At 39.8% G+C, this 144,179-nt stretch overlaps 2 protein-coding genes across 3 annotated transcripts in view; one reads left to right on the top strand and one right to left on the bottom strand.

Moving 5' to 3' along the window:
• The window catches only part of usp13 (ubiquitin specific peptidase 13), a 40,657-nt gene extending 21,813 nt beyond the window's left edge, over positions 1-18,844 (top strand). For both annotated transcript variants that reach the window (XM_028586744.1, XM_028586743.1), the window contains exons 13-21: positions 209-383; positions 524-612; positions 1,397-1,519; positions 6,587-6,610; positions 6,987-7,130; positions 11,953-12,122; positions 14,145-14,337; positions 15,861-15,945; positions 16,303-18,844. In XM_028586744.1, coding sequence (XP_028442545.1) covers positions 209-383; positions 524-612; positions 1,397-1,519; positions 6,587-6,610; positions 6,987-7,130; positions 11,953-12,122; positions 14,145-14,337; positions 15,861-15,945; positions 16,303-16,399 — 1,100 coding nt within the window. In that variant the 3' untranslated portion in view covers positions 16,400-18,844. The remainder of the gene's footprint in view (positions 1-208; positions 384-523; positions 613-1,396; positions 1,520-6,586; positions 6,611-6,986; positions 7,131-11,952; positions 12,123-14,144; positions 14,338-15,860; positions 15,946-16,302) is intronic.
• Positions 18,845-26,296: 7,452 nt separating this feature from the next.
• Positions 26,297-132,822, bottom strand: pex5la (peroxisomal biogenesis factor 5-like a). The gene is made up of 15 exons (XM_028587723.1): positions 132,800-132,822; positions 131,654-131,780; positions 81,701-81,805; positions 71,317-71,428; positions 65,082-65,291; positions 61,598-61,715; positions 59,931-60,021; positions 54,419-54,514; positions 40,736-40,852; positions 38,965-39,108; positions 37,115-37,185; positions 35,202-35,420; positions 33,215-33,377; positions 29,257-29,414; positions 26,297-26,498 (listed from the first exon to the last, which is right to left on the bottom strand). Exons 1-15 carry the CDS (start codon positions 132,820-132,822, stop codon positions 26,297-26,299), a joined length of 1,956 nt encoding a protein of 651 aa, XP_028443524.1.
• Between the last annotated feature and the right edge of the window lie 11,357 nt (positions 132,823-144,179).

Below are 144,179 nucleotides of genomic sequence, written 5' to 3'. Positions count from 1 at the left end.
TGTATAATTACTATAAACAAATGTGAACCTGGTAAAGATGATAAGGCTGTCAGTCTTGTCAGCAGGCCAGTGATATTAAAATGCAAATTGTATCACCCTTGATTTTACTTAAATTAGAATTTTTTAAATAATAAATATTATTGTTTTGCTGATGTTAACACTTATTTGCACAGCTCAAAGTGTTTGTCTTTTGTTGTCATTCTACCAGAGGAGCTGCTGGCATACGAGGCTAAGCGGAGGGATGCTGAGGAGAACATGCAGGCTCCTCCTGAGCCGGTTAGAGCACGGATCCCCTTCACCGCCTGCCTGCAGGCCTTCACCGAGCCCGAGAACGTCCCTGACTTCTGGAGCTCAGCGCTGCAGGCAAAGTCAGCCGGAATCAAGTAAGCATAGGGCCACCTGTTCTTGGACAAGGAATGACTACTTTACACCTCAGGGCTTTTTTACCACCTCACGTCTTTAAATTATTTTGTATTGTGAAATTCTGTGTTCTCTTTTCAAAATTGTTATTTTTTCTCTGCAGAACTTCCCGTTTTGCCTCCTTCCCAGAGTATCTGGTTTTGCAGATCAAAAAATTCACATTTGGGGTTGACTGGGTGCCGAAGAAACTAGGTAACTATCTGTCACCCTTCACCCTGGGATTTAAACTTACACTGCTCTACACCATAGACTGTTTAGGTCTACACCAATGTTGTGACTCGATTATAAGTATTTGTAGTGCTGTAAATGTCCAGCAGAGGGCACAATCAAACAGCAATTCGCAAAGCACATACAGTAGTAGGTGAAACTCTTTTATACAGTCTATGGTGAAACTACATTTTTGTAAACTCATGAATGGCTTCATCTGCAATTTTGGAAATATAGACATAAACTACCCCATCTTTCACTCTGTCCATATCTGTAAAGGGCTGCTCGAGTTTTACATTTATCTGAACACCAGAATTCACTGAATTATTGCAGCATTTTAAATTGCAGAAACTGTGAACCCTCATTTCCATGCCAACCAAATCAAGGGTTTAACTCTGTGCAGTTTTTACTAATTAGATATGAACACATAATAGATAAATTGTGTCAACTGCTATTTATAAATCATGATCTTCTCCTCATGATTTGGGAGTTTTACGTGGCCCACTCTCACTCTTGTGTTTTATGGTGGAGTGCCACTTACACAAACAGCCAGCAGAGACTCCTTACATATTATGTGATCAAGGTTGTTTTACATTTGTTTTCACTCCTCCGCGGAACTGAGAGGTGTTCAAATATAAGTTAATGGCACCACCTAAACTTGATGAAAAATAACATTCAAGGATTTGATGAAAAATGTCAACATTTAAAAGAAAAAAACAAACCCATTGATAAATGAACAATTTATGAATGTGTGTCTTGAAATGGACAGACTTGGCCATAGATGTTCCAGACTTTCTAGATCTGAGCCGGCTGCGGGCCACTGGGCTGCAGGCGAGTGAAGAGGAGCTGCCTGACCTTATGCCTCCCATCGTGCTACCTGAAGACACCAGAGGTACGGAACAAGTCCATTTTATGCATGTGTCTGTGTGTGTGTGTCTGTGTGTGTGCATACATACAGATACAGCTGTATGCATTGACAGATATGGCAATACAGTTGGAACAAGGCACAGCACTGTGATTACAACTAGGATAATGTAAAGGACATGTTATGCCCCTTTAATCTGACATTTTGTTCTATATTCATTTCTGCTGAATATTTGCAAATAAACATTGATGCCAGCATTTGGTGGTGCTTCAGATATATTCGGCTGTTTTCACATCCGACAGTGCTCTATTTTTCTAACCCAGAATTCACTGAGAAGGATCCCCTGGTCACAAGCTGCCATTACTCACCTACAGTGTCCTACAGGCATATATTTGCATTTATGCAACTACTTGGGAAAACAAAAACGCAAAACAGCGCTTTTAACTACTGGGGGGCATTTTTGGCCTTTTATGTTCAATTTCACAGTCATTTTATTAATTTTAAAGAGCATTGTTTTCTCCAAGCTTTTTTCTTTTTTACCCAGCTATCCCAAACATATTGTGTCCATTCTAATTGTATACATGAGTGTACAGAATATTAAAAACACATATATATCAGATTGTTCCCAATAAAGTGGAATACATTGTTGCTTTGAGAACTAACTCAGATTTAGTTGTTCCAAAAGCTACTACCAAACATCCTTTTCAGGAGGTGTCTGGTATTTTTGTGACAGAGACAAATGATCCGTGAAATTGTCTCTAATATGATGTTCTGCTCAAAGCCGCCCAAGTTTTCTCTTTAGGGCATATTGAATGGTATCCTATGGGAAAGGCATGCTCAATCAATTACTGCAAAGATGTTGTGTTCACAGTGTGGCTAAGCCTAATAGGTTATAATGATTTTTTAAGATCCCCTTATAATGCACTTCCCTGGGCTGTGGGAATAACCTACCAGAAAGCCAGCGAGTGTGCTTTAGAGCACAAACACTTTAGTTTGTACTCTTTGTGAAACTTTGTTGCATCAGACTATTTACTTAGTGATGTTACATACAGTGTACTTAAGCCTTTATGTCTGCCTCTCTTCCTGGAAGGCCAAAACTCCAACATCCCTTCTTTTTGCTTGTTTTTCTCCTCTGTGATTGTAATTCTCATTCCTCCATGCCTCCTTCCTCCATTGTTTGTTCAGCTATATCAAGTTCACCTACATCAAGTTATGAGTGTTCTCCTTAATATTTTAGCAGGCGTGAAGCACAAAGTGTTTTGTGCCATCTCAAGCTCCAAACACAAAATGGGTGTCCAGTCTGCAAAGACACTAACCTCTGCAAACAGCCTTTTGCTGTGCTTCACACATTGACACTCAGGATGTTTTTTTTTTCATGAGAGTGTAGTATCTAAAGGCTTATAACTTTGACTTAAGTGTCTGTTATAAAGGTTTCAGATGGACATTGCTCCATTTTGCTGAGTCATCATGACAGAGGGCTAACATACCAGAGGGGCTCCCCTAAAGGGGGGTGACTCTGTTGGGCCTATTCCATGTGGAGGTTACCGATTGCTTGCTCCTTGCTCCTACTATATACTCACTTCTCATGTTACACAAAGCATAGGATATATGCTATGTCTCAACAGCAGAACTTCAAAGCGGCAATTTTTGATATTGGTTTTGTCTGGTCTCCAGACTCTGCAGGGTCTGTAAATTGATGCTGAAATCACACCACAAGAGCTTTACAGAATCGTTTAGCCGGCTGCTCTTTAGGACGGAAAACTCTTCTCGCACATTAAAGCGTCCTTTCTTTGAGCTGAAACTACCTTGCTTAGGCAGCAGTGCGTATCTATGTCTGACAGCAGCAAGCTATGCAGCTATCTTAGACAGCCACAGTGAAATCGATACATGAAAATATGTGTTTTTTGGATGTAGTAAGTTTGAGAGTTATTGGAATCTCCATTTTGTTTCCTGTTGACTTCCTCTTTCTGTAGACAGAGAGGTTAAAACAAGTTTGTGTGTAAACCATGCCATTGAAACTGTGAAATGAAGAGGTCGGAGGAAGGGATGTGCTGTTTTCAATGCATTCTCTGATTTGTTTATATGATGGGTTTTGTCTGTTGCAAATGAACCACTGGTCCATTAGTCCCCAGCTGGGATCAGCAGTGATTAATCATTGGTCAACCTTCTGTCTCCAGAAAGCTTCAGTGCTTCTCATTGATTACACAGAAGCACCGCACAAATGTGTTTTCCTGCATGCTGCTTGAACCACATTATTTCTCATTGGTCTGTGTATCATCCATTCACTCAATTATTCCAGGCCATTAAGAAAATGGAAGAGCAAAAAAATAAGTATCATGGCGGTTTGTGATTCCATTTTTCCGTTATCCTATACCACAAAACAAACAATTAAAAACTGCTCAAACGTTATAGATATTGATTTCTGGTTTTGATTTCATTGTTAATCTGATTGTCTCCTTCAAGATTAAACCGGAAAACCCAGTAATTTTTCTATTTAATATACTCACTGGATATTTAAAATGAACCATGGTCTGTTTTATAATTGTATATACGTATATTTAGTGAAAATATCAAAGTGAAGGAGCAAGCACATGAGAAATTGGGTGAGCACGACAATGAAACTAAAACTGCAACTGACTTTGTAAAACTCTCAGGTAAAGTATTGGTGACAAAAAGATGAAAACAAAAAGAGAAAAAGAAGAATTGGGAAAGAGACGGCGTGTATTGTATTGTTTTGATACAAGCAGGAATTGCTCAAGTTGTGATTGTATTGCTTGTGAACAGCTGGGGCCGACCAATCTCCTCAGTGCAGGTGGTGGCCGGGCCCCTCCAAAAGTCTCTCCTGACATCTTAGCTTGAGCCCATCTTGAATAGGCCCTGTCTGTAAAGGGACATCCCTAATAAGATTGAAAAACAGCAGCCCCTGTGCCCACAAGTGACAATTAGGAGACAATGGTAAATGTTAAAACATAATGTAACAACAGCATACATATAAAACAGTCAGCATACTGATTCAGCTGTGCCCATTTTACAGAAATATCTCAAGTTTAACAATATAGGCAAATCTGTAAATGGGTTCCCCAGGGCTCCATTCAGGGGCCACTTTTATTCACTATTTATATAAACTGTCTGGGGGAAAATGTCCAACATGCATTTTTCCATTTTGATGCAGATGACACTGTTATTTATTGTTGTGCAGCTACCATTAAGAAGGCGTATGAATGCTTGCAAACTGCTTTCAACAGAGTGCAATCACAGCTTTATCACTTAAAGCTTGTGCTTAATGCTGAGAAGACCAAAGTAATGGTCTTTTCAAACTCAAGAAAAAAAAGAGTTAGGCCTAGACCTGAATATTGTTACTGATCAGGGTAAAACAATTGAGGTAGTTTCATCTTATAAATATTTAGGATTTGTAATTGATGATCACCTTTCTTTTAAGCTTCATATACAGAACCTAGTAAAAAAGTTGAAATTGAAGCTAGGTTTTTTTCTTTAGGAACAAATCTTGTTTTACTTTTTCTGCCAAAAAAAGGCTAGTTGATGCCACGTTTCTCTCTATTATTGATTATGGTGATCTGTTGTACATGAATGCCCCATCAAAGTGTCTTCAGATGTTGGATGCTGTGTATCATGGAGCTTTAAGGTTCATTTCAAATTACAGACCCCTCACTCATCACTGTATACTTTACTCCACAGTAAATTTGCCCTCTCTGTCAAATCGCCGGCTTACTCACCTTTATATGTTCATATACAAAGGCATTTTAGGCAGGCTACCATGTTACATATCTGAATTTCTTTCTTTTACACAGAGTACTTATGGTTTATGGTCCCAGAACACTATTTAATTGAATGTACCTCAAGCCCGGACAGAGTTGTTTAAAAAGGCTTTCATTTTTGCTGCTCCTTCTACTTGGAATGACCTACAGAAAACACTCAAACTACAGTGTCTAATTTCCTTAAACGATTTTAAAGGTTATGTTTAAACCATAAAACATGAGTCCATCCACACGTGCAAATGTTTTAACTAATGGTACTTTTATTTAATTAAAATGCACTTGAGATGTCTTTGCCTCTTTTGTGATTGTAATTTCTTTTTTTTTTTATATGTAACAAACTTGTTCTGCTATCTTGGCCAGGTCTCTCTTGAAAAAGAGATTTTATATCTCAATGAGACTAACCTGGTTAAATAAAAAAAAATTAATAATTGTTAGCCATTATAGGCTGCTCCTAGCCTAGAAATCTAGATGCACCCTAGTTGGGTCTAGGCACTCTCTGTTGACTTGCAAGCTGGAAAAACCAAACTCTGGTCAGGCCAATCACATGTGTATAGAGTCGGTGGGCGAGCTTATGGCTGCTGCTGCTGCTGGGAACAGCGGTCTCCTGGAAGACTTGGAGTTAAGCTTTTCTTTGAGAAAAGAACAAAGAATGGCACTGAAATCATTCTTAAAAAAGGAAGATGAGTTTTGCTGACCGGATACTGCAAAAGTTTAATCTATCAACTAGCTTCACTACCTTCTTCGTTGCTCTGATTGGTTGTAGCGCTATCCTATTACGTGCAGAGGGAATTTAAAAGACAACAGTTTATCCCGCCCCCTCGGATTGAGCTCCGTCAATGGTGAGTTCCCAGACCCAAAATCTTGATGTGGGTCTGGCTTGTCAGGCTAGACTGCTCCTGCTCATACCAGACAAAATAGGGCTGTAGCAGCAAACTCCCGAGTGTATTGAGTCAGACTTGGGCATTAATTGGGCCCCAGCAGCTAATTATTTGCCCTGGGACCCTTTGCAGGATAATCCAACCATGTTGTTACCAACCAAGATTTTAAAAGATTCTCTGTAGGTTGTTGTTGTTTTTTTTTGTTTCCTGTATATTAGTTATCATTCATATACATGAAAGTACACAAAACCACATACAAACAAAGGAAAAATGTGTGTGTGTGTGTGTGTGTGTGTGTGTGTGTGTGTGTGTGTGTGTGTGTGTGTGTGTGTGTGTGTGTGTGTGTGTGTGTGTGTGTGTGTGTGTGTGTGTGTGTGTGTGTGTGTGTGTGTGTGTGTGTGTGTGTGTGTGATCTCATTGTGTTTCTTCTCTTCTTTCAGATAACTCCATGGGCTCCATGGACTGTGAGTATTTAGTTTCTCTTTTACAGATCTCAGTACTATGTCTTAATTTAATGTTTATATAAGTTAAAGCCATGCAAAATGTATTTTGGGCACCAAGCAATAGTGATGAATGCAACTTCTGACCATGCATACTTGAGCAGGTGCTGCAGCTGCTCTCTACTTCCAAACTTTCAGACTCATTTCTCTCCTTGATAAATCATCCCTCAATAAAGATACGTCCCCAGGGCTGATTCTCCTCCGGTCTCTTTGTTTAATGAGGCCCAAAGAGAGTGCCCCCGCAGATCTGTTTGGTTGTTTAAGCTGGAAAGTTACCTGCAGTGTTGAATCAGCAACTGCTATGTTTTTAGTTATTGATGTTGGTTTGTCGTGTCCTCAGCTCCAGAAATAGACGAGGCAGCAGTAATGCAGCTGGCGGAGATGGGCTTTCCGCTGGAGGCCTGTAGGAAGGCCGTCTACTACACAGGCAACATGGGCCCAGAGATGGCCTTCAACTGGATCATAGCACACATGGAGGAGCCTGGTAAGGGAACATCACTGCATTCAAATGGAACATCAATATGGAGAGATCAAGACACACATGTTTATACTTTTTACTGTTGGGATGAAAGTACAACAGAAAGAAACAGCAAAAAGTGCGCAATTTCTTCATAATTTAAAGATAAATTACAATGTGACGTGTTTACAGATAATAATACAGATGGTAACTTCAGTGTCTGTTTCAATGGACAGAGTTTAGAGCCAACTGTGAGCAATATTCTGACTGTAATGGTGTTTGGTGTTTTTTGCCCCCAAAGTCGCCTTCCAGGCATAGTGACAATGGTTAAGGTTAGGGTTAGCTGCCTGGAAGGCGACGTTGGAGGCAAAAAAAACACAGTTGAGCGACTGTAACCCAATTGGTGACAAATAAACTGAGCAGCAGCTGCACTAAAAGAGACACAGTTTTTCGAAAATTTAAATAAGCTGAATCTGCAGACTTCAAGAGGTGAGCATAAGATATGGGCAATGAACGAGGAAGAGAAATGGAGATGCTGCTTCACGATGCAACACAATGGTCGGCCAAGAATTTGATTAATTTTGAAAGCCAGGGTCAGCTCACGTGTGAAACTTGAGTTGTGCTTTTTTTCTATGCCTATGCAAAGCTGAAAGAAAAACATTTCTGCAGCAAGACACAACGCCACGGCAAGTTTATTTATATCGGACAAAGGTAATTCAAAGTGAGATATATCTCACATCCCCAGTTTTTGCATCATCATGCAGACTTTGCATCCCTCTGTGTACTGCAGGTGTTTATCTCTCTCTCTCTCTCTCTCTCTCTCACTCTCACTCTCTGTGTGTGTGTGAGAGATCATCATCAGAAACTTTGTTCGGAGCTGACTTTGTCCCTTGTAGAAGCTCTCAGCAGTAGAGACGCTCCCCTGAGGCATTGACTCGTGTCACTTTCATTTCCCTGGTTGGCTGTAAAGGGCTTCTACAGTGGAGAGGAGAGAAATTGGAGCAGCCCACTGCCTGTTAGTTTTTAAATGGGCCTAATGCATCCGCAGTATAGGCTGCATTAAGGCTCAGTAACCTCAGTAAAACGTTCCGTCCCTGCCTGCTGCACAAATGTAACTTCTTCTTCCTCCGCCACATTTGTTTGGTTTCAATACTTTCTAATTAACATCACTTAAACTTGTATATTAAAAGCTATATGTCTAACTTAATTATTTAGTGGGAATGCTGTTCTACAGCATTCCAACTATTATTATTCGGTTCTTTATTAGTGGGAATGCTGTTCAACAGCATTCCAACTATTGTTATTCGGTTCTTTATATACTTCTTCTTATTATTATTCCGTACGTTTTTTGGCTCTCCGTAACTTCTGCATACTTTCAGCTATTTAAACCATTCAACTTTTCAAAGGTTCAGCTCTTTCAGCTAATGATGGGACTTCTTCAACTTTTTTTCTACTATTTATACTTTTTAAAATGTTAAGCTTTTTAACACTTTTTTTATAACATTGAAGTGAATGAGAACATGCTTCAACTCCTCCTACATTCTTCCACCTACAGACGTGATTCAAACTTTAAAATGTTCACAAAATATTCAGCTATCCAGTTCTATATTTTCAGTTTGATATCTTTTACAGTTTTTGTTAAAAAGCTGTTTAAGTTTAGGGATCTTTTCAGGAAATTTTATCGATTAAATAGAGTGTTTATTGCGTGAGCTAGAGTGGATGATGTCATAGCTAGAGGGTGAAGCTTCGAAAAAATTATCTTTGTCCCTTCTCAATAAATTGTTCTCACGCCCACAATATCTACTTGTCATACACAATTTATATATCAAAACGTAGGTATTTTTGTCTGGTTTCAGCCAATCTGCTCAGTTTTGTGATACGCCTTTTACTTTTGGCTGGTTGAGCTTCCAAATGACAAGAGGTCCATATCTTTCTCCATTGGCTCCAATGTTAAAACTCCTGGATATTTCAACAGTGAACGAACCACTTTTTGAAATCGCTGATATGACCACATTTTTACGTTTATCCATATAAATTTTATACCGATACGTTCACAAAGGCCTTGTGGTGCTCAGGATGACGTCATTTGACTGATAGCAATTATCGTTTTGCCACTGTGAGGCTTTGTTTGAGAGCTCGCTCTCAGTGACTCTGAATAGCTGAAGCACAGCACAGCTGACAGATTCAGCAGGTGTTGCTCATCAACTCGATTACAGACATCAAAGCATGTTTATAAACATATCCACTGGCCATTCGTTACCATGACAACACTTTTACAGACACACCCAGATACTACAGGCAGTAATATGAACAGTAGTCTATACAGATACTACAGGCAGTAATATGAACAGTAGTCTAGATCTGTTGCCCTACACTTCTGTCTGTCTCCTAATCTGTCTGTCTCTCCCTCCCTCCTTTTCTCTCTCCGTCCCTCCTCTGTTTTTTTGTTTTTGTCTCCCTCCTCCCTCATTCTCCGTCTCTCGCTGTCTCCTACCCTACTTCTGTCTTCCTCCCTCTGTATCCCTCCCTCCCTCCTTCTTTTTCTTTTCTGTCTCCCTCACTCCCTCTCTGTCTCTCTCCCTCCCTCCATCTCTCTCTTTCCTTCTCTCTCTGTCTCTTTTTCTTTACCTCTGCCTCTCTCTCTATCTCTTTCTCTTTCTCTCTCCCTGTCTCTCTCTCTCTTTTTCTCTCTCTCTCCTCTCTTCATCCCTCCTTCTCCCTCCCTCTCTTCCCCCCTCTCTTCCTTTCTCTCTCCATCTCTTTCTTTCCCTCTCTCTCTCCCTCTCTCTCTTTCTCTCTCTTTCCATCTCTCTCTCTCCCTCTCTCTCTCTATCCCCCTCTCTCTCTCTCTCTTTCCTTCTCTTTCTCTCTCTTTGTCTCTCCCTCTCAGACCTCACAATGTTCTACATATTTTGTCATTTTTCAACTTTTGAAGCCAACAGTTCAGTTTAGTGTCAACTTTTAGCTTTTTAATGAAATTCATACTTCTTAAAAGGATTTCCACTTTTTCTACTACTCTCACTACTTCAACTACTACAAACATTCACTGGCCTTTCGTTACCATGACAACAGATACATACCCAGATACTACAGGCAGGAATATGAACTTTAGTCTGTCTTCTCTCTTCTATTCTCTTGTTCTGGTCTGTCTGTCTGTCTTCTCTCGCTCCCCCTCTCTATCTTTCTTTTTCCATCTGCCTCTCTCTCCCTCTATCCGTCTCTCTCTCTTTCTCTCTCTATCCCTCTCTCTCTCTCTCTCTCTTTTTCTTTCACTCTCTCCATCCCTCCTTCTCCCTCCCTGTCTCTACCTCCCCCTCTCTTCCTTTCTCTCTCTCTATCACTCTTTCCCTTCTCTTTCTCTCTCTTTGTCTCTCCCTCTCTCTCATCCCCCTCTCTCTTTCCCGCTCTCTCTCCCTGTCCCTCTCTTTCTCTCTCTCTCCATCCCTCCTTCTCCGTCCCTGTCTCTCCCTCCCCCTCTCTCTCTTTCTCTCTGTCTCTCAGTTTGTTCTATGCAATGGATATAGATTTTTCAAACAATTTGTTCCATATTTCTGCATTTTCATCAATGTTTCTCGCAGCATTTGTCTTCCACACTTATTCATAATTCCAGTTAGAAAATAAATTATTTCATACATTAGTGGTGTTATTCAACTTTTCAATGAAATTCATACTTATTAAACCAATTTCCACTTTTTCAACTATTCTCACCACTTCAACTTCTTCTTACGGATTTAAGCTATTCATCCAGTTAGCTTTAGCAATTCAGCTATTCAGCATTCCCACGCATTTTCTGCAGGAAATGCATTTTCTAGTTTAAGATGCATTTCTTTTTGACTGAGTTGAACCTTAGAGTGCTGCTTTACAAAGGTTAACTAATGGCATTTCCAAAGCACTGTGCAGGCAAGGCGACTCAATTATTACTTTTTTTGTCATAATTATATTTCAGTAAATTTGGTAAAACCTGAAATTGAGCCTTATTGAAGAGGGCCATAGTTCATATAAACTTCATGACTATTTAATACAGGCTGTGATGTGACGTTAACACAGAGTCAAAGTTTAAGTTAAATAACCAATTTAGCAAAAACTTTACTTAACATGCAAACATGAGCTGTTCAGTTTTGTATATGGTAATCGAAAGGACACAAGACAAGGAGTCGGAGATAGAGAAAGGAGTGGGAGATAAGTGGTACGCTATTTCATTTATGGCAAGGATGATAATGAAAGCTCTGTTTACGACCAACAGTCGAGTAATTCCAGCTGGAGTGTCCTTGTTCCTGGGTTGAGGGTCACTTCTCTTTCATTTGAATCTGTTGATGTACAAAGCATTGCAGTTCACTTGGAAATGAGAAAGAATGTATTCTTAAATGTATTTCATGCAGAGGCTATAAACGTTTACAATAAGTTTTTCAGTGTTCAAATGTAGAGAATGTTTCCTGCATTGATTTTAAATTCATGTAATGTTCTTTCTGTATGCATTCTTTTGAACAGCAGTTATATCAGAGATATTTCACCTTTCCAGTGTTTTTGGGACTTAATGAAAACTCACTAGATCCGTCATAGTCAGACATATTGTAATGATAACACTGTTATTAGTGTTGTATGTGTTCTACTTGTTTGAAAAAATAACAACAGTACAACTTTCTTTATGAAACTGCACTTCTGTACTTATTGTTGAAATTGTAACTTTGACCATCCAACACAAATAATGTTCATTGATTGGGTTAAAAATATATGGAGAGCTACAGCATCTCACTATTATTTCTCTCTCTCTCTCTCTCTCTCTCTCTCTCTCTCTCTCTCTCTCTCTCTCTCTCTCTCTCTCTCTCTCTCTCTCTCTCTCTCTTCTCAGACTTTGCAGAACCTCTCACTCTGCCCTCCATGATGGATCCGGGTCCCTCCACCAGCGACAGCCCCATGGGCGCCACCCTGCTGGGCAACTCGCCCCCCGAGGAGAGCATCGCCATCCTCACTTCAATGGGCTTCCCCCGCGCTCACAGCATCCAGGCACTTAAATCCACGGTCAGTCTTCTGCCCACTCTGTTTATGTCCTAATATTAAATAACTTTTCCTATTAGCTGGCACTGAGACTTATTTTCCAAGCATTTCTTATTTCGTCTAATAATTTGTTTCTGCCAGCTAATTTAAATGAGTCCTAATCCTCAACATTTAAGAGTAAATTGTTGTTCATCAACCTCAGTTTGAGTTTCTGCATTTGCTGCTGCTAATACGTCTTCTCCTGTGACTAAAGTCCTCTGCTGCTGTATTGTGTAACAGTGGTTTGTGTTGAACTGCCAGAAAAGGAAGGTTAGCTAGTGTTTGCAGTGATGGCCGCCATGACTGAGCTAACAAAGGAAACGGCACCACTTCCTGAGAGTCAGACCTCTGTAGGTGGTGCTTATTACTTAGGGCTCCTGCATGCTGCCTGCGTGGCGTGAGCGTGTCAGCTGTGTGCCGTGTCCGTTTTTATTTTCGGCTCTCGTGTTAACAGGTTATCGCTTGCACACTGCCTGCGTGACACGCATGGGAATGTGTACAGACAAGGCTAGCAGCAGCAGTGCCGCGTCAGACACGTTTCAGGTGTGCAAAAAGACATAGAAAACACCACGCAACTGACACGCAACAGAAACGCCACTCGGGCAGTGTGCAGGAGGCCTAAGTCTGTGACTCACAGAGACAAAGAGTTATATGGCAGAAAACAAAACAGTCAAGAGAAGATCTGCGGACAAAGAACCACCCACACAGTTTGATTAGTGCAGAAACAGCACCACAGCAACAACCTGCCTGACACCACAGAAAAAGGAAGAGCGTCCTGGTCAATAGAAACAGAAAAAGAAAAAGTGTCACCAGTTCATGACAAAGCAGGAGGTTGGAATGAAGTGAGGTGTCGTTTGGAAAGAGGGCAAAGAAAGGGCGAGATTATGAAAACCAAGCTCTGTCACTCATAAATGGGCTTGGCTGGCCCACTTGTTTGCTTTCCAAACTGCAAATTTAATGTAGGTCTTACATGTCAAGAGTGATTTAAATATGTCTGTTCTGTCTCGGTTTACAAATAGTGCCAGCAGCATATGGAAAGAACAGGTTCTGCTTCAAAGACACATCAAGCCATTTTATCATTACATCTCACAAATTAATTTTAAACACACAGTAAAGAAGTTCAGATTCTTTACTGTGTGTGAATCAAAAGGGGATGCATCTGCAGCAAATTTATTATCTCCCCTGTTTTGAAATGGCCCCCGTTTTTCATGTTTCATATTTCAAACTGCCCTCTCAGCAAAAAATAGCACAGAAGACTGTTATTAAGGCACGGAAATAGACACCAGGCTTCCTTGTTTATAGTTCATCATCCACAATACCACCAAACTCCCTGCTATCTATGATGTTGTGGAAGTGAAAAACATAAAAACATATTCCTCTTGAGGGGGATGGAGGTGTGACGCAGAAAGGGGTCTCACGGTCCAGTTTATTATTAGTCCAAAATTAGGAGGACATTTTTTTCAACCTCAGTGACTTGACTGGGAGAGAAAGAAAAAGCAGGCAGATTCATTTGCCAATCAAGACTTCTTCAGCAATCACACCTCTATTTTAGATTAAAACCAAACATCCTTAAGGTGTAATTATGCACAGATGGATACCTAACCACCTCCCCAATAAATGGTCTTTTATTTTTGAGGAGCTACCTAAAGACACAACAGTATATGTGGTAAATGTATTATCCTCAGCCCATGTTTTGACCTCGTAGCCTATCTGTATGTAGGCCATATGTCTTCTATGTGCCTATAATTCCTGTTAAATCTCACACTTTTTAGAAGAAAGTGCTGCTTCAATCATATTATGCATCAGTGTTTGTGCAGCACAGGATGTTCCCAGGAAATGGTGATATCCTCCTACAGCACACTCTTAACGGGCTAAAACCTATTTACCAACACTGATATATCTAAAAACGACAACTATTCAAATCTTCCTTCAATACTCATATATTAGAGGCATTTTGTGTTTGGGATTACATTGAATTTACGTAGTAAACTTGAAACATTCTTTCAGAACAACAACCTCGAACGAGCACTCGACTGGATCTTCACCCACCCAGAGGAGGAGGAGGAGAGTGACGCCCTTTCAGACATGGCCGACACGGAGCCCAACGGCAACGCTTTTTCCAACACCAACTCACACAGCGACTCCACACTGTCCCCAGACAGAGACGCGTCGGGCCCGCGGGTCAAAGACGGACCGGGACGTGAGTGTCTCTGCGTGACTGATCGTAGCTGCCGTTTCTGTCTTGACTTTATTTGTTATTGATCCTTATCGAAGGTGCATCAAGTAATGAGAGGTTGACTTTTTGCAACATCTGTTGAATCAGTAAAAGTGCAATGAAAGGTGGAGTCAAATTTAGAGTAAGATTGGTAATTGGGGCAGATATCCAGCAGAAGCGTTTAGCGTATTTAGTATATTCATATTTGCAAGAAAAAGACCTGCATTACAATTAAATTAAAATGGGGTCAGAGTCCAAAATAAGTGTCAGAGGGCATTTTCTACCTCTTGATTTTTAATTTTGCCTGGGCCTTATGTACTTTCAAAGGCCAGTTTACCCTCAGCTCCAATTAATGTCTGACGCTGACAGTGTACTGTGGTGCTGCTGCTCCCTGAGCTGCTCTGCCAGACCAATTTCAGGCACAAAAACATGATGCGGCAGCTTTTTAGCTCTTAAAGGGGAACCATTTTAAAAATTCATACCTGTTATTCCTATGGTCCAAGAAAGTCCAAAAATATTGCTAAACATGAACAACTCTCTCCCAAATCCAAAAACGAGAGTGCTAAAACTCCAATTTGTGACGTCATCAAATATAAAGTCAGAACTGCTCGATAGATAATGATTTCAGAAAGATGTTATAGATGACACTCATGTCACTGAATGTTCTGAGTATTTTCTGTTTTAGAACTGAGATCGCTACAATAGAATGACGCTCATTTGGTATGAAAAAGAAATCAAACATTCTGTGAATCTCCCATTCTATATCCTGTCTATGGAGCAGCCATCCAGACTTTATACCTGATGACATCACAAGTTTAAGACTTAAGTCTCTGGTTTCTGGATTTGAAAGAGAGGAGCTCATGTTCACAAATATTGATTTAACTTTCCTCCGCTGTGGAAATAACCTATTGGAAATCTCAATTTAAGTGGTGTTCCCCTTTAACACTCCTCACAAAGGAAATATGTAGTGTAACAAAGCATCTACATACGTATACCAATGATGTTTAAACCACTACCACACAAAAGTATGGGTGAAAATCCAAAAATTCCATTTGCAATGCAGACATTCTGGCTTTTCATGATTTCTTTTTAATTAATGTTTACGTATATTATTCACAGAAGCATATTCTGAACTGTCTTCGCCACAAGAGGACCTTGTTTACTGGTCATCAAAATCCATAAAAATATTGATATTGAATTATTTTTTTAAATATAGCTGTATATTTGATCGTTTTGATTATTTTTTTATGCTGTGCTTGATCTGTAACATGAAGGCATTGCCTTTAGCAACTGCCCCTCTATCTTTACTGTGTAGAAGCCTTAAAATAGTATTTTATAGCCAAGGCTTGTATGAATGCCCTGTGTTTACATGTTCTTCTACTGAAGATGTCAGTTTGAGCAGGTTGTGTAACAGATGGTTTAAGTATAAGACATTAGTATTTGTGAAACACTGCTGTGTTATCTAATCACATATTCTATATGTGACTTGATTGTTCCCCTTTTTTCAGGTTATGAGCTCTTTGCTTTCATCAGTCACATGGGAGCATCCACCATGTCAGGACATTATGTTTGTCACATCAAAAAGGAGGGAAGGTGAGTTGCACACAGTTTCTCAACTTTATATTCATTCAGTTCATTGTGGTACAAAACCGACAGCCTATTGTTGCTCACTATGAGTCACTGTCACAGAAATGTCTGTTTTTAATGGTCTAATCCTAATGGGTTTTCATCTCAGGAAATCAATTTTGTAAAGAAATTAAACTTTTATCATTGTTATTATTAAGCTTTTGCTGCCAGAAGTCTGAAAATCGCAGCGACAGTCAATTTTTCTTAGACTGAATGGGAAAAATAAATTGACCCATTTCCTCTGTCCTAATAGCAGTCTGTTTTTGAAAGAAGTGACACTTGACAAAACATTTCACACGCCACACATGTTCTGTTTTCCTGTAGGTGGGTGATCTACAACGACCACAAAGTGTGTTTGTCAGAAAGGCCTCCAAAAGACTTGGGCTACATCTACTTTTACCATCGACTGTCTAGCAGTTAAACTGAAGTACCCCTCCCCCCCCCCCTTCCACAATGCAACCTTTTTAAAGAACCGCAGTCTTTCACTCTGAAGACTGGCAGACAACTTTAATAACAGCCACAGTGAAAACGATGGAAATAACCTCTCAGACCAGCTGCTCGCCTTAATATGATGTCATTCAGGAGCAACCAGGAAACATGGTCAGAAAAGGAAAGCAATGTGCATTTGTGTACATTTGTGTTATGTTATGCTTTAAATGTATATTTCGGTGGTTATGTCTAAGAAAAGACATTTTCTTGACCGTGTAGGTGCAGAGGGATGTGTGCAATTTCCACTACACAAAATGTCAATATCAAATCTTATTATTCCTCCTTTATGCCTTCAGCTACTGTGCCAGTATTTTCAAAGTGGTACATTTTATAAATGTATATTGAAATGGCTTCACTGCCGGCCCTGAAATGCTCTGAAACTGCAACAACAAACAAGAAATCAGTGCTGCTCGTGACTTTGTATTTTACTTTGAAATACAAAAGAATGTTTTTTCATCCCCAGGAAATTGAAAGGACATTAAGAATTAAAATGTTTTGGGTGATCACCGAGAGAATTAACAACATACTGTATGTTCAGACTGTAGGGGAGCACCAAGAAGGCCATGAACAGGCGTTAACTAGACTGTAGTTAAAAATACAGTATTACAGGTTGAATAATGGCTCAGGCCTGCTCCAGTTCTACCCGGAGACAACATGCAAGTTTGACCCTTTTTTTAATGAGAAACTTTCTGAGGTAAACCAGCTGAGTTACAGTATCAAGATAGACGTATTTTCCTTCCCTGAAAGCACCTTTTGATTAAATCAAGTTTAAATTTTGCAGCTGATGCAGTTGAAGTGGACTTTTTATTTACCAGCTATAAGCAGTTGAATTTGTCAACTTCAGTACTGCTGACCATGTAAGTCCTTGAAGTAGCCATTAGTCTATGAAGGAGATGACCGCATTGCATATAATTGACGTCTAATATAAGCAACGCTGTGCTCATTCTAATATTTATTAAATTATAAGTGCACTGAACTTCTTTGATCTCCTTTTGTCCATATTACAAGATATTTTCATAGTTGGCAAAACATCAACTCTCAGCTGCAGCCGGTGCAGTTTAGCTCCTTTCTCTCTCTGATAGATTTAGACTGTGACCCAAAAACTTAAAATGAATGTTTTCCTTCACCTGTTGACACTTTTTAACAGGTCAGTTAATTCATTTATGCATCTGAACTGTTTTCACGAGTAAAGCAATATATGCAACTACAACCAAATCTACTCTTGAACCTACTGTATGATGAAAAGCTGTACAGTGACCTGCATCTCTTGTACTAACAGACGTGGTGCAGTGCTGAATGTAACTCCATGGTGCTCACTGCAACCAAAACCTCCTGTTCAGTTTGAATACTCCGAAACCACAGTGAACGTAGAACTGGCCCTTAGCTGTTTAGTCACTATAAATAACCTCATGCTGGATTATCCACCGACTCTGTACTCTTCTCGTTTATCTACTCAGTATGTTTGAAATGTACCAGACAGATTCAGCATGGATATTATTGTGCGTTGTTTGTTAAATATTCGTGAATTTGCAACCTCTGACTGAATCTGGTTTTATCTGTTGCATCCCAAAAAAGGGCAATGTAATATCACAGTGTTGGTATTTTGTCAGTGGCACAAACATTTAATTCCAGTTTGGTGATCCTGGCATGTGGTGAAACTGTCTTTCACTCAGTGGTGCACTTTTGGGTGCATATTTCAAACGGGAGTTCCGCTGAAAATAGACTTTCCGAATGTTACGGTATTCTGCAGAAGTCTACACCTTCTTTATATTTGCATTTTTTTTTGCTGATTTTTGTAGTCATTCCCTTTCATATTCAAGGCGAGGACAATCCTTTGACAATAAACTGACATTTCTTTAGAGGGTTGAAAGAAACAAAAGGAGACCTATTTGACTGCATATCTGATTAACATCAATAACTGTAATAGGATTGTCCCTAAAAATGTCTTTCAACAATCTCATGTAATGCTTTTTAAGACAGTCATAGGAGTGTTTTTCCTTATATCTTTACAGACAAAATTTTTATTACAGATTAAATCCATATTTCAGCGGTGCTCCCCTTTAACAACACTGTGCATAGCCTTCCCTGAGCAGAACTTCAGTTTTATTATATCTCGACCTCTCATCTTCATTAGACACTACTTGCTCAACTGCAGCTTCATTGTCTATGAAGCTGGGAATTCTAAAAGGTCTCTCTATGCAAGTCTTGTGTTTCTGCCGTTCTTCCTTTTTTTGTTCTTTTTTTTGTGTGTGTGTCAGAAACCACATGTATCCTATCGAACCCTCGTCTGTAATCTGTGTTTCTGCTCTTGAACATCAGTGGATGGGGGATAAACTTGTCGTCTTGCTGTTATTGTTGTCATAAATGTCTTCAGATATTCTGTGCAATTCATTTTATTTCTCTGCGCCTTTTGGGGTTTTGCACCATCTTCCTGTTTACGTTATCGTCTTTGTATTTTGTCTTTTTGTTTCAGCTCTTCCTCCAGCTCGGTCTCTTCCATTCTTTTTCTCTACGTTGTTAAAATGTTAAAACGTTTCAATTTGTCACAAAAATGCTTTTTCACTGTCAGCATGTGCACTAGACCAGTGGTTCCCAACCTGGGGTCCGGGCACCCCCAGGGGGGGCGGCAAAGATCACAGGGGGGGCGCGAGTCTTTATCTGGTTTGAGGTTGAGGTAAAAAAAAATGTTTTGCACATGTTAAACAAATTATAATACACTAGAATATATAATGTATACAAAAGTCTGTATGAAAACTATATATTTTGTTGTATCCTCAATTTTCCTGCCCCACGGCATCACTATTTTATGAATGAAACATGCCGGAGAAACAGTGCTGATAACTCCTCTGTATCAAAAAAGAAAGAGAGGCTCTATCTCGAGAGTTACCTCAACTTCGGTTTTGGGTGGGGGGGGGCTCAGCTTTTCTTAGACATGAGTAGGGGGGGCGCCAAGGAAAAAAGGTTGGGAACCACTGCACTAGACGTTGACATTTAGTCATTTGGATTGTACAATTGTACTTTTGTGAGTTGTATTCTCTTTTTCATTTCACTAAATGTCAACAAAGGCTCTTCACTTCTTTTTACTCTGTTGCCTTTTTTGAAAACAAGCTTGTGCCAATTCTGTAGTTTTCATTACATAGATTTCCTGAAGGGATTATTTTAAGTTGACTTTTGTAATGTATGCATTTATCCAAATGTGGCTTAGGTATATGTGAATAGAGTCATGACAGTATATGCAGTGGCACTGTTTACTTACAATGTTTGGGTAATTTAATAAACTACACCTTTGTTGAGACTTGGCCTCTTTAAGAATGAATAAAAAGCTGCAGTTCAAGTGTTTCCTTTTGGAAAATAAAGACACAAGAGCATAGAATATATAACAAGAATTTATTTTAAAAGATTACTTTCATATTGTACGTTTTGAAAGGCGCTAATGCTTTCCTTGTGATTATACAGGGAGAGTAATATGCATTATAGTAGATGTTTCAATAAGTAATTCATATTGTATATAAAGTATATAATTTCTACGTTCATTCATCAAAATATTTTATTCATATGTATGATGCATCGATAAATAAACCAGAACCAACAGCTTTTGTACACCTGTTGAATTAAAGGAGCGAAGAAGAATAAATGCACTGATAACCTTTAGGAAGCCCAACCAATGATGCTGTTAATAACATTTTTGAAATGCTTTATAGAGTGTGAGAACTTGATAATAATGCAGAAGACGAAACCTAGGTGAAAACCAAGGCGTAGCCTTGACCAACTGCCACTTTGCTTGATTGAAAGCCATGATGTCTCTCTCATTGGTGGGCCAAAGTCTCTGGGCGGGCAAAGCAGAGAAAGGGGAGGTAACCTTATGACCTCATAAGGAGAAGATTCCCGATCGGCCCATCTTTGAGCTTTCATTTTCTCAAAGGCAGAGCAGGACACCCAGGGCTCGGTTTACACCTATCACCATTTCTAGCCAGTGGGGGACTATAGGCAGGCCGGGGGAACTCATATTAATGTTAAAAAACCTCATAAAGTGAAATTTTCATGCCATGGGACCTTTTAAAGTCTTGAAAAGCATTGAATTCAGTTTCCTCAAAGTCTTGCATTTAATTTACAAAAGTCTTGAATATTTTCTCTTGCCTGCTGTAGGGAGTAATAGTAGTTATTTTTCATATTTTTCCAGTCTGTTTTCATTTCATACCACCATTTTTCCCAGTGACCGTTTTAGTTCATATTGCCACCTTTCATCACAAAGTGTTCCTTTGTCAATCAAGAGCAACTGGTCAGAGCCAGTCATGTGATTGGCTGTGACATCGAGTAGACAGCCAATCACATAACTGGCTACAATGAGATATAAATGACGTGCAGTTTTTGATTTCACAAATTATTTCATGGTTTTGTGTATATATGTCTGTATTTATTTATAATTAATATATTATTTATTTCATAATGACCTATTTATTTATTCAGTTTTAACACCCTGGGTCTCCATATATAAATCATGATGAGCAAAGATATGCAAACTTAGTACTGAACATATTAATATAATTCATTTAACTGTTTTTTGTTGTTTGCTAATGCAGCACATAACTATTGATAGTGTACAGTAAGCTTTATGAATGGGTGTAACAAGTGAAGTTAAGCATGATCAAGTTTCAACACTAAAAAGCAGTTGGTAACAACAGATAGATAGCTCTATTGGCTGGGGTTATTAAAAGTGTTATCAGTACATTTATAATTTGTAGAAGCCATAATTACAAAATGTCTACAGAATTTCTAAATGTCTAACCCTATGATTAGCCAGTTGTAGCAATGCACCAGTAAGCTCAAGTTCAGCATGTTCAGAAGAGATTAAGTGTGTAACTCCTCACACACTGTTTCTCTGCTCGAGTTGCGCACTCACTCGTTCTATGCAAGAAGAAGCATTTGTGTCGAATATATGCTGACTATGTACATCACTTTTTATCAAGGTTGCAGATTTTCAAAGTGCATTGTAGAAATATTGCAAGAAAACCTCAGGATATATTTCATTTTTCTATGTTAGATGTGGGAGCAAAAGAAAGCACTTCCATGTATTTCATGCATACAAATAAAAACAGCATTCCAAAAAATATATGGAGAGGATCTAGCATGCGATCAACCTCAATCTGTTCCTCAGGAGCATGCGTTAAGCTAGGTCAGTTCACCTGAGAGGGTACAGTAGGTAGGTTCTACAAAAAGAAAACTGGCACCAGGCATCATCCAGTCTCAATGCACTGCAGTATGATGTACACAGTAGAAGTTAAAATTTTAAGCCAGCAATTTAAAGTTTCTTTAAAAAAATAAGTTTCTCATTTTTAACACAACTACAGTATCTTGAAATGCAAAAAACCAAAGGCCTACAACCTCATAAGAAAACTAGAGTTGATTTGGAAATCACAACTTACCAGACATCATGTTTTAAGTTCCCACAGTTCACTATTGACACAAAAGACAGCTGAGAGGACTGGGGACAAAATAGGTGTTTATATTTTAAAATAAAGAGATAATGGCCCAGAATAACTCCCATGTCTCTCAGCTATCTCTCAGGGAACTATTACAAGTAGATTGGGTTTATGGTTTATGGAAACAAAAGTGGGTGGAAGCTTGTCTGGGACTTTCTGAGATTTTGATCTGATAATGAGCTAAATGTAGCTGTGCAGCTGTAACGTAGATGCAAGCAAGAATCTACAGCCTGCTCGGGGCTCTGTGAGGCTGTGCAGTGGTGCTAACAATGACAATGCTAACATGCTGATCTTAAAGGTGCCCTGCCACATGTATTTCATTACTTTGTGCTGATGTCGGAAGTTTTACCATGGACTCTGTAACATTTTTTGTGGAAAAAATGCCTTGGTTACCTTGTTTCAAGCCATTCTAACGTGGTACAGAAAGCCTACAGGAAGCTCAATTTCTGCCAGTTCTCATTAATATTCAACAAGCTAAGCTGTTTGAATCTGATTGGCTAACAGCTAGCCAATGAGAGCCTGGCTGTCAGCATCCTTTACCCAGCGCAACTGGGCGAGCTCATGAATAGTAATGAGCTCAGGCAATATGATGTCAGACTGACCAGCTTTTGTAATTGGCCTGATTTCTCAGCTTATTTCTGTTCAGTGGCTAGAGCTGACAGAGGAGGTAGCAGTTCATTTTCACATTCAACACATAACACAAACACATATGGACCTAACATATTTCAAAAAATACAAGGAAAAACGGTTTTGTGTGGCAGGGCACCTTTAAGCAGGTATAATGTTTATCATTGTCATGTAGTTTTTTTGTGTGAGCGTGCTAACAGTCGCTATTCAACAGTAAACGCAAAGGACAGCTGAGGCTGATGAGAATGTCAGTAATTTTGCAGGTATTTGGTTGAGGGACGAGGTACAGAGACTGTTCAGTGAATAACCTGTCACTGAACACCACAAAACCAAGGAAGTGATACTGGACTTCAGGAAGAAAAGCAACACAGATAACATAAAAGACTCTATACCCATCCTGGCCATCACCTCTTTGAACTATTGCCCTCTGGGAGGCGTTATAGGTCGTCCAAAACACGCACCTCCAGATTCAGGGACAGTTTTTTCCCACAAGCAATTTGCACATTAAATAGGAAAAAACAATAAGCACTTTTCATCCTCATGCACTTTATGTAACACTGTGCAAAAGAAGTAAATTATTTAACTATTTTACTAAATTATTTCACTAGTTTACTATTTACTCTAGTTTTAATCCTTTTACCATCTTCACATTCTCTGCTCTATGTTCTTAGTTTAATGTGTGTTTTTATGTTAGAGTAGCACTTTTAATTTCATTGTATGTACTTACAATGACAATAAAGTCAATTCTGATTCTGACAAACCAAAGTATTATTTGGACACATTCAAATGTTGATCTGATGGTGATGCTAGATAAAAAAGTCAGGGGATCACAAAAGTTATTACAATTCATCCTGAGGGGGGTAAGATTCTCTGTACCAAAGCCCCATGGCGATCCATCCAATAGTTTTCGACATTTTACTAATGGTGGCGTGAGGGCAAAGGTCAGAGGATCACCAAAGTCAGTAGGAGTCATCCTCTGGTGAACATACATTTCTGTACTAAATTTCATGGCAATCCTTTAAAACAGCTGCTAAGCTATTTCAGTCTGCACCAAAGTGGTGGACCGACAGAGCGACATTTCTATCTATAAAGCTGTGCTGCTAGCACTAATTTAAGCCCTATTTGCACAGGACTAGTATTACCAGTGACCTCATGTGATTTAGAAATAACCCACCCCACGACTGTGTTTCATGCGGCGCACTGACACGGGATAAGTGAAGTCTGTATTTTACTCAAGTCCACTGACATTATCCCTGACAATTCTTTTATCATAATAACATCTCTGAATAAATGTGTGCATCCACTTCTGCTTTGTCCTCATTGCCTTTGCCATTGTACAGTCCACTGTCAGCCCCCCTCTGATGCAGATTGTTAGTGGCATGCACATATGTGCTGTGTCTCACTGGGCTCTTCTGCCTCCTTGATCTATTAAACATCATGGTTGGCCACAGAGACTCTCTGCCAAAAAAATTTTCAAAGTGTCTGACTGCAATAGCTACTCATCTGTTTCAGCCTGAAATATCATCTTACTTGTTATGTTGAATGTACGAGTGGATAACATATTAATGTGATTGGTTGGATAATAGTAATAGTTTGCTAGTTGTCCACTTAAAAAAGAGAGTTTTGTTCTCAAAGTGCAACTAAGGGTGAGTTTCAAAGAGAACATATGTGGCCGCTTGTGGAATGATAGCAAAGCTTGATGTACGTCTGTAAATACGGTGAGTGTGAGGTCATGTTGCTACACAACAGAGTTATAAAACATGAAGGCTACACTTTAGGTAGATGGTTCTGTTCTTTTCACAATCACACTTGTTTTGTTCTCCCCCAGCTTCCTAATGAAACACTTCTTCTCATACAGACCATGACATCAAAGCTGTACAGTTTGGAAGATGAATGGCTCTCTTGCCAGTCTCTGGTTTCCCCTGATAGCGTTCTTTCAAAGCACAGAATCACCACCTCCTTTTGGTCCACCAAGGCAGACAGGGACAAACTGACAATTGAGAATGGCAACATAAAACATGACCTTTTGCATAAGATCTGAGAATAAAAACCTACTTTCTACAGCCCACCCAGGCCGTGGACACGCCTGTTAGACACCAAGGTGCTGAGCTATACAGAATAGCAGATTGTCTATCATTTACGGCGAGGAACGTGATGTTCACAGAGTGACTTTCAAACTAGCAACAGAGACGCCAGAGAAGCAAAAAAAAAATCAAAAAGCATGTATAAAGCTTTGCTTCTGTGGTGATGCAGAGGAATTATCTGGAATAACTAGCTCAATACAATCATGTTTTGTGGATGCACGATAACATAATGTTCTCATGTGAACTGAAGTTTGCAGATGGCAAAACAAATATCTTTTCAAATATGTGGAGCATTCTGCCCAAGCTTACATAAATATTTATATCATGCATGATGGCTGAGGCAGACTGATTTAATTAAATGTATGAGTGTCACTGCCTGTGGAGGCACAGCAAAGACACAAATGACTGCATTAGGAAATGCCCCAATCTTTCTTAGGTCTTGGCTTGCAGCTACACATCCAATACCTGTAATATTATTACGCTGTATTGAAATGAATACAGTCGGGAAAATAAGGTTCTGATGTGTACATCAAATGTGAGGGCTATTAAAGCCACCCTAGAAGATAAAAGAGATATTTTTAGACCTGTAACAACTTTTGTTCATGTGAGAAAGTTTAAAAGTTTTCACAATAACGAAGGTTTTACAGATCAATGTTGCCCAGCTTTTGTGTGTATTTCTCCACCCAGTCAGCATAAAGGGAACTAGAAGCTAGGAGCCAAAACCAAAATAATAATCAACAAAACAAAAAATAATGGCTCAGAAAGCTTTCAAGTTTAGAAGATGGCAGGTATTTAAAGAAATTAAAAACAGTCTGAAAATGGCTTAGTGTTTTTTGGTTGCCATAAAAATAGTATAAATAAATATTGTTTTTCGCATGCATTTGAGTAAGGCTTTACAACCTGGCTTGCACATTCCACTTGTGTTAAGAAAGTGAATCTGTTTGTCTGAAGTGCAAAGGGAAAACTTGTGTGTGTTGTGTGTTAATTTTAAACAAGAATCCATTTATGAAAATGCTTATTCATGCAGTATCATTATTCTCCATTGAAAGAAGATGAAAACAAGCCAGGAACAGAATTTGGAGCTCCAGGTCATATGGTGCAGTCTTTATCATGTGTTCACTAAATCCAGGCTTTACGAGGGTGAGACAGTCTTTGAAAGTAATTGGATAACAAAACCATTTTTCTTTTTTTTCTCAAAACCTCAACTTTTCTCTACAAACAGCATGTGAGGGTTCCTGTGTGAGATTCTCAAGCTGCCTGTCTCTCCTGGCTCCAACTCTGTTCCACTGGATGAGTCAGTTTTAATTGATGTGTTCTCTAAGGCATTGCCCGTACAATCTTTGCCCGTCCTTGTGCTCTTTAGGGAAATCACAAATTGCAGTGCAAATCCATCACAAAGCAGTCACTTCAAGCACTTGGAAGAACCTGTCCTCAGAACTGCTCCAAGGTACTTGAGCGAAAAATATGACAACTTTGACGACTGCAGTTAATTTTGACGTGCATAAAAACTACACTCTTGTCTCTAACATCAGATCCAATCCACTCTGACGTGTGCACTTTGGTCTTTTGGCTGTTGGGTAGAAATCAAAGAGTACTGTAAGTGAAGGGGGAAATGCTATTGTCACTACCTCCCATTCCTCAAATGTCTAGGTTAAAGGCCCGCATGAGGAGATCCAGGTCACCAATATTTGCAGCCTGGAAGAGTTCGGGCTGGTCCATCATGGATAAAGCTATCCTCAGAGCAGCCCAGATGTTTCCAGACATGACCTGGTGGGACTGCTGCCGACTCCGGCTTTTCCTCTGGAGGCTTAACGCAGTCAGAAAGTTACTGGCCGCCTCTCTGGAGAAGAAACAATAACAGGAATCAGTTTGGTATGCTGTGTGGCACCAAACAGGTGATTTCACTTGTTAGTAATGATTAAACATCTTCTTACGGCCCGGTCACACCAGCATTTATAGTCAGCGCATGCTCATGGGGGAGAAGTAAATCTGTGCAAGATTTTTAAAAGTGCTGGCCTTTGAGGGAGCGGAACCAGAGGAACTATTGTAGCTTTTCAGCTGCTTGGCACAATCTACTTTTATCCCATCTCTGAAGTTAGGAGACTGAAGTTAGAAAAAAATATATCTTTCTATAAACTACGTGAACTTACTGTCCCGTGAAGTGAATTAATGGTGCCCTGTTAGCTAAATGGTTACAGCCCATGCCACGAAACTGCAACGTTAGACCTTTGTTTGACATTAAGAGCTCAAGATAGCGCCGTGGATGGCTGTCTTGGTGTGTGGTAGTTACACACATATTTACTTTTAATAGTATCTCAATAATTTTATTGTACTTTGTATTCTTTATTTATGTTCTTGACTGTTGCAATACTTGCCTACTGCCTTTATATTTATTTCCATTGTAATATGTTTATTATTATTGTATGGATTGTATGGAACACCAAGGCAAATACCTTGTAAGTGAAAACATACTAAGCTTATTTTGATTCTGACCAGCTAGCTCAGAAAGCTATTGGGACTGACCATACAACTATGGGACTGACTAGGACTTGCATGTTTCCGGCTGGCTAGCGTGTTAGCTTAGCAGAGGCAGTAGTCACCACTAGTCCTGTAAATAGTCCCTCCGTCCATCCCCAAGCTTCTAGCACTGCCTATTACATGGGGATGTAGGTACATGAACTTCACTGTGCCTCTTTCTGGTGTGACCGGGCAAGACAATATGAGCGTGTACAAACTGTGTTTAATTGACATCTCCCTGATTAACTTGTTAGTTTTTTGCAGCTGGGTCAAATTACATTTAGTTACAATTACAATTAGTTTTTTTATTCAGCGTGACTATAGGGAACTGCTAGTTTAGAGAATATTATAGATCCATGACGAAACTGACAGAAGGGCGGGAAAAAGTCACAATTACAATATCATTAGTTTATCAAAAGGCATGCATTTTGGACATTTTCCTAACAAGTGGGTTGCATCCCCTCTCATATGCCTACTGCCTGTAGAAGAGGTCTAATTAGCCAGAATATTGAAAACACCTGTGGGGGTGTACAGAACCTTGATGTATGCTGGTGATCTCATGCATGTGTGTAATTTGCCCAGAATGATAGCCTATACACTGTTACTGGAAAGACATGTTGCTGTTACATTTGTTCAATGGTGTTAACTTTGCATCACAAACCAAATTAGGTTCACTTTTATTCTATTGGGATGAAGGTAGACATGTCAGAGAAATATTGAACCTGGGCAGTTAAACTCTACAGGCTAGGTGAGTCCTAATCATGCTTTTATGCAATGTGATGTGACATGTCATAGGCCTATGTGGATATATTGCAAATGCAGCAACACCTGTTAAGCTATTTAGCGTTACTTCAGTGTAACCTTACAACACACTCTTCCAAAAGGCTGTCAGTACTCCACTTGACCTTGGCGGAAAGTTTGTGAAGGAACAATGATGTTTGTGTCGCAACAGAGACAGATTGCCAATTGTTAGCTTCAACCCTCACTTCAACCCAGACACTGAGAGTTATTTTCTTGTCCTTGATGTCTCCAGGGTAGAAACAACTCTTCCATGAGGATTAATTATTCTCCCCTTAGATGAGGGTCACTGCTTCTCTTCACCAAGCTAAGTATTTGCTGTTTGTTGTGCTAACATGCTAACTTATATCTTCTGTGCACTTGGCTTACTAGTTTTATTGCTCGGACCTGGCTATGTCTTGGCCTCTATTGGTTACTAGCATACTTTCTGATCATATAACTTTACTGCTGCCCTGTAGGCTAGCTTTGTACTGCATGTGTAGTATTTGTTTTTGGAAGCTTGTTTTCTTTTGGATGTTGTCTGGCAGGTGCATTATGAGTCTCACTGATTTAGGTAGCTGAATATGAATACTCATGTTTGGGTATTATGTTATGGGCTAAATTGTTTTTTGCTGCATATTTCCTTTTAGGTTTTTGCCATTTAATATGCTTCTGTAAAATTGACTTTTGTCACACACAAAATGAACATTTTCTTTTTCACACTTTTATAATCAGCCATCTAGTGATACAGAAATGTATCACAAAAAAGCAATTGCTGCTACACTTAACATTAAGTTAATATCTTATATGTAGGCTGCTATGTAGCCTACTGTTATTCATCTGCTCATCACAAACTACTCCAAATCACAAATGTTGGGATTTTGAATTAGAGCTGCAACCATTTTAATAATTGGTTAATTGTTTGTCATTTTCCAAAGAAAAATACCAAACATTCTCTGGTTGCAGCCTCTTTAATGTGAGGATTTAATGGTAATTATTATATTTTTAAGGTTTAAAAGAACTCTGGATAATGACCATGCTGTGGGTAATTATAACAGGGATTTTTCACTATTTTCTGACATTGTATAGACCCAATGATTACCTACTTGCTTAATTGAGAAAATAATAGGCAGATTAATTGATAATCGCAGCCCTAATAGGTGGGTTGCTGAGTTTAAAGTATATTTATCCTTACTTTGCTAGATTGTATATTCTCTTCCATGGCTGGAAGTACCATTTGGACTTTTCTCCATGGGTGCTAATGAGAGTTCTGTCCCACTCTCCTATAGCCCCAGGTCACTCACCTGTGTGCCCCCAGGTTAATACAGCTGATGCCCAGGTTGTAGCGGGACCTGATAAAACCTGGTTGCAGCTCGAGGGCTCGCGTGTAAGCCTCCACAGCTTCCTTACTCCGGTCCCCGTTCGCCAGTGTGGCCCCCAGGCGGTTCCATAACAAGTAGTCCTGGATGGGGGGTGAGTAGTGGTGTTGGTTGAGGGATAAGCAATGTCAGAGGGTGACGATGAAAGATTTGTTTTTAGTGATGTTCACTGGGATGTGTGTTACATATGTGGCTTGAATATATAATATATGTATGTATTTAAAGTAGCTACGAGGAACTTTTAAATGTTTCTGAAACATGTATTCTTAATCTGATGATCATAAATGACCTGTAACAGCAAAAGACTAACAGTGAAAAGAAAGCTAATTCTGTATAGTTTTTATTGATGCCTTTGCCTCGCAAAGTCACAAAATGATTTACAGCAGGCAGACCGGCTCTACACTCACAAAGTCTGATAGGTCACTGAGCCTGTGTTATTGTATCCAGCCAAGTAAAAGGTTGTAGGAGATTTCTTTATGTAGGCCTAATTGTATTTTAATTTTATTTTAGAAGTTAACTGTTGTAGTTATTGCTGATACTGGGGCAGGGCAATCAGAAAAAAAGGAAATTAAACAAAGAACAACTAAAAGCTAAAAGGGGAGAGTGACAGACGACGGAATCCCGAGTCAACTTGGTCTGGCTTTTAACAGATGGAGATTATTACGGGATTGTAAAGGATTCAGAACCGACCCTGAAGAACCGACCCTGAATTGCCCCTCTTCCTCCTAGACAGGTATGTAATTACCTAAGTTAAGTTACCGTACGCAACAATTGAAATGCAACAATGCATTGGTACCGTATTCTCTTATTGTAAATGAATGATTTCTATCTGAGTAAAACATTCATCGCAACTATATGACCTCCCGGTAACGCTAACTCAGTAATACAGTGGGTAAAAACGTTACATGCTTTCCTCCAGTGGACGTTACGTACATTTTGCTGCACTGGGCACATTATTTTTGCCTTTGTTATTGTTGTTACTATCCCTAGATAATGGTAGATTTGTGTTTTCTAGTATTTATTCACGTATAAAGGTTTAACATGGATATTAGGGCTGAAACGATTCCTCGAGTAACTCGAATAATTTGATTACTATAAAAGGGATAGTCAACAAGTTGGCAAGTCAACAAGTTGGCTCTTTAGATCAAATTGTGGTCACCAGTACGTATTTTCTTGCCTTTGTTTTTGGTAGTTGTGTTTGTGTAGGTTCATCAGCCATACAACTCTGTGATTTAGCTACTTTTGTCAGGTCCGCTTCGTGGAATGACTGATTAAGTTTAGGGCTGAAACGATTCCTCGAGTAACTGGAATAATTTGATTGCTAAAAATCCTTGACGCAAAATGTTTTGCCTCAAAGCTTTCTTTAATTAATGTTACCAATGTTCGTTCACTGTGTTTCTGCATGGAGGATTATTATTGTCGCTGTCACTGTCGCTACTGTACAGCTGATCAACAATCTACTAGCATACGTGTAACAGCTGTGTGACATTGTAATCAAATAAGTAAATGAAAATAGGTTGAGTATAACTAATATTTACATATTGGCCTATATACAGATCAGTCTCAGGTTACTAGTACTAGTTACTACAGGAAACTAGTTCTGACAATTTAAGGTAATGTTTATGTATGTTTAATGTATTCCTTAGTTTGAGGTTGTTATTGCATTTCAGAAAATATTTTCTTTAAAAACAATGTAATATGTGACTTAAATGCTGTATAATATAATAATTGCTTTTTCCGAAAATTAAACCAAACTATTGTATATTATTGCTCTTCAATAAAACAAAAGTATTCCTTATCTGATTACTCGATTAATTGATGGAATAATCGGTAGAATACTAAATTACTAAAATAATCGATAGCTGCAGCCCTAGTGGATATAGCTAATGTTTTGCAACTATGCAAAAGGAAAAGATCTTTACGACAGCAGTTGTGGTAAAAACACTACCACTTTTGTCCTAAAGGGCCACTAGACAAACTGAAAGTTCCTTGTAGCCACTTTAATTAGTAAACACACTGGCGAACTCCTTTTGAGCCTGAGAAACTCATCTGCAACATTATCTTAAAGTCTAAAATGCTTTCCAGCTCTGAAAGACCTGATCAAGCAGCAGACATTGTGTCCAACAGAATAAGTAAAATAGAGCTGAATAATCTGTGCTGCTATACAACACAGCCTTGTATATGCAGAGACAGCATGACAAAGCAGTGTTAGAGACATCATTCTGTATTTTATGTTTAATTTTTTATGCACAAAGGACGTGTTTGGAGCATTGCAGCTATGACATAACCTAACAAGGGTATTTTAAGGAGGGCTGTGTTACATCACACAGGGTGTCCTTGCCGTTGTTTCCCACCTGCAGGTACACAGGCACATACGGAGGTCATGGTCTGCTACAGTATAGGGGTCCTTCATCTTTGGCTAAGCCGAGCAGCAATATATTATTATCTCTCTTTGTGTTCAGAGCTATTTTTTTTTCCAGCAGGGGAGCAGATATTACCAAGTCAAATGGGGAGGTTGGATTTACCAGTGAGTAATATACTTGCTGGGACATGATTTGTGTGTGTGTGTGTGTGTGTGTGTGTGTGTGTGTGTGTGTGTGTGTGTGTGTGTGTGTGTGTGTGTGTGTGTGTGTGTGTGTGTGTGTGTGTGTGTGTGTGTGTGTGTGTGTGTGTGTGTGTGTGTGTGTGTGTGTGTGTGTGTGTGTGTGTGTGTGTGTGTGTGTGTGTGTGTTACCCTAGACGGGGACTTATTACAAAATGTCCCAAATGTTAAAAAGTCATGTCCTTCAATAACACTCTAGGGTTGAAATTTTGAATTCCCAAGTATTTCAATTAGGGTTTATAAAAACATACAGTATCTTTGATATATGCAAGTCTAATACATTAATTTGTGAATACATTCACAATGTACCATGGAAAATATAATTTGTTTTTGCAAGTTTTGTTATTTAATGTAATAAGCATTCCAAGTATTTTGTGCATTTAGTGCAAATGGCTCATATACAGTAATTCTTTGGCATAATCATTCCCAAAATCTCACAATACTGTTGTCGTTTTGGAGAAAAGTGTGTTGCAGTACAACTGAATATAATTGTCATAGTTTCTGTTTTTAATTATCATTATTGCAACAACTAAAAATCACCAACATTGGGCATTTTTCTGAAGATATTACGAAACTTTGCGTGACTCCCTGTAATGTAGCAATGTATCAACAGCCACCAGCTAGGGAACGCAAACGAACCAGCATCCTTGGAGTCCAATTGGGCAAAAATAAGCAGTAACAATTTTGTAAAATGAATTGGCTTTGAATATATGAATGAGCCTCTGATTATCCATTAAGTGTTGCCTGAAAGATGCAGAGTTTACATCACTGGCATAATAGCGTGCCAGGTGGAGTCAACCAGCTGTCAGACATGTTGTCTCTGCAAGGAAACTAGTGCATCCCATGTGTTGACCAACTACAGCTTACAGTCAGCTAGTCAGATCTTTGTCAGTGAGTCTTCTTCAGCACATGCAAAATCTCAGAAAATATTTGGCATGGCTGGATACGACTAGGTGTAATTGGAAAATTACTGTATGTTGTGGGGTGAACTGACCCTTTTTAAGAATGTGATGATTTTTGTTGTTTTACCATGTATTTCTCAATATGTCACCATACTATATGCATGTTCCTTTAGTGATGACAAAAGGAATAAATTGGAATTAAATATTTTTTTATTTTAAGATTTGCAATTTTTTGCCTTTTTACGTTTACAAACTTTTTTCTGACATGGTTACTTCCACTGAAGCTCAAATCGACCATTGAGACTATTTCTGCTTGCGGCGCATCTCTGTGATTGTACAGCTTCACTCTGTCTAATGTGCATGTATGTGTCCATCTTACCTCGGGCCGCACTGACAGGGCCGTATTGAAGGCCTCTACAGCTTTGTTGAACTCTCCGCTGAGGTTGTAGAGCACCCCAAGGCCCGTCTGCAAATCCGGGTCGACGCTGTCAGAGTTGTGCTGAACTGCTTCCAGAAAGAGCTCCTTGACCTCGGGCAGGGAGCTGTGGACGCACACGCGCACACACACGTACGCACAGCTAAGGATTAATGTGACTTAAGGCGGCTGAGCTCTCTTTAGATAGCAGAACTATGATGTGCAATGTACTTGTATTCAGTGTAAGAAAACTAAAGAGGGAGAGATTGACGGGGGTAAATGAGAGAGAAAGTAAGGGAAGAAGAAAAGGGGAAATTAAAGAGGAAAAATGCAGAGAAACTAAAAGGACTAGTTCCGTTTTATTTGTTTATGGGTTTAGTTTATGTAAATCAAGTCCTCTGTGTTGGCAGCAAAAGTAGTTCAGTGTAGTGTTTGGAGGCCTTGTATTTTAATTTTAACTATTTTTGAAGTAGTTATTGAAATGAATAGCTAATGAAATATTTTTGTATTTTGTTTTTCTTTTATTTTGATTGTAAGTTAGTTTATTTGCAATAGTCCTCCATACTGTACAACACTATAGGTCATGTATTTCTACCCTCCAATACAACCCATAAGAGCGTTTCATAAATCAGTGCCTCTAGTGGTGGCAGAAAATAAGACCCACTGCAGCGTTTTCCGTCCTCATATCTAAACCAGAGAATTTAAACGTAGCGGAAATGAGGGGAGAGAAATATGGGGAACACTGGTCCTGGTTGGTAGCAGCCAGGGCCGACCATGGCCACCCCGCGACGGTCTCCTCCCCTCAGCTGTGTCTTTGGCAGCTCAAGTTGAGTGTCTATGCTTGTGACTGTTTTTCTCTATTCTACCTAAATCTCCAACGTGATATCATGACTTTGCGTAAACATACACGCCACTTCCAAATGGCGTTGATAAACACTAAAAAGCGAGTATGCGTCTTGATAACACACCAATAATGGCATACGAATTGGCGTGTCATACATACGCCACTTCATGAGATCAGTCTGAAATCTCTGTAGTTTTGAGTTTAGTTTCAGTCCTGTGTTCCTGTTTTTTATTTTTAGATATCTGCCTTATTTATATCTTTCTTTCCTGCTGTTGCTGCTTCACATTAAAAGCTTTCTATTGGCAAAGCAGCAGAACGCTTTATTTTGAAGATGTTATAGGAAGTGCAATGTGTTTGTCACTTTATGTCATATGTCAGTTTCCACTAGGCCAGTCATAACAAAGGGAGGGAGGGTAAAGGAAAGTTAGAGAAGAGAGATAAAAGAAGGGGGAGAACCGCAAAGAGGAGTGTAAAGAGTGAGGGATGGAGTAAGAAGCAGAAATGAAAAGGATGATATTTCATGTATTTGAGCGGAGACCACAGTTATTGTACCTGTATCTCCTCACAGGGACTACGGGATTAATGATTTGATAAAGTGCTGCTTTACTTTGGGAAATTACTTATATCTAACAGCCTCATTTTTTTCTGGCTTAAGATAACACAGCCGTCTGCCTTCTACAGCACAAAGAGTGGTTTGGCAAGATGGATACATGTAGCTCCATATAGCCTATACTGCCTTGCCAGTGAAATAACACCAATACCAGCTGTGGTTCAGAGACCTTTAAACAAGTTTTTGCTCTCCCTGACAGAGTAATGGCAGTTTAAGTAAAACAAATGAGAATCTGAGATGGCCAGTAAACATCTTGTTTTTGAGTGTGCAACATGCAGCACATGATATGTGCATATGTTTGTCAGCTATTCAGTGACTCTGAACTGTTAGTTCAGTAATGTCAGTTGTTTGGACGATGGAAATTGCAAAAAAAAAAATTTTTTTTTTTTTTTTTTTTTTTGCAAAAATTTGTGCCAGATAAAGAGGCTAAAAATACAGCTGACTGCTCTATTCTTTGTTTTCATCAGAGCTAAAGTATTGTTGTCTAAATACTCCACCTTTCGTGTCTGCCCACGTTGGGAGCAGTAGACATCCTGCGTTGGGAATTTGGGGATCCCATCAGGTGGGTCTTGCCCTTCAGCAGGTGCTTGTACTTTGGATTGTGTCGCAGCCAGCAGAGCAGGGCCTCGCAGGCATCATTTCGCATACCGGTGTTGGTCAGGCTCACAGCCAGAGCCATGAGGGCTGGAAGGTTGTTTGGGTGGAGCTCCAAACACCTGGATGGACACAGGACGCCGGCATGGGAGAGAAGAGATGGTGTAAGGTGTGCACTTCAAAGGAAAATCTAGATTTGACGGGCATTAATTCGGACAGGCCAAAGCAAGGGAACATCAGGCAGAGGCTAATGATTTCTGGGTCAGGATGGATGAGCTGCACCTCTCCTGATCTGCCTTTCCTACAGGGGACAAGGTTTGCATGCTCCCCTCAGCAGCAGCAGGGTTAGGTGATTTGCAATAAGTTTGCATTTAGGAAAAAGAGAAGCTAGGGATGGAAAGTGTGTTTGTAGCGAGTGCTAAAGTTATATCACCAGTTATATCATTTGGACAACTGCCACAAAGATCTACGCAGGCTTTAGTAATTGAAAATGGGAGAGGAGCAGCATTGTGTTGGACGACCAACTTGGATTAGTTAAGAAACTGGAGGAGAGGCCAAGACAAGATTTAGCTTTCATTAAGATCATTTTGAAGACAGATTTGCTACAGTTGATGTTCCAAATTCCTAAAAACCCTCATAATCTCAGTCGAACCAAATTATTTCAGTGCAATGGGTTGTTAAAGATTACATAAATGTTGGTTAATCAAATCAAATCCACTGTACACTTTGTTTCATGTGCAAAATGTTTAGTGTCCCATGTGTACAAAAGTGACCAGACAACCATGTCATGCAGGTCTGTCCAAGATTTGATTGAGAAGTGATTGAGAAGCTCCATGTTTTTGAGTGTCAAAAGTGAAGCAAGAAAACTAAGCAAAAATTATTTGCATAAAAATCAACAGTCAAACAAAGTTTATTTTCAATATGATGTCTGTGTGGCTATATTGAATTGAAGTGGTTATAAAAAAGAGCTGAATAGGGCAGGATAACATGCTGCTTGCCAACTGAAGAGGACTAATGCCAGTTAAACATCTAATCTCACTTTCTACCCAAACAGCCCCCTTACAGATGGAACTATTACATAATAAACAAACTAAAATGTACACCATGCAAAATATCTGAGATCTGAATGGTGTTTCAGAATATGCATGAGTCTGTTGGATTAAGTGAGATTCTGGCAGGAACTGAAATATAAATAATTCACCATCCTTTGTAATCCCATTTACATAGAACAGCAATTAAATGTTTGTTTATTTATTTATTTCTTATTAGTATTTTATTTTACAGAATGGACCATCTACTGTATGTCACACTTAAACAAGTAAGGATGTTTTTTTCCCTGAATGGCTGTCTCCACTGTTTTCAGTTGACTTGTCAGTGTTCGCGCTCAGATAAGTGCAATGTCTGGCTTCAGCAGTGTTATGAATGAAAGTGGGCCACCACCCATTGAGAACACATACCCTGGCTCTGTGCAATCACCATCCATGCGAGGTGTCTCTATTTTAGGAATAAAAATCTCAGAATGCTTCCTTCCAATTACTGGTTGGTAAAGTAAAACAATTAAGTAAAATGGTGATGCCGTTCTTCTCGGGACTATAAATACAGTATAACAAATCTTTCCATCAGAATTTTGAATAAACTTCTCCCATGAAGTTCATTGAAACCTCTCAAACAATAGGCTTTATCTTTTAACAATTCCACAGAGTCCCACTTGTGCAAACATATAGTGTTTCCGAGCAATAACAGCGGACAGCTCCGCCAAGTTTGAGAGAGATTTTTGATTTTAAAATGGTAATTTGATGCAGTTGTTTCTCCTTACCTCTGGAGGGAAACTATCGCTGCCTGCTCGTTCTCATTTTCAGCCTGTGTGGTCCCCAACACTTGCCAAGCCTGCAGCAAAACAAAATACAGGTAACAGTAAACAGCAGGATGGGAACCTGGTATGCTCAAGGGGCTGAAACACAGTTACAGTGGCTCAGCATTGTCCGTCAGGCTCAATAAGTGGGATCCAGCACAGAGCGAATGATGCCAGTGTTTAAGACACATCAACACAGGAGCTACGGTGCATTTAAACATTCAGAAGTTCTTTAATGTAAAACTTTTATGTGGTCAAACAAAGGTGCGTGCAATTATGATTTAAAAAAAAAAATAAAGTGTTTAGCTTGGAGGTTTGTCCTTAGATATTCTCAGATACTCCATTAAATCATCAGTGATAGAATGCCATTTATTATTCAATGAAGCTATAAGAGATGACTTGCTGAACTACTGCTTTATGTCTTTTAAAAAAAGGAAAGTTATAATTTAGGTGAGGACCATAGACTGTATGGTGAGGACTTATTTATTTAGAGCTAAACGATTAGTAGCGCATCAGAAAATTAATCAGGGACTGTTGTGAGTGAGGTGGAGGACATTTGTCAATGACCTATCCTCCCTAGAGGAGCAAATGGCTTACTTCAAGTAGGTCAAGTTGTGATAATGGATTTAACATTTGAGTCATTTTTCGGTCAGACAAAACACATGAAGACTTCAAATCACAGTTTCCCAGAGCCCAAGGTGTCTTCTTCAGAATTCTTTGTCTTGTCCTACAAATAAAATCCATTACATTACCAAAAAATCCAAATATTCAATTTACAATGATATTTAAAATGAAGAGGAGCAGCAAATCCTTTCACTGGAGAAGTTGGAACAAGCAAATGTTTGGCATTTTTGTTTTAAACATAACTGAAATGATTAATTGGTCCTCAAAATATATGCACATTAATTTTGTATCCATCGACTAATAGATGGACTAAACATTTTTTGAGTTGGGAGTTTTTGATCAGTAAATGTTGAATGTGACTGTGTGGCAGGCACTGTGGTTGATCTTTGAGCCAGCGTTGGTCCTTAGCAGGGACATACAAATGGAAAGTACCCTTGATCAGCACAAGAGGGCAGACAATGATATAACTAATCTTAAATCCAAAATGTGAGATTATGAGATTACCTCTCTGTATTTGTGTCTGTAAGGACACACTTAATAACCTGCTCTAAGGCTAATCTTTGTCTATGCTTTTTTGTTCCACTCTTTGAATTAATCAATGATTCAGAGGTCTTCACAGTGGGGCAATAAACCACTAAGCGCCCTAGGAGGAATTTTGGAATCGTATTAGCTCCATACACCGCGGGATAATCCTCTCCTCAGAATAACTGGCACATTTCTGTATATTCCAGGGGATTCCGAAAGTACTTTGTATGAAAGCTTTGCTCTTTCAGCCTTCAAAGAGGTCACTTCTTTAGAAATGGGGAGAATACAAAAAGGAGAAAGAGAACCCTGCAGAATGAGCTATTATTCAGCTCACTGGGCAAATGGAAATTCTCATCAAGAGTATGAACAAGTATTTTTGCTACAGTAAACAACTCTTTCAGCAAGAAAAAAAAAAATCCTTTGCCCTCTACAGGCAATCAGCATCCTGACTGTGGGTGCTGCCTACGAAATCTGCTTCACACAACCCGTGTGGTCAGGGGGGCATTCTTCCTCTCTAACTTCTCTCAAAATGAGGGAGTTATTTGGGTTGGATTTAGCCATGAAGTAATTTGCGATGAAAACTGGTGCAGGACTTTAGTTTTATTGGCCATCGGTGCTGTAAGTGTGTGTGTGTGTGTGTGTGTGTGTGTGGTCAATGAATTCACCTCTGAATCTTGAGGGTCTTGCAAGACGGCTCCTTCCAGCAAAAGTACAGCGTTTTGCAAGTCTCCCTCTCGAGACTTCTTTAGTCCCTCTTCAAATGCGTTAGGCAAATCTTTATAAGGATTATCTGTGTGGAAGTAGTAACCCTGTCAGCAAAAAAAAAAGAAGGGACAGTGGCAATGTCAGTTTCTCTCTCTTTCATATTCAAATGAAAACCAGGGCAACTGTTCTGTGCAGTTGTATATTTAAGCAAAGCTCCAGCGGCAGGAATTGATCTTTTCTGCTTCACATCAAACCTGGGCTGAGCTCCCAGGGGTTTGTCAGTTATCTTTAAATGTTAAACTTTGCATTTTCAAACTGTGATTACCCTGGTGTGATGTTGACTGTTTCTGAGCGCTATGACTTTGAACCTTTTTCTTTAAGAACTAGTTCTGCACTGGGATCAATCAGAAAGCCCAGAGGTCTGATCTTGTATGATTCCCTTTGAGGACAAAGGTCAGCTGATGGGTAAACTATACTGCTCAGCCATATGCTCTGTCCTCTGAAACCCATAAACATGACTTTATATTGCATATGGTGATACTAAACACATAGGGTAGAATATAGGCAGTATACATGGATACCAAATGTATTAATTTGGGGGAACATAAATCTAATTATTCAATAAATTTAAAGTAAAAAGTAACCAATTTGTTAGTGTTATTGTTGAATTTAAATTCAATGGTAATTGCTCTGCATATTTTGGGCTCTAAATGACAACAAGCGCTCATGTATAGCTATTAGCTATAATGCTTACAAACAAAGAATACCACGGCAGCTTCTGTTTCCAGCTTGCATTTTAATTCTAGGTTTTAAATGTTTACTTCCTGTTAATAGAGAGAAGTGTCCACACCCAACAACTAGGTTTAAAGGAATAGTTTGACATTTTGGGAGATGTGTTGTTTTGCTTTTTTTTGCAGACAGAGGTGAGAAGATCGATACCACTGTCATCTCACCTCATGCATTAATATTGCGTTCCATTTACCTCGGAACTCGGAAGCCGGGCCTGGGAATGACGTCACACCCGAGTTGAATGCCATTGTTGAAATGCCATTTGCAAGTCGGAGTTTGCATTGTGGGATAGGCTCTAGCCAGGTTAGCCATTGTTAGCAATACCAGTTGATAACAACGTATTACGCTGTTTTGTGTGCATACAGACAGCGTAAAAACATGTCCACAGATGGAAGATGAACAGGACTGTGTGGACGACTGATTAAGTGTGATTAAGTTACTAACGGTGTTAGTAACTTTAAAATACCCCTACCTTGTTAAATGTAATGGTTTTCCAACTTGTCACTGGTCACCTGGTCAACTCGGGTAGGACTTCATTGCCAGTTCTGACCTCTGAATTCCGAGGTAAATGGACAACATAAGCCAATCGCTTACTGACTCAAGCTTTATACCTAATGTACAGCCATGAGAGTGGTATCGATCTTCTCATCTAACTCCCTGCAATATGTGTCTTTCCCTAAATGTTGAACTATTCCTTTAACTTGGGGGGTAGGTAAACAGGGGAATTTTGTGCTCTTTTTTTATTGAAACCCCATTTTGTGAGTTATGCCTGATTCAGGTATATTTGATATAAAAGTATAGTAAACATACTTCATATCTCTTTTTTCAAATGCTGAGTAACTCATTTTACAGTATAACTTTAAATAGGCATGCATTGTTTAGTCAGTACTGTATATATCAACATCAGTGTCAAGACAAATGTTTGCACATGCTGATAGTGACCTTCTCATGTGGAGAGACAGAGGAGGGAATCTGCGCCTGCTCGTTTTCTGTCAGCCAGTTCCGCCGAGCGAGCTCTTCCCACTCTGCCTGCATCTTATCCCAGAACTCGGTATCTGACTACAGACGTCAGAGAGAGAGAGAGTGGGAGGAAGGATAGGTGTGGGAGAATGAGGGAATGAGTGATTAGTGCACACAATAAAACAACAGCTAATGTAATTTCCTGTCATCCTGCTGTTGGAAATGTCACGTCTGTCTGGCTCACTATGCACAGTGATGTTAATAGGTAAGCGTCCTGCGTCTCTGACGCATTAAAATCTCAAAGGACGCTGTAAACTCACTATCCATGCTTCCTGGGGACGCACCCTGTTTTTTTTTTTTTTTCCCTGATAATGCTACATTGTGAACAACAAAATCTGTGTTGAAATCATAAAAATAAACAAAACTTAAAAGAACGTACACACAGTTATTAAACCTCATATATATGATTTGTACATATGTCATACATGACTTGTTGGGAGATAAGTTTCTTTTTCTGTCCTTTTTTATATGTGAGTTTTCTTCCAGCTGGCTGATTCAAATGATTCTTGGCTGTCTTCCTTTCAGAGGCAGAGCAAAGTGGGAAGAATAATGCCAAACAGAGCAGAACAGCCTTCTGTGACTTATTGAGTCCTTTTTAGCCAGAAACTCATTAGTACATGACAGCACTGCGTACAGTAAATGTGTGTGTAGTGACACTGTAGAGGGGTAAAGGGTCAGAAAGATCTACTGTATGAATCTGTGTCTGTCGTAGTGTTAAAGGTCTTCTCATCTCCACATCTTAGAGGATTGTGTCCTGAAACTTATGTCTTGTTGACTTATCAAATTGCAATTTAAATTTTACTATGAATGCGAAATTTATTACAATGCATTTTACAATGTATGTTAAATTTCACTCTTAGTTTTACAGCCGCTCCGTTTCTTTTGCAGTGGTGCACTGCAATTAAAAATACATTTACATGTAAAAGTGTTACTAGATAAGGTAAAGTACATTAGTGTTTTTAGCTAAATGTATCCAAATAAACGTACTCGATATGCAGAATAACCCGTTTTAGTCGCTTATTATTCTATGTTATATAATTGGATTATTACCTCTGCCAAGGAGGGTATGTTTTCGCTTTGTTTGTCTTGTTTGTCAGCAGGATTGGGGAAAACTACTGTCCTGATTTTCATGAAACTTTGTTAATGGGTGTAGCATGGGCCAAGGAAGAACCCATTACATTTTGGGGAACATACACAGTATTTTTCACTTTCCTTAAAAATTGTGAGATAGGGCTTGGTCTTAGGGGAGGTCTGCGCTCTCCCGAGGGCCCTTCCAGTTACTACTGCATTAATGGAAATGTCATTATTATATTTAAACTTGTTGGTTTGCTGCTTTGGAAGAAGAAAGTTGAATGTTTTCACTGTGTAATCTGAAAGAAATGGAAAAAGATGTCTACTGCCCTTTATACTCTAGACTTAGATTTTGTATTGAATGATATAGAGGATACAAGTAAGTCACTGGATATGTAACTGTATTGAAAAAGAGACCTTCACATTGACAGATTACTTAGTCAATGCATTTTGAGGAAGATAATCTTGTATCAGTAAGGGGTGGGTGATTACTATAGTTGTTGCTTTTACTATTAGATTGATTTGTGAGCAGACCAGCTGGAAGCTATTCTCTGTTGTACTATATTGATGTATTGTGAAGGTGTTTTATAATCCCATGAGGGATGGGCCATGAGATGCCAGGACACTTACATTCATCCATGTGCAAACAGAACTTTAATGATGTAGCTTGTCAAGGGGGAGCTATTTTTAAACTACTTTTATATGTTGTTAATTTAACCTGTAACATTACATTATCATTTATAAACTGCTCATATGTCTTGGAATTTGCAAAGCAACTAGAAAAGCTGTTGAGTAAATGTAGTGAACTACAAAACAGTATTTTCCTTTTGAGATGTAGTGAAGTGGAAGTATAAAGTAACATAAAATGGAAACATCCAAGTAAGGTACAATTTAAAAATACCTCAACTTGTACTTACTGTAAGTACAGTACTTGTACATGTACATAGTTACTTTCACCACTGTACCTTTTGTAATGAATGTCATGGGACCAACTGTTCTAGCCCTGCGGCACAATCCCTATACAGTCCAGCACTGCTGCTGGCCTCTTGCAATATTCAGCTTTATGCTCATGTGAATGGTTCCCATGCTACAGCCATGATGCTCGTTTACATAATATAGTCTACATTTTTGGTTTCATTATTTTCCATTGTGTTGTGGGCCTGTATTTGTACTGTGCCTTAGTCCATCTTCTCGTTATTTGCATCTCATAGACAGTCAGTTGTTTGCGTTGGGAAATCTCATCTGGTGTGTAACCTGTCCGTCCCATAATTGCACCATGTGTGATGACAAATTGCTTGCAGTATTGAAATGGAGTAAATATACGGATGTGTTTTTAATTTACAAGAAATCTAGTCATATTTCTTAATGCTGGTGCTTTTTACACTGGTATTGCCAGTTTAATTATGTGGAACAAGACAACGATACAGCGAGGCAATCTATATCCTGTGTATCACTGGAGTGAACCCATAGCGATTCTAATTTCAGCAGCTCTGATGAAGTGTTATGTGAAATAGATTGAATCCAGAGTTCTTTCTGCCGCCAAATATGTCACCACTGTTTGGAAATGAAGTGTGGGTTGGAGCGTGGGGTGGGGGATTCATTAGTTACTTCATTAATAAATTATTGCTATGTGCAACATAAATAATCACGGCAAAGGTTACACATATCCTCGACTGTTAGTGTCACTTTTTTTATGTTTGCCTCTAAAATCCAATTAGTGTTTCTTAGTCAGATGGACGGAGGTAATAAATACAGTGAAAATAAATGTACGCTGCCAGAAAGGTAATTTGTAGAACTAAGAATTACGATAAACTATGCTAGGTTAACTGAAAACACAGAAACAAATGCTTTTAAAAAAAGAAAGAAAAAATGGTGCAAAACAATTGCTTCAGAATATATTTCACAAAAATAGTGAATTGTACCCTGACTGGGAAAACATAATTAAAATGGATTATAAAAAACCACAGATGTATGTTTTGCTCTAGGAATAGAATATAAATAATTATTGATTATAATTAACAGCTCTCAGAAGATTTGTTTGGTGTCAGTTCATCCTCAATAAAGCAATAGTTATTCATTGCCAAGCAAACAAAATATACCCTGCAGCATTATCTAAAGATAAAGGATATTTATCCTGTGTTCTCTTAAATTTGGATATTCCACAAATACAGATCATAACCACGTCTCAAATTATACAAATCTTTCATTCTCTGTCTGTAGACCATTTAGCACATGAATAAATGTATAAAGAGAAATGTAGGCCTATAGACTTTGAAGCTTTTGGCAACCATCAAACACGCTATTTCAGGCAAGTAAAGTGACTCATTTTTCATGATCCGCTTACTCAGTGTTTTTACTGCTGAAATGAACATTTTCAAGACCCCATAAATTAAAGCAGCTCCCTTTTGTTGAATTGGTAAACCGAAGTGATGTTTGAATTTCCGTTAATTTGTTGCTTTAGCAAGATTTTTAAATTCCTGGAGCAACTGCTTTTTTTTTGTTGTTGCCAAAATCAGATACAGTAGTTCAGCAAAAGAGTATTTGATATAAGTCTTGATATGTCTGTGAGTGCTTCTCAAGTGGACTCTAACCATATCTGTTTATGTCAGTTTGAGTTGTTAGGTTCAACCTTTGGAGGAAACTAAGGTTTACTAATCCACCTTGCCCAGGGGGTTTACATTACTTAGTCTCATTATTTACCAGTGACATGGAGCATCCTCCAAAACAAGCTCTCCTCATATCCAGAGCAAGGCTGGCCTTTTAATGTTAATGAGCCACCCACAGCTCTGCTGCATAGGCCAAGTCTGTGGTCAGCAAGACAAAAATAGGAAGCTTGACTCCCGATAATGTCACTCGTTTTGGCAGACCACGTGATTACACACTATATGGATGTCTGCGATAACAACACAGAGCTACTGTGTCCAGGGCATTAATGCAGTCAATGCAGTCAACTGTGAATTTATGACATGTTAATAGTGTTGTGATATGTGTTGTTGCTTGGTAATTGTGAGCTAAATGAAGGATGCTTTCACACCTGGAGTTTAGTTTGTTTGGTCTGGACCATGGTTAAAAAAACTTCCCTACTGTTACAAAAATTGAACGAAAAAATTACTGATTTTGAGCATTATTACGCAATACTGCAACTCAACCTCATTTTATGAATATTGATGAACAATGTAGTAAAAGGAAAAGAGGAGTCTTTCATTGTCCTACTGTCCTTAAATCCTGTAGTTGGTCCGCTTTGTTTTCTCGCCACAAACCCCATTTACAGTCTGCTTGCTGGTCTTTTATGTGTGAAAAGAAACCGAAGCAATGGCAAAATGCAACAAGTTTACCAACCTATCAGTCAGTCGGGCCAGAGCAAACAAACTGTGGGTTTGAAAACACCCTAATGCTCTTCTTTTAGGGCGTTCTCGCTGCAGTCGTTTTGTCTGCACCAGAGATTGAATGACATCTTTTTCACCAGCCCAAACAGAATGAACCGAACATGCAAACGCACCAGGTATAAAAGCACCCTAAAACAAAAGCCTTTCATGTACTCTGTCAACAGCACACTTGACACAACAACGTAAGAGGAATAGGTATAGCTTTCGTCTTCACAGTTTCACTTTATGTATTTTCTGCGCTGTTACCTTCTTTGCTATATTCATCCTTGTATGCACCTCTGACCCCATTAATTTCCTCTGTGGGACAATAAAGTTACATTTTAATTTGCACTTGCCAGTGGTTTGGAGTTTGCTTGAGGCCACACTGATGGAAGTTGTTGAAGGAGGTAAAAGCATTACTCACTCATTTTCCCATCCGCATTTTCCCAGCAGGTCTGTGGATTAAAACCTGACCTTTTAAACAAAAGCTCTAACTGCTAGGCAGATGCCTCTGCAATCTCCCACTAAACAAGAACTGCCTTAGACCAATATCCTGCAAGAAAAAAAAGTGAACCTGTCCCACTGCTGTTTTAATCAAACAAGAGGCCACACAGTCACCTTCATCTCATCTTTATCGCCACTGTGGGAGCCTGTCAGGCCTCACAGCCAAAACACTGTTCCCTGAAGTCACAATTAACCCTGCAGCTGCTCCACTGGTTCTCGATTTAATAAAAGTATTACATTGTCATCAGCTCAGAGTAATTGACGGTATCCTCATGTGACATGGACAGTCACTTACCTACTGAGAAAATATCTTCATCAGCCTCTTTGTAAATGAATTCAAAGCTGAGGTCCCTCTCAAGGCCCACTGCCATTTTATTCTCCCTTTTCAAGGATTTTTTACACACAAACACAGTTTCTCATGAGTGCCAACTTTGTAAAATTGATGATATTTGGGAGCTTAATTAGTGGGAATGTTGTTCTACAGCATTCCAACTGTTATTCGGTTCTTTTTATAAACTTATTATTCCGTAAGTTTTTTGGCTCAGCGTAACTTCTGCATACTTTCAGCTATTAAAACCATTCAACTTTTCAAATGTTCAGCTCTTTCAGCTAATGATGGGACTTCAACTTTTTTTCTACTATTTATACTTTTTAAAATATATAGCTTTTTAACACCATTGAAGTGAATGAGAGCATCCTTCAAATCCTTCAAATCTTCTTTCGCTCCCAAAAATTTCAGCTCCTTCATACTATCACCTACAGACGCCAAACAAACTTTAAAATGTTCACAAAATATTCAGCTATCAGGCTTGTGCTTTTCAGTTTGATATATTTTACAGTTTTTGTGAAAAAGCTGTTTAAGTTTAGTGATCATTTCAAGAAATGTTATCGATTTAAACAGTGTGTATTGCGAACCATCTCCATGAACCATCACCTTATCGTGGTGGAGAGGTTTGTGTGTCTCTGTGAACCTGAGGGCTGTGTTGTCTGGAGCTTTGTGCTCCTGGTAGGGTCTCCCAAGGCAAAGTGGTCTCAGGTGAGGGGCCAGACAAAGAATGGTTCAAAAACCCCAATGAAAAAGCTAAGCAGAGATGGAGTGACCCTGCCCGGAGGAAGCCCGGGGCCCCCGTCTGGAGCCAGGCCCAGACGGTGGGCTCGTCGGCGAGCGCCTGGTGGCCGGGTTTGCCACGGAGCCCGGCCGGGCACAGCCCGAACAAGCTACGTGGCAACTCCCTCTCCATCCCATGGGCCCACCACCTGTGGGAGGAACCGTTGGGGTCGGGTGCGATGCCACATGGGTGGCAGTGAAGGTCAGGGGCCTCGACGGACCAGACCCGGGCGGCAGACGCTGGCTCTGGGGGCGGGAACGTCACCTCTCTGTGGGGAAGGAGCCGGAACTGGTGCGGGAGGTGGAGCGCTACCGGTTAGATCTGGTGGGGCTTACCTCTCGCGCACAGTCGTGGTTCTGGAACCATACTCCTGGATAAGGGTTGGACTCTTTTCTTCTCCGGAGTTGCCCAGGGTGTGAGGCGCCCGGGCGGGTGTGGGGGGATACTCACAAGCCCCGGCTGAGCGCCCGCTGTGTTGGAGTTTACCCCGTGGACGAGAGGGTCGCCTCCCTACGCCTGCGGGTTGTGGGGGGAAAACTCTGACTGTTGTTTGGGCATATGCACCAAACAGGAGTTCGGAGTATTCAGCCTTCTTGGAGACCTTGACTGGAGTCCTGCATGGGGCTCCAGTGGGGACTCCATTGTTCTGCTGGGGGACTTCAACGCACACGTGGGCAATGATGGAGACACCTGGAGAGGCGTGATTGGGAGGAACGGCCTCCCTGATCTAAACCAGAGTGGTTGTTTGTTGTTGGACTTCTGTGCTAGTCATGGATTGTCTATAACGAACACCATGTTCGAACATAGGGATGCTCATAAGTGTACTTGGTACCAGAGCACCCTAGGCCGAAGGTCAATGATCGATTTCATAATCGTTTCATCTGATCTGAGGCCGTATGTTTTGGACACTCGGGTGAAGAGAGGGGCAGAGCTGTCAACCGATCACCATCTGGTGGTGAGTTGGGTCAGAGGGTGGGGGAAGACTCTGGACAGACCTGGTAAGCCCAAACGTGTAGATTGGGAACGTCTGGAAGAGGCCCCTGTCCAACAGACTTTCAACTCACACCTCCGGCGGAGCTTTTCGTGCATCCCTGTGGAGGCTGGGGGCATTGAACCCGAGTGGACAATGTTCAAAGTTTCCATTGCTGAAGCTGCGGCGAGGAGCTGTGGTCTTAGGGTCTTAGGTGCCTCAAGGGGCGGTAACCCACGAACACCGTGGTGGACACCGGTGGTCAGGGAAGCCGTCCGACTGAAGAAGGAGTCTTTCCGGGATATGTTATCCCGGAGGACAGGGTACCGAAGGGCCCGAAGGGCTGCAGCCTCTGCCGTGAAAGAGGCAAAGCAGCGGGTGTGGGAGAAGTTTGGAGAAGACATGGAGAAGGACTTTCGGTCGGCACCAAAGTGCTTCTGGAAAACTGTTCGCCACCTCAGGAGGGGGAAGCGGGGAACCATCCAAGCTGTGTACAGTAAGGATGGGACACTGTTGACCTCAACTGAAGAGGTAATAGGGCGGTGGAAGGAGCACTTTGAGGAACTCCTGAATCCGACTAATACGCCCTCTATGGTAGAGGCAGAGCTGGAGGATAATGGGGGATTGTCGTCGATTTCCCAGGCGGAAGTCACTGATGTAGTCAAACAACTACACAGTGGCAAAGCCCCGGGATTGATGAGATACGTCCAGAAATGCTCAAGGCTCTGGGTGTGGAGGGGCTGTCCTGGTTGACACGCCTTTTCAACATTGCGTGGAAGTCTGGGACGGTGCCAAAGGAGTGGCAGACTGGGGTGGTGGTTCCCCTTTTTAAAAGGGGGACCAGAGGGTGTGTGCCAATTATAGGGGTATCACACTTCTCAGCCTCCCTGGTAAAGTCTACTCCAAGGTGCTGGAAAGGAGGGTTCGGCCAATAGTCGAACCTTGGGTTGAGGAGGAACAATGCGGATTCCGTCCTGGTCGTGGAACAACGGACCAGCTCTTCACTCTCGCAAGGATCCTGGAGGGAGCCTGGGAGTATGCCCAACCGGTCTACATGTGTTTTGTGGATTTGGAGAAGGCGTATGACCGGGTCCCCCGGGAGATACTGTGGGAGGTGCTGCGGGAGTATGGGGTGAGGGGGTCTCTTCTCAGGGCCATCCAATCTCTGTACAACCAAAGTGAGAGCTGTGTCCGGGTTCTCGGTAGTAAGTCGGACTCGTTTCAGGTGAGGGTTGGCCTCCGCCAGGGCTGCGCTTTGTCACCAATCCTGTTTGTAGTATTTATGGACAGGATATCGAGGCGTAGTCGGGGTGGGGAGGGGTTGCAGTTTGGTGGGCTGGGGATCTCATCGCTGCTCTTTGCAGATGATGTGGTCCTGATGGCATCATCGGCCTGCGACCTTCAGCACTCACTGGATCGGTTCGCAACCGAGTGTGAAGCGGTTGGGATGAGGATCAGCACCTCTAAATCTGAGGCCATGGTTCTCAGCAGGAAACCGATGGAATGCCTTCTCCAGGTAGGGAATGAGTCCTTACCCCAAGTGAAGGAATTCAAGTACCTTGGGGTTGTGTTCGCGAGTGAGGGGACAATGGAGCGGGAGATTGGTCGGAGAATCGGCACAGCGGGTGCGGTATTGCATTCAATCTATCGCACCATTGTGACGAAAAGAGAGCTTAGCCAGAAGGCAAAGCTCTCGATCTACCGGTCAGTTTTCGTTCCTACCCTCACCTATGGTCATGAAGGCTGGGTCATGACCGAAAGAACGAGATCCAGGGTACAAGCGGCTGAAATGGGTTTCCTCAGGAGGGTGGCTGGCGTCTCCCTTAGAGATAGGGTGAGAAGCTCAGTCATCCGTGAGGAGCTCGGAGTAGAGCCGCTGCTCCTTTGCGTCGAAAGGAGCCAGTTGAGGTGGTTCGGGCATCTGGTAAGGATGCCCCCTGGGCGCCTCCCTAGGGAGGTGTTCCAGGCACGTCCAGCTGGGAGGAGGCCTCGGGGAAGACCCAGGACTAGGTGGAGGGATTATATTTCCAACCTGGCCTGGGAACGCCTTGGGATCCCCCAGTCGGAGCTGGTTAATGTTGCTCGGGAAAGGGAAGTTTGGGGTCCCCTGCTGGAGCTGCTCCCCCCGCGACCCGACACCGGATAAGCGGACGAAGATGGATGGATGGATGGATGGTATTGCGCTTGCTAGAGTGGATGATGTCATAGCTAGAGGGTGAAGCTTCGAAAAACAATTTTTTAGTTCCTTGTCTATAAACTGCTCTCACACCCACAATATCTACTTGTCATACACACTTTATACATCAAAACGTAGGTATTTTTGTCTAGTTTCAGACAACGTGCTCAGTTATGCGATACGTCTCATATTTTTGGCTCAGCGAGCTTCCAAATGACGAGAGTTAAAAATATTTCTCCATCCGCTCTCATGTTAAAAATCCTTTATATTTCCCAGTGAAAGGCACAGCGAACCACTTTTTTAAATCGCTGATATGCCCACATTTCTAAGTTTATCAACATAAATTTTATACCGATACGTTCACAAAGGCCTTGTGGTGCTCAGGATGACGTCATTTGACTGATAGCAGTTATCATTTTGGCAGGTTTGAGCCTTTATTTGAGAGCTTGCTCTCATTGTCTCTCAATAGCTTCAGTTTGGCCCAGCTGAGAGTTTCAGCAGGTGTTGCTCGTTAACTGATGACACATCAAAGGATGTTTACAAACATTCACTGGCCAGTCGTTACCATGACAACAGACACCCACCCAGATACTACAGGCAGCAATATGAACTTTAGTCTATCTTCTCTCTTCTATTCTCTTGTTCTGGTCTGTCTGTCTTCTCTCTCCCCCTCTCTATCTCTTTGTTTCTCTATCTCTCTCCCTGTCTCTCTCTTTTTTCCCTCTCCATCCCTCCTTCTCCCTCCCTCTCTCCCTCCCCCTCTCTCTCTCTTTTTCTTTCACTCTCTCATCCCTCCTTCTCCCTCCCTCTCTCTCTTCCTTTCTCTCTCTCTATCACTCTCTTTCCCTCTCTCTCTCTGTCTCTTTCTTTCCCTTTGCCTCTCTCTCTCCCTCTCTATCCTCTCTCTCTCTCTCTTTCTCTCTCTATCCCTCTCTCTCCCCTTCTCTTTCTCTCTCTTTGTCTCTCCTCTCTCACCCTCCCTCTCTTTCCCCCCTCTCTTTCTCCCCCCCTCTCTCTCCCCTTCTTTCTCTCTCTCTCGCTGTCTCCTTCTCTCTCCCTCCCTCCCCCTCTCTCCCTCTCCCTCTCTCTCTCTCCCTCTCTCTCTTTCTCTCCTTCCCTCTCTCTCTTTCTCCTTTCCTCTCTTCCTCTCTGTCTCTCTTTATCCCTCTCTTTCTCTCTTGTTTGTTCTATGCAATGGATGTCTTTTTAGTCAATTTATTGAAACTTCCACTTTGGACAGTATTACAGTTTAGCTTCCCGCTTTTCTACAAATGTATTTCAAGAAATAATTGTATTATTATATATTATATTATATTGTATTAGTGGTGTTATTCAACTTTTCAATGAAATTCATACTTATTGAACCAATTTCCACTTTTTCAACTATTCTTCAGCTTCAGCTAAAGACCTCACAATGTTTTACATATTTTGTCATTTTTCAACTTTTAAAGCCAACAATTCAGTTTAGCGTCAACTTTGAACTTTTTAACGATTTCCACTTTTTCAACTATTCTCACTATTTCAACTTCTTCTTACGGATTTAAGCTATTCATCCAGTTAGCTTTAGCAATTCAGCTATTCAGCATTCCCACGCATTATCTGCAAGAAATGCATTTTCTAGTTCCTTGTCTACTCCCTCTGTGGGTCCTAATTTTCTTTCTTGCGGCTGCTTCGTCAAATTGAATGAATTGGCAGGAAGGCGGTGTGCTGATTTAATGTTAGCTCTGCCGTCTGAGCTGTCTTCACCTCCATGTCTTCATAAGTATGAAACCGCATGCACATGCACAGCTTCTTGAATGGAAATTATGTGATTGTGGGCTTTGACATTGGCAGTTGAAGCCAAAATGGCTGACCCCTTGCATCACAGCTCCTCTAGAGTGGAGGCCAGCACTCAGGCTGCTCAATCGAAACTGTGAGATACTGTTACAATCGATGGTCCATGCTCAGACGCTTGTCCAGGAGCATCTCAGAATCTCATCACTTACCTGCCCTCTGGCTGACGCTTGTGCTTAAACTGTGCAAATATTTTGGAGGATGCAGATGTGACATAATCGCTAACTTTAACTTTGGGAAGGGATCCCCAAGCTGCTGCTTCTCCTACTTTCTCAATGTCTTCCTGTCCCTGCTCTATTATTTATTGACCATTACAACTAGCTCAGTGTGCAACAGTCTACTGTAGCCCTCAGTAAAACTGAAGTAACTCAATAGTGCAGGGTTCACTCCCATTTTCTTGGAAAGGAGATGTCCATTGAGGGGTTTTATCGCAAGTATAAAACAAAACTTTCTTGTACAGTCACTTGATGTAACCTTTCAAAAATATATGTAGCTGAAAGAAAACCTATTGCAAAATAGGAAGAAAAAAACTCAAAGTGTGGATGAAAATTAATTTCCGTCCATCTCATTAGTAAATAAAATAGCAACTTAATGTACAATGACATCCAAGAAGGAAAGTTGATGAAAGTACTTCAAACAAAAGCGTATTCTTTCTCAGAGATGTAGGAGGTTTTCAAGTAATTTTCCATGTTGTCATGGCAAACTATCACATCCTTGATAGCACAAGAGCGTCAGACATACTTCACAACTCAACACATGGAGGGTGTCGGTACACAGTCCTGTGACGAATTAAGCAATATATAATTACTGTAACTTCGCTATCCCCTCTGGTATCTGACATGTCTGGCTGTAAAATGACTGACCTATTTACCTTCCTATTGTTAGCCAGCTCAGTGTTGTGAATATGTCTCTGGGTCAAACACCTTGTAAATTTAGCATGAAGTTCACAGAATACTTAATTATTTTCCATCCCTTTCTCAAAAAGTTGGGGACGAACTGCAGGGTTGGAGTTTCTACTGAGAAAAATATGTTCTTTACTAAATAGGAATATGAAAAAGATATATGACCAGTTTCTTACATTTTATGATCAACACAATTTTGATTTGATCTGTCCTGGGTGGTCAAAGGTCTGAGTAGCCCCATTTGGGACAGTCTTATTCGCTGCAGCGGAGTCATTGGAAACTGTTTGGAAAAGGGCCAGCACTTTAAAAAACAAAAATACCTGGAAGGTAATTGGATGAACCATCTGTCTATCACGTTCACCATTGTTGTTTTGAACAAACAGTCGCGGCCATGGTTGTGGCCGTCACACACACCTAAGCAGCCTGTAGCTGTCAGTAGCTCATTACCTGATGCTGATTGGTCTGCTGCTGTTCAGACACAAACACATTACTTGAAGCCTGACAAGATGAATTTCCGCATTATATGTGATCCTGTGATTCTCACGTGATTGTGTGATATCGTGAGAACTGGTGGTGGGGACATTAAGTGGATGTGCAGTTGCCAAGCCAACCTGTATGTCCTCCTTTTTAAAAACCATTTCCATTGTAACATTAAAACATCCTATTGAAAACCCCTCTCATAAAGGATAAATGTCAACTTTGTGTAGCGTATCCAAGTTTGTTTTCAAGCGTGGTAGATGAGGGAAATAGCTCCCACTACAGAAGCAGCTCTCAGCAACTGTAGTTGTACTGTAGTTTTTTGTTTCCAACCCTGTCTGCTAATTACTGGCCCAGTAATATGCCCAGTTCAGCTCTGAAATGTTTTCAGAAACAATTTTTCGACTTTAAAAATAAGGGCTCAGGGGTTAGGGTGACAAATTGGCCAATAGGTCTGAAGTCACGGTAATCTAGAACACTTTTTGAGCTGCTCGGGATTCAGGATCTTGCTGCTTGGATCCCAGTCATCTGTTTTAAGCAATATCTTTAACCACTAGTCCACTCTGAAGGGCCATTCACATTGTACGTGCAAACGTACCGCAGCGCAAGTGGCATTTTGCGGCTGGCCGCTCTTGCGCCTGCCATGGCCAAAGTTCAACATGGTTCAACTTTGACCGTGACACATGCAACAGCGGCCGCGGTGCGCTGTGACGTGTCTGAATGAAAAGAAAAAAAGTAAACACCGAACACACGTGGATCCACAAACGGAACAAGGCTTTCTTTTGTTTCAAAGACAGAAACATCGTCTCCACCAAATCACTACTGCGTATACTACACAATGTCGCATGTAGCCTACTGCACGTCAGATGTAAACACCGGACGCAGACGTGACGTGCATTCAAATATTGGCGCATGTATGACGTAAATTTGCACTGAGCACGGTGGTGAGCACAACAAATATAGTTGGGAATAGGACAACCTAGCGGTGAGTGCAGCGCATGGCGCGTACAATGTGAACGGCCCCTGATGCTTCCAAAAAACCCAGACAAAGCTGACGAGGACAGTGCACAGAGTTCTGCTGTTTAATATTGAAAAACCCACTTTCCTGTTAAGTCTTATTAAAAGCCAGTGGTGGAGATGGCTCTCTGTTGACAGGTGACAGATGTGAGGTGTACTAAGCGGCACTCTTGCTGCTTACCTCAACAGCAGCCTTGGCTCGCTCAAACTCTTCTTCCAGGGACTGATGTCTGGACAGGAGAGCGCTGCCCCACCGCTGCTCCTTGCTTAGGCGAGCCTGACACACACACACACACACACACACACACACACACACACACACACACACACACACACACACACACACACGTTTCATAATGTATACATATATACACAAACAAAATCCATTAAACATACACACTCACATTCACACAACACATCACAAGCAACCACGCGCGCACACATATCCACATAGCACACCACACATACACAATCAGCCAGAGGGAGAGACAGGCAGGGAGAGTGTGCAGGGTCAGCCGTCTCTGCTTTCTCAGGGACGAGTAAATATCCCTACCTCGACAAAGCCTCTGACATGCTTAGGAAGGCCAGCAGAATCACTACTGTCAGCATCTTGCCCCACCCCATATCTGAATGCCATGCTACTCATCCAGCCTCTTGCAATTTCACTCCCCCACCCTCTCCCTTTCCCATGCTCCTGCACATGCAATATCTGAAATATGCTGATAGCCTCTTGGTTACAAACTTACATATAAAGCATTGCTCTGCTGTGAAAATGAAAATCGACCAATTACACGCCTGTGGTTTTGTGTTATGAGAGTGCCGAGCAGTTTACAGGATTCCACATTACACCTTCACATTTAAGTAGATGGTTTTGAGATACCCTGTCATGCTCAGATGTGATATGAGACTAGATTTTCCGTAAATGGCTGTATGTATTCCAGGACTAGAAAATCCATTGCAGAGCCTAGGGAATTAATTGCTCCATGTCAGTGGCTTCCCCCAGAAAAAGCCATTGAGTACCTGTAACAATTCCCATCTACAGACTGCCATTATGCAAGATTAATTGGGGTTACTTAATCTCAACATAATAATAAACATAACAATATATATATATATATATATATATATATACATACATACATACATACATACATACATACATACATACATACATACATACATATAAAAAACAGGGCTCGACATTAAGGCTTGTCCGCTTGTCCGGGACAAGTGGATTTTTTGTAGGGCAAGTGGAAGAGAAATTTACTTGTCCCACTGGACAAGTTAAAACTCAAACAAACTAAAATGCCATTTTAGTTCACGTCATGTGCCACTCATTACGTCTATGTTACCGATTTGAAATGATAATTTCTTTCCTTGCAATCCCGGTCAGTGGACCGCTAACGTTAGACCCAGCCCGCTGTTCAGCTCGTTCTCTGTAAGCAATGCAGCATGAAAGCACGGTGAACCTGCCGGTGTTAGTTAGCTAACGTTAGCTTGCTAACTAACTCCGCCTTAACGTTACCGCCTCGCCACATCGTTGACAGAAAAGGAGAGACCCGGTGCTGATACGGCACCGGTGCCTTAACGACCGCTATCTACCGGACCGAATTGCAACGCGGTGCCACTGAAATGCCTGCGCTTCTCTCTGATGCTCCGAAAACGGACGTTAGAGGCAACCTAAACATCGCCGCATGTTACGCTAGTTAACACTACACTCAACAGCAAGTAACGTTAGCCTATCGTTAGCTAGCAGCTGGAGTAAACAGCTAAAATGCTGACAGCTAAACGGTGTAAAAGTGTGTCTGTATTTCACTGGAGAGGAACATATGACAGTGTGCCGCTGCTGTTGTCGGAAAAACACAGATGTTGCGTTCACTTGAAATTCGCCCCGCCAGCGTTGTGCTGCATTCAAAGTTGTTTTAAAATACCCTTTTTCCTATCCAGTGGTTGTTTTTGTCGTTTAACAGGAACTTACTGGTGAAAGAAGTTATTTTTATAAGTTATTGTTGTTACGTTTTTAATAAATCATTTAATTTTTCCTTAGCAATAAACAAGCCGTTCTATAATGTCGTTTTTTTTTGCTCCTTTTTGAACAAAAATAATAAAAAAAATATGCAGATTAAATATCAGGTAATAATCAACTGTAAAGTAGCTACACCTTTTTAAAAGGATCCTTTCGGTAAATCAGCCTCTGCCGGGTAGAAATTTGTATAAAAAAAGTTAACACAAACATTTAGTGGCAAATTCCATTGTTATGTCTACAAAATTATTTTAGATATAGTTCAAGTCACCACTACCTCTGGTCAAAATATTGATTTAGTATCTCAGAATATAAACTAAGAATCTCAAAGTAATGAGAAAATGTCAAATATTGACTTAGAATCTCAATATATTGGCTTAGTATCTCAATATATAAATTTATCTCAAAATATTGACTTAGTATCTCAATATTGACTTAATATCTCACTATATTGTTCAGTATTTCAATATATTGATTTATCTCAAAATATTGACTTAGTATCTAAATATATTGACTTAATATCTCACTATATTGATTTAACTCAAAATATTGACTTAGTATCTCAATATATTGACTTAGTAACTCAGAATATTGACAAAGAATCTCAAACCAATAAGAACATTTAAAATATTGACTTACAATCTCAATATATTGACTCAATATCTCAAAGTATCGACTTAGTATCTCAATATATTGACTAAGTAACTTAGAATATTGACTAGGAATCTGAAAGTATTGACAAACTTTAAAATATTGAATTAGAATCTCAATATATTAACTTCTGCACACCGGCGTGCAACATATTACTTTGTATTATGGAGTCTGGAGATCCTTTTTTCTTGTTGAAGGGTAAATCTATTGTTGGGGCACGTTTTGTTTCTACTGTTTCAACAGAATTGTATTAATGTTGATAGTGTTTGGATGCTTTCAATGGTTTGTTCAAATTCTGAATTAGCAAAACACAATTTCTTTTATAAAATGATGAATCTTTACCCGGACAAGTGACTTTTATGCATGGACAAGTGAAACGTAAATGTACTTGTCCGAAGGACAAGTGCCTCAAAAAGTTAATGTCAAGCCCTGTATAATATATATTTATTTTTTATAAACAAAAATGCATGCAGTGTACAATACAACTCACCACATTTACAATGCTCTTTGCTGTGTTGTGTGAAGAAACTGCAGTATGCTGTAATAGGGTTGTTCAAGGAAAAATCCACCCCAAAACCACACTATTTACAAAACAGGTTCTGACCATTTTGTTGCTTTCTGGTCTTTATGGTTGTAATTATTTATTTTAAATCCCCTTGACGTCTAGCAAGAATTGTCATCCTGAGATTTCCAGTCCAGCTATAGTTTAACACCAGAAACAAATAACAAGAAAAAATCAGTAGTTGGGTTTAGGCTCTGTTACCAGTGTTTCAGAAACAAACGGGGCGTTTTTCCGAACTCAGTTTTTCATTTTCACTTGAATACAAGAGCGTCAATGTAGAAGAGGCAGTGACAACAATCAGTTTGCCAACACAAGACTTAATAGACCAGAATGCAATGCAGCCTGTTATGAATCAGAGGTGTTAGTAATTTGTTTTCATACTGAATGTCCATATGTATACCTTTTCATTTACAGCACCAAGTTCACATCTGTTCTTTTGGGTTTGTGGAATGGCATCATGGGAAATGGAGTCCTGAAGTAGACAAGGCAGATTGAGAGAAATTGACTGTTCGTTAAGTCCTGACCCCCTAAGATACTGTTACTGTCCAACTTAACACTCACACACAGTACGCAGTTTACAATGATGATGGTTGCACCACTCATTATTTTTTTAAATTTAATTTCATACAAAGGCAGACAAAAGCAGCTTGACTGCTTTTGATTATGCCGACCGACATTACAATTGACAATACATTTTCACTGTCAGACTTGATCAACTATAGCTATCTAGCTAATTAAGCTATCATTGCCTACATGAATTGGTTGAAAACGTTCTTTCCAACGGTCTTGTTAAGGTTTCAGCTGACGTTTTTTAATTAATTAGATTCCTGTAAAAGGAGTCTTTAAATACTGTATGCATTTGATGTCTACATACATGATGTCATGCTAAAAAATCTGAGGCTAAAGCTGCATGTCTCAGCATCATCACTAGTTAATGATTCATGTAGATAGAAGACATGGAAATATAAACAAAGAATTGTTGTCTACTGCAGTGTAGAGCCAGTTAAATCACACGGTTGTTTTGTTTCACCATAAACCATTTGGCTGTTTAGCTTACATATTTGTTTGTATTTCAAACAGTATATTTTTACTTTACTGTTACAAGAGAAAAGCCTTGTGATGAGAATTAATAAATGTGTGTTACAAAGATATCGCTATCTTGGGTAACATTGGCAGGAGTTGCTAAAGTGTAAACTTCCCTAAATGCCATAAAGAGCAGGACAGAGCTGCTAACTTAACCCCAACTTTGACAGCATCTAGGATCTGCTTCCACGGGAAATACATTTTGTCGTTAACATTTGTTTGGACAGTGATAGTGGAGAGACAGGAAATGCGGGGAAAGTAAGTATGGGAATGAAATGCAGTAAATGGTTTGGCCAACCAGGAATGGAACCGGCGACTCCCTAAACGGGGCATTTGCGCCAATGTATGCGCCCTAATCACTCGGTTGTCGGTTCTTCCTGGAATCTATTGGGCGCTTTAAACTGATTATATTTAACACTGCATCATTATCTGAGGGTGGATTTTTCCTTAACGCTCAAATTTTTGGGCCATTTTTGCGTGTTGGTTGAATGTGTGTAAATCTCATGCAACACAAGTCTCCCTTCTTTGCATGCATTTTCTGTTTGTGTGTGTGTGTGTATGATACCTGCTAAGTAGGAAGCTAAAACCACACTTTACAGTGTCTCCGTCAGCTAACAAATTTAGTGTGTTTGTTTGCCAATAATTTCCCTCGGTCAGTTATCTTTAATTCCAAATCTATTATTTATCAGAATGCTGAAACAGTGATGTATGTTTAGCTAGCTTGGTGAGATCAACACTAATGAGCACAGAGTCAGGTAGCTGAATAATTCATAGGCTATTAATTTAATAATGGTGTCTGAAAACAAGACCCGTAATGCAGACCTACACAGAGACATCAACTCAGGAGGAAAGCACTTGACATTTGGACCTCGTAGCACCACAAGGGAACAATCTCAAGGCCAACAGTATATCTGGATTTCCTCAAGGTTGCCTTTTGGCTTCAATAATCTCCTCTTTTTGGTCTTTTAAGTCCAATTTCATGAGATGGTGCGATGCTCTTCCCTATGGTGCAAATGTATAAGTCTTTCAATATCATATGAAAGGATGCATAGGGAGGCTTACATGTCTTCCACTAATATACTGCCTGTTGAGCTGAAATGGAAGAATTGTAGGTGTTAGGACAAAATGATGGGTAAACAATTATTAGGAACAAACTTTAATATTAAGGCTACATTATCATGCATTAACACGCAGTTGCTGAATAAAGTTAAATTCATCATTTCATAAAATTATCATGAGGCTTTCACCATCAGTCACAACAATATGTTTGAGGTGTATGATGCTTTCTTACTTTAAAAGGATGTTGATTTCAAGTGTAGACAGCGCATACAATAATGATGATTACTGCCTGCTCCTGTCACACTGAGCACTTACTTGAGATGCTAAAGTACACTCTGTCTCCACTTTGGTATTTGCTTCCAAGTTCTTGTTCAATGGCTCCAATTGAGTTTTACAGTCTGTGGACCTAAAGCAGAAGATAAACATGTGGTTTACATGATACAAACACATTGAACTCAACTTTATCTTTTTTAAATAAAGAAATATGTAATGGTTAATGACCCCCCTGTTAACAATCCTGTGTGTGTGTGTGTGTGTGTGTGTGTGTGTGTGTGTGTGTGTGCTGTGGGATGTCTGGTGTGTGTGCTCACGGATGTTAGGCTAGGTTATATAAGCGACTAGACCGTTTTCTGATGGACTTAGGGAAAAGGCACTTCTCGTTGTGGCTGCAATGTAGATATTATTCTTTTCATTTCTGACGTCGTGATAGACATTTAATCTGTAACAACCAACCATACCCAATGCAAAGTTTTCTGTTTATGCATATGGAATAAATGGACTTCTTGTTGTCACATTTTTGTGGCTGCATGGGAGCTGTCCAGTGCAGTCTTTCACCTTTGCACATGAAGGTTGTTTTTGTCTTTGCCTTGTGCTCACTTGTATCAGGCTTATAGCTATTTTGTTGAATATTCTTTTGCCAAATTTAATTGAAAACTAGATTTATATTGAATGCCCTGTGTGCCCTTTCTGCTTTAATGAAAAAAACGAGAACTTCCTTATGAAGTAACTCTGAAGTCATAAAAATCACCTATTTTTGCACCTCACATATTGGTGAAGCTCCATCTTAGCACTGGGAGAAAAAAAATCCTGGCACTAGCTATAAGAGTGATGATGTTGGACCAAAATAATTAGCTGAAAGATGCTATAAAGCTCTGTTGAGGTGAGGGAAACTACGGAGTCGGCTAACAATTCTGTGAGTTCATCATTACAAGTGACCCCTTTCAAATAGGCTACATCTACGTCATGTGATATATTGTTTATAATAAAAATATTGATTTAAAGCACAGAATGTAAATTTGAAGGCATGGAATTGTCCAATATGGGTGTAATTCTTATGGATGATACAAAATGTTAGCCTCGTGAGACCGTCCTGATCTCGCGAGCTCCAGTTTTCCACTCGCAGATCAGTCTGGCATCTTGAGGCAGAGAAAATTTGGAGCCGTTAGCCAAACAACCAGGCCAATCAGCATTGGTTTTGAGGTGGGTTAGGTGGTGATAGACAGATGGTTTATCCAATCAGCTAACCAGTATTTTCAGACAGCGGTAGCCCTAATTCTGTTAGCCGCTCGCTAATGCTTTTTTTCTCTTGGATCCTTCTTTTGGAATATGGTCCGGGAACCTGAAATGGTGCCTTTTATTCCTAAATTCTCGTTACACAAACGGCAAATATCCTTTACCGACATGTTACTTGCTTGCTGAGCTAACGAGCTATGCTTTGCCTGCAGCAGCAGGGGCGGGCTTGTGGTTGTATTTTCATACGCTTCGTGGATCTGATTGGTTGATTTGGCCCGTCTATCACCAACATAGGTGATAGACAGATAGTTCATCCAATCAGCTAACCAGTATTTCCGCCCCTTCCCAATAGTTCTCCAACGGAAAGTTCCCAGATGGATATGCCGAGCAAATGCGAAGCAATCCATCTGGCGGAGTCAGGTTAACAAAATGTGGCCATCTTAATAATGCCTGCTCTTAATAATACCTACCAAAGAAATTCATTGGATGAATTTTTAGATGAACGCCGTCTCTCCAACTTCCATTTTCTGTTGCCATTCCTCTCAGGGTTGGGGTTCAGCTCTTCCCATTTATCCAATGTTAAACCAACTGGTAATGGTAAAAAAATAATTAACAGACTAAATTGACAAAAGAGGCAAGTAAAGTTAATTTGTTTCACCATTGATCAAATTAATCACTTCAAATCTAAAATTCACCTCTGAAATATAATTTACCCTCAGGACAGTCTGTTATCTGTAAATTTGGAAAAATGCGAATGTGTATTAAGCACAAAAGTATATTTAAATTTTTGTCGTTAAGCAATGACACTAATTTAAAAAAGTAACTAGTTACGTTTTCCATTTAGTTAAAAAGCAACCCTCTTCTGATAGCACAGTGAGCTAAAAATAGGATGACAAAAAACATCTGCTCACAATTCTAACAAGACATATAGTAAAGTTTTTCTTGAAAATGATGCTAACTCGGATATAATAAATCTCACTGCCATGAATTATTCACCACACTGTAGTTTGACTCACTCTGCATAATTAGTTCTCATTGAAGACTTTAACCTTTTTAACTGACAAATATGAAAGTAATTGGCTGTTTCCTTTTAATGTCTTTTAGGAGGATTCCTTTCATTACAGTAAATTGGCTTGATCCGTCTTTGGTCTATCTTGTGTGCGAGGGAGTCAGTTCCACAGATGATACATGGATGATGATGGGAGTTTGAGTTGTTGGGGTGGGGTGGTGGGAGATTTATGGCTTTTGAGAAACTAGGTGAGATGGTTGTAACAAGATAAAGCAGGACAGGGGACTGTATAAAATGATGGGATTTTATTTTTTATAAATGTGTATGATATTGTATGTATATGACAGAATATATTGTATGTATATGACATGTAGATAAATATAATAGGACAGCACTCCAATTTGATGCTTTTTATTGCCACATGACGGACGTTTTGGGCAGCGCCCCTTCCTCAGCGTGTGCACAGGCAATTACAAACAATGTACTGTATGTATATGACATGACAGAATGGATCAGGTGAAATACACACAGACTGAGAGAAATTCAATTAAATTTTTTTCTGTTCGGTAGAAATACCTCACTATAATATACTTAATGTAGTGTTCATTTTGTCACCTATTTTTAATTTAGTCTTAGTCTTGTGCCAAATGTCCTTGTTAGTTTTAGTCATATTTAGTCATTCACATATCTTTTTTGTTAGTCAAGTTTTAGTCGACTAAATGTCTCGTCAAGTTTTAGTCAAAATTTTAGTCTTTTTTTTTTAAATAACAAATTATTTCTGAGATTATTTCTGATAACCATTTCAGTCAAATAGTTATAATGACACATTCCGATTTTTTTGTACGTAAAATGCAACCAAATATTGAGCCTCTTCCTTATTTCACCAGTAAATTCCTGCTAAATGACAAAAACAACCACTGGATGGGGAAAAGGGTATTTTACAATAACTTTGAATGCAGCACTAGGCTGCTAGCTACAGGAATCCTCTACAGTGAAATATAGACAAACTTCAACACTGTTTAGCTGTCAGCATTTTAACCGTGTTTACACGGTAGGCTAACATTAGCTGCTGCAAAGTGTAGTGTTAACTAGCGTGACATGCGGCGAAGGTTAGGAGCATCAGAGAGAAGCGCAGCCGGAATCCGCGTTGCTGGTCCGGTAGATAACGGTTGTTAAGGCACCGGTGCCGTAACAGCTGAATATTCTATCTCATGATGAAAAAGTAGAGATGATTGTAGACGAAAATGAAGTGAGATTTTATCTTATCTTAACATTTTAGTCTCATCTTTTTTTGTCAACAATAATGCATGTTAATTTAGTCTTAGCGTTTTTGGACACTGGTGCAGTCTCGTCATCGTCTCGTCTTAGAAAAAAAAGGTTGTAACGAACATATTTAGTCTTGTCTCGTCTGACAAAATTAATACTAATGCAGTGCTGCCTGCTGTTTGGCTGAAAGCACCATGTTTGCTATAGCATTAATATACAGAATCATACCTAACAGTACATGTAGGTATGGCTGGGTATTTGAAAATTATTGCCAATACAATACCTGAGTTTTGAGACTGATACCAAAACAACTTTACTCACTGAGAAATACAGTAGAAACATGTTTCTTTTTTTGTCTTTTTTTTATTTAACAATAGAAAGCAAACTTCTCAAATGTTGAATTTGATCTAAACACAAGCAGCTGTACAATAACTTAAATCAAATGCAGAAAAATAAACAAAAAATGAGCAAAAGAACAATCTGATAAGTATTCTTATACCATGGTCTGGGTGAATACTCGATTCTGATTGGCTGCAGGGTGTCCATTAAAAAGTTATAGGACGGAGTTCGGTGAAACTGACTGTTTACTGTTCTAAATGAATGCGCTACATTAAATCAATAAGGAAATGTGGATTTATTATTTCCAAATCGTCCTCTGAACACCACAGGATGGTGCTAAAACACAGGCTGCAAGAATTAAGTTATACTGGTCCTCTGGAATGACTTTGTTTCACAGCGAATAACGTTATCTCACATCCCGTTCACTGTTCAGCTCGCTGCTTCAGGCTGCGCCGCTGCAGCCGATAGTAACGTTACACATCGCGGATCAAATTCTTCGTTAAAGTCGTTATATTGTTTTGGGGACAATGACAAGGCTGGATAGCTAGCTTGTCTTGTTGTTCAACATACTGTCAAATTATTTTTACTGATTGCCAACTGTACACAATATTATTGACTTTGGATCTTGCTAGCATGGCGTTAGTTTTCTGGCTTGTAGCTAAACTGAAGGGTTCTATCAGCTGAGCGGACTATATAAATATCTCCGGTTGCTAAGGGAGGCAAGTCGTATCTAAGGTTCTTCCTAATTCCTGGTGGAGAGAACAACATTTGCATTGCATAAGAACCTGATGGATGGGTATGATTGTTCCAGGTATTAGTCAAACCGTCAGGCGTAACCAGGGAAACGGAGTTATTGTTTGGATAAACTTTAGAATTCGATTGTAAAAACTAATTAAAATATGAACTAATGTTTTATAAATATGTTATTTGGCAAGTGACCATGGTATAAGCGGGTTAATGCCCTTCAAGGTGTCCATTTTCAGGTAATGGACTTCGGCGGAGGCAAGCGAAGTCCTGTGCGTCGGACGGTTCGTGCGCCGGACGATTCACGCCTTGCCGTCGTCCATTAATACCTGACAATGGACACCTCGTCGGGCATTAACCCTTACATATTCAATGCCCGCTTTTATTAGCTGACAGTTTTGTAAGTGCTTTTTCACTGTGTACCAAGGTGTTGCTGTCCTTGTAACAGGATTTTCAGGACCATGTAACTGATTGGTTGGTCTGCATCATTGTCCCTAAGATGAACTATCTTTTACCCATAAATTGCATAAAAGGAACGTATATTTGTGGCTCTTTTAAAGATTGTGAAAAATCCAAAGTTTATAATCCATCTCTACCTGAGTCTAGTGACGCTCTCTCTGGGGTCCTCATGCTTTGTCCTGTCTGTTCAACTTCCACCTGGATCAGCTCCGTCTCATCCGTCTTCTTCCTGTGAGGGTTGTTCTTCTGGCTGTTGCCCCGGGACGACAGGGGGCTCCTTTTGTCCTTACTGCTTCTCCTCTCACCAGGTTCACTGAGATCCAGCAGGTCCAGTGTTGAAGAGAGAACTGTGAGGACATGACAATAGTTTAGTTTAGTTTGTTTATGCTTTACGATTTCTAACCAAGAATTCTTGGGAATCTGAGAGAGAACACTGAACGGGCACATCTTCCACTTGCATGAGGGACATTAACCACCAAGTGTACTGTAGATTGCACCAGTAATATACTTTGTTTATGGTTGGTTTTTATCAATGTGAAGGGCTGCTAGTTTGACATGATTCACTACTGATTCATTCTAAAGCAGGAAAAGTACATTGAATTGCACACAATTTGACTAAATTCAAACATGCTATTTTCCAACGTTTTATTACTGAGTAAACTCATAGTAGGCCTATAAGATTAAAATATTCAGGTATTAATGGATCCTTTGAGTGCCGTTTAATGCTAGAAAAACACTGTAGCAATGCTTATTTGCTGTTTTTTTCTCCATTCTTTTGTTTACTTAAATAATTGCTCTTTGAAATGTATTGAGATTTTTGGAAACATTCCTTTCTCTTTGTAAAAAGATAAAACAACAGGTTTCACTTATAGTGCTGCATGAAGCTTTGATTTTGAGCCACACATTTTCTGACACGGCGAGTTGAGTTGTCAAGGGTACTTAAGCTGTCACGGTATTGCCCCCTCGGTGGACATCTAAAACGTTTGCTGCTGCTCTTTTCAGAGAATCTAAATATACTACTGGCCACTGCAGTCTGATAAGGATAAGGCAGGCAACCCCTTGAGGAGCTCCAGTTTGGTCAATTAAGTAATTCAATCGCAGATTGTTAGAGCAGCAAAGAAGGACAGAGCCTTCTGTCAAGGGGCTCAACGTTTGTCTGTGCTGTCGTCCAGCTTCACCACTGCAGACTCTCTAACAGTGTTACTATTCTAAGCTGATACCCAGGTTTCCTTAGGAAAAGAAGAGCATGTTTGTTTGTTTGATTTGAGTAATTATTGCGATACATTTAAAACCTAAAACATCATAGCAGAATGTAAATGTTGTCTTTTTCTTTTCCAGAAGAATTTTGTATGTACTAGATTTCTTTGAATGTAAATCAATTTCTTATACTTTCTTCTTACTGCCGATTTTTCTATTCTCTTTTTACTGCCACTTTTCCCACACATTTTGTCTATTGAATATTTTCTGTGTTAACAATTTGATTTGTTGTAGTTTGAGTCAAATAAGCAGTATGTCCTGGGGCTGGCTGTGTGTTGCCATTTATCGCTGTAACTTTAAGACTGCTTTGTTGATTATTTTCTGGAACCGAATATTTACAGTGCTACATCGACACTAGTCATACTCATGTGAATATCTTTCAACTGAATAAGTAAATGGATAAATAAAACAAAAGCAATCAGGGTGAAATGCACACAAAGGTGCCTAATTCCAAGGGGAACTTTATCCAATCTCCTAAATCTATTATTGTTTTTGTCACTGCCTCCTGATTTTTATGAATCAATGTTAGTGAAAAACATTGTGAAACAAACACATGGCAATTGTTGCCTAAAAGTCAGGTTCTGTTAAAGGAACATGCCGACTTATTGGGAATTTAGCTTATTCACCGTAACCCCCAGAGTAAGAAAAGTCGATACATACCCTTCGCATCTCCATGCGTGCTGTAACGCTGTCTGACGGCTCCAGCATTAGCTTAGCCCAGCACAGATCCTGCAGGTGAATGGTTCCAGTAATCCTACTGCTCCAAATTGTGACAAAAGTGACAAAATAACACCAACATGTTCCTATTTACATGTTGTGATTTGTATAGTCACAGCGTGTACACAAAACAACGTAACATGAGACACAGCCATCTTCTAACAGTAAACAAACTGGGAACTATATTCTCAGACAGGCTTGCTGACATGTAAATAGGAACATGTTGGGGTTATTTTTTCACTTATTCGGAGCAGTAGGATTGCTGGAACCATTCACCTGCATGTTCTGGGCTGGCCGGATGCTGCCGGAGCCGTCAGACAGCATTACAGCATGCACGGAGATGAGAATGGTATGTATCGACTTATCTAACTCTGGGGGTTACGGTGAATAAGCTAAATTCCCAATAAGTCGGCGTGTTCCTTTAAGATAAGAGGTTCATAACCCCAGTAAAAGTCTTTTTATGCATTGGTTATTTGAGGAACTTACAAAGTTCTCTTACCCATTTTCCAGGACCCTGACTGTGTCTTTTGTGCAATGCGAGCTACAGACACATGGCTGCATAATTGGCGTGCTGCTGTTTCATGACAGCCAACTGAGAGCATTTGTTGACTGAAATCTCGGCGTAATTAGAGAGTATGCTTGTCTTCCATGCCTTGTGCTCTTTAGATGACAAGTACAATTACAAATCAAGGGAGGCTCTCGTGGGGGAGGTTGTGTGAAGAGTTTTTAGCATTGAAAGGAAACAATCTTTTTCTAAAAAGGCAATGATGTCAAAAATGTTTTGGCACCCTTGAGCCTACTTGAAATGATGAGACTTGGAAGACAATTGCAAAAGTTTTTCTCATCAACTGGATATTTTAACTGGATGCTTGTATACTGTATATTAATCTAATGGATAACTAGTTTCTCTGTGGTGGCCATTGAACGGATGGTGAGCAAATACATACGGTCACTGTGCATTTCATTGGAGCCTTTAGCTTTTCAGCTTCATACACAACGAAGACTGACGAGAAATGGAGTTACGAGAGGAGGAATGGCTCTATGGTGACTAATCGCTAGTCGCTAATGGTCAAATGGGTGTTTCCTAATAAGACAACATTTCGATTTACGATGTTTACATTTAGCAAACGATACGATTCAAGAGAGAAGATATTGAACACTGAAATCTCAAACAATCAATTGTGTTCAAGTGAATTCAAAGGTAAGAACCATTGTGTCTTTAGAGTATTCATTCGACTATTGAACCAGAATGTTAGAGCAAAGTGCTGACAAAAGAAAGAAACGATTTTTAAGTGAGTATGGAGGAGAGGGGATTTTATGCAGCAAGGGGGTGTTGATGAGAGGTTCTTCTTGAATAAATGAGTTTCAGCCTACGTCTGCTATTGAGTAGTGCTGGATATCCTAACCAGAGTAGTGGGAAGGACACTGCACTGTTATTTTGTCTCAACTGAAGCAACCAGCGCATTAGGTTAGTTTATAGCTCCAGACCTTTTCTCATTTTTTACTTAAAGTTAAAATTTAAAGAGACATTTATTTGACTAGTTGGTTTCTAAACCCCAGATACCCATGCAACCTATTTATAATTTATGATGGAGTTTTTAAAGTTCCATCAATGGGCAAAAATAGTCATTAACCTCAAAATCAGACGAAAGTAAAACAGCATGCAAGAGAGCACAACATGATGTAGGTCTCATGTGGATTAGCATATTTGAGCTGGTAATTATCATCCATTATTGATTTTTCTTGCTTGCTTATTCCGGTTTAGTATTATTCAGTGCCAGTTCATCACAGTGTGAAAACAGATTGACAGACAATCGCAACAAAAATCCTCTTCAACTGCATGTCTTTAGACTGGGAGGAAATCGGTAGCAGCTGGAGGAAACCCAAGTGAACATGTGGAGAATGAGAAAACTGCTTACGGTGTTTGAACACATGACATTCCTCTTCCAGAACCACTTGGCAGCACTGATATTTACATGTGTAGGATTTGCTTTCAAATGACACATACTGTACATCTACAATATTGCACATGGACTACATACTAGACAAGATCTGACCATTTAGGGAATTTTGAGATTTGTGAGCAATTATGTTAGGCCTACGTCATTGTCAGTGGGAGCAGCAGGAGGCACTGGGGAGACAGAAGGTTGAGATTTTCCCGCCAACATTCGCCCATACTCTGCCCGCTTAAATCAGCACAGTCAGTGGCCAGTTTGGAGATGACACATGTCAGCTGCAATCTGGTTCTGCAAATCATCCGCATTCAAAAAATGGTACGGCTCAGTGATCAAGGTCCTATTCATATGGAAACCAAGATGGCACAAGGCATCTGTTAAAGTCAGAACATTCAATTTCTCAACACCTACTTTGACCTAGTTACTTTTTAGTTTATTCATTTGCATGATGAGAAGGTTGTAAGGAATATAAACTGTACAATACACATCTAAGGGAGACACTCTTGATCATACATTTCACGTGCTCTACTGATGTTAAGACGCTGCCCTAAATAGGTAATGTTCAGACAGATTAAGCTACGTATTTTACTAAGTAAAATCTAATTTGCCTGTTTGGGCCAATGCTTTGAAAAGTAGTGTGTGGGATGTGGTCCTCAATAGGCTATTATTATCACTGACTACGTTTACATGCACATAATATAAAAAGACGATATTCCGACTAAGCTGTTTACATGCAGTAGCGATGGGTGCGCATATCCAAAAACCTGTTGATATCGAAGTATTTGATAATGTTTAAAAGTAGCTGTGTTTCTCCTTCTTATCGGGTCTCCAGCCAAAACTTGGCTGGTTGGTTTGTGTACAGAAACCATTGCAACGCACAGAGCTGACCATAAGCCTGCAGTAAAAACCCAGATTGAGACGCATATTCGAATACGCTGTATACATGTTCAAACAATGCTTCTAAAATCCAAATAATACCGGAAAATCCCATGTCTTAATCGGAAAATGCTATGTTCGGAAAAAGGCCTTATTCGAATATCCAACCGGAATATGCTGTTTACATGACCTGTATCAAATTTGGAATATTGTCATAACTGAATAATAGTGGAATATTGGTCTGCATGTAAACGTACTGATTGATGCATTTTTATCTAGAATTATGATTCATTCTATATAAAGCAGTTAGCAGTTACATGTACACCACATTGGACTGTAGCGACCCCCAAACTCAATCTCACATTTTACCTCTAAAAAATGTCACAAACTGAGGTGAAACAAAGTTGGTGTTTTGATAATTAAAATAGCGCAGAGCAAACTTGGAATTAAATCATGACTTGCATAAGGCACGAAACAAACAGAAATTCCATATTCAAATTGTGTTTTCCATATTGTTTTCCACAGTTTCAGGTTTAACTGGAGCTACGTGCTGCTTATGGTGAAAAAAGTATTTCAAAACAATGATAATTTTTAAGCTGAGAGGATGTTTTTCAATGTAGAGTGCTGCTTTATTGTCACCGGTGTTGCTTGGGGTACCCCTGGCATTTGGCTACTATGCTTATTTAGATTTTCTCATTGACCGATAGCCGACCCGGACATACTTTCTGCGTTCCGCAGAGAGCTGTAGACTTGTACCGGTTGTGCAGCCCCGATGTTGTGTACCGGTACATTGTTGTGGACGCAAGCAACCACTTTTCTGGAACTGCAAAAAATCTATTCAAAAGACCTAAGTGGTTGAAAACGGATATCACAGATTGACTTCTCTGAGTGTATTAATAAACAGAGAGAGAGAGAGAGAGAGAGAGAAAGCATGGAGACCAACAGTAATGCATTAGCTAACAAATAGAAACAAAATGAACCTCCATTAGAGATGGTATTGCATTTTCCACTCATGATCCATTTTTAAGGCAAGCACATAAATAGCTGGACATACCGTGTTTAAATATGTACATCAGATTGCAGTAAATTATTGCCCAAGCAGCTGTGTATTATTGGTTGCAAATAAAAGATGTCGTTACTAGAGAGCTTTGTGTTGTTGCGTTTGTCCTGCATGTTAAGAATATCAGAAATACTCTTTGTGTTGCTAGTAACAGTGATCATTGACATGATGTTGTGTTAATTAGACACATGGCCCAGCAGAATAAAAAACACCCTCCCCAGTACAGTTGCCATGGTTGATAAAAACATGTTGACAGGAGACAGCATCCTCAAATTCCCTTCCCTTCATGTGTCCTTCAAATCCCTCATGTGTTAACAACCACAGCATGGCATCAAAGAGCTTTCCTCTGTATGCTGCAGGGTAATAGTATGTTTGTATTCCATATTATACTTTTGACATGGAGGCCAGTGTTAATGGTTAAAGGGCATCTTAAACAGCAAATGACTTGTTATACTGGGTAGTCATCTACATATGTTTCACGTTGTCGTCAAATTAACTGTACTGTACCAGCTGTGTTGGAAGTCACTGGGCGGGAAACCCCATCACACTTGGTCTCACAGAGGAAATCGTCGATGGAGGGACTTAAAAGCGGGCGGCTCTCTTGTTGCTCACTCACCAGCTGTAAAGGCAAACAGACAAAAGCGTTCAGGCTCTCACTCACAAAAAAAATCGCATCATACAAGAGTCTCTGTTATGTTAACATTAAGTGAAGTTCATTCTTTTTGGGCATGATAACAATATCACCAGTGTCCCCATACTGACATGTTGCTGCATTGCAAAACATTTTTAACATGTCTGTGTCTTTTTCTGAAGATGACACACATTTGTACTCCTTTGCAGCAAATGTATTCACAGTATCTTGACATAGATACTGTACACTGAAGTGATTCAAGTGTGTGTTGATCCACTCAGATGTTAGGCATGTTGCAGCCTTTGTTACAGTTCTAAGAGTTTGGACTTGGGTTAATGTTTATGTGAAGAGCTTATAGAGACTTGACATGTACCGTAACAGAGATCACATCCAATCATGTACTGTGTATTTTGAGTCATGGTAATGCCCAGCGGCTGCTCTTTGATTCCTAGCTACATGTGCCAGTAATGTTTGAACACTGGCATATGGTTTTAGTGCTGCATTAGTATGGGATTAGTACTTTTGAGTGGTAGCTGATGTTGCCCAAATGTGCAGCTACAGCCAACTTCTTTTGAAAGCTTTTCTGACAGACATCAAAACGCAGCTGCTCTTTGGCAATTGGTTAATGGAGATCTTCATCACACAGTCAAATGGTTATGTTTGCATGCACACACTTTGTTGGAATATATAAAATATCAGTGTAAGGCAGAATTTTGGACAATGTTTTTAAATGCACTGTAATTACCTGGTTACTGTAAAACCTGGCTTTACATACAGCTGGTCTGCCATGAGACGTCTCTCCAACCCCCTACCATATTTTTGAAACCTAATTGGCATTTTATGTTAGTGACGATACAGGTTTTATTTTTTTTTCAGAGCATGTAGACTAATGGCACACATTCAAAGCTTTGTGCGAAAAACCTCCAATAGAAGTTTGGAATGTAAAAAAAATCAATCAGATTGTATTTGGGCAGCTACTTGGTGTGACTGCACTTTCAGAAGAGGTCTAATCAGGCACAATAAGTGAAGGTGAGTAAGGCTTTTACTATTAAAGATATAAGTAGACATTGTTTTAAGTCTATGACAAGCACATTTTAAAAAATAAATAAAAAAACTTTAGAAACCTAGGTACACAATTAACTAAAACTAGGTCTTTCATATACATTATATTATATTAAAGAAAAATCTGAGTACTACAGAAACATGACCAGGCAGTTTATGTAATCTCATTGAATGAGTCATATAGTAATCATTGAGAGAACCACTGAGATGAGCTGGGCTGAGAGAAACCTGCTGGATGTGTCCTAAACAATAATTGCTTTAGCATTATTGCTTATCTCACTTTCCAAACCATGAAAATGCTAATCGCCTTGCTTGTGATGCACCAATTTGTAGGCTTGCCAGTGCAGCTGCAGGATATGTTACATCCAATTCATTATTGGTACCCTGAATGCTCGATACTTCAGGTGCAGCTGGCCAGAATTTGCAAACCAATGCTTCATTATTTGAAGTTAAAAACCAATTTTTCGGGCAGTTAGAGGTTTACTCCTCGACGCAGCGGCCTCAGGTTCAACTCTGTCCTGTGGCCCTTTTCTCTATGTCATTCCCCCTCTCTCTCCCCTTTCATGTCTTCAGCTGTCCTATATAAATTAAGGCCTAAAAAAATGCCCCAAAAAATAATCTTAAAAAAAACCAAAACAGTTTTCCCCCATAGAAAGGGTAAGCTGCCACTGTTGTCAGCCTGTTTGGAGTGTATGTAATGCCGGTAGTGAGGAGACATGACATTTGCTATTGTAGCTCTCCAGGCCATGTTCGCAGCCAGAATTTTAATGAAGGTGCTAAAAGTTTAATTACCAATCATGGAATGGACTGAACACCACCTGCAACATGCTTGATATGAAAGGTGCTGAATGGGGTTTTCATAGCATATCTACACTGTATGTGCCCTCACAATAAAATGTATAGTATATCTATCCTGTGTGCCTTCTAGTATTTAACCAATGTGTTTTGTCAACATTGACATTGCACCCTCATTTAGGGTCCCATTAGTCTATGACAATTAATTTATGGGATTGCTCCGGTGCCGCCGGATGTCCCTCATTTTCACCTTTCGCTTCTTTGTGTTGGCATTCTATACTCCAATCGAATTATGAGGACTAATAGCCAACTGCTCCTCAGATTTCTGCAGGGTGGAGACAGCTAGACTATCTGTCCAATCTGAATTTTCTGTTGCATGACTAAAAAAACTTTTGAACAAGCACGTTCCACCAAAACAAGTTCCTTCCCGAGGCTATTTTTCAGAGGCACCGTACCTGCGTCTGGCACCGCCCAAGACCATTGTGATTGGTCTAAAGAAATGGCAATAAACCAGAGCACGTTTATCTCCTATTCCGGAATGCTGTGTGGACTAACCAGACCCTCCTCCGCAGCGCTGTGGAGGTAGGTCTGGCAATGCGAGACTAGAGTCCCATAGACCCTACTGCTACTGTATACTGATTGTATTATAATATTAGTAATGGCAAGAATGATTTTTCTTCCTCAACATTTTTTTCTTTTCTTCTGACCTTACTAAATCCCAAAATGTAGAAAAGTATTGGAAACAAACATTTGTCATTTTACCAAGAAAGGACATTTTCATTTTTTATATGCTATCTGAACTACGTATGCATGAACAGATACTTAATTGTTTCTGTTATTTAGCCTACCCTTTGATATAAATGGGTGGACAAAATAATATCAATATCTGTCAGTATAATGCAATACAGTTCATAATAGGTGTTGATGTAACTGGTTACATCATGCTGATAGATCACTTGATAGATAGATCACTTGAAAATGAATTGTATATAACAGAAGTAATGGGTACTGCACAAAAGAAAAAAGCTGAAACTTTTGCTGCAGACAAAAAAATAAACCTTTTGAAAAAAGAGTGCATAAATAATATCCGGAGAGGGGTCATTACTTTGTTGAGCGAGAGTTTGTGCTGCGCTGAAGAATGCTGACCCAGCATAGGTAATTAGAGTTTGTGCTGTTCTGGTGTCAGAATAAAGCTTTGGTCCATGGGAGATCTCACAGTGGGAAGTAACCTGATTTCACCCTCTGCTGCTGCCAGTCCATGCATTTCCCCCCAATTTTGGACTGCAGCAATAAATCATAGGATGCAAATACACTTGTTTTTAAAGATCAAATTTATCCAGTGTTTTTGCTCAGAAAAGTTTAGTCTGATTGAAGGCTGAGCTGCCATTGACTAAGTTACAAATGTTTTGTGTTGTCAAAGAGGCCTCATTTCATCTTGACTTCAAAACTTCATAAAACCTGAATAATAACCACTCAAATGTTGACCTTTTAATGAAAGAAATGAATCATTCCAAATGGCTTCTGCTGCTTTAATTAGATGATTTTTATTCACTGAAACACTAACAAGCTAAAGGAACCTAAGGAATGATTAAATTGAAATACCCATCGCTGGCAGCGAGAGGAGAGAAGTCATTTAGAGAAAGATTCATTCATTCATCCACCCTGCTATTATTTACCACATCAAAACACTTTCCCTTTTAGCCTGCATGTGTTTGTTGTTGATGAGGAGGTTATAGTGGTCTAGCTCACAGTGTTGTGTAGGCTGCAATGTATATTTTGAGAAAACAGGCTTATTTTTATCTTTTAGAATATTTTAATTGTCATATTTTATAAGATAGATCTAGTTCACTCACGTAAACATTCCTGGCAGGTGTTGTGGGAGATTCAATCTTGTTCATCTTGACAATTAGAGCTCAACCAATTCATTGATTAGTCTGATTGACCTGCAACAATTTAGAAATTGTTTTTAATTGAAATTCTAAACTCCAATGTGACATTTTGCTGTCTTTCTCTGTTTTTAAATAATTGTAAATTGAATATCTTTGGGACTTGGACTGTTGGCCAGACAAAACAAGTAATTTCAATAGGCCCCCCCTTAGGCTCTGGGACACGGTGATTACCATTTTTCATTATTTCTTGACATGTTATGAACATTTGAGATAATTAATTAATTAATTAATTTACTTGACAAAAATAATTGCTTAATTAATTAATGAAAATAACCGTTATTCGAGCCCTATACTGTGACACTCAGTCGATTCCTGTGTTCCCTACAGTATGGTCTTGGAATTGTGATTTAATAAGCACCAGGTTATTAAAGTTTATTAGCGCTTTCAGATGTATCAGCAATCCATTTTTTTTTTTAAGATTATTTATAGCCTTTAAAAGACAATATGGATTTATAACATTTTTAGCCTTTTATTTTGATAGGACAGCTTAGACTTGAAAGGGGAGAGAAAAGGGGAATGACCTGCAGCAAAGGGCTGCAGGTTGGAGTCAAACCTGCGGCCGCTGCGTTGAGGAGTAAACCTCTTTATATAGATGCTCTAACAGGTGAGCTAACCAGGGGCCCATCAGCAATCCATTTGAACTTATATATCAATGATGTCAAATGCTAACTAATACACTACTGTACATTACTGCACAGAGCGATATGTTTAAATGCAATGAAAAGCTACAGTATGATACATTGATATTGTACATTATAGATAATTTAAAGAAAATCCTTCTGTTTTGTTGTGTTTTAGGATTCTGAAAGACCTAAATTCAGCTTCTCAGCTGACTGGTGCATTCAACATAAATGCCAGCTGAGCTGTACAAATATTGTGTGCTCTCTTGGAGACATGGGACCTGGGGACTGGAGGAGAAGAATCTCTTGACAATATAAATGACATTCATAAATGCACATGCTCGCAGCGTATGATAACCAGAGAAACATCTGTCAGTGAATATTACAATTGTGATGCTTGCGCAGCATCAATTGGGGCCATCTTAGTTTTACAGTGTGCATTAAACAAAGGTGGACTGTTAAACCTCTATAGTCTGAAAAAAATAATGGATGACCTTTGATTTCTCCACTCCGAGCAATAAAATGTTATCTGCATGCCTTTTCTTAATAATCACTATTTTTGATCTGACTGACTGAAAGTCTGCACTAACAACGGAGCAGCATGCTGGACCATAATCTTTAAGTAGTGCATTAAATAATCTGGATGTGTTTAGAGAATAATGAAAAATTTTGACAGAAGCTTGGCTAAGAGTCCTGCTGAGTCGTGTTCACTGCTTAAAGTTGGCAGCGTTATCATATTCTCAGAAAATACGACATGTTAAGTTGTGAAATGAGAACATTACTTGTGATAAACTGCAACCAGCTTGGCCCTTAATTGACTCAGTAAGAATTACAGAAACAGGATGTATGACACAGCAAGCTGCTGCTTTACCAACTGAGTGATGCAGCTCTTAGGGTAATACATTTTTGGCACGTATTCTAAAGTTTTTGTAGCCACGCTAGCTGCACTAGGGATGGCAAGGTTGGTTGATTCGTTTTCAAGTTGGTCCACCACTTTTGAGTGTAAAATCTCAACAACTATTGGATGGTTTGCTATGAAATGTTTGTGACATTTCCTCTAGTGCCACAATGAGATTGACATTTGTGGTTTTCAGTTAAATGTATCCACAATAGTGTTGCAAGGCATTTTAGCCTTTTAATTGACAAGACAGCTGAAGACAGGAAAGGGGGAGAGACAGAGAGAGAGGGGGAAGACGTGCAGCAAATGGCCACAGGTTGGACTCGAACCCTGAGCCGCTGCGTCGAGGACTGAGCCTCTGCATATGGGCGCCCGCTCTACCAGGTGAACTACCCAGGTGCCCGGGATGATGTATTTTTGTAGGCCGATTCAGAAGTTGGTATCGCCCTGGTTAAAAAAGCCAAAGTTTTTTTCCGTTGGTTTTTGGATCACAGCAAAAAAAAAAACTTTGTGGCAAAACATTTATGATACTTACACGTTTTGTTCAGCAAGATAATCTTCAAAAATGAACACCACTTTTGTGTTTGCTATAAACGAACAACACCACCACTAAATGCCAACTAATTTCCAGGTTTTATGACATATTCCTGCAGCACTCTATGGTTGGAGGGAATACTAGGAAATGTAGTTTAGACATTCATGTTCAAAATCCAATACTCTGGTTTAATTATAATCGAATACTATGGAATGCCTGCAAAACTTGAGATGAGAATTCCCCAATGGCAGCCTCAGCTTCACTTGCGTTTAGTGCTAATGAACTAACTTCAGCATGAGAACACGCTAAACTGAGATGGTAAACATGGCTAACATAATACATGTTAAACATTTGCATTGTCATTATGAGCATGTTAGCATAATGATGTTAGCATTTTGCATAACTTACTGCTGTATCCAAGTACAGCCTCACAGAGCTACTAGCATGACTGTAGATTTATAGAATGACTGACCGAGTGACTTGTAATGACTGTTGGTCACATCAAATAATTACAAAACAGATTTGTAGTTTTTAAATCTTTTTAAATCTCAAAATTCACTGTCAGTTTTTAACAGATACGCCTGAAATGTGGCTGTATGTCCCCGTTGGCAGTCTCATGATGGAGGACACTGAGCTATCTTCACTACACACTATGATCAATGTCAATGTTCTTCAAAGCACTTCCTGTGATTGCCATGGGGGCCAATTTTAAATGATGGTCTTGAAATGATGAGAGCTCTGCATTTTCCCTCTTCTAATCATCCAGAAAATAGGGACAGGAAATCTACCACATTCATCTGGGGAGATGCGTTAGGCACTTTGGTAGCAGGTAGCATGCAAACGCCCATTATTGGTTGACTCTTAAGCCAAGAGAGCAGCTTCCTGAGCTGTTTGCCCATTTATCTCACTACAAGGAGGTTACTCTTTTCCCCATCTGCTTTTGTCCTCCTTTGCTCCCCTTCTGTTATACCTTTTTGCTCATATCCTATGCAAATCACTTTGGCACTTTGTTAAGGAGTATTGTAGAAAATTATGTAATGGAAAACTTGAGCTAATTGTGCCGCTTGGGCTTGACTCCAAGCGATCTCTCAGATGTTGTTGTTAAGGGAACCGTGTACCAGTTAAACTTGACAGAGTTTTGAAGGCGGGGAGGTCGAGGTGAGGACAGGAGGAGGTGGAGAGGATGGAAAACACTACATAAAGGGAAAGGTGGATGAAAAATATCAAAGCAGAGGACTTACACTGGAGGCTATGTTAGGGATGGTTATCTTGAGAAATAATTACAGCCAATATCTTTCAGTATGTTTTAGTTCACATTTGGAATATGTTGGGTCAGCAATTATATCACATTTAACTTTTCAGAATCAGATTTTTTAAATCCAAAATTGTATTTTCTTGATTCTGATGTCAATGTTCTCTATAATGCAGCAAGTTGTGCACTCATTACAGTTGTGTGGAAGCTGTTGTGGGTGGCAATGTACTGTTCCATGTACTCCCATGGGCCTGTATACTGGAGTTCAGTTAGTTGGGTATTTTATGACTCATAATGTCTTTACATGATTTACCCTTAGGCTGCAAATTGGAAATTAAATTATTAACAAGTAAGACAAAATGTTCTACTATTGTGTGTTTTACTTCTTTAAAGGATAAGGGTGACATTAGTCTGTATGATCTTATATTCAGCTAACCCCATGAAAAGACCAATAAAGTAATAGCCTGTCACCTCATACTTTCCAATTTTCTCTGCTCTGTCTGTGGCACTCAGCCCCAAGCCAATAATTTCTACTTAGGATGAACATTTAAAAAAGCAGGTCACAAATATATAGTTTGAATTTGAAAGAAAAAAACCACCCAGTAATTTTCTAAAACAGCTGGGCACTGTAGTTTTTTGCAAACATTAAAAGTAAATAGTGCATTTGTTGGGGACTATTTCTAGCTACTTTTCTAAGTATCTATGGCACCAGAACGATGTGGCAGGGCTCGAGTCCGGAGTCAAGGCGTTATTCTATTGTCTGGGTCTTGACTTGGACTTGACTCGGCCATAGATAGATAATAAGAGGATGCCTGGTTTAATGCTGCTTCCTTTGTCTTTGTTGTGTTTCTTTATCTTCTCAGAGAACTTGGTTTGAGCGGAGACCCCTGACTCTGAACGCCCAATGAGACATTGTATGTGATATTGGGCTTTACAAATAGACTTGATTTGACTTGACATATGGCGTGAGGAGCCACGGCCTGTCACTTAGCCTCTGTCCCTTGCTAAGTGACATCAAGCTGGGACACATTGCCTCTCAAACTGCTGCCTCAGCCATTGGAGAGCACACGGCAGCAATCATGGGTTTGGTTCTAGATGTGGAAACAATGTCACGTTTATCAGCTTTAAACTGCAGTAATTTGAAATGCCTTTATTTTCCTGAAAAGGGGGGTTTTAAGCAAAGTGATATATACAACGTTTAAATGAGAGGTGACTTATGGACTTGGAATACTAGAGGAATCAAAATGAAATTCTTTACAGAAGAAAAAACAAAACAACCTAATTTTTTATCTGATGTTTGCTGTGCTCAGTTCAGGCATTACATATTTACCAGCTGCTCGTAGCAAAAACAATTCTATTTTGTAACAGCTGCTAACTCACGTGTGTGTGCTTGCATATGAGAGAGTTGGAGTCGCCTGCCTGCCTGGAACAGTGATTATTGTCAAGATTTTGTTTTTTGGAGGCATCCCTAGTTTGTTGCTGTGTTTTGTACTACAGTTTTGAGCAGTCACTGCGATGTCGCAGGTACTTTAACGTGACTGGACTGACAGCAGCGGTCGCTAATTGTCATTTTTTAAGGTGTATTGAAGGATTGCTAGAATTCTACTGCCTTTTTTTTTTTTTTTTTTTTTTTTACCAAAGATTTACAAACATACTATTTACCAATGTCAAAAATGCATTGTCATCAGTCATGAAACATGATCGGTTTTCTTTGTTTCTAAAAAATTTAATTTCAGAGACACAATGTTTTAGAATGGGGCCCTGCTGTTCTACTGTAATAGCAAAGAGTAGTGAATAATCTACACTATTCTTTAATATATTGATAATGATAAATGTAACAATGATTGTTTTGATAGATTAGAGGATATATTTCCTTTATTGTGTTATCTTACTTCTGATATGTTCTGTTTTATAACAATAGGACTGGGCTGTTGGCTTTGTGGTTGGTTCTGGTTAAATGCCATTGGTTGTTGTAGCTGTTGACACAGTCAGTGTGAAAATTATGAGTAGACGTAGGTTGGTAAGAGATCCATAACGCCACCAATTTCATGAATAAATTAGGGAAGTAGAATCTATTGCGTCTATTCAATAGATAGCAGATATGTTGTTGTAGAGGGAAGTTGTTCTTTGCTGATGTTTTCATGCCATTTTCTTTTTGTAATTTAAATTATGACAAATCATAAATTAAACATTTAACAACATAAACTATGTATTTCTAAAAATATGTAAAGTCATATTGTGTTAGTGTGAGCTTCCGCCTATCCGTATAATTGAATAACCTCCACTTGAGTCGAAGCATTTTTTGGTTGTATGACAGCTTTTAAAAACCAGACGTTGTATTAGAAAAGTGTGAAGCATTCTTCAGGTTATTAAAACACAGACATATACATGAGGGTACACACATACACACGCATACTGTACAAAAAAGCAATCAAGCACAGAGCAAGGGAACTCATATTTGCATCTGGAGTACCGACTCCATCCAGCTACAACACTTAAAGCAAAAGAGAAGTGAAAAGCTCAGCAGCAGGTACAGTCATTTGCTGCAGTATTTAGTACACAAAGAGCTCAGTCAATAGCTCAATGCCATGCCTTGTGGCATAGCATTGTGGAAATGCATTCATATGCTGTTTGTGTTGAGGATTAGCTGCTTATGAGGTGTAAAAGGTTCATGAGGGAGATTTTTCTGTCCTGATTAGGAATGAGAGAGGACATTTGTGTGATCTCTAGTTAATCCCTCCCCCATTCATACTAAAAGCACAATACATGTTAACTAGAAGAGCACTATAAATCTTTCGGAGGGTAATTTGAAAAGAGAAAAAGTAATATGGATAACTGCAATTTGAGGATGCTTCTTTAGATTATAAGATGATAATTCACTGTTTGTGTAAATTTAGTGATGTAGTAGGAGGATTTTATACCCCATAGAGCAGCTGGAAATGAAATATTTATTGCTTCTTCGTTAGATGCAACAGTCAAAAGGCTTAAGTAATGAGTTAGTAGTAGACAGTCGAGGTCCGTCATAGTACACTCAAAGCTTTGCTATTGTTCAGTATGACCAACACAGGAGGAAGTTCCACTTGGAGGCAGGGGGAGGGCAGGGGGGAGGGCAGGGGATTGGGGGGTGTTTCTGAAATGGTTCTGCCCACCTTGGTAGTCACTGTGAGGAGGGGCTTCCCTTCTGATGACGCCTTACTTGGTATCTCCTTCAGGACCATGGCAACAGTCTTATCTGCAGCCCTAGAGTCTTTCTCCTACAACAGTGAAATCAACAATGACTTGTGTCAGGACAGTTGGACAACTCAGTGCTTTTTGCCCCCGTCCAGGGCATCTTACAAAAAAGACTTTACTATATGATGATGGAAATACTGCGTGGGGCTATCTACGGTAACAACACATCGACTGAAGACATTTCCACAAGACTATGGCAATGAAGAGAGGGTTACTGCACAATGTAGAGGGTTGGCTGTAGACAGTGACAGCAGTATTTAAGTACTTATGATGACAGAGTATCATACAGCGCTCATTACACAGACCATATTATTTACTAAGAATGATGTAGTGTCTGGCAGATAAATGTCTCCTGAGCAGCTGAACGTTGACATGTATCTCTGGTTGTGCTGGCTACTGAAAGTGATGCAATGTGATGATTAAGTAAACTGCAGACGGTTTTCATGTTGACTATATGGCAGAAAACCAGACATTCATCATTCACTTCTCATTTTACCCATAGCTGGAAGATAGATTATATTGTATGCTATTAATCATTTTATGACACACAGATGTAGCAGAATTATAATTACACAGGACACTACACATTTCATCTCAGAAAAGAGCTCATCCCCTTGCAATTAAATGTGCTGACCAGAGAGAGACAAAACTGCTGTTCATCACACTCAGTTTCTACATTTTGTAGACTCAGGGAAGCTGCCTGTTCAGACTGTGCATGAAGCACACTGGAAGCCTTTAAGCTGAATCTTATTAGGGCTTTTTCACATTTCCACATGCCAGAAAAATGAATTAGGCATTTCTTCCACTGATTTCCTCAGCTAATCATGTCACAAAATGCATTTGCCTTGTCTGGAGGGAGAGTTCCCTTGAAAGCATAATGCTCCTATTAGAGTCCCAAAAGCCACCTGCACTCAATCTCTAGCTTAGTTGCACTCAGTATAAATGAACAACATCCATTGCTAAGACAACACTAGCAACGCATCATTCACATGGCAAGAGATGATTCTGAAAAACATTTGTTTTTAGTAGTTTTTCTGAATGGCAATTATGCAATTTGAAAAGTGCTAAATGTTCCTTCTGTGCCGTTTGTGCAGGTGTCGATTAAGCCAACAGTGTCGATGATATCTTTCACCGGGCACACAGTCAGTTTGTATTGGCTTACAGTCTCGGCCCGCCTGCTGTTGTTTTGTGTCAACTTTTGCTGAACTGGCTCTTGTTTTTCTAGGAATGAATATAGATATGTTTGGCAGCGCACAACAGTGGACAGTAATCGAGGAACTTGATAGCATTTATTTATTTATTCTACAATTTTGTTGTCCTGATCGACACAGCAGTTTGAAACCTGGACAATAAGATAACTATGTGCTGAAAACGAGGAGAATGTAGACAAAAATAAGAATTAGTAATTGTTTTGTTTAAGAACATCTGATTTCAGTGTCTGAGCTGAATGAAACAGCGGATTCTCATTAAATAGTGGTCTTCCCTAATACAGCAGTTTAAGATTTGGTCACTGTGGGGCTGTTCTGGAAGATAAAATAAAATAAAAATAAAACAAATTATCAGATCAGCAGATGAGATTGACTGCAGCATTATCCAAACAGTTTAATCAAATCATTAGGTGCTGTTGGTGGCAGAGGACATAAATGGCTCAGAAAATCAATTTAAAATCTCCCAGCCACCACATCGTGTTCACCGCTCCAAACTAATACATTTACAGGAAAGTAACGCAGTCGTTCACATAGGTAGGATTGAAAAGCTTTATGAATTTCATAAGATTCAGTGTTAGTGAGTCTGGAGAGAGTTTGTTCCACATGCAATAAGTTGTATCTATTCTGGGCAAAAGCATCATTACTTGAAAATGGGCTTTATAGAGAGCTGCAATTTTGCTTTCATGCTGGAGCAGTGACCTTGTTGGGTGAAGGAGGCAGCGTGGATTCAGTCTGACTCAGTTCAGACTCAAGATCGTCTCATTGTTTTCTGCTTTCTGTCTGAGTTGCTGTCTACAGAAATAACAATACTGAATCCTTCAGCTAAGGAGCTAATGATGGCTTGTTTTTTTTCCATTCAGAGGACTGTTTTTTAAAATGCTAATAGAATGTTTTGGAGAGGTCTGATTTAGTTTTTTATTTGCCAGCAACTTTAAAAGCTCCTCAATATTACTCTATGTTCCCTACTGGCTCTTTGGCACAAGTACTGGTGAACTTCTCAGTAGAAGGACTTCAAAACCCAGAACATAATTTTGTGGAGTAAGCCCTTTTCAGACATTGAATATGAAACATTGCTGGCTTCATCTATCTGTGATGGCTTTTTGTCATCATTCAGACACACAGTAGGTGTCACATCTGACCAGGCACACCTTTGCTCATGACCTGATTTTAAGAAGGGTCTGGTTACCGCTTTCCATCAATTCAACCCTGTGTTTCTAATGTGGGACAGTTTGCGATCAAATCTGAGGAGCTGTGATATCCCCATGTAGCAGGCATCAGGCTTTGGCTCTTGCATTATTAGGATATTTTGTTTGTTGTTTTGTTTGTACTTAATTGTCCGTCCATTTACACCTAAAAAAGAAAAAATTGCAGGGTAATGCATTACAAACAATGGAGGCATGGTGGCTCTGACTAATGAGTAAAATTTAGGGCTGTCAATCGATTAAAAAAAATTAACTAATTAATTGCACAATTTGCTGTAATTTGCTGTGATTAATCGCTTTTTTAAATTGAGACTGAAGCTTATAATAATGGATATTTAAATGCTAAATCACTTAACTTTGCAAATATGAAGAAAAAACCAAACAAGGAAAGGTTCTGCTAAGTTCAGAATGTTTAATATCTTTCAGAACAACAGCAGCAACAATTTGGCTTAGTCCTGCTGAAGGCTGCTGGAAACGGCTAGAAACTGTCTGACTTGAGAGCAGATTTTTGTCACCGTCCCCGGCTGCTGTCGCCTGCTCTCGTCTACTTTACAGGCGAGGCGCAGTTCATCTCCAACGAGCTTATGTTCAGTCGGCGGCAGGGCAGTCGGGACTCACCCGGAAATAGTGAGAGGAATGAGGTGACTAGTCTCTCAAAATCTGACAAAAATTTTCTGAAATGAAGACAGATTCAGCAACTGCACGGCCTATTTCTTGCTTAAAATGTTTTCAGAAACATGTTTCAGTGAACTATCTTAGTACAATATGAGATCGTATTCTGAACGGCCGCCATGACAGTCTGGCTTTGGTTTTCCGGAGAAAACAAACCCATGTGACGCGTTCGTCCAATCAGCTGCCGGTTTTCATTACTTGGGCAACAATACAGAGTAGCGCCGCCTGCTGTTATGGAGGCGTATTACGTTTCTCAGCCGCCACATGAAGTAAACAAACACAGCTGCGTTAATTTCTTAAATTTTTTTTAACGAGTTAAATATTAAAAAATGAACCCAAAAATGAACGCGTTAATTTTGACAGCCCTAGTAAAATTACATTTTGAATGCAGAACAGCTGTATTGTACCATCTTTTGTGGCATTCACAAGACATTGATAAAATAATCTATACAGAATTTCACGTGAAAATTGCTTGTATGGAAGGAAATGAAGTTTGTTACTAAACCTCTTTAGAGATGAAAAACTGTAAATGGTTGAAGGAGAGAGGAGAGTTTTGATCGCAGGGCTCCAGACTGCGACCAAATGGTCGCATTTTGCGACTAAATTTGAGAGTGTGCGACTGAATTTTACATCCAGTCGCACATGTGCGACCAGCAAATTTGCCCCCGTTTTTTACACAAATGTCGAAATGTAGGTACCTGAGCGCGTAAGCGCAAGCTTATCTGTCCTCTCTGAAAATTGACAGAGAGCGGTGCTCCGACACAAACACACACACTCGCACACACACGCAGGTGCTTTCGGCGCAAACTACGTTGGCTGTTTTTTTTGAAGTCACAGTGACTGATGCCGATAAAGTGGTTTCAAGTATGGGCACAGTTTTTAAAAACTTCACACAGACAGCGTTTGCTGCTATATGATATTAAAAACAGTCACGGTGCTGTTGACGTTTCACTTCCTCTGAGACAAGCAGCAGGCTCAACAGTGTGCAACTGTACCCTGGTGACTGACTGACAGGCTGTAAGGCAATCAACTTTATTTTTACAGCACCTTTCAGCAACAAGGCAACTCAAAGTGCTTTACATGAAACATTAAAGAGCAATTGAAAACGGTCATGATGAAAATACAACAGGCTAAACAAGTTACAGTGAGTAAGAAATTAATAATTATTCAATTCAATTAGGTTGCAGGGATGGGTTTGGGAGGAGAGAGGGAGGGGTTTTATTTTTATTTTTGTTTAATTTCTTTAGAGTGTAAGATATTCTAATAAAATAACATAATGTTCTAAGTAAATAGGATAAATAGGTTTGGAATTATTTTTACAACTGAAATAATTGTTTTGTAATTACAGACGGAAAGTACCGAAAACATTTACCATAATTTCAGGTATCTGTACCAGGTTCAGATGCGAAAGGTACCCAACCCTAAGGGTAATAGCCTAAACAATACATGTTTAATTTTAAGGTGAATTCATTGTAGTTGGTATATTTTTTAAATATTTTGTTTACTGTCATGACAGCAATGGTGCCTTCTGTGTTGCATCTTCAAAAGTGACACTGAATTTGAAATGGCACATTTTAATTTCTGCATCTATTATCAAAGTATTTATTAGTAATACAGTGGAAATTAGTAGAAATGTGAATATTTGGTTAGCATTTTGATTTACGGTGTGTGCCCCTAAATTTTCTGGTTGCGCCCCTAAAATTTTCATTAGGGGACCACTGTGCTATAGTGAAAAAAGTTAGTCTGGAGCCCTGGATCGGTTAGGAGATGCCTGTACTGTACCTTACCTTTTGAAATGAAATTGAGTTTAGTGGTCAAAATATGTCGCTGGACATGAGACCATTCTTTTTGGATTTTTAAGAGTGCAGTGGGAAAGGGTTATGCTGTAAGCTTGCCTACTTTCTTTATGAAAGGGTGAAGCTTGTTTCCACAAGCTATATGTCGCATCTGTTCTGAGGGGAAGGAATCCTAACTTGAAAAATGTTCTGTCAATGTCTATAAAATAAAAGTAGTGGATCCAGTGGATTGAGGTTTTAGTAGGAATAAAAACAAAAGCACTCTTTTCATTAAATGTGGACTTCACAGTAGCTCCATCCTACATAGTTCATGTAAAAGATGGATTTCACGAGGGAATACCAACTACTGAAAATCCGGCCACCTTTCTGTTGATCCGTTGAATGGTGATAAACTGGTGACATTTAAGTCCTGCATTATGTAACAGGAGAGACCTCCCTACAAGATCTCTCTCTCTCTCTCTCTCTCTCTCTCTCTCTCTCTCTATATATATATATATATATATATATATATATATATATATATATATATATATATATATATATATATATATATATATATATATGTGTGTGTGTGTGTAATGCACTGGCTGTAGACAGGAGAAAAGATTATATAATTTTTCACCTCACATGCAATATTAAAGTTTGAATGTTGAATAACATCAGTTCCCCACTGTATTGCAAAGAATGGTCAGAACCTGGAGCACAACCTGGAGCACAATCTGCTGGCCAGATTGGCTACATGGTACATCTGCTGGCTGTAATAATGCAGTGTAATTTTTGTTTTGTCTCTCGGCGCTCCTGACAGACCTTTAGACCCTCACATTATTTGCTCTTGGCTTCAGAGAAATACCACAAACAATAGCTGGGATGCCTCTCTGCAGATGGAATATTGATCAGTCAAGGACGAGTCCATTCATTACGAGCACTTGAGAGGAAAATATGTAGCACACTCCTGGTTACAGTGAGCCATTATGACAACTAATATGTAGACTGTAGCATACCAACTGGTACTCAGGGAGCTTTTGTAAATAAGTCATGGTAATCGATCCTTACTACACGGAAAGGGCCCCTCAATACAGGCTAAAGTTGAGGCTAACAAGCAGAGCTTAATCTACACTCTGGCATGCTAATTGATTACTGAACCTGCGCAGTCACAAGCATAAATTTTGGGAGCAACAAAGTTTTGCAATTTTGGTGACCGGAGATGCTCAAGCAGTCCTGGTGCAGCTCAAACTGGTAAATAGTGGTTGAGTTGATAGAGCTTACAACATTTATATCATCTTAAAGACTCACAGCTCAGTAAAGGGCGAAATAGAGGTGCTTGTGTTTCTACACAGTTTGTTTAGAGCAGAAAGTCCCAGCCCCTAGGTTGAGGAAGTCAAATCTGAGAGGTTGCAAGATGATTAACAAAGCAGGCACAAAATTTATGCAAATGTTTTCCAGACATACATTTTTGCATCATTTTAAATTCGAGGCCTTTTTAAAATGATTCAAACTGGTCACAATGGTTGACAAAAGCAACCAGTGGTGAGAAAGTACCAAATAGTGCTTTGTTCCAAGGGCTTACAAGCTGAAAAGGTCAGTGTGCCACTTTATTCACTTTCAGATTCAAGCTTTGTATCACCATTTCTACTGATAGAGCTATGCACTATAATTTCCTATCATTTACAAACAGACATATACATGGAAACTATGAAAAGAAGAGAGAATTATGCAGACACATTTAATCACAATGGACGGACACACACACACACACACACACACACACACACACACACACACACACACACACACCCCTACCTATAAATGTTACCTTGGGTCTTTATTTTATTGCTGCCATTTCAACTGACGTGGTTCATGAGGAGTTTTTCTATCAGTGTGACATTTCCTGTCACTGTTTATTGGCTTTCATACACTTTTTGGGCATTGCTTCCTATAATGAATGGGGTTTGGTGGCAGCACACCTAATACGCCACTGAAAACCTCCCCCATGAGGAATTCTAAGTAATGACAACAACACTTTTGGCGCATCCACATGATACAAGCCTTACTTGATCGCGCACCCCTGGTACAATTAGCAGTGTATGCTATTCGTACCCTGGTGCAATTCAAAGTGATATTCGTACCCTGGTGAAATTAGAAATGAATGCTATTAGTACCCCACCGGTGCACACAGCAATGTGTTCTATTAATACCCCATCTGGTACAAATATCAATGTATGCTATTTGCACCCCTGTGCATTTACAGTACCTTGGCATATATTTACACACAGTTATCCATACTACTCATGTATTACACCTTTTTGGAATATTATCCCCCTGACATTCTTACCCTAACCATAACCAATCCCACTCCTCTTGCCTTAACCTAACCAACCCAACCAGAGCAGGATTATTCAGGAGTCTTCCCCTACCACCCTGCAAAAAAAATCGCGTGTTTGCGGGACCTGACTTATGCAATAGCAAATTATCCAATCCAAAATGAAAAACATAAGATCACCTCACTGGGGAATCTAACTCCCAACTCCCAGACCAAAGCTCAGTGTTCTAACCACTCACCTAGCAGTTCTTACAGGATGTTGAACAACTGTTTACCACTTGATGTCTTCAAGCCTCGGTTGCTAGGTAACCATACTGTATACAAAAAATAGGTACTATGGTACATACGGTTGTATGCTTTCACTGAAGACAGAAAGCGCAACTGTAGTATCCATTTTCTTCTAGAAATTCAATTGTTATAAACTTTAGAGACAAAACTTTTCCTAATATGCCAGTTTCTGCTATCATGGAAGATGAACGTCCGCCATGATTTTGGTGCACGTGAGCAACATTTTTTTGTTGTTACGTCACAGGGTGTGAATAGCTCAGCTGTGTGGCCAAGGCTATTCGTACCGGGGGTGCAAATAGAAACTCAGATTAAAAAAACATGATGGGACTCTTCAGAAGATTATCTTTGCTCGATTTTCTGCGTGTGAAAGTCACCAGACGACACCATTTTCTGAAGAAAGCCATACTAAGAAATACGGAGAGAGTTTTGTGGAGCTGATAGTCTTAATTAGCTTTGTATCAACTCATTTGTTTGGCAATGGCTTGAATGTTACTGACATTCATTAATATAAAAAAAGTGACGCACTGTATGCTTACAGCTGCTCATACATCACTGCCCAAAACTATTGGCCAGTACTGTAGTAGTCTTTGCAGCAGTGTCACGTCAAAGATGAGAGCCTTTTTTGTCGATGATGTCCAACACAAATCATGTCCGGGGATTACAGCCTGCAGCTGAGGGAAATTTACGTTCTAGTACAAATAACTGCCCTCTATGCCAAATCTCGTCTCCTGAGGATACATTTAGTACCCACTCATGTACTGAAAGTGGTTTATAGGGACATGGAAAATGTGACATTAAGTCATTGCGAGCCAAATAAACATGTCTGAGCACTAGACGTGATCTAACTCTCAAAGCCTAAAGGTGCATTCAGGACCATAGACAGGTTTTGGTTGGTGATGAAGCAATGTTCTTTTGTGCTCACAGGCAAATTATCTTATTGAATTGCACTTATTCTAATATGAACATAATAATGACCCTGAAACACAACATGGTGGATTTATTTCTCATCTCTAATTAGTTGTTTAATTCCTTGGTTACCTTATTTTCTCTATGACCAAAATGCAATTGAGGCCACAGAATTAATTAGAGGCATCGGAGGCTGCAGCAAAGTTGTCTGGTTTTAATTGCCTTTTGAGTGAATAATGTCATCTAATGTAGCATAGGAAAATATTTGTTACAAAGTTAGTAAATTATTTTCATTGGGGTTGTTTTCTAGAAACAGTCGAGCAAGTGAAACACAGGGATTTACACTGGCAACAGCAAAATCCTAAATATTTTGCCTAATTTTGGGGAGACAGACGTCAGCAAAATGACGACGACTGGGCTGTGTGTAGGCTTTGAAACGGCTAGTCATTTAATGAGATGAACAGCCAATACTAATGTTCTACCGATAAATTGGTGCATCCATAGAATCATTTCATTTGCACATATTTTCACCCCCAGATTGCTTGGGCAGCGGTGCTCAGCCAGCTGATCTGTATACAAATATTGCCTGTGTTTGTGCCTGTCAGGTATGTCTCCCATAGTACTGTGTCTGACAGACAAGTCTAGACGAATTTGGGCTTTGGTGATGTTTTAAAGGTCCTATGCTGCTTTTTGCATGCTTTCATAAAGACCTTGGTGGTCCCCTAATACTGTATCTGAAGTCTCTTTCCCGAAATTCAGCCTTGGTGCAGAATTACAGCCACTAGAGCCAGTTCCACAATGAGCTTTCCTTAGGATGTGCCATTTCTGTGTCTCTAGCTTAAAATGCTATTGAGGAGGACCGAGGGAGGGCAAGGTAGAGGGTGGGGGTGTGGCCTTGACCAACTGCCACTTTGCTTGTTTGCCAGCCATGATGTCTCTCTCTTTCTCTGGGCGGGCAAAGCAGAGAAATAGGAGGTAACCTTGCTCCTTATGACCTCATAAGGAGCAAGATTCCAGATTGGCCCATCTGAGCTTTCATTTTCTCAAAGGCAGAGCAGGATTCCCAGGGCTCGGTTTACACCTATCACCATTTCTAGCCACTGGGGGACCATAGGCAGGCTGGGGGAACTCATATTAATGTTAAAAAACCTAATAAAGTAAATTTTTCATGCCATGGGACCTTTTTAAATTCCTTTAAAAGTCAACAACTACTCACTATAATATATATCTCATTGGAGGCGTAGCAACATTGATTGCTAGCATTTGTTTGTTTGTTTACATTTTGTTGACTCTGTATCATGAATTCAGAATAGTTCACTTGTTAACAATAATTCATTTGAATAACTTATTTGATGATTGTGGGGGTAGAGTCTTAAAATCATAAAACTATAATCGTTTCCTTAATTGGCAGCATTAAAATCATTTCAACACCTTCACAACTCTTACAGGAGCAACATGAAAAGGTTAAGATTAGCTATTTATAACTGTGTTACATTCAGTATTGATTTATTAGGTTAAGGAGTGGTGTGACTTTTCGATGCAAGTTATGTCTGTTGAGTTCCAGCTTTCGTCATCATGTGGAAACCCAAACATCCTGGTATCCCATGCAGCAGCTTAAAACAAACACTAAGGATTATGTTGAAATACTGTTCAACCTTGCTCTGCTGTGAATGTCAGGATGACGCACACTCACGCTTAAATGAGCCTATAGGAGCCTATATATAAAATCATATATAATATAATAAAATAATAAAAAATAATATAAGATTCACAGACAAGCTGGAATTGTGCACATTCTGAAAAAGATGCAAATCTTTTATCTACAGCAAAAAACTTTTTATAACTTAAGGCGGATCTGACAATGTTTATCCTATATGCAGTCCCAATTTATTAACCAAGACTTAATTAACTACATTTTCATCAACAAACCACTATTAGATTTACGTACAGGGAAATCATTATTCCACAAGTTCCCTGCAAACCTAATTTCAGCGCAGCACAACTGGATATATTTCATTATGGAGAGGATGTGCCATGGCAGAGCTTTCACAGAAATTAAGTAAAACTCTAGGAAAGGCAGAGGACTCTAATGCCTTATAATGGGTATAGATGGGGAAAAACTGTCCCTGAGGTGTTTACAGGCTGCCGCTCCAAAGGACAGCTGAGCAAATACGGCTTGAATAGAAATCAGTGCAAAGGTGTCAGGCTGTCGTGTGTGTGCCAGACTATTATGGCCGAAAACACCCACGAACCTACCTCTGACTTTACACCATTAAGAATCACCTTTCTGAGCTACTTGCTGTAGCTGATGTGCCAATGCAGTGATTGGCAAGACATGTAGCAGTGCCAGCACACCACTGTCTACTGCAGGACTGTTTTCACACTGACAACCTGGAAAGGGCCATGGTCAACAACTAACTTTTGATTAGGAGTATAGATATATGCACGTTATATGTAGTTTGATTAAAAAATATTCAGGTGGAAAAAGACTGTGTGAACTGTGGGATTTGGGTGAAGTGGAAATTGAGTCGTATTGTCTTTTATACTGTATGTATTATGATGATGCAAGAGAGTAAATGTTCCATAATTTGGCTCAACATTTTAAAAATATGCTGGTGTACAGATGAGCAAAAATTGGAATGGCTGTTTAATTTTTCTGTGTTTAAGTTTGCTAATGCTGACCTTACACCAAATGACTTTTAAAGCGATTCCATTGTTGCAGACACATTTTCAGGATCGGAATGAAATCATGACAGTCTTGCTAGAGTTGGGACTCCTGTCGTTTCAATCGTTTGGTGTAAGGTGGTCATAAAACTCTGTCCGAGCTGTCTTAGGTCATTCTTTTTCCCTGTTGACGTGTCTGATATTATCCTAAGTTTTAAATCTTGGTAGTGAAGTTATGTTAGCGGTAGCTAGCTAGCTGTAGTCTTGCAGATTGTGATCCTCAGTCTTTGCAAAATCATATAGTCTCTGACTAAAACTCAGTGACATTATGACAGATTGTCTTTAGATGTGAGATGGTGTCTTTTTAAAGTCTTTTTAGAGGGTTCTAGTGTATGGTAGGCATACCATAGGCACAAAAGCCTGGAAAAGAAGGCATGATGAATTATTTTATTAGTATTTATTATGGTGTACACATGTGCTTTTTCTACCCAATTGTCACAGTCTGTAACATTTGGAGACACTGCAGATGCAATTACAGCACAGCAGTCGGGACATTTCCAGAATGCAGTACTGGCCTACAAATGTTTTCATCTCTTAGAAAGAAGTTACTTAAGTGAACAGCTGTGTTAAAACCGTTGATATGCAAGGATGTAAGGCTGTAGCACACAGAAGATGCAGTAGCCCTGAGCTTGCATGCTGATGTTACCTCACATGGTTGTCAGTTTGAACCTCAGGCCATCAGAAGTAGTGAAAACATTGTTTAAAAATAAGCTAAAACAAATCCTCGTGGAAGTGTTAAGCATCTGTTATTTTCTTTTTAGAAAAATCAGATGACTGTCTTAATGGCTAATAAATTCTCAAACTACTTATTTACAAAAGAGAAAAAATGCTTATCATTTTAAAAGATAATAAAAAAAAGTATTTAAGCAGGACACCAAAAAGAAACTCAGTCAAGTAGCACTGTGTCACTTGTACAGCGGCTAAGTGCAATTTTGACCTTTTTAAAGGCAGTTATGTTTAAAAAGCGTGAGTCTGTCCCAATAGAGCTGACATCACATAGAGCAGTGCAGTGTGCAGTTCATTATGAGTCTGGTGCACACAAACACATCTGCCATCACTACTCTTCAATCCAACCAAACACTGTTGTCTGGTGTTGAAAACTTCATAACTAGTCATGCTTTTATTAGAACCAAAAATATTAAATAATTTTCAGTTTGTTCATTTAAAAAAAAAAAGGAAACAAGGGATTTTAAGACCCATTGTATACAAATAAATTGGACTCCAATATGAAAATACAGTATTGTCAATGCCAAATGGTTGTTTTAGATTCAGCCATTAGCAAAAATTAGGATTTTAACAGTTCACCTGAGGACAGTAGTTAAACATTTGTGATCAGACAAATATACTTTGATGGATTTCAGAATAGGAATAAAATTAACATGAAAAGAAATGACAAAAACATTATTTTTAATTGTATGCCTGGTGTAGTATAAGATCCCTTCTTACTTTAAATATTGTTGTCCTGCATTTTAAATCCAATGAAGATTTAACACACTTCTGTCGCTGCATGGCTGACTTGAACTTGAACTCAACTTGATTAATTTGTGTATTCAAAACTGAATTACATGAACTAACAATTCATCTCTTTCATAACATAAGCCAAGAACCAAATTTGATATATCTTTCCTCTTTTGGCTCAAATATAATTAAATGCTCTGAAAATTCAACAGAATGCACTGTCATAGAAATGAATAATTCCAGATATTTTCTGACCCTAAAAACTGAACGCTGCTCCGCTGAACTAAAAATGACAAATTAATGCAGAGAATCACTCTCTGATTGTGAGACCCATTCCCATTAGCTCAAAATGCAAAATAAGACTTCATATGGCATCGCTGTTTGTCTTTAATAATCCCTCCATTAATCACGTTTCAATATTAATCACCCTACTGTATATTGATTATTCTCCATCAATTATTTTAATCCAATATTGCAGATTTGTGAGCCCAGCTCACATTTATCACATTCTCATATACTCTGTATGGAGAGCAACTCGGGCAAATAAGATTAATCTATTCCAAGTGTAACTGGATTGTGTCTTTGCATTAGGTGAACATAAAAAAGTCTGTCAGCCAGCGTCACAAGCAATGAACACACACACACATTGCACACATTTTCCATTGTGTTTTTGATATTGATATTTAATACAATTCACAATATGAATCCAAACATATAAATTGGATGACAATGCAATGATAATTGTGTAAGTTTTAATTGCAGCTTGCTTGAAATCATGTATGTTGACAATAGAGTTTAATAGAGACAATAATATATCAACAATCATATCAATATAATATGATTCCACTACCATCCATGATAGACGGTGTTGGACTGTACAAATCAATAGGGTTGTTCATAATGTAGAAAATGACCAACAGTAAACCGGAAGTAGGCTCAGCCAGTGGAAGTCTCTAGTGCACCTGCTCTATGGGCCACACGGTGCCGAGCATCCAGGTAAGGCTCCATGGTGGCTTCTAGGGATGTCACAAGAACCGATACTGATATCTTTCGGTTCTTAAATGACAACACACCGACGATGCACATTTTTTTTAAGCACTGTGAGCGCCGATGCCAGTCTTAGCAACATCTGTGTTGCGCCTCTTCTGGAATTGATGGGGGCAGTATACGCTTCAGAGTGTTCCAGTCAATACATTCAGTAGTAGGAGGTCACGAACAAGCCGAAGTCGCACCCTTCTACTTCTGGTACATGGGACATATCTTTCAAAAAAATATGAATGCAAGTCAATGGAGATAGATTCTACCTGACCTAAAAAACGTCCTGTTCACTGCAAACTCACGGTCCTCTCTTCCTAATTTACAGCCCCCCTCTCTTGGCTTCAAATAACTCACCATTGTCGGCTACGGCCGCTGAACAGCCTACACGTTGTAAACCGCTGTGGCCGCTTGCCTGGTCCTCCGGTAACGTTAGCAGGTTTAGCATGGTGGTGTTAGCCAGGACTCTTAATACATCCATGGCCAGGACCAGTTGGGATCACTTTACTGGCTGTGTCTCAATTGTTTTTGCGAGTAACCAACTCGGTTACTCTAGCTATATAATTCAGTGTGAGTAAACAAATGTTGAAATTACATAAAATGCTAGCCATGATAAATTAGCCTGAAGCTAATGCTTACTTGTTCAGGAGGAAATTACCCAACTCGGCGTGTTTTTGTGCTCTAAGCTGTCTCCATCTTTCAAATACATCTCCAATATTTACCTGGGGTTTATTACGTCTCTGGTCACGCAACTGTTTTGTTTTGCACTGTTGTTGTTTTTGCACAGTAGCTTTTGAAAAGAAGTCTGGAATATGTCTGGGGACACTAGTTGTTGCACTATGGCCATTAATTGCACTTTATTATGTTGCTCTATGCTCTATTGCACATGTTTTGTATGTCTTGTCATGACATTTTGATATTTTTCAAATATTTTAATAAAGAAGTTCATGTGTCAAGTTCAAGTACATGGAATCTTAGAAAATCCTTTTTTTTTTTTTTTTTTTTACTGTGGTATTGAAATTGGCATCAAGAATCGTGTCATTTTACTGGTATTGGCACCGACTACTGAATTTTTGGTATCGTGACACCCCTAGTGGCTTCATGCGCCACTGAGCTACCTCATAGGAGTTATCAGGGCTCAGCTTCCAATACGGTATCCAGTTCTTAAAATACATCCATGGAGATATCACTGTAGGTCAAAGGTCAGATGGACACTGAAACAAGATCACCTATACTATGCAAAGCAAATTCACACCCGTGACATGAACTGAAACGTGGTGCATATCCTTAAAAAACGAGCCGGCTGACCACAACATGATACTAAACCTTTCAGCCTGTGTGGGAGCAATGTGTATGTAATCTCGGTGGATAGTGTAGGCTCATGTTGAAACATGAAACACAGGCTACTGCTCATGAAACATTAACACTGGATCACAGAGCATGTAAAAAGCATGTCAATTTAAACTTGGGATATACAAGGACCCAACTCTAGGGGCAACTGGCATCCTACACTAGAGGATGTATGTTTTACTCATTAATGTGTATGCACACTGGACACTGTATCCACTTGGCTGAAACCACTTGTGAACTGCTGGGAGAAACGGCTCAGGAAGTGTCGGCATCTATTTAAAAAAGTGTCCCTTGGTATTTATTCCAGACAGCTTTGGGCTCCTCCCAGTTGAAATACTCGCACAAGATGTTTTTTGGCAGTTGAACATTTTAATGACGAGAATCCAATTAGGCAAGAATAACACAAGAATTTTGCTCAAGTTTCTTCTACTGTGCTTGGTTGAGTAGTAGATAATGAATTCCCATTTCTCATTATAACTGCATTTATCAACATTTCTTTATATTGTGTAACTGGGGCTACTAATATAGATCACATACACAGATTTAACAGTCTGGCTAGAGGTACAGTACATGTAGGGCATGTGTGGAGAAGATAATGGGATTTAAAACTAATTAAACCGTCAGTAAATGTGCATTTTGTCACCCATGATTCTCTTTTCATGAGAAACACATCAAACAATTAGGGGCTGGTATCATTCATATATAGTATTTAATAATGATAACATCGCAGACATTAACCACATTTCTGGAATACATATGGCTTCGGTGCTGTGCTTGAGTTGCAATTTTGTTCACTTTTATCTTACTAATTGTAACACTTGTGCAAATGTGATTTTAGTAACATTCTAAGCTTGTGTCTCACTGTTAGCAGACGCTGTTAACACATGCTTTTCTTTCGTCATTCCCCCTTAAAGCCATATTCTCTGGAGACGACTCCACTATCAGGTACCACGGAACCAGATGATAGGCTTTGTTTTGACTTCCACTCTTCTTAGTAGGATAAGATTGATTCTTTCATTGGACTCTTTAAATTACCTCATGTCTGTTGACACAGGAGTGGGATTGAAGCTCTAAAGTAAAGTCTATCCACAGCTCGCAGCACTGTTTTGGGAGAACTCAATGGTGGTTCTTTATGGTCATGTCATCCACAAGGACAGGGAGCATGCTTTCATGTGAGTGGCCATGACCATGACAGTAAACACACAAGCAAATCAACCTGCTGTCACCTATTAATCATTAAAGCTAGAGGACACTCAAAATCTTGAATTTGCAATCATACTATATAGGTGTTACTTGTGTCACCTTGCCATCAGCTCCAGGAATTAACTCCTCAGCACGTCTCTGCTGTTCTTTTAACTTAATTTTTCATCTTCTTTTCCTGGTATCAAAAGCAATTGTCTACAGCTGCAAATTAAACATCCGAGACTTTCAAGCATGGACAGCTGCTCCTTTTCATTAACAAGTTCATTAATTTAGACCTGAGAGACCTTGTCAATCGAGCTGTAATATTATGCCAGACAAAGACATGTTGTCAAACTAAACAATTTCTATATGGCTTGCAACAACAAAGGTCCAATGGTCTTAGCCCTTGATTAACCTAAGATCAGTCCTTGAAGAGTGCTCCTTCCTTGCTGACATGACTCAAAAGTTTTACATGATACTGTAGCTGTACAGGTTCACTGTTTGTTCTTTCATTGTCTGCTCTTTCCCTGCTGCCATCTGGATGCTTCACCCTGATGTTCTACAACCTGGCTTTACTCTGCCACTATACTGCTACAGCCTCACATAAGCTATGTCCCAATTCAGGGGCTGCAGCCTTCGGAGGTTGCATTCGTAGACTGATTGCATCACACCGTAGAGACGAAGGCTGTCCTATTTCATTTAATTTCGAAGGCTCCTTCAAATGCGGTCCACGAATGCGCCCTCGTTTTACAGAATTCGGAGGACTTAACTGTTGTATCCTTCGCAGGCCCAGGATTCCCAGCATTCATTTTATCATTCAATCAGAAGCACAGGCAAACACAAACGCTAACAACCAATATTTCTTTCTGCTATTTCCATCTGTTATTTCATTTTTTTATTTACTTCTGAGCATGTTTTAGGCGAGAAATTAACTGTGTAGATGTTGAATATAGGCAGCTCTGCGGGAGTAGCTAGCTATCTGGCTGGCCAGTCAAGCTCAAATACCCTGCTGTGAGCTGACTGGAGCTCTGGGTCTCAGAGACAAGAGATGTTCACATGTAGGCTACATGAGGGTTTATTATTTGTTTCCATTCTCTTTAAGACACTTGACCAAATGGTAAAATACAAAGAACAACTTCTGGCTCTATTTCGGTGCTGTAGTTAACGTTCTCCACCTTGACCTAGACTGGCAACTGGCATCCTACATTAGAGGATATATGTTTTACTCATTAATGTTTATGCACACTGGACACTGTATTTACTTGGCTGACAACACTTGTGAACTGCTGGGAGAAACGGCTCAGGAAGCATTGGCATAGGTGTAAAAAGGGGCCATTGGTATTCATTCCAGACAGCTTTGGGCCCCTTTCAGTTGAAGTACTTACTAGGGGTGTGAGTATAAAATGTGACGAGATTTCTCGTCGAGGTGAAAAGTTTATATATTGTGTTCGTCTTGTCTGTCACTCTTTCGCCGTTTATTATTTCCGCAGGAAAACCAAAATGTTGCCACACAAATGATTTAAAAGTGGCAGGGGGATCTTCAATAGTAATTCCACGCTCCATCACGCTGACATCACATCGCCTCACGAGACAACTTTTCACCTCGACGAGAAATCTCGTCTCGTTCTCGTGAACCCAATCTCGTGATGCGTCTCGTCTCGTGGAGTAAGCGTCTCGTCACACCCCTAGTACTTACACAAGATGTTTTTTGGCAGTTGAACATTTTAAAAACAAGAATCCGATTTGGCAAGAATAACACAAGAATTTTGCTCAAGTTTCTTCTAGTGTGCTTGGTTGAGCACCCAGAGTAGAGGACCTGGACCACGACCTGACCATGAATTTTCACGTTGGCTCTTGATAGGAAAACAATGGAGAAACCAGTATTAGACAAAAAAAAGGTTCACTCTACATGAACCACATCATCAAAAACAACTAATATAGGAACAAAAAATAATCAATAAGATGGAGAATGGTATAATAATTGTGGACTGAGAGAGGAAAATAAACTCTTAATGCTCAGCAGTAAGACCTGCTGCCAGTTTTCAGCAATAGACAGTAACATTTGAGTGCCTCTAACTTACTATGAAATACAAAGGATTAAAGTATATAATAGACATACAGTATAACGATTGGCTGAGTGGTAAAGTGAGAACACACAGATGCCGGGTAATCTTCACACAGGCTACGTTTAGTAATTAGAATGTGTTTGGCCAGAGTGCAACCTAGTCTTATAGGACATGATTAAGCACCGTGACAAGTATAGTAAATAAGTTTAGAAAAAAACGTATTAATAGTATATAAACATGATTTCTAGGAGACATGGTTGTTATTTGACACTTAGTTTTAGTTTTAGTCAGAATCATTCTGAATAGCAAACCAACCATGCAATATGTTGAATTCATTCCAGATTCTCCTTCCTTCCAGATATCACACATACACATATGAGAATGACTTTGAGAGATAATAGGGGTGGTCATGATGGCAAGAGAGAGCATGACTGATGCAGGTGATGATGGCTGGGCGGTAACACTCAACCTCAAGGTGAACTCTCACTCTGCCTCTACTTTAACTCTCTCCCCCTTTGATAAGTCCTCATATCTTAGCAGAACAAAAGCCCTCTCAAGGCCCCAGTGGCCAATTTCCTCTTTCCCCATTACCTGCCCATTAAGACAAAACGGTGGAGAAATAAGACACTGTGCCCCTCTTGCAGAGCCATCCCAAGTCATTATTTCAACTATAGCTGTGTCGCTACTTTCAGCTTGGCCTGCAGCTGCTAATGATGGGGGATGGCAGTAAAAGGAGGAGGATCCACTCTGTGCTTTGAGCAGGAGGGTACAGTAACCGGATTACTAGCGTCTGTCTGGAAAATGGCATTACATTCTCGCTGCAGACCGGTCTCTCACTTTGAGCCTCCAACTGTCCTAGATTCGGGCGGCTGCACTGTCTTTCTCTCTGTGCATGAGTTTATATCATTGTGCTTTGTAAGGAGCAGTCATTCAAACGGCTACTAGGCAGCTGTCTGCCCCTGAGTGACTTACAGTTTTTACCGATTGCTAAACGACAGTGGGCACAACTGGAGTCACGTGTGCAAAACTCAAACTACAGTCTGCACTACCAACAGTCACCTGAGCTAAACAGTTCACATCACCTGCGAAACAGGCCCAGTGCAGCCAAACACTATGCACAAGCATCACTGAGATAACACACACTGTCACTCAGAACACACTGAGGGTAAAAACACTAGCATCAAACACCAATACAGAAATTACAAACTTTTTCATCTTTACAGTTTGAACAATTTGAGTGACTTAACACTACTCAACAGTTTATTTAAGGAAAAAATATAGATTGTATAGCATACCAATTTTTACATAAGGTAAAAAAGAAGGAATGAAAATCAGAAGTTTTCTTCAATAAAGTATTTTGTCTCTAGTAATTTATGGAATTACTGGGGAAAAAAACTAAAGGTACATACGCAACAGTAACAAAGAATAGTGTGACTAATCCTGCCTCTCTCCAGCATCATGTGGCAAGTTTTCTTCATTATATTGGATGTCTGCATCATCTCAATACAAATGAATGTGGTGTTTCTATTGCTTTCACCGCCATTACTTTCTGAAAAACAGTAAGAACACAGTTTTACTATTGTAAAGATAGTGTTTTTCACTTTTTTTTATAGCTGTGTACATAACCTCAGACATCTTACCTGGACATTTTGGTATCTTTGATATTTTACCTGTTTCTCTCAAACGGTACAGTGTATAATTGTTTCATTCTTATTTGGTGTTTGTATACAAAAAAAGGCTTTCTGAGCTTTCTCTGTATAAATACCATATATGTTCACTAACTAGTCTAAAATAAGACACCTACTAAGGCTTTCAGCTAAAATTGCAATCAGCAGTGTTTGATAGGCACCAGACTGAAATCTATTCTGTTTTGAATGTGTGGTTAACAGTTTTGACAGCAGTGTGTTAGCATTTGAACAAAGTGCTGTAAATCTACAGTGTTGTGCACGTTGTGATTAAAGTCATGGGATAAGTGTGTAGAGTTTTGAAAACTGTGTTCAAGCAATGAAAAACGAACTAGAGTTTGGTCCACATGAACTGCTGCTGTGCAGACTGTAGTTAGAGTTTTGCACATGTGACTCCAGTTGTGCCCACTGTCGTCTAGCAATAAAAAAAAACTGTAATTGCAAAATGTGGCTTTCTGTCTTCTTCATGCGTTACTGTTCTAGTCCATCAAGATATGTTTTGATTTAATTATCAGCCTACAATGAGGGATGCAGATCCAGCCGCCTTTCAATTACATGATGAAGATGTTGCTGAGTACAGTATACCACTGGGAATTATAGCTGAGATTTGCACACCAAATCAGGGCAACCTTCTGATGAGTTAACTTAAACTAGAAAATGGACTTACATTATTTTGATACCTGCAATTCAATCTAGGCAAACTCATTTTATTATGTTTGTCGGTCCGTCCCATTCTTCTGAACGCAATATCTCAGGACACCCTGGAGGGAATTTCTTCAAATTTGGCACAAACGTACACTTGGGCTCAAGAACAAACTAATTAGAGTCAAGAGATCAACATCACTGCAGAGCTGCCAACTTTTCAAAAAACCTTGGAGTGAGATTTGGTGGGGCCAACCAAAATGTTGCCACGTACAAAGCATTTTTTTTTTGGCTTATTCAGCATCATTACCATACAGCAAAAAAATATAATAATATATATACACACACACACTACTAGGACCACTGATTTACATAAATTCTAATCCTTCAAAACTAAATAAATAAAAATAGCCAGTTTTTGGACAACAGGGGGACTGGTGGGCAAAGACCAAACCTCATTAAATTAGGCAGTGAGGAAAATTCATTGTTCAATCAAGGCCTTTCCCCACCACAAGGTCCAGCAGAAAATAGACTGAAAAATACCAACAGCAAGACAAAAGACACAGCATGGCTCATTTTGTGCATGTGTTATATCACAGCCTTTCTCAAACTTTTGTTGTGCCAAAGCCCAGTAATGTTTGGCCCTCATCCTCTGTGCCCCACTTACTGTATGTCATTTTTTGGGAAAAGAAAGACTATTTGTTCATTTTATGAAACATTTAATGAATTATTTACAGTTACATTTAGAGATGCACAGAGGTTAGAGAAGCACAATAGTGGCCCAAAGTTTCCCAGTATCTGCCCCCCTGGTGAGCTGGCACAAACATCTGGACCAGTCACAGCTGGCCTGGCAACCCAATGGCATAGGTTTTGTTTCCAGATTTTGTGAGGAGACATATAATTTTGAGCATTAAACACTGAATTTGTATGCACCTATTTCTACCCTTTTCGACATCAATTTATGCTAGAAACAATTGAAAATATAGAAAAATAAGGCCCTCAGGCATTCTGTATTACTTTCAATTATTCTCTTGTAGATCAACTTTTTATAATTTAACGTTATCTCTGCTGAGTCAACAAAAATGTAGGCCTAATTTACTCCATACCATTACCATTGTTGACTTTAGTGCCCCAGTGATGGTACCTTTATCCAACTGGTACACACACACACACACACACACACACAAATAAATCAGGTTGCCTAGACACAGGCCCATGAGGCCCTCGGTACCTTGAGTGACTTTGCCCAATTAAAGCCTTTGAAAGCAGCAGCTGCAGGAATAGAGAATTTTAGGAAGGAGCAGGAGGGAACGGGACTTTAATGTGCGAGCATCAGCACCACACCAACCTCCCAGCCTGCTGATCATGACCAATTTCTAAGCCGATCTTCCTTTTTTCCACAGTCTTACATGCCAGTCAGATCTGATCAAAAATCCAATTGATGTCCTCAGTGAGGATACTGAGCAAGTTATTTCCTGCTTGCTAGTATGTGTGGCTCACTGATTACAGTCCTAAAAGCCCAACAAGCAATCCAAAAATGAAGTGCTCTCCAATAAGACTGAAAAAGTTGTCAAGTAAGATGTAATACATGTACACCACACAGATTCGTATTTGATTAGTATAAAAAATGAAAGGCAGGAGTCAGGCTTTCAGTGTTTATGCATTACCGAGCAATCCTAGGTCGAGTGTAGGTCCCCTGTTGCACTTGCCCACCCCCACCCTGATTAGTACTGTGTCACATTCTAAAGGCCCAGACACCCAACTCCACCTAACTGCTGTTGCCCAGCCTGCCTCTCGTTCACCGGTCCTTCCCTGGAATGGATCCAGGTCCTGCTGCGCAAACAAGATATAGGCTGCCAGTAATGGCTTATTGTTTGAGGATGCTCAACCATGCTGTGAGAGGAAATGGATGCTCCAGATGCAGCCATTTGCATATAAAAAAGATCAGATGAGGATATAACAGTAAATCAGTCATTAATCTGTCATTCATGGAGGATTTCTTCTATTTTTCTTTTTTAATTTTTACAAGATTTATTGCAGAATTTCTGTAAATCCTCAATATGACAAACACAAGATTTCGCAGCTTAAAAAAATCTCCTTAATTTAAAACTGTGGCATTTCTTAGCATTGTAAGTAATTGTACTCTAAAGTGAACTGACAGTTTGTTCCAGTCAGGCATTTTGTCTAAAGAACTTTATCTGGACCAGCGCCTATTTGGGCAGATACTGTTATCGGTAAAACTGAGCCAGCAAGCATTTTGGACTTCCAGTGCACGGACAGATCCAAGTGATTAAGCAAACATTTTAAAAAGCTATTAGTTAAACCAGAGAAACACAAGGCAGAATTACACCTTAGACTGCCAGCATCAGCTTCTCAAGCTCTTTTTTTAATAGAATTTCTGTTTTCCTTGCATTTTTCTCTGTAACACACATTCTCTTCATACACAAACACATTGTCCTTTATGAAATAGCTTACACAAAACCAATTTCCACCACAGAAAAAAATTAAAATCAGCCTTTTAGCATCAATAAAGTGATGAATTACAGGTTTTTGAAAGCTGCTTTTAGACAAGGTATCTGTTTTTAGCAGCGCTTTATGTTTGAATAACAACATTAGTCATGTGGGCTGGCAGTGGCTATGGACACAGGGTCTTTTAGTTATACAGTAATATACTCACTTTATCTCATGAACTGAGCTAAATATGCTGAATATGAGATTTCATGGGACATCTTCACTGTAAAATATCCACCAGAGGAACAACGCTGGTGTCCATCAGCTTAGAAACTTTAAGGAGTTATAATTACTAAGTTCATAATTGTTACGTTTCAAGAAAAAGCCCGAGCCTCAAATGCTATACAAACTTAATGTAAAGGCGCATTAAGCAGCTCTCGCTTGCACTTAGCAAATCATTTGTGGTTGCTGATGTTTTAAAAGCATTTACTGGACAAGTTCAGCTAGTCCAATGCAAGTTGTTCAACTAAGAGAAGTGGATACCTAACATCCTCTTTAAAGTGGAACATTTAAGGAGTTTGAATATTGAAGCTGCTTGTCTATTATAACAGGTTTCTGTGGACACAATGTACTGAATGAATTTGTGGACAACGATACTGTACCGGCAAGGCATGCAATGTAATTTCATTTTAAGAAAGGGTGCAGTCAACCATCTAATGGCTTTATTGTGATCATCACATTGTAATAGTACAAATCTATCAAACTTAAGGCATGACCCATAGAGAGGTGCATGCCTTTAATGGGAACTGCCAGCTATTATATATGGTTCTCTTTTGTAAGAATGCTTTACAATGGGCAGGAATTTCTTCTCATTCAGTATATATGTGTGGATGTTAGAGTGTGTGTGTGTGTGTGTTTTAGGGTGGGGAGGTGTGTGTGTGTGTGTGTGTGTGTGTGTGTGTGTGTGTGTGTGTGTGTGTGTGTGTTGTAAAAAGAAACCGTGACAAAGACGGAAAGAGGGAGAGACGCCCACTGGCAGCTCATTACCCCGTTCACCACAATCACAAGGAATCCATCAGAAGATAAATGTCCTCTCACAGTATTGTTGATCTCAATGGAGGCAGGTTGCCATCTAACTCAACATGGCAAGACATCACTGACTACCACACAGTGCAATACACAGCCATGATTCTCTGTATTTCACGAAGCCAAAACGTAGAGGTGATGTGTCACCGTTCAGTCTTGGCATCTCACTTTTCAGATTAAATGTTTAAGAGTCTTAGAATCAGCAGTAATCCCTTTTGAAATTTGTCAAAGTAAATCAAACTCTGATCAAGGGTCACTGTGGCCTGACGCCATTTATTGCAAGTAAAGGCAGCATCAAATAGCAGTGCCAGTTTTTACGTCTTCTATCTTTTGGCAGAACTCAGACCAGACTGGATTTTCCCCCTGAGCTTTTTTTAGAAGAAGACTGATGTCCCGATATGACTGCTAGCACTAAGCCGAACATCACAAAAACTGATTTTCGGGAGACCATGGCCATTCATGCAGAGCAGATGTGGAAGGTGAGATACTGACAGCGGCTTTATTGCCAGTTATTTCTAATTCTCTGCCCACTGGCTCACTGGGTTTCATTTGTTGTTGTTCCAACAGCTTTTTTAAGCAGATTTAGACCCTTTGTGCCTTTTTGTCTTTCCCCTCAAGGTGTTTGTCTTTGACGCAAACTACTTTTAAAACTAACCAGCAGCCACTCACACCAGCCAGCCAATATAGCACTATTTTGTATTCATTATCAAACAATGAATTAGTGCAAAGCAGCCCATTAACATCACATGTAATTAGGATAATCTATTATAATCTCACCCTTTGGCAAACACACATACAGTCCCACTTCTACAGATGCCCTTCAATGCCAGATTACGGTATACTAGGATGTGCTTGTACAGTAAAATTCAGTTTAGAGTTCTTGACAAAAGCATCACATTCAACATGCTGTGCCATTGCGTCACTTCATAGCTTTGGACAAAGGACTGATTATTGCTATTCCAAGTCCTTCCTCTTCTGTGGCTAAAACGGAGAAGGAACCTGACATCAAAGAATGTCCTTTAATGCATGGGTTAACTTGGTACTGTAATTATTAGTTGCTTGCATGAATAAGTGAGAAGGATGTTTACTGCATGGAAACAGATATTCACTAAGGACAAAAGGCAGGGATTCCTCAACACAACATTCACAAGTTCGGAGAGAGGCTGGCTTTGTGCCTGAGCATCGATCAGGAGATCTCAGATTCCACAATAGCCCCATGTGTGTAGCCAATTTAGGTTCCTATTTTTAAAACTGAAGACTGAAACAGCTCTTTTCACTTTTTTATTTGTATTATCTAGTTGTTGGTGCCATTACTTTGTTAGATCAATCATGAGACCTGCTTGATCTGGCTTTGGACTCTTAAACATGGCGCTTTTGATAATAACAGACTAAAAAAATCATGACCTACCAATCAGTGCAAAGAGCTGCCTTCATCAATGCAGAAAAAAATTGTGATTGATGATTTTCTCGTGTTGAGTCACTCAAGTAGACTAAAGTGGTTAATTATGATGAGGGACGGATGCTGCTGTTGTAGCTTTCTTCATATAAATGTCAGACTTCCAACTCAAATGCTGAGTAGTTCATCATCAAAGGACAATTTCTTTGCTGGTCATCGAGAGAGTGTGTGTGTGTGTGTGTGTGTGTGTGGGGGGGGGGGCAGGTGCTCCTCAGACGAGATTGGATGTGGACAACGGTTCTGATTACACAAGGGTCTGTGAGGCACACATAATCACGTCATACAGCTTAGTTTCTTACCCTCTACCAGACTGGAGAGTTTCCATCTCTGGCTGCCTTTCGAAAACTTTGCGCAGCAAATGAATGTAGAGAGGAACAAACTGTAATAATGACCATGCTGTGAAAATGCAACTATCTCATCTCTGATAGTTCTAATATATAATTTTTCTATTACAGTCTCAGTCTGTTATTGGAGTTAAAGCTGTTGGCCGGAAAAGAGGCACGCAGTGAAAATGCCACGCATTATCTCGCTCTTCAAAGCATGAACACATCCTCTGTTGTGCACAACACGCTGATTTACATTAACAAAAAGAAATGCTAATAATGCTCCGACAGGATTGATGGCGCTGGAACCTGCTGGTGTTTTTACTGTATCTATATTATGCATGACTCTGGATACCTCTGATATGCTAATTTGATTTTACAAATGCATTGGAGTTAATGCATCTCCTATTACAAGTTATAGGATCTGTGCACACAAAGTAAGAGAGGAGGTACTTTTGACTTTAAAATAACACCGATGAAAGGAAGAACGTCTAGGTGGTAGATGATTGAATATATATCCCTTCAGCTCCGTACATTATTACGCAATGAAACAAAATGATTGGTCAAATAATTGATAAGTCAATCAATTTTGATATCTGTTTAAATGATTTTTGTCATGCTATCAGCATGTCGTTCCACCACTTTGATCCCCTCACTTTTTCTCTAGTACCACTATGGGTTAAACATTTGGGGTTGTGAGTGGACTACTCTAACTATTGAATTAATTGCTGTGAAATTTGCTACAGATATTCATTTTCAATAGAGGATAAATTCTAATTACTTTGGGGATGTTAGCTGCTAAACATCGGCATATTAGCATTTAGCTCAAAGCACTGCTGTGTTGAAATACAGCCTCACAGTGACTAGGATGGCTGTAAATGCCAAAAATATACTGGTTCTGGCTCCTCAAATATTAATATTTGCTGCTTTTATTTACCCTCTTTTATAGGAAACTTAATATCTTTGGGTTTTGGTCTGACAAAAGAAGCAATGTGAAGACTTCACCATGGGCTCTAGGATATTGTGATGGGCTTTTCCCTCTCTTTTCTGACATTTTATTGACCAAAGAAAAAAAAGGATTGGCAGATTAATCAATAGTTTGTTTTCTGGGGAAATTTAAATTGATTGCTGTTTTTATTATTTTGACCAAACCTCACCCAAACCCTTGACAAACTGCCTGAGCTTAATCAAGTTTTAGTTGTGCAAATAGCTATACGTTTAGCTGTTTGAAAAGCGAAGTAGACAAAACCAAGTCCAAACATTTTTTGTGAATTTCATAAAACCGTACTAATCTGACCTGCTGTTGTTTTGTGTCAGTTCTTTCTGTCATTCTCAACAACAACACACTTCTATCTTCCCTGTGTCTTTATTTCTCCGGGCACCATTGTTAAAGCTCTGACTGACCTTTTCTGTGGCAGCCTGTCTAACTACCCTGGGGTATATGATAGCTGGAGGATAGGCTTTAATTGACGTGATAGCATTCTTAAGGTGTGTAAGGTGAGGGAGAGGAGTAGGTATGGAGAAATGTTGAAAGTAGAAAGGTTACGCTCCTGAGTGGTCTTTGTCATCTTAACTCATGAAGAGACATTTCCAACGTGTAACAATGATGTGATCGGAGACAGATGAATATCTCACTAATTTGAAGTAAAACCTAATTTGAAGTATTTATTTTTTCAGCAGAACCACTACAGGATAATGTGGTCATTGTTTTTCCTCTAAAATGAGGTTACGGATAAAAAAATTTGAAATATGACTTCAGAGATGCAGTGCCTGTGGCCAAAGAGTATAGTTGTAGTCAATTTAGGAAAGTAATTTTTAATTTCTTCAGTAGAACCATTTTTCACTGCCTGACAGCACCTAATTGAGCCCAAGTGTTTTGCACGACCTTTACATCAGACTGTATAGATTTTTCTCTAGTTGTGCTGGAAACAAACATTGCCAAGCCTGAGAAAATACTTCACTGGCTGCTTTAAGCACTGCGGACATGCAACTCTTATCTCAACAGCTCACTTATCTTTTGTAAGCTGGAACAAGATAAATCTTTTTTCAACTGTAAATGAACCTGAGTGAATCTCACTTTGCTTCTTGACATTCATTTCTAAAATACATTGAATTGATTTTCGAAAGATTCCTGTGATACAATATTTTAAAGTTCACGAGATGAATCACAGTGAAGTTTTTTAGTAGATCACAAATAGAAAGTGGGTTAGGGTTACTTTTTACTGTTAGATTTTGATAACTGTAACGTTGGCTGCATTAATAAATCCTAAATCTTACATCAGATTTGTTAGTTGTCATGTTAGCATAAAATTATGAGCTAGCCAACAAGTTCCAATCCTGTGTTAATTGTTCATTTATCTCTTGGTATATAAATAAATGTCAAAATGATGGTATAAAATGTCAGTAATCTTTTTTTTTTTTTGGTGTCTTTTATATCAAAATTGCTCAATTTTCTGTAAAACGTTTTATTTGTATTACTCATCTTGAACTCTGGATCATGGACATAATTTATCCAATCAATGTTTGTGGCAACTAGCTAACCATGCCCTTATAAAACCATTCTTCACAGTTAACTTGTTGGTCAGAGCAGTTAGCAGAGCAAATTCGTGAGTCAGAGGTGCGTGTGCAAAAGGCTTTGTTTACATTTCCAGACATATTCCATTTCACTCGTAAATATGTCACATTATGGAAGCTAAAGACACTAAAACTTCTGCATATGCTAGCATCCACATGAGGGTGCACACACCCACACCCAAACACCCTTTTAAGGACACATTAAACTCTTAATGGAGCATCTTGGTACTTTGACATCTGCTTCTCTTTCTGTAAGGAGAGGACATTGAGGAAAATAATGCGTGAGGCCTTAGTGAAGTTCTCCCCACCTCTAAAAACATAAAGGTTTACCTGAGCATGGCGCTTAACTCCCATCTGGCCTGATAGAGCTCTGTAGTGACAAACAGTAGAGGGCAGTGGGAATCTCCCAGATGGATACCTATGGTGTAAGTTTTGATTTATAGCTCCGCGTTGATAGTCCTACTGCAACACTTGACAATTGACAGATGTATTTTAAGTGATTGAGCCTTAATGAACGTTGCCACTGTATAGGTGTGCTGTAACCCCTAAACCCAGAAGTATAAATCCAGCATGAATGTGCCACATCATCCTTCCTACTGTACCATTTCACTGACTGATGGCCACTTCTTTCTTTTTGTGGCACCTTTGCAGAGGGAAAACATATTCCTCTCTCTTGCTCTTGCCTACTTGCATTTTAAGACATCTTGCTCATTTTACAAAATTTCAGACCAGTCAGACAAAATGCCCCCTGAGGAAATAAGGTCAATTGTGATGACAGCCTGAGAAACTGAGGTACCCAGGTTTGACATTAATTACTGTATATGGTATCTCTGAACGAGTCTCCCTATTTGACATAGGGGAAAGAGGCAAGGGAGAATGTACAACTTAATCAATGTAATCACTTTTCTGTGTGGGATGATCCGACACAAACATACCACACACAGCTGGAATACCCCAAAATAGCAACTGATTGGTATCTATATTACTTTAATCTGCATCAATGGAAGTACATTTCCAGGATAATTGCCCAACTTATTGAATAATTGTAAAGATTTACAAGGAATATGTTTAAGGCATTTACTATCTAACAGGGACGTTTTTAGATCAATTGGCTGGGATTTGTTTTGGACAAAATACACACGGCAATACACTGGTGAGAGTAAATTATGTTTAACAATGTATCCATCTAATTTATATAGCTCATGTTACTGTATTTAGTGAACTATTACTTAATTTAACATTGTATGTGCCGTTTTGTTTTGCGGGGTGAAAATGTTCCACCAAAACAAGTTCTTTCCCAAGACCATTTTGCTGAGCCACCGTTGCTGCGTCTGGAGTTTAGCGCCACCCAAGACGAATGGGATTGGTTTAATGAAATGCAAACAACCCAGAGTGTTTTTTTCTCCTATCCCAGAATGTATGTGAGGTTTAGCCAGACCTTACTGTGGAGATAGGTTAGCAAACCCCTAACTGACACACAGGCCTTGGATACAAACACAGAAACACCTATACTCTCATTGCCTCTGTCAGTGACGGATTACACTGAGAAAGAGCGATGAATTGGAAGATACAATAGAACAACGTTCATCTTGTCAAAAGAGATGAGGGTTGTAGAAATAAATAGGTAAAACAAGGACATATATATATGTATATAGTGGGGTATTTTGTTTTGTTTTGCTGTCTTCGGCATCCTCAACCTATTTCTTCCCAAATAACTAAAATGTCACATCATATTGAAACACTTGTTTATCTCCTTCAAGGTAGTTGTTCCCACTGAAAATGCGGTCCCATTGTTCCTCTCCACATGAAACTCTCGCCCTCATAGTCCATTTGCATGTTTCGCTCAGAATTCTTCAAAAGGTAATAACGACTTTGCCCAGTAACAGCTGACTATAAGACTTTTTTAAATTGTAACCAAGTAGTTTAAGATAAGAAGCCTTTATTGTCACTATGTTACAATGAAATTACGAGTGCCCCTCCCAGCGGTGCAGCGGTTTAACTTGCATATCAGGTTGAGTCAGGCTCAGGTCAGGCAGTACGAGTCTGGGGACAGAAAGCAGACATGAGAGGTCTGGGTGGTTCATAATGTAGCAGCAGATCAGAAAATTAAAGAAATCGTGATCTCAATGAGACATCCTAAATAGATAAAGTGTATAGCTAACTAACTAACACAGATAACATTTAGCTCTGTTGGTTCAGTTTGTATTTCTGCTGGCAGGTATTTATTTGTATTTAATATTTCCAACTAATGCAACATGTTTCACAGACAGGATCACAATACAAAACCTATTAATAAAAAATAATCAAATCACACCACTGTGTCGAAAGTTATGCCAGAAACTATAGATTATTTCAATCTTTTTCTGTCCATACTGTAGAACACAAAGGTGATTTTAGGTGGTAAATTGACCTCAGGAGATGACCAATAATGCTTGCGTCATCATAGGAACATATTTATCATCGTTCTCTCGGTTGCAAAGAAGCATTGTTCATTCCCTGCATGTATGGAGAGAAGTCAGAGGGGAGCAGGTTTCTTTGACCTCTCCCCTGGCACACTGCTAGCGCCTGTCATGTGAAGAAAAAATGAACCACACATCCATGACTTTCCTTGTTACCTACACTTGTGTGAACATGCCCCATGCTCATGGGCATACAGCTGCACACATGCATGCAGTAGCACGCAGGTATTTTCACAAACACATAATATATGAACAGGCACGAGCTGAGATGCACATGCAGTCAGATTAAGGCCTGTGGGACTGCTCCAGGTGAGGAATCGGTCCTGCTCTGCTAATGAAACCTTCCTGCCTTTAGACCTCTCAGCTGGTGTATCCTTGAACTCTGCATACATCCCATCTGTACTCCCATCTCCTCTCTGTGCTCCGCTCTGCAGCCCAGCCCTCAACTGCTGCCAGAGAATTCATTAACTGCATGTCTCGTAGGTATTTATAGAAATGCAAGGCAATTCCCTCTCACCCGCTTCCAACAGACAAACTCCTACAGAAAGTTATGGTGCATAGACACTTAAATACACTACACTGGATTTGAGATAGTTATTGAACAACTCAAGGAAAGTGGTATAACTTACCTCTTGCCTCCTTTACTTCTTCACTTAGAGGAACAACTGCTATAAATCCATCTGCATCAAATTCCACATTCACACATTCTCTGTCTGTCTTTGCAAATAATGTTAAATTGCCACATTTTTCAGCTACAGTATCATTATCCTCCACACATCATCCTTCATTCAGCATGTACAAATAACATCAAAGATTTCTATTTCCACCTCAGCCTAACACAGGAGAGCCAAAGAGAGAGACAAAGTATTGGTTCATGTGGCAAAAAGCTATTGAAAGTAATTTAAGGGAAATTAGAGCAGCTTCAGTTTACGTTTCATTATACTGTATATCGACTTTTCTGCAAACAGCTTGCTTTTTTTTTATTGTTGCTGTAAACTGTAGTAGCGCTCAGGTTGTAAGTACAGAGCTGTGACAGAAAGCATAGAAATTATCATTAGTCGTGATCATGAGAGGGAGGTGATTGGTATTTGTGGGTACACGCTAATTGGTGTGATAATATGCAGACTTTGTTTTTTGCCGAGCGTCCTGCAATTATCTGACAAGATCACAGACGAGAGAGAGACGAAGAGCTATTGTGTAAGGCTGAGGGTGAAGATAGAGTTGCTAGGTTCAAACCCAGAGGCAGGATGTCGGGAGTCGGCAAATCAAAAGATGAGTATCTCTTGCTCCAGGTGCAAAAACAGATTCTCCCAGCAAATACAGTGATGAGAATGAGCCATGATGAAGACAAGAGCAGAGTTTCATGTGTTACCCACGTAGCCTTTGGATATACCTTACACAATGTGTGGATCTGTTCTCACTATCCAGTTTACAGTATCTGCTGTATCCTACAAAGCACAAAGAGAGAGCCAAACATAACTTGCATGTGTATCTGTTTGTTTAAACTGCATTAACTATAAAGTGATCAGGCAGCAGGAAATTACTTACTGTAAATCATCTGATCAAGTCATCATCTGCCTGCGATATTTCACAGTGGTAGACTGACCAACAGACCAACATTGCCATCCCTAGAGTCATGCTGATAGTGGGGCCAAAGAGTTGCTGCTTTTCCTTGTTTAATATCTTTGTAAATTCAGAATCTTTGGGTTTGCACTGTTGATCGGATTAAACAAGACATTTGAAGACTTCACTTAGGATCTGGGAATATGTGATGGTCTTTTTTCACTATTTACTGACATTTTATAGACCTAAATGTTTAACCAATTAAATATAGGCAAAAATAATAGGCAGATTAGTCACTAATAATAATGTATTATTGCTATTAGGATGTACAGTAAGTGAATAATAAAAGTACATTTCAAGGAGAAACACAGCCAAATAATCTTTTGTAGTTAAATTTGTACCACTTTCTGATGTAGAGTCACAAACGTAGTGCACAATCTGCGTATTTAGTACCTTAACAAAGGAGGGGAGGCACTAACTCATCACTGGGAGGTCCCTTTAAATATCTCGGTGAATATCCCGCTCACATCTGCCACAGTGAAGTGCATATTTGTTTATCAACAGCTCTCATCCGTGATAACTCATATCCCCCCAGAGGACCAAACACATGCTCTCTCCACTCCGGCTCTGAAACGCCTGGTTTCTGGAGCAAATTAATTCCCAGTTGGAGAATGACTGTTATGAATGGGTTGGGCGAGAGAGATGGATGGGCTACCCATTCTTCTGCACAGCCCTCTGCTCCCAGTAACAAAGATGCTGAGGCTGTCCTACTTTTGTGGGAGGAAAAATGTGGCTTTGTACAGTAGCTCAGGGGACTCTCCATGTGGGGCTGCCGTGTTAACTGACTTGGAGCACAAAGACACCCAGAGGAAAAGTCTCAGCAGAGAGAATGATGCAGAGCTGTGAAGCTGCGAATTTTGGTGTTTTACATTGATTATATCCTTTCCCAGATACAGGCATTGTGTTTGAGAAGCCTAATACACTCTGACATTTTGTGTGTGTGTGTGTGTGTGTGTGTGTGTGTGTGTGTGTGTGTGTGTGTGTGTGTGTGTGTGTGTGTGTGTTTCAGGCCAAGTCGGTCCCACTTTCTTGGATTGTGAGCTGGTTCTATACCATAGTGTAAACGACACTTATCCTCTGTCACCTTTTTTGTCAAAACTTAAAGGTGTGTGTTTATTTGAGCATTAATTAAGCAGCACAAGTCTGACATACAGCCTGATATCATTATTTGTCTTTCAAGCAAGTATTTGAGTGAGCTGCACATCTGTAAGACAATTTTAGCTCCTTTTAAACACTCTGGAATGTTGTGCCTTTATTCTGTCTCGCTGTTCTGTAGAAAAGATACAGAGATGGAATAGGGTTAACGGAATTGTTCTGCCTTTAAGTCGGTAGCAGGACAGTTGGCATGGCGGGACTACACGCACACACTCACACTAGACCCTGACGCTGTTATGTCACATGCCATGCCTCTTTAGCTCCCAGAATGCCGGCATGCTATCTAAAAATCACACACTGGGGGAGCATTATGTCTGCATAACTCAGTGTAAAAAACAAAATAGTAATAGCGGATATTCTTTAGGGCAGTATTGCGGAATCTCTGTGTTAAAGGGGCTTTTGCTTATTAAGCTTCAATAATATTCATATTGATTTAAATCACTTCCTTCCATACAAAACACATCAAACCACGAACCAATTAACTTCATATTTATATATATTGCTGATGCAGTGTGTCTTAATGATGAATGGCAGTCAGAAAATCTATAATATGGCTCAAACCATAACGATCGATAAAAGGAAAGAGTTGCAATATCAACTATGTAAAACAATCTCCCTTCTTTATTGGCTTGTGGTAACCTTTAGCAGACCATCAGTGATCAGTCAATAACTATTGTAAGGTGTTTAATAGGCCATTACATTTTAGTCTATATTGATATACTGAATAATGAGGGAAACAGCAGAGCACAATTGTCTTCATAGATTAGAGACACCATAACATATTGTTTAACTTTAGTTAAACAAAATTTTGTTTTCACTTCACTTTAATGGATAAATGCTTCACTTTGGGTTTATGAATCCTTGTCAAAAGGAAGATGTAAACCGGTCTAAGTAATTAGTCTAAAAGCTTTATTAGTCACTGACAAGTTTACATTTTTGACAGTCTGCTTTGTGAGGGGCACGATGACAGGACATGAATACTCAGGAAGCCAATCATCATTTCAATCTCGTCACAGCTCTGGATTTTAAAACTTCAATCAGGATTTTAACCATGGATTCTCAAACAGGGAACAGAGATTGACATGAAGTCTCACACACATAACTGCACACAGACACACACTCCTACTGTCAAACTTTGACTATAATGAACTGTAGCTCAATGTATGGCGGAGACACGGGAGGTCATGGGTAAGGTCATAATCACAGTCAGACAGCAGGAATTCGTGATGTGAAATTATGGCTGAGAGACAGATTAGGGACTTGATAAAAGGGTACATGAAATAAACATAAACATAAAATAAAATAACTGACTTTGTTTGAGCACCATGACAGTAATATGCCATTTTCTCCTCCTTCCACTCCCTTCACCCCCACCTGTCATATCCACTTTCATCATTCACACCCACATCTGTCCCCAACCTTCATTTTTTTCATTTTTAATGATTTTATAGGATGGGTGTTAGGAGAGCGCAGATGGCAGTGAATGGCAAAATGACCAAATTCCCATGCTATGTAAGCAAGAACAACAACCACTCAATCAGCTTATAGCACAACTGCTGCTGATGTATGCTTGAATCCCTCTCAGTCCCCCTCTAGTCTGCTTTATGAGCTCCACAAGCTGCTCAGGGCCTCTATAGAGCCTTAACTACACAACCAGGGAGGGATTCCCATTATGCCCCCCACTGTACCAGTGACTGAGGACTGGATGCCAGCCACCTTTGTGAGCACAACGGCACAATGGGAATCCTTTAGGTTGTTTATCTGGTTTATTTGCAAACATCACTGTCTTTTAACATTTGTTTCTTTATTTGTGAGCAGAAAGAGACAGTATATAAAGCACCTTCAAATAATAGCACGTGTGACCACAGTCATTTACTAAAATGTCTGTAAAAAGATGGAGGGGGCGAGAGTAACTCCAACGCTGGTTTCAGACAAAAGTTCGTAAGAGTGAAACGTGTGCAAAATGTAGATCAGCACATAACCTTCCAGCGCAGCCAATAAGTTTGCTACAGATCTGAATGTAAATGATCACAAACAGTCCTTCTCCTTTGCCAATATTGGCCTTACTCTGAGTAATGTCAAATTTGCGCTTTTGGTGTGAGGTTATTTAAAATCCTCCAAACACAGCGTTCAAATTAATATTTAAATTTAAATTTACAGTACTATTGCAAATTTTGTGGCACAAGTACAAAGTCAGATAATGTGCATTGAGCATGTACATTAATAATATCCCTATTATATTCCTCTACCGCAACATGATTATGTTTGTTGTGATGTTTAAGTGTCGCTGTCGGCGTTCATTTTGGCTGACCTGACATGTTCAGTCGGAGACGGGGCAGGAGACTCACCCGGAAATGGTGAACGGAATGAGCGTGACTAGAGTCTCTCAAAATCTGACAAAAATCTTTTAAACTGACATTTGTTGAGCTGAAATGAAGACAGATTCAGCAACTGCATGGCCTATTTCTCGCTTAAAATGATTTCAGAAACATGTTTCAGTGAACTATTTCAGTACAATATGAGATCGTATTCTGAACAAGCCAGCATGAATTGAATTTCAAGAGAAAACAAACCCATGTGACGCGTTCGTCCAATCAGTTGCCGGTTTTCATTTTTTGGGCAACAATACAGGTTAGCGCCGCCTGCTGTTATGGAGACATATTCCGTCCACTTTTTGGATTTGGACCAACTCGGGGGAGACTGATCAGTCCGACTGGCTTTTCTGCCGACGGTTGGCTGTCTGGTTGGTGTGTAACTGTCTTTAAAGGAACTAGCTTCTTTAAAGTAAGATTTTGTTCCTGTTTGACTAAAAAGGCTGAAAAGTGAATTGCTCTTCAGTTAAACACTATCTGACATTTTGTTGGGAATTTATTGGGGAAAAAATCTTTATCTCCACTGTACTCTCGATTCCACAGACATACTGTACCTTTCAGAGCAACAAACTGTTCCTTCTAATTATCTTTTGGTGTGGAAATATATTTATTTCTCTAGTTAACATTTTAGTGGTGCTCATTTCTCATAATTTCCCTGGATCTACTGTATGCTCCAAACTACAGCGACTGATCAGCTTTAGACTTCTTACATCTTGTAGACATTTAGTTTCCTTCCCTACTGCACATCTCCAACAAGGAGAGCAGTACTGTCTGTGGAGCTTTCGTTCCAGCCGGATGCCACCTGATTTCACTCATTATCCTGCTCCTGAAATAGTCGGGCCTATTAAATCACTCTTAATCATGACCATGGTTCATTAAATCAAGGAGACTGAAACTGTCTCTGTGGGAAAAGACCCCTATGTCATGCCTGTAGCTGACCACCATGGCTGTGCAGTGAACAATGAAGCTTTAGTAGACTTAAATCAGAGGTCACGAACGATCGCCTGATCAACTGTGCAACTACGATTAATGAATGCTTGTATTGTGGTGTAAGGTGCATGCTTGCATAGACTCCTGCTGGTGTTGTGATGCACTGTCGACTTGTCTGTCAACTGGTTAATTGCTGTGCTCTGTTGGTTGATTATTCTGCATCTCTTCATTGAAGCACATATACATTTTTCTTTTAGCATTAATTGGAATATGTTATGTTGCATTCCATAAAAGACATCTGATTATGCTAATTAATTGCCTTTTAATGTGTCAGCATCAAGACTTTCTATGAAGTCAGGTTAGGAAGAATCTAACAGGGCTTTGGTGTACAATGAGGAGAAAACAAAATCACAAAGGGACGCACTGGGTTGCCACAAATATACATACCACCAAAACAGAACAGAAAACAAGATTCTGCACTCTTTTCTCAACATTTTAATATTGTATCAGTGGCCTATTTACTCTTGCAGAGTTCTGGAGGGCAACCTCTTAACAAATAGTCTTTCACCCAACAAACCAAACTGTTTCAACAAATCAGGAGCTTAATGAAAATATGGTGTGTACTGACTGAGATCTTATGAGGCTTGATCTACTTCTGATCAATGATAGCATCCATCCAAGTTCTTCCCCGGGGAACTTGGTATACGGTAATCAAATTATGTAATCATGTTATGCTTAACAGAGCAAATATCCAAAGGCCTTGGAGCATCACTTCCATTAATCCAGGATGTCTTTTATGCACACAGTACAAGCGCTCCCATAATTAGATTCACTGTAAACATGAATACCGAAGCAGGGAAACCACTACAACAATTACTCTGCAATCTATAATGTCAAAAATGGGAAAGTGCCATCTGAGGGAGTATGGATGCAGACAATCTCAAGGTCTTTCTTATATGTAGTACATCAAAGCATAAAATATACGGTCCATTAACTCTCTTGTAGCTTTTTGTTTGATAAAGATGCCATGCTGAATCAGCTCACCTCGCAGCATCTTCAGTTGCACCTTCACAGGAAGAGCAATGAGGCTGACAGCCACACCTCTGAATTGCTTTTCTTTAACTGCATCAATCAGTGTCATTTCCAACACTTGATACAGTAAGGTGATCCTCTGCTCACTAAAAATGGACACACTTTGTTTTACGCACAACAAAAATCGGTAACTACTATAAGATGCTGATAATACCTTTATCCACACAAACTCATGATACTTCTGAAGACACAAGTCCAGCATTATATTTCTGCCAAGCAGCACTGGTCATGCCAAGCTGTTATATTACCCATGCAGAAGCCCAATCTAGCATGAGGACAAGATTTGGCGTTGTTCGTTAAAAACTAATGCCAAGATTTTTGATTCACCCAATATTGTATCAGTGTGTGTGAATCTGCAGCAATGATGCAAAAAGAGTGTTTATGGAAATACTTTACGCTCCATGGATTATACTGCCACATTAACCCACACACGGCCAGTGAGAAACAAGGTCAACAAATGAATGATACCATGACAAAAAGAGATAGGACATCCTTATCTTGTTCCCACAGCCAACAGCTTCCTGAGCTACAACACTTTAAGCTGACAAATCTTGCTGACTGACAATCGTGTAATAAAAAAGGACTTACAAGTGTATCTACTTTGAGGAAGGAAATCTGATAGCTCTGGTTATGATCGACTGACGGAAGCTGCATTGCTGTTACATCAAGAAGTGTGTACAGTATGAGCTTCATTTAAATTTCAAGCTATGGAGACTCACAACTCTCAATGATTTATGCCCGGATCCTGCATTCAGAGGTCACATCCACACAGTGAAATATTAAAAAAAAGATTTTTAGAGGGCATATTAAACATTCATGTAATGTTTTATTATGTTTTAAAAATACTTATATTGTGACTTAAATAAAATGCATGCAAGACTTTGCATACAAAGCGCACTTAAAAATATGTTTCTCTACAAAAAGTCCTTGTTCTGAAAGCATGCACCCTCATCTAAATCTATAACTTTTGCACAAACATCACTATGAGATTTAAATCATGAAATACAAAAATAATGTGTTTTTGAGCATTTATTTTAAAATAAGAGTTCCATGTTGATCAGAAAGTTTTAAATTTACTATATTAACTATATTTGTCCATAGCTGTTATGACATAACAAACCCCACCCGTTCCTCACACAAACAATACGTTATTTCTACTCTCTATCTGACAAAGTTCTGGCTTTATTACTCACAAATTTCAGGTAGCTCTGATTTCATATACACATGCAGACTTGACTAAGAAGAAAGTGTTGTCAGCATCATGATAAATGCACCTGTTATGCAAGCGAGTGTCGTGGCAAAAGATCCATTACTGACAGAGCATCTGCTTTGCATTTACTGGACATTTGCTGCTAAATTAGCCCCATATAGAATTCGAGAAGGAGCCATATCTTGTTTCAGTTATGATCTAAACAAGCCACAGTGTAATGACTTGGATGCATGTGATGAAGAACATATAACGTGTGAGATAATTTAAACATTATGGGATGGAACATGGAAAACTGTGATTAAAATATAAAACATGTATTTATTCTTAGATTATGTCTTTTACCATGACTCCGTATCGCATGTTTTTCATTGAACCTTAAAAAAACACAACGGTGGTAATCCAGAAGAGAGCTGCTGACCGCCTTTCCATGCATTTTCAATGAATACTGCTGCCTTAGTAATATATCATGAAATATTAACTGTTGGTCTTTAATGCTCCCGAGTACTGACTCAGGAGTGATTTTTTTATTAGGCTGCACTATCAACCGTCTGGGAGCTGAAGTTTCTCTGTCAACCAACAATTCACGCATCTAACATTAAAAAGAGGCTATAATTAACCACTGAGGAAGGATTATTGTTTTCCACTATGAGCTTATTGTGTCCAAATGACAAGGTGTGATTATTGTACATCAAACGTGCAGTGTTGGGAAAACTCTGGAGAGCAGTTAAATTCTGTAGGCATGATCAAGTTAGATTAATTTTTGTATGTTTCTAGCTTTCCTGTCATGTTTTGAACATTTTGTGTTTTCTTGTCCCCAATTTTTGATGTTGGGAGTTTTAGTCTCTTAGTAGCCACTGCAGTTTGCTATATGGAAATTGACGTCAGTTTGCATGACGTCACGTGAGCATAAGCATAAAAAAAAACTAATGACTCGTTGTCCCCAGTGTCAAGGCTGCCCTGCTTAAACCGGTATAGGTATACCTCCTGTTTACATTAGTCAATTACCGGCAGGTTCATTAGTCTCTCTCTTTCTCTCTCTCTCTCTCTCTCTCTCTCTCTGTTTTCTACTATAAGAAATCATGTAGACTGTAGCTGACTAAGTAGAGTAAGTGCATTTGTAGTTCCTTGGCTATTTGTCCGCTGTTTTCCGAGCAAACGTCCCTCAAACATACATGGCTCTGTCAGCGTAGAGTTAGTTGATCTGCAGAAATCTCTACTTGCCTCGGACTAACCGTGATTACCTCATATCCCTTGTGTAAAAATGCCCTTGGTATGAACTAGGCTGCATGCAGAAGTGCGCCCTGTTCACGTCACTTCATTTGTTCCATCACAAATGAAACGGTTCGTTCTCCGTGGAAAAGGAACAAGCAAAAGAGACTGGCTTCTTACCTGTAAATGGCCCTGGTACATATTGAGCACACAGTCAGTCGCGGATCTCTCAGTCAGCGGATCTTTAGACTTCTTCCAGACTTGTGAAGCAGAGAGTCAGACTGGAAGTGTTGACATTAAAAGCTGTATCGGAGTTTTCGGACGGGAGGTCCGGAGGAGCGCACAGAGCGGAGCTGTCCTCTCCTCAGGTGCTGAAGCGGACTCTTTGCGCTCATCCAGGATTTCTGTGCGCGGGGACACCGAGGCGCGCCGGGCGCAAGAGGAGTGCGTCGTCGGACCTCAGTTTTATCTTTCCTCCCAGTGTGCTGACGCTGGATTATGACAAGTACAAGCCTTTGCAGTCCTTGTAGGAAATAAATCACCGCGATTTAAGTCTTCAATCCTGAACGCATTGCCTTTTTCCACGTATCTTTCCTTCCTTCTGTCTCCCTCTCTCCTTTCCTCCTCTCTCGGCTGTGGTCTAAATGTTTTGACGCTCCTCGGGTTTCGTTCTCTTCTTATAGTGCGCTTCTCTTTCCTGTTTGCTAACTCCCTCTGACCCAGCCCTCTGGTGCCTCCTCCAGTGCTGACGTGCTCCACAATGAGGCACACAAGAACAGAAAACACGTGTCCAAAAATGTCCACACCATTTATTCCAGATTTATTTTGAAAGTATCCATCTGTAGTTATGTAGAATATTTTTTTCTTCCTTTGTGTCATGTAAACAACACATAGCAAGTTTATTGCTATCATATTATTATGAAACAAACTGTATTGTGCAGTTTCCTAATTAAATGCTAAAAGTTGAAACGTGTGGTATCTGCAGTGAAGAGCAAATACATTTTGTTCCCAGTTGTCTAATTAGTGGAAGAAACAATAATATAACCAAAACTATGCAATTCATATAGTTTCCAAGTAATTGTGTAGGAGAGCTCATTATCTGGTATAAATGTGTGAAATATTGTGGGTGTACTTAAGAAAATCATCAACATCAGCCCCATGTGGACAAACACAATTCCTATTTTGTTTACAGTTTTTGAAAAACCACAGCACACCTGTAAAGTTTAGTATCTACCTGCAATTATCCCAGCCTGAGATAAAACTTCCAGCCTGACCTGTAGGCTAATCAAATATGCTCCATGCTGGCTACCTTTATTGCAACTTGTTAAAGTGTGCTGTTCTGCCTTAACATTATAATCTATCCAGGTCTGCATCTACAGTATATTATAAATAACCTATCATTCTTATCCTCACTGAATAACAATGTGTGGTGATCCATTCACACTTTTTGTTGCAATTGTTTTTTAAAAGCCACCTACTACTATAGCTACACAACTACCTACTGACAAAATAGGTAATTTGACACAAAATTGATTTAAAAATCATTTAATTGATTTAATAGTTGTCTGTTCTTCAGAAATATCACACATGGAATCAACAAAGCTGTGTAATAAAACTGTATAAAATAGTATAAAATTGTCTAAGATAGATCATATGTAGTATACTACAGCAATGTAACATAGAATTGAAAATATCAAATAATATATCATATGGTATAGTTTAATACATATCAACAGTGTGGCAACTTACAGTATATAATCAGTCCAGACAATGGAGAGGTGTGAGTGTCTCTAGTGACACTGGAGAAATGGTTCTGTGTGTTTATGGGGGGGGGTTATAGTCTCTGGTTCACACTGCATTGTGCAGTCTGATAGCAGCAGGTACAAATGAGCGCCTGAAGCGCTCAGTTTTGCACTTGAGTGGAATGATCCGGTGGCTGAATGAGCTGCCCACTGCCACAGCTCATGGAGAGGGTGAGACGGGTTATTTTGATTTTGCCCATCATCCTCCTCTCCACCACGGACTCCAGACTGTCCAGTTGCAGGCCGACCACAGAGCTGACCTTCCTTGCCAGCTTGTTAAGTCTGCTGGCCTAACCAGCTTTGATACCACCACCGCCATAGTGAAGAACAGAGCACTGGCTACAACAGACTGATAGATGATTTGCAGGAAACAAAGGATCTGAGTCTCCTCAGGAAGAACAGTCTGCTCTGTCCCTTCCTGAAGAGGGCTTCAGTGTTGTGAGACCCGTCCAGTTAGTTATTGATTTGGACATGTAAAGAGAAATAGGGAGGTCAAATTGTTCACTTATTTAGTGAATTATCTCTACAAGTTGAATTGACACAAAATTTGGCACAGACATTCATGTTTCCCAATGCATGAATCCTATTTAATTGGCAATTTCCTTTAATTATCAGCACTAACATCAGGTCAAAAATGTTTTTGTGTTATATATTCTTTAGTTTATAAAATAATACATGTAACATATCATATACCTACAAACAAAAAATCCCTGTGATTTTTGTTTAGTGCTAATTAGCCAACATTTAGCATGCTAACATACTAAGATGATGAACATGGTAAACCTTACCTGCTAACCATGCTACCATTGTCATTGTGAACATGTTAGCATGGTGATGTTAGCTTTTGCGCAAAGCACCGCTGTGTCTGCGTACAGCCTCACAGAGCCTTCTTGTTCTTTTGAACATGTTTCATATGCCGCAGAGGTTAAAGAACTCAAACTATATTGATGTAAAGAGAGGTTCAATATTATCCTACATTGAGTGTGGATAAAGTTAAAGTAGAGAAGCTAATGCACAAGTATGTGGTTATCCCACTTGCCCTGTTCATTTTAAAGCTATTAGAGCTCATTATAGACAAGCATGCTATCTGTCTGAAAACATTTTAATCACAAAACCTTCGGGTATGAGGTTTTCATCTGGCAGCATTTAAAGCAGGAATATTATGTGAATTGATTTTGAATAAAGACACTCAGGCTTTACTTAATTACTTTGATGAGAGAATCACACCTGAAGAGGCACGCATAGTGCCTCTTCAGATGAGTGTTTATAATAATTATGATAAGTGATCATTTAAAGAATTGACACCCTCTTTTTGATCATCAGCAGTAATATTTCTAGTGCAAAAAACATATTGTGAGCAATACAGGCTCTATGTATTCACTCCGCCATAATTCAGTCATTACCTGTGAGCATTTAAAGCTGGATCACAGATGGTTATGCCCATTTTTGAGTTAGCCTCTCAGGACAAGTCTTTAAATTCTAAAAATATAAACCTTAGACACATGTCAGCATATGTTGATCTCTGGCTTCGAAGTGTTTCATGTGAATCAGTGGCCGAATATTATGAATGAGGACAAAAATAGATGCAGTTGGCACATTTGGTGAGCCCATTAGGAGCAGACGTATACCAAATTCAACAGACAAATTTTATGATTAAAAATGTAAATCTCTATTTTATCTCATGTATCATCTATTGTCTGATAGGTACATCATGTGACGTCACAGTGGGTTTAATTCAAGTTAAGGTAGGACTTGGACTCCCTCCAATAATGTCCCGCTGCTGAAGCTGAACATATGGGCAAAGCACACACAGTAAGGGATTGTCAAGTTTTGTTGAACAGAATTTAGGCTACTGCACTGTTCACACAATATGGCATAGAGCAGAGTACAAAGCACTTTGTGCTCTCAAAGTAGTGCCTCATATAAATTCAGTTTATACATGTCTTACAGTGAAGCATACTGCTCAGCCTGTAACTGTCATTTTCCCTCAAGCAACAGGTCACAGATTTTGTCAGTCAACGCAATTCTGTACCTCAATTCACGAACAAATAGAAATTGCTGCTGTCTTATGTCCTCTGCCATTTGTCAGTCTGGGTATTGTGTGTTTGTTCTTACAGTGCAATAGAGTGGAGTGATGTCACCATCATGCTTTGTTTCCTTGAGACAGATCTGACCTTCAGTCAGTGTTACCCAACAATCTGAAAGTGTGTGTGTGTTTCATACAAACAAACCTATTAAAAGAAGTGTTATTTGTTCTGTACTCGTAACCGGAGAGACCTCGGTGCTGTAGTTATTCAGACTAATATAGGAAGAATCTGTCTTTCTGCTTGATTAACGATAACAATGAACTGTGCACCACAGAGCTGATTCTTGAACTTCTGTTTGGTCACACTGCAGTTGTATGTGATTTCTACTACTTTTATTTATTTATTTATTTTTTTACAACAAACCCAACACCTGAAACCTACATGCTCCATCAGGTCCCCTCAGACAAAATGTGATTTATTTTGATTTAGCACACAGTGTAACTATCACGCTAACACCTAAGTCATTAACAGTGAGCCAACAAAACACAGAGCTGAAGAGGAGAATGACAAAAAGTTAATAGAGCAAACAAATGATGTCAAATGATCTAGAGTGGCAGACATTTTGTACCAGTTTACACCCCGACAAACACATTTCCCTTTGAGCGTCTGCTGCGCCTTGGGTGAAGGAATACACCAGCTTTTGTGATGATATTATTATTATTATATTAAATATGTTAATGTTAAAAGACTGGCCACAATTTACATATTTTACTTGTGTATTAACAACCTATATCTGTGTTTTTTATTTGGTATTTCATTTGTGGAAAAACTGCTGCTTAGTCCTGTGACAAGTGTGATGTAATTATAATACTCAAGAGGCACAAACTGGGGCCAGATATCACCATGTATATCTAGTGAACAGTACAAGTTGGCTAATCATAACCTTAAACATGTACTCAACACAAAGAGGTGAAGCTGCAACCAGTCATCTAGACACCGGTCAGTAAGTGGATCTAAAAGCTCACATGGCCAACGGTTGAAATGTTCTTTCAGTGCTTTAATGACAGTCAGGACCTGTGATATACTGTTTCTTTATCAGTGTCTGCAGAGAACTGACTCCAATTGGAGTTTGATTAAACAAAGGTATTGGTTAACCATGATGAATTGGAGGATTAAACAGCATGCATTGGCCTTGTTCTCTCCTTAGGTAAATTATAGCCTGATTCACGTCTGTAGCTTGGTATCACGAGGCTAATGTTGCAGAGAAACTGGATGGTGTAGGCAGAAATGTGTCCCACTGAAGCAGGAATGTCTAATTACAGAGAAACTAATTTGGAGAAAAGAAACATTTAGCAGATGTTATTTCTTTGGGGGGTAAATGCTACCTTTGCCATGGTTTTACGGTTTGTACTGCAAGAGAATGTTTCAGTCCTGTTTCAGGTGTGATTAAAGAGGTTGTTTTGTAGACATTTGAAAGCAACTGTTAATCCCATCCCATGTGCTTCTGTGTATTTTCTGATGCTGAATACATTTAGCATGTGAATATTATTAGCCTCCCAACATTCACAGTAAAGCTTACATTTGCCATCATGTTACATCAGCCTTGCCCTGCCAGCTCTGGTTTCTTGCAAACATTAACCCCCATAATACTGGCCAGATAATGCTCTCTTCTCCAACCCACTCACCATGCAGCCCTCTCTAATGTTGGGCTATCACAACGTCTGCATCTTTAATGCCCAGATGACATGTCCACAAAGGAAGTAGCCTCTTTAAATATGTAGCCTATCCAGTTGTTTTGCCGGCTTCATTACCACGGTTATCTATGCACGGCATGCGATTCATAATTTATGTTTCTCAAATATTCCCTCAGCAGAATAGAGGCGTACACAGAAATCCCATTCATCAAACTGCTTCAGATTAACCAAACTAGGAATATTCATAATGCAGAAGTAGTTATGTTTATCAGAAAATGCAGCCCAGCAGATTTTTCTTGATGAATACAAAAGTAGATGAAGGGGTCTGCATTGCTTTGATATCACTACCCACTGATTGTTAGTGTTTAGAATGCAAATAGCCTGCTTTTGCTGCATTTAGTTGTTTGGTGGCCGACAAAAGCAGGTTGCATTCACAAGCCCATTGAGCTGTGAGCGCCTTCAAACAATGTTGACCCCCTCAGTGCCTCTCCTTTTATCTGTGCACTTTACTATTTGTGGCAAGGTCAATCTCGCAGCTATAGAGATTATTTGTATTTTATTAAGGATCCTCTTGAGCTAATGCCAAAAGGAGCTCTATTCCTCACAGCATGGCAGAAAACACAATCAGAGACCATGTAGCACTAACAATGTTGATAACAGGGCAATATAAATAGTGCAAAGTGCTTTGTACTATGACTGAAATACTTTTGATTGCTTCTTTTTGTGCTTGTTGATAAGCACTATATAGGGTCATGTTCTTGCTGTGGGTTACCTGCAGGCACTGCAGGTTTATTTCCAGAATATAGACACCAGACTACAGCCCCTTGTGACCTCGAACAGGATAAGCTGTTTAGAATGAGGAAACCATGGAGTGTGTAAAGGATGAAGTAGTGCTAGAAGAGGGTGATGAATTGGTTTCACTCCAATACCAAATAATTTAAGGATATAATCACCAATTCTGATATGTTTTATGATTAAAAGCAACTAATTTACTACCATGTGAAAAATGGAGAGCAATATGTTGTGTGAATGCATCATTAGAGCTACTTCTGAACACATTTCATTATCACCAGATGATTTGCCTGACGTTTATTCTCTTAATAATGCACGTTAAAACACTGGACTGTTGAAATGGTAAATAACAAAAACATGTATTGTGTGAATTTTCTGTAATAAAGGGATGGCTATGCACTTGCACACAACAGAAGCAAATGAGCAAGAAGTGTATGCACTCAATTCCTTTTTATGTATCGATGACTGTACTATCAATACTCAAAACAAGACTACTGACACTTGATAAACACCTTGGCTGTTTGTTTTGTAAAGTGTTAAATAAAATAAAAAAGAACTGCTGATGCTAGTAAAGTAAGTCATTTTAATTTATAACCTGTTAGTTGTTGAAGTAGAAAGATCGTGTGTCGTGGCCTAAACATTGCAGGATTTGGCAGGTGACTCGTGTTTCCATGCTGAACATAAGCCCTTACTTGACTCTTTCATCAAGACAGAAGTGCACTGATGCAGTAGATGCACTTGACCCTGATTAAAACCATGAATGTACATTGTTGGTTTTTTTACTGTTCAAAAATACATTATGTTCTATGTGTGCAGCCTTTTGAATGAATATGAAGAGTTGAAGGATGACCCACTTGATAAATCAGTCAATGGCTGAATGAAACATTCAATCGTTATTGAAATCGGTATCTTGTGCATTCACCTTTTTGACTCTTCCAGCAGCATTACACCATAAATCCTGCACCCACAGTACGTTGAACAAGTTGTCGTGGCAGTTACATTGGCTCGCACATGAACAAGCTCCTCATCCACAACAATGTTAGTCATTATTACATTACATGTCATTTAGCTGACGCTTTTATCCAAAGCGACTTACAATTGCTATTTATGCCAGAGGTCACACGCCTCTGGAGCAACTAGGGGTTAAGTGTCTTGCTCAGGGACACGTTGGTTGATGTATCGCAGTGGAAATTGAACCCCGATCTCCTGCACCATAGGCATGTGTCATATCCACTGCGCCATCACCACCCATCCCTGTATCTGATCAGTTTGTCACTCTCTCCGCCTCCTGTCTCATCTGCTGGCTCATTCTGATGAATAGAAATCTGACACCTTCAGAACAAAGGCATGGAGATATGATGAGATGAGATATGAGGGGGGGGGAGAGATCCACAATGTGTAGCCCGAGGGTGGGTAATTGTCGCAGCAGGTTGATAACTACCTAAGTTTCACACAGATGCTAATTTAGGTATCCTGTTACCTTACTGCAACGTTTAATGGTAGGGAAAACCCTGTGTGTGTATGTGGAGTTCCTTAAAGCAAAACTATGTAACTTTTAGCGCAAGCCGTAGTTCCAATGAGACAACCTGTAGGGAGACCAACAATATAACATACACACTAATTCAAGACTGAGTGACAGAGGAAAATCATGAGGTACAGGAAGTGAGCGCAGAAGACCCATAACTTTTCAAATCCCTGTTAGAAATGAGAGGGTAAACAAAAAACAATTCTTTTTTAGAATTGGTATTCCACTATATTATAGCAATCACCATGTTATTTTTGCTGTAATACATCTTGTTTACAAATTTGAAAGTGTAGGAAAGATGTCTCTTTTTGAGATAATATATTAATATTCACTAGTTACTCATGGGTTATTGTTATTGTTCAGAGGAAAATCTTGTTTAATCTGTCTGGAGGCTGCAAGGTTATGGTTAAATGCAAACTTTACTGATCTGATATAATGTTATGTTTAAAGGTTATGATACAGTGTATTGCTTGTGCAGAGGCAACCCACCACACCCCATTATTTTTTATTATCTCCACGTCCTTCTGTACTGATTCACATGCGAGGTGTCTTGCAAACCAACGTTTTGCTTTGGGAATTAAACATTAACATTTGCTGCATTCAAACTAGAGGCCTATTCGAGTTGTGATGTGGTGGTGAAGACAGGAAGGGCTAGATTATAGGAGAGAAAGAAATTGAGATTGACATGAATTTGTGACCAGGACAACATTACACAAGCCAGCTTTTTGTGTTTTGAGCTGGATTTAGATCTGAACAAAAAAAAAAAAGTAACATTTGTGCCAAGTGTGACACAGATATTTTCATATCCAAGCTGCATGACAAATAATAATAATTACATTTGGCTTACAAAGGATTTAACATCAGTGTTTTGTCTTTTCCTCTTGTGTAAATCCCCTCAAAGTTGGCTGCATGCCCGGTGTGTGTTTTGACCGGGTGCAGTGTATTCAGGCTTTTAGGCTGACAGAGAGATGGTGTGATCCACTCTCAGTGCCGCCTGTCAGTGGTGACAGCCAATAACACCTCTGTGACCTCCCAACACACAACAGAACAATGGGATAATAAGCTGGATAGACTTTTAGTGATATACTCACACACATACACAGGCGTAATGTTGCTGTGTGAAAGCTTCATAATTTGTCATGTTGATGATTAAAGCTTACCATAAAACGTTGGTTATATGAAAACTACACGCTGGCTACAGTAAAAACAAAGCTGCTTTTCTTTAATCCTGAAAACTTAAATACTTTAAGTAACTTGCCAGTTGCAAAAACACTAATTATGACAAAAAATCTTACGGTCTATTTGGTTGTTTTGCAGCTTTTAATTTCACATGAGCTTGTTCAGCTTTGAAGGCGACCTTTGTGCCACCATGAATGAGAATTTATCAAAGAGCTCAGAAAAATGTGACATCTTTGTTTCTATGACAACTCATTCTGCTAATAAAGATCACTTGATTGTTAAAAGCTTGAGGTGAGATTGTCAACTGCTGTTTCTAAGGACAAGAACGAACACTGAAACTCAACTGTATTCATGCATTTGTTATTCTTGCATTGTTACCTGTGTTTTGTGGCATTTCTTCTGAATGACATCAGTTTCATTCTTCTCTGCAGCCAGGAGCAGGGAGATGTTACCTGAAGTATCGATGCAAGTCCAGTAGAAAGGCCCTTCCAGACTGTGTTTCCTGCTGGGAGAGTCACAAAAGCAAAAGAACAGGTATGTTGCAACATACAGTAAATGTGTTGCTATAGTTATGATTTGCCTCTCTAGATCCTGTTAGAGCATTTAGAGCCTTTTGTTGCGATCATATCTTTATGGTATCAAACACTTGAAAGGTGATGAGGTGAGGTCAAAAGGTGGTAGTTTCCTCCCTGTGAAAGAACAGCAGGTGTAGTCAGCTTGAATTCTTGTCAGGTACAAGTTACTATACAACAAAAAGTATCAACTTAAACATAGAAACTTTTAGTTTTTCCAAAATAAATGCACTGCTTGTGTTTGTTAATTGTGCATTGAGCGTTTACTATTACATTAGTCTTGCATTGCAAGACCTATATCCACAGCGCTGTGCAAGCGCTGGCGAATGGTCTGGCTGCACAAGTCAACGTTCTGGTATGTGGGAAAAAATGCTCTGGCTTGTTTATATTTCTTTAAACCAATCATGATCGTCTTGGGCGGTGCTAAGCCTGGGATGCAGCAACGGTGCCCTTGCAAAATAAATAGCGGGAGGGGAGGTGAATGCCTGACATCCGCGAGGTGAGAAACGACTAACATGATATTCTTTATATTTATATCTTCTTGGAGCAACAGATCATTTTGCTTTTTTTCAGGGAGGGTCACATATATTTTAAGGCGCTAAATAATCCACTAAATTGATTTAAATACCTTTATGTGTAAAATGTGTTGGTGTCATTGCACTGTCCTCTGTAGAAAACATCACCCAGCTTTACCTCTAATTTGTGTAAAACAAACCATGTTGAAAAATCCTGCAAATGCTGTCGAACACCTTGTCAAGTGTCAGGCAGTGTCACCTTGTCAGAGAACACATATAGTATTATGGTGGTATAGAAGCAGAGAAGCAGGTATACACACACACACACACACACACACACACACACACACACACACACACACACACACACACACACACACACACACACACACACACACACACACACAGACACACACACACACAAAGCTGGCTCCAACCATTCCAGTACATGTCCACCCATGGTGAGCCTCATAACTTTCCTTATTCTACACACACACACACACACACACACACACACACACACATCAAAACCCAGAAATAGGGTCACAACCCCCACCCTCTCTCAGACTGCTCTTGTGCTCCTCGATCAATTGGAAGGACTTTTAAAAATGGATTCTTTGGTGAAATGATTTGTGAGCTGAGCAGTTTGTGTGGGTCTAAGTACGGACAAAGTTTAATTACGACTAAAATTAATAATAGTGCTCTTGTTAAGGTTTAATATGTCTATACACTATTCACATAATTCTAGTTTACCAGGTGAAAAAAGAAGAGTTCTGTTTTTGTCAGCTCCAGAATGAGTGTAAGTAAAGTGAAATCACCTGCAACAGTAAGAAAAACAAACTTTTTATTTTAAAGCTGCTGAATGAAACCCCTCGACCTCCCATCATGCGTCAACTCTGAGTAGGTTATTCACAGCATGTCACAGAGATCACCTGTCAATCAAAGGGAGTACTATGACATGCTATTTGTGGAATTTTCAACTACTGCTCCAACCCAGCCTGAGCTCCCATAATAAAATTCACAATCACAGACCTTATACTCCTGGCTCAGTTCAGACCTTAGTGGACTGTTCCCTGTACTCCTCTTAGAGTTAAGAACAAAACTCATTAGACCCAAAACAACATTACTCATCATTTGTCAATATTAGACTGAGGGAACGAGTGTTCAGAGACAGGACTAATGATGTGGAGACAGTGTCAAGGATTCATCTAAGGACAGCATTTCTTTCACTTGTAGCAACATTGCATGCATCTGTCATGTCTGAATGTTGTGCACCTAGGAACTCATCTGTCGTGATCCTAATCTAGACATTATTTCATATCAGATTTGTATTCATTACTCCCATTATAATGTGGTTTTGAAATAAATACTCAATACATTTTACTAAGCACACAATGAGTAGTGCTTCACTCAAGTTGAAGATGTGTTTATGCAGATATCAGATAGACCCTCAATCTTCCAAAAGCCTTATTGTTTACATGTCACAGTATTCTGGTTTATTTTAGAATTACACAGCTTGCATACACTGGCTTCTTAAAATCAGTATAAGGACTTGTTCAGGTTTCTGTGATGAGCATTAGATGTTTACATGTGCAAAACTGTAAACAGGACTAGGGCTGGGCGATATGGTTGAAAACTGTATCACGATATAAGATTTTCATATCAGTCGATATCGATAATTATTGATATTTTTTATGACCTATTTAAAATAAGGACCAGGAGAAAAATATATTAAATTTAAACATTTTTATTTTAAACTTAACCCTGCTCTGATTATAATCCCCTCAGTTATAAAAGCAGAAATGTCAACACAACCATGGAAAACACTCAAATAATTAAAATGTAAACAGTGGGGATGTGATTAACACATGCTTAATAGCGTGTTCAAGTCCATCCATCCATCTTAAATCCGCTTATCCGATTAATCGGGTCGCGGGGAGCAGCTCAACAGGGGACCCCAAACTTCCCTTTCCGAGCAACATTAACCAGCTCCGACTGGGGATCGGCGTTCCCAGGCCAGGTTGGAGATATAATCCCTCCACCTAGTCCTGGGTCTTCCCGAGGCCTCCTCCCAGCTGGGCGTGCCTGGAACACCTCCCTAGGGAGGCGCCCAGGGGCATCCTTACCAGATGCCCGAACCACCTCAACTGGCTCCTTTCGGCGCAAAGGAGCAGCGGCTCTACTCCGAGCTCCTCACGGATGACTGAGCTTCTCACCCTATCTCTAAGGGAGACGCCAGCCACCCTCCTGAGGAAACCCATTTCGGCCGCTTGTACCCTGGATCTCGTTCTTTCGGTCATGACCCAGCCTTCATGACCATAGGTGAGGGTAGGAACGAAAACTGACCGGTAGATCGAGAGCTTTGCCTTCTGGCTCAGCTCTCTTTTTCGTCCTGGCAGTGCGATAGATTGAATGTAATACCGCACCCGCTGCGCCGATTCTCCGACCAATCTTCCGCTCCATTGTCCCCTCACTTGCGAACAAAACCCCAAGGTACTTGAACTCCTTCACTTGTGGTGTGTTCAAGTCCCCAGTGGAAATTTGTCAGCCAGCTGTTGTGGTGTAAGGGGTCAGCACAGGATTGTCTTGACTCCATATGACACCACACAGCTGCCAAAGAGTGCCAGAATGCAGACTGATCTCATGAACTGACATATGTATGACACGCCAATTTGTATGCCATTTTGGGCATGTTATCAAGACGCATGCTCGCTTTTTAGCATGTTTATCAATGGCGTTTGGCCTCCATTGACTTACATTACCTTGCGATTGCGTGTTAATTTACACCTTATCGAGTAGTATGAAAGGCGATAATCCGCGTATGCATGTTGGTCGGGGTGGTGGATGTGTCAAACACAGGACTTTCACCCAGGAGACCGGGGATCGTGTCCCACATGTCACGTTTCCTTTGTGTCCCGCGTGTCACGTTTCCTTCGTGTCCCGTGTGTCACGTTTCCTAAACTCAACCGTCACTTTGTTCTTTTCCGAAACCCAACCCGGTTCTTCTTTTCCTAAACCCAACCCGCGTGTCACGTTTCCTAAACCCAACCGTTCGCCGTGATGCTAATTCCTCGAGCAGTCTTTCCTGCTCCGTCTCTGTGTCGCTCTTACACTGTTGCCCCTTGCAACCGATAGCGTAGGATCCCAAAATGGTGGGCGGTCTCAGATATCTCCCAAATCGTCACGTGACAGCAAGCTACCTTGACGTATGTCCTCATTGTCAATACGGCGTAGACATACTACATACATACATGCAATTAACACGCAATCGCAAGGTAATGTAAGTCAATGGAGGCCAAACGCCATTGATAAACATGCTAAAAAGCGAGCATGCGTCTTGATAACATGCCCAAAATGGCATACAAATTGGCGTGTCATACATATGTCAGTTCATGAGATCAGTCTGCATTCTGGCACTCTTTGGCAGCTGTGTGGTGTCATATGGAGTCAAGACAATCCTGTGCTGACCCCTTACACCACAACAGCTGGCTGACAAATTTCCACTGGGGACTTGAACACGCCACAAGTGAAGGAGTTCAAGTACCTTGGGGTTTTGTTCGCGAGTGAGGGGACAATGGAGCGGGAGATTGGTCGGAGAATCGGCGCAGCGGGTGCGGTATTACATTCAATCTATCGCACCGCCAGACAAAAAGAGAGCTGAGCCAGAAGGCAAAGCTCTCGATCTACCGGTCAGTTTTCGTTCCTACCCTCACCTATGGTCATGAAGGCTGGGTCATGACCGAAAGAACGAGATCCAGGGTACAGCGGCCGAAATGGGTTTCCTCAGGAGAGTGGCTGGCGCCTCCCTTAGAGATAGGGTGAGAAGCTCAGTCATCCGTGAGGAGCTCGGAGAGAGCCGCTGCTCCTTTGCGTCGAAAGGAGCCAGTTGAGGTGGTTTGGGCATCTGGTAAGGATGCCCCCTGGGCGCCCCCCTAGGGAGGTGTTCCAGGCACGTCCAGCTGGGAGGAGGCCTCTGGGAAGACCCAGGACTAGGTGGAGGGATTATATCTCCAACCTGGCCTGGGAACGCCTCGGGATCCCCCAGTCGGAACTGGTTAATGTTGCTCGGGAAAGGGAAGTTTGGGGTCCCCTGCTGGAGCTGCTCTCCCCGCGACCCGACACCGGATAAGCGGACGAAGATGGATGGATGGACTTGAACATGCTATTAAGCATGTGTTAATCACATCCCCACATGGTATTTTAACAGTTAAATGATCCATCAGTTGTGGAAGGAATTAGTGCTCACTGTATATTTTTGGAATAATGATTTTGTGCAGTTTATTACTGTATGGACACCTAGCTCAAATGAATGCAGTCTAATGCAACAGTAGTGTAATCCATCCTACCATCATGAAGTTTATTATGTTAAGTCGTTGACTCAACTTAAAAAAACAACAAAAAAACACTATCTAGCTCCTTTGTTGCAATACCTTTGCAGTGCACCACTGTTAGCATTGATGCAACTCTCATGTGATTCCACAGACACATCCTAAAAGAATGACTGACAAGGTGAGTATAATCATTGCCAAGGTTGGGTGATTCCGCCAGGCTATATCTGATAAATTAAATGAGATGGAGAAATGATGGGGCGCCTGCCCAGCAATGCAGCAAAGATCCGCTCTCTCTATTAGCCTCTCTCTCTCTCGCTCTCTCTCTCTGCCTGTCTGTCTCTTTCTTTTTTGAGCCCAGTCTAGTCACCATCGTGACAGGTGAGCAGAAGGAAAAGCAGAAGGTAGACACGTATAGAAATTTGTGTGCTTCTTTTAGGAAACATACTCAAGAGGGAACTGGACATATATTGTTTCCTCCCACTCTTTTGTCATCGTGTTTACTTTACTTTCTCCATTTCTTCTACGCTGACTCAGACACAAGCATGTAAGGCCCCCTCACACACACTTTCCTTCATCTGTGAACACTTTTTTTGCCATTTATGATTTACTGGAAAAACCACTCACAAGTTTTTCAAACGAAACAGCTCACTGCAATTTCTGCATTTTTTGCTTTTAATTATACTCGTATGAGAGATTAAAAAAAATAGCACGACCATATGTTAATGAGTCTAGTCATTGTATATTGTATTGTCTGCACTCCAGGTGACTCAGCATTGCAGGTGCTAATTTATATACCACCAAAGTCAGGAACAACATCTTATTCCACTACTTCACAGTCAGAGCATTAGAGTGCTTCCTTGAGTACACACACACACGGATTACATGCTGATCAGTCGTCTCTCTACCCATCTAAAAAAACACCAAATTCATCAGTGACCAATTACTGGTGACCTTAAGTGACATCTGAACTTGACGTCAGATTGTATGGATGTCTCACAGTTACATTACTCAATCATCCGTCCTTGTGCAGTTTCAGTGAGTAAAATGAGTCATCACTAATAAAAAGTTGCTTAAATTGTATTCACATTCACTGAACCGACTCTGTTTAATAGCTTACAGTTATCATTATGTTGAGTCAGTGTGGAGAATGAGATGTTTGATGAATGAAGTTGTTTTTGTCTATATTTATGTCCTCTGTTTTGAACAATTTGTGATGAACTTGTTTTGCTTCTTTGAGTTAAAATGACAAAGCTGCTGAAAACGTAGTACAGAAAGCTTAAATATAATAAGAAAATAAATCCTTATTGACCTTACATGAATCAGAATCATAAAAGGATTTATTGCCAAGTAAGTAACGCTTACAAGGAATTTACCTTGGTGGATTGTGCATAAATAAACATTAAAAGGAAATAACTAATTAAGATTAGGATTAAGACATACTTTATTGATCCTGCAAGGGGAAATTAGATTTACATGAATAAATACAAAAACAAATATGTACAATATAACTGTTTAACAATAAGAAAAAGGGTTTAGTGCAGGATGTGCAAAAATGTTGAGGGATGTGCAAATGATGAAGATAGTATGTGCAATGGACAGTGGACGTCCCTCTGGGTCTTGAGGCAGTGTATAAAGTGTAGTGCATGCTTTAGGCTTGTGGAAGGCAGGGCATTGGTGACAATGCATTTTCAGTTTTAGTTTCATTTTGTATTGCATATCAGAAGGAGAAATGGTGAATGTCTTAATTTAATTAAATATTAAAACGTACCCTCTAACAACCAGCAAATATCTTCAGGCTGTCACAAGATGAGCTCTGACTGTACTGGTTTTGTGCACCTGAACAGCAGCACACACTGAGACCAGCAGTGCTGTTTGAGCATTCAGTGCCTGTTTTTTTGTTATGCTGTTCATGAGACAATACTGAGCTCGGTCAGCACAGTACATCTAAGTGTGGATGGAGGGGAGAAAAAGACTACACAACTCAAGGGTAAACAGCTGCTCAATACAGGAACACACAATTAAAATTCAGTGCCAGTCGAAGTCATCTTTAATGTTTTTACAGACAACGTAATTGATTTAGCTGTAAACCACTATAATACATGACTCCAGGATAAATTGTAGGCTAGAAGGGAGTTACTATTGTCCTCTTCATTTCAAGTACATGGACTTATTGTTGAATAAAATGGGGTGAAACCAAATGTGATCCGCTATCATTATCTTTAATGGTGTTAAGCACCACTGCCATACATCGGAAGGTTTGAATTCACTACTACTCGAGTTATGCCAGTAGTATTAAACAACTCTGTCGCAGCACAGCATATTTGAGTATGTTTAGGATGTCACTGAGGGAAAACATATACAGTATCAAGATGTGTTTCAGTATAAATCAGGCTTATCACACACCACAGCATCATTGTCTGCCCCCTCTCAGTTTGCTCAACTGGAAAACCTACCATTATTATGAGAAGAAGCACTGTGAATGTCCAGACCAACCTGAAGGTTTTAGGCACAAGATTAAAAATGATTGGATATAAACTTTAAGATGATCTCAACCTGATCATCTTAAAGTTTATATCCAATCATTTTTAATCTTGTATAATTAGGATAGGATAATATTTTTTTGTTATGGTTAAAGGTGGTTTGGGTTTGGTGTAGTTATGGTTCTGAAATGAATTTTAGAGGGACGTCCATAAGAAAGCAGAAAATATCATATCATAACTAGAATTTAAGAAGAGGCTAGAACAAGTTCAAGCGGATGAGATAAATCAAGATAAAGCAGGTACCCAAAAACATCACCAGTATTTTCTGTATAAAAGATCCCAGATTGATTCTGTCATTATTAACTGTTTGTCCTCCGAGGGTGGGCTTTCTGTCAAACTGATTATGATGGCCAGTGCTGTGAGGATGCTTCATAGCTAAGTCCACAACTTTGATAAATTTATGTCTTTAGGGATTATAAACATTACTTTCTTTTGCAGTAGAGGGGTTAAGCCTCTTACAGATTTTAAGCAAATGTCCTACTTTCCTTAAGAACTGAGATAAATCTCTGATTCATTTGGCCCAGTCATTCCATTGTTTTTACACTATTTCAATTCAAAGCCTGACATCTTAGCATGTAATAGATCCAATCTTTGCCAATATAGAAAAATGTTAGCCAGCAGTTGAGAAAAGCACTGAGGTACCAGTGTCTTTAAAAGGAGCAATCACTGCCTTACGTAACACTGGCAAGTCCGCTGTATTGCCTCCAAGGGAGTTCACAGTTCTTCTCTCTTTATTTCGAACAAGTCTCATGTGTGTGAGCAACAACAAACACACGCATAGCTATTCTATGCAGATAAAAATTATTTATATGGAAACATTCAGGTCTCCTTTCTGTCATTCGATACATTTATGTGATCTGTGAAGGTTTTACAGCAAGCAGATGATGTGCCTACATGTACATAATGCTTCTGACCTCACATCAGTAATGTGTTCACTTCATGAAAATTCAAGTAGGCCACTTACCACCAGAAAGTGTGACCTTGAGGCCACTTGCCTGAAAGGCCCCGAGATGTTGCTACACTTTATTTGCATTTTCTTTCCTCTGGAGATAAATGCAACCCACAAAATGCTGAAGGAAATCTTGACCACTGATTAAAGTTGTGATGCAAGTGTCTCAATCAGAAACTTGTAGGAAACAGTTACAACTAAAAGAATTCCGGCGCAAAACGAACCCAGGGGTTATTAACAGATGTGTACCCACTCGATTGCTGACTGAGACATGTTTTCATGCTAATCGAATGTGTTTGTAGCTTGAAAGAAGCTAGATGCGGACCGCTGATTAGCTTACAACGCTAGTATTCAGGGCACAGGGAAAGTAAAACCAGATCGCTATTTTGTACCACTAAAAAGGCTCAAAATATCACAAAACTTCAACGGTAGCATATTGAGGGTCGCTACATGTTAACCGAAGCATTGAGAACTTTGTAAGTGTACAGACAGTTTATTGAAAAGATATAAAGACTAACGCGTTCATGTTTACATGCAGCCGCCGTCTTGAAAACCAGTCATGACTTACAGCTGGTGATGCAAACTAAAATCATAAGCAATTTGCTCAATTTATCTGAAATAATTGCACCGATGTAAAACATAACTTGTCTATTGTAGCTACTTACTCAGTGGATAACTGTCCATCTGGTCCCTGCGGTCTGGGTCGCTGTCTCCAATTTATTTTCGGGACATGGAAAAAAGTTTCAAGTACAGCCCTGTTTATCAGAGAGGGGAAATCTTCAGACTGTACAAAACACAGCGTATCTTGGGTGTCGCGACGCAACAGGTCCCACTCCATGCAACGCAGACACTCCTGTTTGGTGGCCATAGCTTCACAATGTCTGCAGGTACACCACCAGTTTCCTGAAGTACGAGGCTGTGTTGTGGCATTGACTACCGGTAGCTCTCTCTCTCTCGTAGCCCTTTCACGGAGCTCCCGCAGCTCTTTGTTCAATAAACTGTCTGTACGCTTACACTGTTGTCAATGCTTCGGTTAACATTTAGGGACCCTCATTATGTTACCGTTGAAGTTTGGTGATATTTTGAGCCTTTTTAGTGGTATAAATAGCGATTTGTTTTTACTTTCCCTGTGCCCCGAATACTAGTGTTGTAAGCTAATCAGCGGTCCGTGCTAGCTTCTTTCAAGCTACAAACACATTCGATTAGCATGAAAACATGTCTCAGTAAGCAATCGAGTGGGTACACATCTGTTAATAACCCCTAGGTTCGTTTTGCGCCGGAATTGTCCCGTCTTCCCTTTTTTTTCACTTTTTTTCACTTTTTTTCACTTTTTGCTTTTTCCAACGTTTGAAATTGTAAAATGTTTCTTCTACACATTTTCAGTGCTTATTTCTATGTCCCATATTTTCTGATATAAAACAAAAATTGAAAACGGTTCAATTTGACCCAAAGTCAACACAAGGGTTAAGCCTAACATGGGCGTGGACCACACTGATTGAGCTTCAGGTTGATGGAAGAGTTCAAACTGAATTCAAATACAATCAGGCTGTCACTCTGTGCAACTCCTCAGTCGGTGCTCTGACAGCAGCCTGTATTTTTTTTACGAATCATCTCGGTAATTAGTCGCACTGTGGGATTGTTAAAGGTCCCATGGCATGAAAATTTCACTTTTATGAGGTTTTTTAACATTAATATGAGTTCCCCCAGCATCCTCTGGTCCCCCAGTGACTAGAAATGGCAAGTGTAAACCGAGCTCAAAGGCAGAGCAGGATACCCATCCTGCTCTGCCTTTGAGAAAATGAAAGCTTAGATAGGCCGATCTGGAATCTCCTCCTTATGAGGTCATAAGGAGCCAGATTACCTCCCCTTTCTCTGCTTTGCCTGCCCAGAGAATTTGGCCTGCCCATGAGAAAGAGAGAGACATTGTCAAGCAAAGTGGCAGTTGGTCAAGGCCACACCCCCACCCTCTCTCCTCCTCAATAGCATTTGAAGCTACAGACACAGAAATGGCACATACTAAGGAAAGCTCATTGTGGGACTGGCTCTAGTGGCTGTAATTTTGCACCAAGGCTGAATTTCGGGAAAGAGACTTCAGATACAGTATTAGGGGACCACTAAGGCCTTCATAAAAGCATCCAAAAAGCAGCATGTCATAGGACCTTGAAGACACAAATCTAAAAGAAATGTGAAGGAAATGAAGAGTTCGATTTCTCTTCTAGAGGGTGATTAGCTGGCAACATAAAAACAGCCTTGTAAATTGTAGGAGCCCAATTGAGCTTTTGGTTTATTTATGATTCTTTCTTCTGAAAAGTTGTGAGTATGTGTGTGTTTGTGGATAAGTGAGTATGTGTGGCCATAGGTCAGTCTACACCCACCTAGAGGACGGTTGGGAGGCTGAAGGTGGAGCCCAAGTGGAAAGGCTTAAAAGACAGGAAGCCACAGGAGTGGGCGTGGCCTGAGAGGGGAAACAGTCTTTTGACCGTGTGGTGGTGTTCCGTGTGGTGCCATGACGTGACAAACCGTTTGCTACCATACAACAGACTGCTTTAATTTAATTGTTACCTCAAGTCTTTTGTTTTATGTAATATTTCATCTACATCAAGAATAATAAATGATCATTGAACCGGGTACATCAAGTTCTACTCCTCATCTTTACAACTGCACGCGTCAAGATATATCCAGCTCAGCCACAAGTAGCAGCAAACCAGGGAGCAAAGGGCCAACAGGAAAAAGCTTTTACATAAATGATTCTTTTTATGAAAATAAAAGAAACAATAATTCAGGTCCATCTTATGAGTTACTGTACGTACACACCGCCGCCGACTTGATCTTTTAAAGTACCGGAAGTAATTCATTTTCAATGGAAGCTAGCTTCTTTCAGCTGCAAGGAGCAGCAAATCTGTCAGCGTCACTTTTTGGGCGTTTTGAGCGACCAGAGCATTGAGAAAGTTGAAAGTAGGTCAACCTTATGGTAACGAGCTATGACGCGGTTCAGCGGCAAGCAACGGCAAACACCAGCAACCAAACGGAATATAGATGTCTTTGGCACTGGCTGATTCCGGAGAAACATACAATGTAAACTTTCGTTCTTACCAAAACATTAGTTCCGAGAAAATGGAGGAAAAGCTCATAGTCGCCGTTGCTGGGTTCCCTATCATTTATGTTATGACGCTGTTTGCGTATAGGGACCAGTTAACGTTACTCACGGTGAAGTCCTGCACGGATCAACAGCTAGCAACTGCTCGCTCTGCCTGCATTCTGCTGCTGTTCTGCGGCTAACAAGCGAGTTAACTGCTAACAGACACCGCTGCGGCCAACAAACAATACAAATTCTGTCATTATATATGTAATTTATAAAAGATTTCTAGTGTCAATGTATTGGCCATGCAGTGGCTGCTTGTGCTTTTTCTTCAATCGTGTGTTGAACATGATCGAACATTGAATGCTTCCACGTCAGAGCGGCCAAAGCGTCCCCGTACTTTTTGACAAGCGTCCTTGACAGGGCGGCCAGAGCTTCTTTGCAGCTCAAGTCAGCGGCGGTGTGTACGTACAGTTAGTGTGTAGGTTCTTCACTTTTAGTTTAATAGTGTGGAAAGCACAACTTAGATAAAAACACTGCCACACAGCGTCTCGTTTACTGCTGGTATATTGATTAATTTATGCATCTGGAATGTTACCTGCTGTAGGTCCAACAGACAGAAGCGCTAAATGATATACCAGCAGCGAGCGAGAAAGTCTGCAGGAGTTTTCTTTATTTTCTTTTGAAATTAAAAAAGTTATCATGGAATTTCACTGGCCACAAATGTTGCCCTTGTCTTCATGACATGCATGTAGAGTATTGTTTGGTGCATCAGTGACCATAGTGAGAGGAGGGACAGGTTGAGGTAGATTTGAATGGAACAAGACAGCTTTGAAATATGTAACTAAGATGTACTGTATTAGTCGTACAACTACATCAACAACTAACAAAAACTGCTCTGTCAACACGAGATGCAGC

The sequence above is a fragment of the Perca flavescens genome, chromosome 9, assembly GCF_004354835.1.
Source record: "Perca flavescens isolate YP-PL-M2 chromosome 9, PFLA_1.0, whole genome shotgun sequence".
In the NCBI taxonomy this organism is placed as follows: Eukaryota; Metazoa; Chordata; class Actinopteri; order Perciformes; family Percidae; genus Perca; species Perca flavescens.
Note: the sequence above shows the minus strand (reverse complement) of the source record. Positions and strands in the feature narration are given on the sequence as shown.

Excerpts from the sequence above, each read along its gene's own strand:
- pex5la (XM_028587723.1), bottom strand. The coding sequence starts at position 132,822 with ATGGGTGGACATGTACTGGAATG. Across the intron at positions 131,781-132,799 it reads GGTGGACATGTACTGGAATG|CAGGAAACACAGTCTGGAAG; the intron begins GTTGGAGCCAGC and ends TGACTCTCCCAG. Across the intron at positions 81,806-131,653 it reads AGAAATGCCACAAAACACAG|GAGAAAGACTCTAGGGCTGC; the intron begins GTAACAATGCAA and ends TCACTGTTGTAG.